Source organism: Mus musculus, chromosome 10 (assembly GCF_000001635.26).
Source record: "Mus musculus strain C57BL/6J chromosome 10, GRCm38.p6 C57BL/6J".
Lineage (NCBI taxonomy): Eukaryota > Metazoa > Chordata > Mammalia > Rodentia > Muridae > Mus > Mus musculus.
In genome coordinates this window covers 80,289,754-80,401,257 of record NC_000076.6, presented here as the reverse complement: position 1 = coordinate 80,401,257, position 111,504 = coordinate 80,289,754, and the positions used below count along the sequence as shown (strand labels likewise).

Genomic DNA, 111,504 nt, shown 5'->3' with positions numbered 1-111,504 from the left:
CCCAGCTACATAGCAAGGTTCAGGACATCCTGGGCCACTTAAAACCCCTTATTGGTTTAAGAATAAAAAAGATGGAAGGAGAAAGACAGTTGAGTAACCAGCTTGGCAAACACGCGTGAGAGCCTGAACTTCCTTGCCCGGAGGCTGCATGTCTGAGACCTCCCTTCCTGCCAGCCCAGATAAAGCAGTAAGCTACAAGCTGAGAGACCCAGTCTGGGGAAGTTAGATGGTTCTGGATGGTAAGAGGCACAGATTTTTAAAATTCAAAAATAGAGAATTGAGAACCCCAGTGTCAATTTTCTGCTGCCATTCTCACATGCAAAAATCTGTCAGACACCAAGCCTGGCTTAATCCCAGCACCTGGGAAGCAGGGGGCAGAAGGATCTCGGAGTTCAAGGCCAGGGAAAGCTACAAAGTCAGACTCTGACTCAAAAATACAAAACACTAATCCCAGCCTCCATGTCCCCCTGACCTTCTTCACTGTGATCTGATCTCTCCTCCTGATCTGGGGACCCAAATCCTAGCTCATAAAATACAGTTCCTGAGCTCCAAAAATTGCAGGCAAGACAAAGATCTTTAAATGTGTTGTGATTTCACCTCATGATCCCTTGGCAGCTCTCCTTGTCAGGGAGGGTCCCCTTTCAAAGAGAGGTCTTCCAGGTACTGTATAATGGAAGCCTGGGTGAGAAGGTAGTTGGCCTTCAGGCATGTTCCCTGGGTAAGTCTGGCTGGGCCTGAGTGGCAAAGCAGCCGACAGTACCAAGCAGGAGTAAGTGACCCCCCAGCTCCCTGTCCTCAGGGCTGCGGTAGACAAGGGGCGATAGTGCGAGTGACTCCATTCACTAACTTAGAAACCAGTTTTTGGTTTTGTTCTTCCTTCTGATGCTGGATCTAGTAAACTCCAAGCTGGTCTTGAAGTGCTTGATCCTCCTTCCTCCACTATCCCAGTGCTGAGATGGCAAGCACGTGCCACTATTCCTGGCCTGATTTTAGGGTATTGCTGTGTGGCCCAGGCTGGCCAGGAATGTTCTAAATAGGTTCGTGAGCCATCAAACTCAGGCTGGGGTGCAGCCTAACGGCAGAAAGTCTACCACGTGTAAGGTTCTGCTTTCTATTTTCAGTACTGCTGCAAAGAACAAACTTCTTAAATAGTTCTTGGTGAAGCCGGGAGTGGTGGTGCATTTCTGTCCTCGCAGTAACGCAATAGAGGCTGGGGCTGGAACAGCCGAGAGGCCAGAACGAAACGCAGAGGGAAGCAGGACTGCGTCGAAGGCCCCGAGTTGTACTCGATCTTTTTCACAAAGCCCAGGCGGGTCCCTGACAAACGCACACTGCGCAGGTGCAGCCCAGCGCGACCCCAGGACCAGGACGGCAGCTCGGGCGAAACTGCTCCAGCTTGGTACAGACCAGGTGCAGCACACACTGTGCTTCCGGAGTCTAGAGCGCAAACGCAATGGTTGTCCCACCCCGGCCACGCTGATTGGCTGTCCTTGTCTCAGAGCAGATTTATATGAGAAGTTAAGCACAGAACGAGGTTCTGAGCGCTGATTGGTCTCCATGCCCTGTGGGCGTCTCCCGCAAGGCGGGACGTAGCCAACTGTGCATTTTAAGCCGAGGAGCTGAAGTGATCTGATTGGCTTCACAGCCTTGGGGCGGGTCTTGAAGGCAAGCGAAGGCTGGGTCGGGGCCGCGGCTGCGCAGAGAGTCTGGACGGCAGTCAGACTGGTCCTGCGAGCGCGAAGGGGCGGGGCCGACTCCACGCCTGCGCAGACGAGCCCCACGCGCGGGCGGGTGGGCGGAGCGGCCCCCCTAGCGGGGGCTGTGAAGCGCGGGGAGGGGGCCGAGCGGGTGGCGAAGCCGGCGCGCGCCCGGCTGGGGGCGGAGGGCGGAGGCCCGTGGGACAGAACAGCTGCGGCGAGTGGCGGCGGCGGAGGGAGCCGAATCGGCGACGAGCCCGGGGGTCGCAACTTGCAGAAGCGGCGGCGGCGGCGGCATCGGCCACGGCGGGCGGAAAAGCCGGGGCGCAATGGAGCGGAAGAGGTGGGAGTGCCCGGCGCTCCCGCAGGGCTGGGAAAGGGAAGAAGTGCCCAGGAGGTCGGGGCTGTCGGCCGGCCACAGGGATGTCTTTTACTATAGGTGAATGAGCGCGCCGGCCGCGCAGGGCCCCAACGGGCGCCTCCCAGCGGCCTCTGCGGCGGCCTGGGCGCCCCGACTGCGGGCCGCGGTCTGGGCCGGGCGACGTGCGTCCGAGCGTGCGTCCGAGCGTGCGTCCTACGTGCCAGCTGTGGTCAGTGCGCACGCGCCGGCCATGGCTCGCCTCAGCGCGCATGCGTTGAACCCAGTGCCTTGCCTTTTGCTGATCCGCGCCACCCAGCGCTGCTGTGAGTGCGCGTGCGCCACGCCTGCAGCCAAGGCTTCAGCCTCGTGGCTTTTAGCCCGCCTGTGGCGCGGGCTTTTGTCCTCCAAGGAATCGGGGACCGTGCGCGCCGTGCGAGGGGCGCCCGGGCCTTGGCCAGACGCCGCTGGGAAGCGGGGGTGGGAGGGGGATGGGCTGACCCTTTGACCCTCGCGGGGACTTTATCATGGTTTCGGGAAGCAAGGGAACTGCCCCAGGTGGCCTGATCCCCTCACCTGCATAAATTTGGGTTTGGCTTCTTGTTCAGCAAAATGTCCCCCATTTTTATGGCGTTTCCAAAGCCCTTGCTCTTCTTGAGCGGTGGCCCCAAATGTAACATCACAGTGGCTTCTGACTAATGTGAATGTGGTTTTTGTGTGCAAGACTTTTTTATGAATAAGTCTGCTCTTTAAAAAATATTTTAAATTTTTTATTTATTTAATGCATGAGTGCTCTGCCTGCTTGAAGAGAGAGCATCAGATCACCCAATAGAAGGTTGTGAGCCACCATGTGGTTGCTAGCAATTGAACTCATGACCTCTTAGCCAACTCTCCAGCCTTTTTTTTTTTTTTTTTTTTTTTTTTTTGAGGCAGCGTCTACATAGACCATATTTGCAACCTTTTAATCAGGGCAGTGAAAGCTGTCTATCTGAATAATAGCCAGGCAACCTACACCTGCTGTTCTTCCCCAGTTCTATCCCCAGTGGTGTGAATAGAATCCTGGGCCGCATGCATGCTGCCCTACGGCTGGAGCATCTACCTTTTTAGCCGACTGTAGTTGTCCCTACTCCACTGCACCCGGAATTGGGTGGTGCATTGTGAGTTGAACTGCCTGGCCCTTTGGTCTTAAGGAGTCGTGGGTTTTGGCAGTAAGGTTGGAAGCCAGGGCTAACTTGGGTTCCTTTCAGACTGCAAAGAGGGATGGGGTTGTTGCTTCTAATAGGTCTGCAGTAGGTAGGGTTTTTCCCAGTAGGGCTACATGCAAATGGTGCCCTGTGTGCATGGGACTTCCTCCCCTTCTCCCTTACTTGCAATGGGGCCAACACCTCTGAGAGATGATCCAAAGACACCTTGTCCCCAAGCTGTACCTGTCCCACTTGTCTCATCCCCCACAGCTGCTAGCTCACATCCATGCCCCAGAATAGCCACCAGTGCTTTCCAACGCATTTGTATAGACAGTCTCTTCTTCACGGACTCCTCCCACATACCTTGGAAACACTTAGGGCTGGAGAGTTAGGATGTCAGCCCTGGGTGTACTATGGGCCTATCGCTGGATGAGGGCAGCTCAAACTGTCCCACTCAGCAAGCTGTTGGGCACACTCCATGTGCACACAGACCTACAGAGCCGAGCTCCTTAGGCCCTGCACAGAAGTGCTGTCCCCACCCCAGCAGCCAACAGCCTTGTGACTCGGGTTGGTTTTACCTTTTTATTGGTCTTGCTGTGTAGCCCAGGCTGGCCTGGAACTTGTGGCTCCTCCTTCCTCTGCTTTTGCTGCAAGAGGGGCATATGCCATTGTTCCTGTTTAATAGGGTTTTGTTAGGGTGATCAACCTGCATGCCAGAGTCACTTGTTAGGAGGTGGAGGGGTTTTACCATGTTCTAACTGGTGGAGGCCCTGTCAGATTGGATTTTAGAATATTTATCTTTTAAAAGGAGGCCCAGGGGCTCTGGCTGGGGCTTAGTGAGTAGAACATGTGCCTAGCGCTCAGCCCAGTCCCAGCCACATGAACCAGGTTTCCCTGTGCCTGTCACCAGTGCATTGAGACGGTGGGGACGGGATGACCAGGAATTCAGTCATCCTCAGCTACAGCAACCTGGTTAACAAGAGACGGTTGGGGGAGGGCGGTCCTTTGCCTTCACTGCCCCATGCTCTCCCCACTCCCTGAGCAGCTTCCAGTCCCAGTCAAGTGTCCAGTAGGGGTCCATGCCGAAGCTTGGGACAGCATGTGGGCTGCGGTGCCTCGTCCTAGTGCCCCATCTCAGCTGTTGAGGAGATCAGGGAGCAGCCTTCTGGGCCGCAGACCAGCAACACCCCAAGCCTTGCCCAGCTATTTTTTGTTTGTTTGGTTTGGTTTGGTTTTTTGAGCAGGGTTTCTCTGTGTAGCCCTGGCTATCCTGGAACTCACTCTGTAGACCAGGCTGGCCTCGAACTCAGAAATCGGCCTGCCTCTGCCTCCTGAGTGCTGGGATTAAACAACTGCCCAGCTGGCTAGCTGTTTTCTATGTGGTTCTCACATTAGGGAATCTGAGGCACCTGGGACATGCACTGCCCATGCTTTCTCCCCATCTCTGAGCAGCTGCCAGTCCCAGTCATGGATTCAGGCGGGGTACCATCCCAGAGGTTCCAACTCTAACCACTAATGCCAGAACATTTCACCTCAGCCCCCTCAAATCTACTTCATGTTCTGGGGCATTCCCTATCCATGCAGCCCCACACATACCGTGGCCTTTTACACCCCGCTGAATTTCTCTTGAGTATCTTCAAGGCCTTTGAGTTTTAATATATCAGAGCCTTTTTCTTCCTGGTTGAGTAATACTCCATGACAGGGCAGAACTCCTTACTGGCCATCTGGGACCACACAGGCTGCCCCCCTTTTTGGGTCTGAATGTTCAGCATAGGGTGGTGTGATCCAGTTTTCAGATGGCCTAGAATGTGGCTGGAGCTGCTTGAGGGGTTATCAGACCTATGCAACCTCCCATGCATACACTCCTGAGACTCACCATAGCCTATAAGTAGAACGTGTTTGTACTCACATGCCTTCCCACACTTGGGAGGTTATGGTAACATTGACTATGACAAGTTGAAGACTGGCCTGAAGTACATGAACCACGGTCTCACTCAGTTGATAAGTGCTGTCAGGCAGCTGTGAAGCTTTGAGTCCTACCTCTAGTAACACTTGGTGGTGGCCATGCAGGAGCTTGAAGGAAGATGGGCAATTCTTGGCTAGTGAGTTTTGAGACCAGTCTGGGATAACATGAGATGTATCCTCCAAACTAAATAGATGCAGCCCTATAGCCCAATAGATAAGTGATCCCTGGAAAGCAAGAACTGGTTTCTAGCCTAGGTACCCGAGAGGTACAGGCCCCCATACCTCATAGGGCCTCCTTAGGCTTCCCAGATGAACTGTAGCCACCTAGCTCAAGGCTTGACTGCTAGGGCTGCTCTTCCCACGTGCCTTCCTAATGACCTGGTGAAAACAGGCATGGAGAACAGTGGTGGTGGGTAGGAGATGGGTCCTGCTCGGGCTGACCAGCCTCCCGTCCGCAGCCCCAGCGGGAAGAAGTTCCGCAGCAAGCCACAACTGGCACGTTACCTGGGCGGATCCATGGACCTCAGCACCTTCGACTTCCGCACCGGAAAGATGTTGATGAACAAGATGAATAAGAGTCGCCAGCGTGTGCGCTATGATTCTTCCAACCAGGTCAAGGTGAGGGTGATGACGTCAGGGTAGGGGTGGGCCCTCTGGGTTAGCGTCTATCGCCATCGAGTCAGTACCTCTGCTGGCGGAAGCATGGCGCGCATTTGGTTTGGTGGGTGGGAGATCTCCGTGCCTGATCGCCCACCCGCCACCATTCAGGCTCTGGCTAAGCACCTCCCTGGCCCCTCCAACCCTCCATGGACCCCGGTCGGAGCGGCCCGCTGCAGAGTCTTCTCCCCCCAGGGCAAGCCTGACCTGAACACCGCGCTGCCTGTACGGCAGACTGCATCCATCTTCAAGCAACCGGTGACCAAGATCACCAACCACCCCAGCAACAAGGTCAAGAGCGACCCGCAGAAGGCAGTGGACCAGCCGAGGCAGGTGAGCCCCCGGGCAGTTTCCAGGTGTCAAAGAGGCCTCATCTTCATACTAAATCTCGCGCTTTAAGGGTGGAAGAAACCATTGCCTTGCACAACATAGGCCAGTGTTGCCCCGGTGCTACATCCCTACAAAGATTAAAATATGTATCTTTTCTTGTGAAGAATTTACTCTTAGAAAATAGAGGGCCCTGCACTTACCTCTGAGGAAGGAGAGTCATGAATTGCAGATTTTAACCTTGGTTTTTTTTTGTTTTGTTTTTTAAATCAACAAAGCACTGCTTCTTCTGTGTTTTTCTGACCTATTTGTAAACATCCTCTGGACCCTGGGGGCTGTTGCTAGGTGGGAGGGGTCACAGGGCAGGGCCCCAACACCTTCGCTTCCTGTAACCTTGCACTTCTGCGCTACAGCTTTTCTGGGAGAAGAAGCTAAGTGGATTGAGTGCCTTTGACATTGCAGAAGAACTGGTCAGGACCATGGACTTGCCCAAGGGCCTGCAGGGTGAGCAGGGGTGCGTGGCGGCTGCCTCTGGATTTAGTAAAGTGGGTGGATGCCCTGACTGGGGCCTCTCTTTTTTAAAAAGTGTGCTTATGTGTGTGTGTGTGTGCGTGCGCGCATATGTGTGCTTGTGTGTGTGCTCAAATCACTGCAGTGCACCAGTGTGAGTTTATTTTTACCCTGTGCGTACAGGTGCCAGTGGAGGCCAGGGGTAACAGGTACCCTGCAAGTAGACTTACAGGGAGTTGTGAGCCCTCTGGCCTGGTTCTGGGAAGCACTTCCAGGTCCTGTAGTAGGATGTATGGCACTAGTGACCATTCTCATGCTAGTTGTCTCCACAGTTACAAGCTTGTGCCACCATGCCAGGCATAGGTGGGTCTCTGGATTGGCTCCTTATCTTCTGGCTGACGAAGACTTGCCTGGGATGGGGTCATAACTTCCAGGTAGAGCCCTAGGCCCAAGGGTTCCTCTGACCCTGCCCACTCTCATATTCCACAGGAGTGGGCCCTGGCTGTACAGATGAGACGCTGCTGTCAGCCATTGCGAGTGCTCTACACACCAGCACCCTGCCCATTACAGGCCAGCTCTCTGCAGCCGTGGAGAAGAACCCTGGTGTGTGGCTGAACACTGCACAGCCACTGTGCAAAGCCTTCATGGTGACAGATGACGACATCAGGTAACTGGCAGCTCTGCCCCCACCCCAATATCTCCACAGTTAGCACAAGAATGTAGGGCATGCCAGCAACTACCCGGCCCCTCAGGAGTGGTCTGTGAGTGAAGGCAATTTAGATGCCCGACAGGCACGCTTAGAAATGCTGGGTTGGGGAAATAGCAGTGAGAAAGCATGGCTTCCACAGGCCTGGGGGAGCTGCACACAGAGCAGAAGATGGGTGGGGCCAAACTGAGTGAGTGACAGCCCTCAGGAGTGTGGGGGGGGGGGGATGGTGGACCAGGAAGAAGGCAGCTTAAACTACCTCTGAGCTGCAGTCTGGACCCTCGGGGCTAGCCTGAATTTCCCTTGTCAGACTTGGTGATCAGGCCAGATGGGGACAGGGCAGGACCCAGAATTAGGTTCTAGATGCACAGTCGAGGCTCTCCTTGCTATGTGAGCATGGCCCGTAGCTGGTCTTACTCTGCCTTCCCATAGCTTGCATGTAAAAAAGTCAGAATGTAAGGAGACCATGGTCACCCAAGGTGACAGAGAAGCTGTGTGGAGTTTCTGAAAGGGGCTGTGGTGATGCGCTTGTGGACTGGTCCCTGTGTGCCCTGTCAGAGTGTGTTCTCCTAGGAAGCAGGAGGAGCTGGTACAGCAGGTACGGAAGCGCCTGGAGGAGGCACTGATGGCCGACATGCTAGCTCATGTGGAGGAGCTTGCCCGAGACGGGGAGGCACCACTGGACAAGGCCTGTGCAGAGGAGGAAGAGGAGGAGGAAGAGGAGGAGGAAGAGCCGGAGCCAGAGCGAGTGTAGCACAGGTGCTGCAGGCCAGGGTGGGATGTCAGCCCATCCCCTAGCCGGGCTGCTAACAGCTTCCCTTCCTGCCTATTGCAGGTGCCCTGCCCAAGTCTGGGCTGCAGACTGCCTTCAGCCTTGCCTGGACCAGGTAGGGGCCAGACCTGTAGGAGGCAGCCGTCCACCTCCTTTCCAAAGCCTCCTGCTTCCAGGTCTCAGTGCAGGGAGCCCCTGTGGACCTTGAACTCACTTGTCCCTGCGCTGCCTGGCAGGAAGCCCCACACTGAAAGCAGATGAGCAGTGACCCAACTGAGAGGCCACCTGGACACAGTCACCTCCCTGCCTCCTTATCATAGGACAAGGCCTTGCTTGGCACCGAGGAGCTGGGAGCCGTGTTGGGTGCTGGAGGAAGTTTCTGGAAACACACCTGGCTATGCCCACCTTATGTCCCTAAGGCTATTACAGGCCAGGGTCTGGACTGCTCCGGCCCACAGGGCTGCCCAGCCTCCCCACACTGAGGGTCAGCAGCCCACCAGGAAGTCACTTTCCTTCAATAAACTGATGGTAGGAACTTGTGAACTCTGACTTGTCACTGTGTGCCACACCTCTGAGGGTGTCTGCTGCCCGGGCCCATGGAAACCTGCTTTGGGCCTTAGTGTCCCTGTGTGGCAGGGACACAGGCTCCAACTTTGAGAGAGCAGTTGGCAGCCTCTCTGTGCTTGGTGCCTAGATCTTGGACACCTGAACTGTGCCCCTGCAGTCGGAGCCTCCAAGAAACTGACGGGTGAGCTGGGGTGTGTAGCCCAGTGAGCGAGTCAGTCTGTGGATACACCCCAGTGACTGAGCTCGGCCACCCTAAATCAGATCAGGGTCTTGTTCCCCAGCCTAGACAGCACTCAGGGCTGGAGTGGTGCCTTTTGTCCTCATCCCAAAAGGACCACCCAGCTACCCTGTCACATGGACTTATATGGGGCAGCCTCCTGCAGTGAAGGTTCTGGGTTCTCATTAGAGGCCAACCATTGTAACCTGAGCCACCCACTCCAGAGGACCCAGAGTTTGTACATTTCTCTAACATAGGTAGGGACTGAGAGCCCTAGCATCTGTGGGCTGGAAGATAAAAGTTGTCATACAGGAGGCTCCTTCTGTTATAGGCCACCAACCTGTGACAGGCACACAGGTCTAAGATGCGACCACCATAGAAGGAGCCCCCATCCCTGTTCTCTGTCCCTGTTCCACTGAGGGTGGCCTTCAGATAGGGCCTTCCACAAGCCCTATCCAACGTAAGCAGCCCATGGTCAGGCTCTTAGGTCAGGGGGCCCCTGCAATGGGTACTGGGCAGGCTGGGAGTCCCCAGGTTCCACGAGGGCAGTGATGGCTCCCTGCTGCTGGGCCTCATACTCTAATCTGCAACATGCCAATTGAGGACACCTGAGTCTGATGACAATGTAGGGCAAGGCCACCTAGCTTTCCCTGGTGACAGTGATGTTCCTCTGCACCTCCAACCCTTTCATCTTTTTAAAATCTCCTGTCACATGTGTCATCCAGGTCACCCAGCAACCCCACAGCCCGCCTGCTGTCCTGCAGCCACCACAAACTTGCTCAGCCCAATACCCCACCCCCGGGGCCATGTTTCTGTCCAGCCAGTGTGACAAAGGATGGTGGCACCAGAGGTAAAGCTTACCTGCATGGGGTCATCCATTTGCCAGAATGTTGCTAGGCCATGAGTAGGAAAACAAGGTTGTAATGTACCAAAGCCAAGCCAGTATGCCACAGACAAGCTCACAGTGGGACTCTGTAACAGTAAACTCCAGACCTGGAGAAAGCAGGAAACAACCATGAGGACAGGCATCAGGAGGATAGGGCCTCCTTTGGGATGATGGGAAATTCTGGAACTATATGGAGGAGGCTCATGATTTTAGCGCTGGGGATGGAACCCAGACCACTGTGCTGCCCACCAAGACTCGACCCTGGACATGGACTCCAACATGGATTCACTTCCAAATGAATCAAAGGGCTGCACATTTAGCTTTATTGTCATTAAGGGAAGCTTGTACCAAGGCTCAGCAAAGTGACCCAGGCTACCTTCCCTTCCATAAAGGGGCTGCAAACTGCCTCCTCATCTCTCTGTAGCTGTTCACATCTTTAATTCCACAGCGTTGGAGTAAAGGTCTGAGGGCAGGGTCCAGGGCGTCAGGTGCCGCTGGCAGGCTTGGAAGCAAGTGCCTGTCCGTGCTTTCAGGAACTTGAGGTGTGCACCCTGTGTGAGCAGCACATACAAAAGCCGCAAGGGCTCAGAACCCTAGGACTGGGGTTACAGACAGTTGTGAGCCACCATGTGGGTGTTGGGAAGTGAACCCGAGTCTTTGGGAGAGCGGCCAGAACTGTAAGCATTGAATCACGTCTTCCTCGTATTTATTTCTTAGTTTGTTTAGAGATTAGGATGAACATAGGCTCGGCTGCACTCCACTGCTGAGACTCACCACAGCCCTCCAAGTGTTGAGTTTATCTTAGGTTACTTTGCTTTATTGGTTTATGTTGTTCATGGTGTCTGTGTGTGTTCATGCATGCCTGTCGTAGTCCACCACAGCTGATGTCACCCCTCAGGTCCCTTCCAGCAGGTCACTGGCAGGGTCAGGGCCTACCATATCAGGATTTTACATGCCTACGTCTTGGGGATGTGACTCAGGCCCATCACAGTGGCAGGGCAAGTACTTCACCCAGTGTTGGTTCCTGGGGTCAGTTCCACACCCGAAAGGCTCCTCCAGGGAAATGCCCCAGCAGCCTCACCTGAAACCCTCCCTGCACTGTCTCTAGAACTGGGCTCTCTGCATGCTGGGTAAGAGAAATGCCCTTATGCTGTTGATGTTTATAGATAAGATCTTTCTCTCTAGACCAGGCTAGCCTCAAACTCAAGGAGACCCACCTGCCTCTGCCTCCTGTGTGCTGGGATTGAAGGCGTGAGACACCATACTCAGTTTACCCCTTGGTCAGAGGCAAGTGGATCTCTTGAGTTCGAACAGCCTGGTCTACAGAGTGAGTTCCAGGACAGCCAGGGCTACACACAGGGAAAAAAAAATGTGTACACCTGAGTTTCTGTCTGTGCACCACATGCATACAGGAGCCCTAAAGGTCCAAAGAGGGCAGTGGGTCTCCTGGGAATGGACTTACAAGCAGTCGTAAGCTGTCATGTCGGTGTTGGGAACTGAACCCAGGTCCCTACAAAAGCAGTGAGTTCTCTCTCTGCCCCCACAGACTTAGTTTGAGACAGAGTCTCTTGCTGAACCTGGAACTCAGGAATTAGGCTAGGACCACTGACCTCGATGCACAGGGTCTCCTGTCTTCACCTCCCAGGTGTTGGGATCGCAAACACTCGGCTATAATTTAAATTTGGAGCCTCACCATTTTGAGGCTGTCTCTTTCCGAATCTTGGAAGGCTACTTGAGGTGCCTCTGGTGCTCAGCTTCACACCCCCTCCTCTCTCCCCTCCCTCCTGGTCCACAGCTTCACATCTGAGTGTCTCTGCCCTCCATCTCTGCTCACAGCCAGTAGTTCAAACTCTGGCTGGGTGGGCAGAAGTGACCCGCTTGACTGCGTGCAGCCCAGGTTAGCCTCTGGCTTTGAATACCTGCCAAGGCTGCTGAAGTTTCTGCCAAGTCAAGGACAAGGACTGTAGCTGGGGCCCAGGGAATGGCTAGACATAGATGTTAGGAAGAGGAGTCAGTACTTCCTTTTTTTTTTTTTTCCTTTTCTCCCCGCCCTCCTGAAGCAAGGTTTCTCTTCATAGTCTTGTCTGTACTGGAATTCCCTGTGTAGACAAGGCTAGCCCCAAACTCACAGAGAAACTGCCTGTCTGCCTCCCAAGTCCTGTGCCACTAGCATCCAGCTTTGATTTAACAATAATCTAAGTATAATAATAATAGTAATTATTATTAAACTGGCTCTTAATTCACAGCCCTGGCTGACCTGGAACTTCCTGAGTAAACTAGGATGGCTTGGGACTTAGAGGTGTGAGCCATGGTACCCTACTGGCTCTTGACCTTTTATTAGGGTCAAGGTGGCTTCTGGGCAGAAGAACTAACACACTGGGGGTGTGAGGACACTCTGTGTTCCAACCTGCACTTGTGTTCATGATGGTTGTAAAAGTGACAGGAAGGCATGGATTGGGGGAGGGGCACTGTTGTGGCTAAGAACGCTGCAGAATGGAGCGGCCTCTGCCCCAGACCCTGGGACACAACTGACCTGAGGTTGCAGTCAGCTGTAGGCAAGGACCCAGACAAGGTCCATCCTGTTCCCTGTTCATGAGAAATCTCAACAGGAACTCTGAGGTATATGCAACAGCTGGGGACAGTATGGCCCTGGAGGTAGGCAGAGCCTGTGGAAGAGGCTGCCTTCCTCAGAGCCCAGCATCTCCAGTGAGGGTCGTCTCAAATGATTATGGGCAGTGTCTGCTGGGAAGCGATTCACCCCACAAGTTCTAAGTGCTTATGTCTAAGTTTGGGTGTACACAACCCCCTCCACCCCCAAGGATGAGCTGTTGGGAAAGGCTTGACTTGGGGAAAGGGACCTCTGGCTGCCCAGACACCATGCCAGGAAGGACGTGACTCGGGGAATGGGTCCCCAAGTCATTAAATGTGCTTGGGATAGAGGCGCCGTCGTCAGGAGGAGGACAGAACCAGCTGGAAGAACACAGCACAGGAGCTGGCGCCACCCTGTTACTCAGAGTGGGTTCCATGACTGAGGGTGAGGTGGGGGACCAGAGTCAGTGTGGTACCCTAAACTAGAGAGTCCCCAGGTGCACATAGGTAGAAATCCCCGGCTTCTGGAGGGCAAGGACAGCCTGGGGCAAGCCAGGTACTAGAGAATATTGCCTTTACGATGTAGTCACAGTGTAGGGGCTGATGTGAAAGAAAACACCGTGTGGCTGCGAGGTGATCCCTGCCAGAGGGTCCCCAAGGTCTCCAGGCACACGGGGAGGATTTCCCTGCTCTCGAAGAGCGAGGACTGACTAGAGAAGAAAGACACAGGAGGGGGACTCCACACTTTTGAGCACAGAGATGATTTTGTGGGATCGGGGAAGGGGAAACACAGTGTGGCCGCCAAGTGATCCCTGATAGAGGTCCCGAAGGTCCCCTGGCGGGCACTGGGAGGAGGCCGGGGAAGCCAGGGGTGATGGCGAGGGCTCCTGGAGCACACGACCCTCCCCATATCCCCGGGACGCACCAAGGTGGCTCAGAACTGCGGGCTCCGCCGACCCACCTGTGGCGCCTCCCGCACGTGCGGGCGGGCCAGGGGGAGGGGGAGAGGGAGGAGGAAGGGGAGGGTCCGCACCCTGGGCGGGGGCGGGGCAAACACGTGACTGCCGGCCCGGCCCGCGCGTGCGCAGCGGCGTTGCCCATTGTTGGCCGCGGTGACGTCGCGGGGCGGGGCCGGGGCGGGGCGGCGGGAGGGCGGAGGGAGGGAGGGCACGAGCGTCCCGTGCCACCGCCGCCGCCGCCGCCGCCGCCGCCGCCGCCTCGGCCGCCCAGGAGCCGCCGCCAGCCCTGCCACAGCGCCACCGCCCCGCAGCCCCGCGTCCCCGCAGCATCCCCGCGCCGCCGTCCCCGCCCCGCCGCTGGATGCCGGCGGCCGGCGGCCGAGCTCGCAGACGCGGAGGGCGGCGCGGGCGGCGGCGGCGGCGCGGGCCCGAGCGCTAAAGCCATGCCGGGCTCCACCGGGCAGCCCGACGCGGGCGGCGCGGGAACCGGGACCACCGCCGGCGACCCCGGGCATCCGCACCCTGCACTCGCGGGAGCCGAGGATGCCGCGCCCCGGCCGCCACCCGAGCCCGACGACGCGGCCGCTGCGCTGCGCCTGGCGCTGGACCAGCTGTCCGCGCTCGGGCTGGGGGGCGCGCGCCCCGGAGATGAAGGGATGGCGACACGCAGCGCGGACGGGGCGACAGAATGCGGAGAGGATGAGCCCGCGCCCCCCGACGAGCTCGAGGTGGCCGTGGCGCCCCCGGTGACTGGTGCGCCCTCGATGGGCGTGGGACCCTCGATGGCCCTGGCACCCTCGGTGACTTGTGCACCCTCGATGGCCCTGGCACCCTCGGTGACCAGTGCACCCTCGATGGCCCTGGCACCCTCGGTGACTTGTGCACCCTGCATGGCTGTGGCACCCTCGGTGACGGTGGCACCCTCAATGGCACTGACACCCTCGGTGACCCTGGCACCCACGATGGCCGTGGCTTCTTCGGTGGCCCCCGGCGGGCTGCCTCTTTTGGACCCCGACGTGAGCCCCCGGCCATCACCCCCAGACGTGTTCGCCAGCTTCGCGCCACACCCGGCTGCCCTGGGTCCCTCGACGCTGCTGGCTGAGCAGTTGAACGTGATCGGGAGTCGCAAGAAAAGCGTGAACATGACCGAGTGTGTGCCGGTGCCCAGCTCGGAGCATGTCGCGGAGATCGTGGGTCGTCAGGGTGAGTGGCTGCCGTCGAGGAGTGCAGGGGCGCGCTTATTCTCCTGGATAAATATTGAGGGGGGCACGTATGTATTGGTGGGAGGAAGGGACAAGCTGTGGCCCGTTCTAGCCCAGGGTGAATGTGACCAGGAGACCCCAGGGACACGCCCCGTGTGGAATCTAGGCCTCGGTGGATTTCTTGGCGCCTTTGTTCAAAGCTGCCGGCTGCTGCAGAAGTTGGGCACTGCCCAAGCTGTGGCCACAACCGCGGCCTTTGTCTGGGTTCCTAGGGACAACCACAGTCCATGTGCCATAGCTGGGGGACACCTTAGGACATAGGCCCCTTAGAAGCAGCTAGGGCTGCCCCCCACCCACCCACAGATAGGCATGGGGCGGGGCCAGCTTAGACTTGCTAGCCCAGGGAGGGTGCCCGGAGGGCAGGATTGAAGTATAGTAGTTTAGATAGAAGGTGCCTCTCTTAGCTCTCTAGCTTGGAGGTCCGGACTAGGTGCTGTCCTCTGAGAAAATGACTATAGCCCCCAGCGAACCCTGAGCTTGAGAATCTGGCATTTATAGGAGGGTCTCCTGGCTGTAGAAGCTCTCCATGGGGTTCACCCCGCCCATCTTGACAGGCTGACCCCCAGCGGTCCCAGGGTATAGGGATCTAATCTACCCAGACATGGGGGTCCCTGCGGCAGCACTGTGGAGCTGGGGAGTGTCTCTGTTGGCCGCCCCATTGTTCTCTTTGTTCGAAAGCCAGGCTGAGATTCGCACAGTGACATCAGGCCAGCCGTTGCTCATTGGCCCTTGAGCTGCTGGGGCGGGCAGGACTGTGGTGGGCAGTGCCCGGCCCTTCACACACCCACAAGCCTGGATAGTGATGACCCCCAACTTTCCCCTTCCCTCCTCACCACAGCAGCCCACTCCTCATATCCCAGCTAAGATCGGGGATCAGCCTAAGAACTTTAGGGTGGGGCTCAGGCATCCCTGGACCCTCAGGAATGGAGGAGGATGTGAGTGGTTTGAATTGCAAAGGTGACTGCCATCCTCCAACAAGCAAAGGCCACCCGTGGCCACTTCCCGAGTTCCAGGAGTATCCCCTGCTCTTCTGTCATTTATCCGTTCCATGCCTACCGAGAATGGGCGGTGCTGGGCCTAGGGGCCCTCGAGGGTGGGGACAGTCATCTGTGAGCCAGCTGTCCCTTTGTGTAGGCTCAATGCCACCTTGGGCTGGCTTCCCGCCCAATGCCATCCCCTGTAACTGTACTGGGACCAGTTTTCCAGACCTGTTCAGAGTCTGTGTGGCCAAATGAAGAAGTCAAGGATTATCATCTTTTGTCTCAAAGTCACCTGCTGCCTGCTGCCTCTTTCTGGAGGCGGAGCCCACCACAGTTCCATGTAAATGTATAGCTTAGCACTCTTTGGAGAATCAAGTCCAGGGGCGTCGGGCTCAGTCCCAGTCTGCTGTGTTACTGAGATGTGGGGTGCCATTGGTGGCCAACAGCAAGCTTGGCCTTGAGTCCCCCACTGTGCTGGGGTGACCCCTGGACACTGAGCAGATGTTCATAAGCCCTGGATTGGTGTGGTCCGCAAGTCTCAGCTCAGTAAATGGACTCAGAGCCACATGGAGGGCACCCTGGATATAGGGACAGGGCGTCAGCCTCAGGGCCCTTGCCTCTGACATCTGTGGTTCCAGCTTATCCCACCCAAGCGCATCTAGCCTAGTTGGCCATTTGTTGCCGTGATAAAACAGCAAAAGCAGCTCGGGAGGATGAGGTTTATTTTAATCTCCCAGCTACAGCCGTTGACTGAGGCTGCGCTGATGCAGAGGCTGTTGGGGGTGCTACCTACTGCTCCTCATGGTCTCTTCCACCTGCCTGCTTTCTTTGAGAACCCAGGGCCACCTTGCCCAGGGATGGCACCACCCACCAATCATGAATCACTAAAATGCCCCATAGTCATGCCCACAGGCCAGCCTAATGGACACAGATGGGAGTCCCTCTTCCCCAGTGTACCTAGGTTTGTGTCGAGTTGACACACCTCTGTCAGGTCCTTTGACCTCTTCCCTTGACTGTGTGTGCCTGGGTTCGTTCCCCCATTTTTTCCAGGGTGTTTCCCTGAGCTCATGGTTACCCATCAAAAGCCAGGTCACGTCCATGGACACATGGACCCTACCTGGCTTCCATACCTGACCTGAGCCGCAGGGAGCCAAGGCCTGCCTATCCCCTGGTACCATCCTGTTGTGTGAGCCTCAGTCTTCTTCAGATGTACAATAGACTGGAGGGTATTTTGAGCCATGCCACTGCCCTTCACTGGGGGGACCACACCTCCAGCACCTTACTGGAGGATTCTAGGCAGGAGCTCCACCCCCGAGCCACACCCCCAGGCCAGCTCTGTTGTTTGTAGCCCAGGCTGACCTCCATCTTAGGATGGTTCTGTCTTAACCTCCTGAGTGCAGAGATAGCCATGTTTGCCACATGCCCTGCCTGCTCCTTGTGTCCTCTTGGTCCTTAGGGCCCTAGCCACCAACACTACCATCAGGGGCTAAGGCTAGGTCACAGCTAGGGAGAGGCCGCCTGCTGGACTGGGAGGGGTCCTTGACCTCATTCACTGCCCCCTCCCTCCCCTCCCTCCCCCTCCCCCCCCCTTCCCAGCTAAATCCTAGGTCCCTATGTGAAACATTCGTAGACCAGGCCTCTGTCATTTAGGACCTTCCCACACCCACACACCCCCTCCTGAGCCGCATCTGCAGTGGGGCACACACTGCCTTAGGTACTGGGCTCCACCACCACACCCAATCCCTTCCTGGCTTCCAGTGGATAGGAGTAGAGGTCTGGGCAACCAGATCATGGGCAAGCCTGGTACACTTTGGGGTGTTAGTGCAGACACTTTGGATACCCTCTTGTTGTTGGGGTCCCCTGGAAGAAGGCATGTAGCCAAGCAGAGGAAGTAATCCCTCAAACACTGGTCCAGGAGACCAGAAAGTCTGGGCACGCTTGGAGTGGCCAGAGAGGTGTGACTTTCCCTAGGGGGCACTGCTGAGCCCCTGCTCTGGTCATCACGGAGTACACTCTCCAGGGTCTACTCCATTAAACCTGCTGATCCAGCAGCTTTTCTGGTGCTGTGGGCCACCTCCCCGCCACCAGGGGAGGCCCTCCCTCAGGGACACTCCTGGGACCCCGTGGGATCAAAGACTTCAGAGCCTCACTGTGACTTTCCAGGTGCCCCAGAGTTATGGTCTAGGAGTTCCCATCAAACGGAGACTGCAGCCTAGTAGCCTGAGAGGATTCCTTTGGTAAAAAATAAAAACAAAAAGCCTGTCATGGCAGGTGTTGCCACCCTCTGGGCCTCAGGCCTCCACTTCACACACTGCCCTAAGAGGGTCTAGAACCAGGGGCAGTCTCATGTAGCTCAGGCTGGCCTTGATCAAACTTGCTGTAGCTGAGCCGGACCTTAAATTTCTATCCTCTGGCCTCCATGTGGCCAGTGCTGGAGATGAGAGAGTAGCTGAGCTGCCTAGCTGGCCTTGACTTTATGGTAATCTTCCTGCGTCACCCTCCCAAGTTCTGGAACAGCAGAAGTGTGCTTAACTACCATTAAGGGCCAGTAAACCCCTGTGGACAGTGGCAGACGGCTGGCATACCTGGATTGTTTTGAGTCCTGTTTATTACATTTCAGCTACGATTGGGGAATGACTGTCAGCTGATGCTGGGGGGTGTGGCCAGGTTCCCTTCATTGAAAAGTTTAACTTATTCATTCATGGGGGGGGGGGGTAGGGGGAGTGCAGATTCAGTGGGAGCTGGGTCCTTCCTTGCACTACACTGGTCCTGGTGACTCAGAGTTCAGTCATCAGGCTGGGCAACAAGTCCCTTTAACCGGTGAACTACCTTGCCCTCCCTGCCCGGGTGCTTGCTCTTCTGGCCAGGTCTTTGCATCAAGAGATGGAAATGAGGCCCAGCGAGTTAGTTCACTCAGGGAGTTGGTGGACTGTCTAGGCATAGACCATGAGATATGGGTATCAAGTTTGGGTGTCATGTGTCTCCCTCCCATCTTCCTAGGGTGCAAGATCAAGGCCCTGCGTGCCAAGACCAATACCTACATCAAGACCCCAGTGCGCGGTGAGGAGCCGGTCTTCATCGTGACTGGGCGCAAGGAGGATGTGGAGATGGCCAAGCGGGAGATCCTGTCGGCTGCTGAGCACTTCTCTCTAATCCGAGCCACACGTAGCAAGGCGGGCGGGCTGTCGGGGGCCACTCCAGGTCCCCCTAACCTGCCAGGCCAGACCACCATCCAGGTGCGCGTGCCCTACCGAGTGGTGGGGCTGGTGGTGGGGCCTAAGGGCGCCACCATCAAACGGATCCAGCAAAGGACGCACACGTACATCGTGACTCCCGGGCGCGACAAGGAACCAGTGTTCGCTGTGACTGGGATGCCCGAGAACGTTGACCGTGCACGGGAAGAGATTGAGGCTCACATCACGCTGCGCACAGGGGCCTTCACTGACTCGGGTCCCGACAGTGACTTCCATGCCAATGGTACCGACGTGTGTCTAGACCTGTTAGGAGCTGCAGCCAGCCTCTGGGCCAAGGCCCCCCACCCAGGACGGAGGCCCCCCGCGGCCACCGGCGGCCTTCGAGGGGATAACGCCCTGGGGGCAGCCAGCACCCCTGAGCCCTTCTATGTGGGCAGCCGTGGAGGGCCGCCACTGCCGGACCCAAGTCCCAGCAGCCCCTATGGGGGCTCAGGCAATGGGGGCTTCACATTTGGTGGGGACGGTCCCAGTGCCCCAACGGGGACAGCCACCCCAGAGGACTGTGACTTTGGTTTTGACTTCCTGGCGCTAGACCTGACCGTGCCTGCCACGGCTACCATTTGGGCGCCCTTCGAGAGAGCCGCGCCCCTGCCAGCCTTCAGCGGCTGCCCCGCAGTTAATGGGGCACCCGCGCAACCCAACACAGGCACACGGCGCAGTAGCGGCGGCGGGGCCGCCACCACGCCGCGCCACTCACCCACGCTGCCGGAGCCGGGAGGACTGAGCCTGGAGCTGCCGCTGGCGCGTCGAAGCGTCCCAGATCCAGTGGGTGCTGTGCCTTGGCGACCCCCGCAGAGCGCGCTGCCGCCTTTCTCTGGCAGTACCACCTTCTCCACAACCCCCTCTCTGCCCAGTACAACCCTGGCGTCCTCCACCCTAGACACTGTCCCCTCGGAAGGCAACCACAAGCCATCTACCACAGCAGCGAACTCCTCTGCGTCTACCGCAGCCCCTGGCCCACCCTCGGCAGCCTTGGCTCGAGAGTGTGTGGTGTGTTCTGAAGGTGAGGCCATGGCTGCGTTGGTCCCCTGTGGCCACAACCTCTTCTGCATGGATTGTGCTGTCCGCATCTGCGGGAAGAGTGAACCAGAATGTCCCGCCTGCCGCACGCCAGCCACCCAAGCCATTCATATCTTTTCCTAGTGTACCCCTACTTGATGGGGTGGCCCTGGCTTCCCCAAGCAGGAGGGCCTCAGGCCTTGGGGTGGGAGAGGAGGGACCGGGCAGGACTTGGGGGGAAAGGTGGGGAAGTGGGGAGGTTGAGGGGCCCACGCGTGTCGCAAACAGCTTTAACTCCTGCAGCAGGCGTCGAGGCCATCAGCTTGCGGCCCAGCAGCAGCGCCTCCGTTCTTGACAAGTGACAGTATTGAGTGAGCCGGTGACAATAAACCGGAAAATTCTCTGTTTGCACTTTTTATTAAGACGCCCCTCCCCGTTTCCGGGGTGATCTTAAAACAAAAAATAACACGATATTTACAACTCTCACTGGATTTAACAGTGTGGATTCTTGTAGAAACTTCAAAAGGCAGGTGGCTTCCCCCCACCCCCAACACACACTCCCTTTTTTGGGGGCAAACATATACCATTTTGTACATCAGCCACGGGGTGGACAAGAGGAGGGTAATGGGAGGGTATCCAAGGGGGGTCCCATCGACAGATTTATAACTTGTTTTATTGTGGTTGTTTTGTTTTGTTTTTAAATTAAGACTCAGTGTTGCGGTTCTTTTTTGTTGTTTTTTAAAAAGGTTTTTAAAGTTTTTTTTATTGTTATTTTTACTTCATACTTCCTGTGTATATGTAGGGAATTTATATTAGATATATGTACTTTACGGAATAAATTTTAAGAACTAAAATATATTTTATTTTAAATAAAGCAACGGACCTTTAATCTTTGACAGCTAAATCACTGATTATATATTTGCTGAACTGATTTAAGGGTTTAAAAACATTGTATCCAGAGTTTTATTTTTGGACTTGAAAGCCTTCTTAATAAAGTTGTTTTCCTATATGTAAGCGCTGGCGTTCGCGTGGTGTGGGAGGAGGGAGCGAGACCCTGAGGATAACGGTCCATTTCATATAAGAGCTGTGACCCATGGAAAGGCAAACAGGTCCTGAGGGATATATACCCCATGCATATTTGGGGGACCCACCATCCACTCCGGCAGCCTGCACATAATGTGTGAGCCCCTCTCACGCTAGGAACAGACCTCAGCCACCAAGGCAGCCCAGCTGAGATGCCAAAACACTGATTGTGGAGGTGATGGTTGCTGGGCAATGGACACCCCTAGTTACGAGATTCTAGTAGCATTTGTGACCTGACCTGTGGGATGAGTGTCATGCTGTCCTGACAACAGGTGAGGGCCAGGGAGGGGCTGTGGCGAAAAGTCGGGGTGGGGGCCAACACGATTCACTTCTGCTTACCCTAGATACAGAGCCTACTGCAGGACAAAGACGATGCTACCAAAGTCCCACTTGGTGGACAGACGGGTTTTATTGGGGTTACAGGAACAAAAATGAGCCAAAGACAGCTGCACCACCAAGGCCCACTCAGCTTGTGTGACAGCTCCCAAATCTGGGAACCTGAAGCACACCAACCTTCGCCTGGTCCGGTCACACATGCCACTCCCCTTGGTGGTTTTCAGCTCCCCGACCTAGGGGGAAGCTCTGCTTAGTCTGCTTCGGCCTTTCCGGACACAGGACCCTAGAGGGTCAGAAACTTCTGCCTCCTCCTCGGCCATGGTTCAACTCCTAAGGAGGAACACGCGGCAGGTTACAGAGCCCATAGGAAAGCCAGGCATGAAAGGTGACAGGCTATCAGATACATGGCGCTCAGCCAGAGAAGGAAGAGGCAGGACATCACACGTCGTCGTATGCCCCGTCTATAGGAGAGGGGTCACTCCTAAGACCTACATCCTACGCTGGGACCTGAGGGGCTGGGCTGTTTGAGGTTATGTTCACCGCCACACACAGAAAATCCCAAGAACCTCTCTTGGGACCTTACTGTCATGGGGGGGGGGGGCAGTCTTTCTAGGAGCAACGAAGGTCCTGGAGGGTGAGAGGTGTGGAAGCCCACGCATGCCTTTAGTCCCAGCACTCCCGAGCCAGAGGCAAGAGGATCTCTTGAGTTTGAGGCCAGCCTGATCTATAGAGTGATTCCCAGGATAGCCAGAGCTACACAGAGAAATCTCGTCTTGAAAACCAAAAAATAAAAGGGGGTCAGGGTGGAGGTCACCCTGGCTTAGGGCACCAGGTCCCGTGTGTGTGTGACAGGTGGTCTGAGGGAAGAGACCCTTGAGGCCACTCACCTGGATCTCAGCACTTGGTAGACTGAGGCTGGAGGATGGTCAGCTCAGGGCCAGCCTGGACTACATGAAAACCTGTCTTAAGGAAAGAAACGAAGGAAGCAGGGAGGCTTGGGTGGGCTGTGGCTGGGTAGAGTGCTTACCCAGCATGCATGGGACCCTGGGTTTCAGAGCCAGCACTGTATAAGTCAGGCGAGCTGATGCAGGCCTTTTTATTCCTGCATGCAGGACGCTGAGGCAGGAGGATTAGGAGTAGACAGTGAAGCAGTCAGATAGACACAGGGTGAGCCTGAAGTGACAGGGACGCACCCCAAGGACACTCAGCCTTCAGCCTTCAAGATAACGGAATCAGCCCGTCGTGCCCTGATGTTTCAATGGCTCCACTGAGACTCTTTGTCCCCGCAGCCCTGACCAAAGAAACTAAAATTTGGAAGGCACAACAGCGAGTGGTCAGCAGCAGAGGGTGGCTGTGGCCGCAGGGCAACGGCTGGATAAGATAAACTGTACAGCTGACAGCACCTGCAAGCTGCCACAGTTTGGAAAGGAAGAGAGTGACCCGCAGGGGGTCGAGGACAGGCAGAGCAAATTGGCTGGTGGAGGGAGCCTTCAAAAGGAGGTGGGACCTGGGGACCTGAGTTCCAAATGGTGTGTGGCTGCAGGCATATGTGGGAGCGGCTGGTGCCACAGCAGTCGCAGGGAGCTCAGAGGTCAATCTGCAGGCCCTGGCTCTGCCCATCCACCCTGTGTCTGGGCAGCAAACTAGGTCCTCAGGTTTGGAGGCAAACACATTTCCCTGCTGAGACAGCTCACCAGCACTTTAGTCTGTTATATTTCTTTACTTGCCTTTTAAAAACATCATCTGGAAACCGGGCGTGGTGGCGCACGCCTATAATCCCAGCACTCAGGAGGCAGAGGCAAGCAGATATCTGAGTTCAAGGCCAGCCTGGTCTGCAAAGTGAGTTCCAGGACAGCCAGGGCTATACAGAGAAACCCTGTCTCGAAAAACCCAAAACCAAAAAACAAACAAACAAACAAACAAACAAAAAAACCCAACAACAAAAAACCCCATCATCTGATTTAATATCTATGGCATTTTGCCTGCATCTCTCTGTGCATGTACGTGCAGTACCGGCAGCAGCCAGAAGGGGGCGTCGGTCCCCTGGAGCTGGAGTCACAGAAGGTTGTGAACCCCCATGTGGGAGCTGGGAACCGAATGGATCCTCTGCGGGAGCAGCTGGGTGCTGTAGCCGCTTGCCCATCCCTCCCGTTCTCCCTGAGGTGTCCCCAGACCCTGAGCCCTGGGACCACAGGCCGACACTTCTCCTCCACTTCTGGTTAACATCCAGGTGTTGACATAGGCGAATCAGGGCAACACAAGGACAAACTGATAAAAACACTGGGATCCCAGAGCACAACACACACACACACACACACACACACACACACACACACACACACACACACACACACACACGAAAAACGTAGCATCGGCCCTCCCCTTCTCACCATCTTTCTGGTGCTCAGGAATGTCCTGGCAGATGCTCTCAGGAGCGTCAACGCTGAGAAACAGACAAAAGTCAGGTCTCAGGTCCTCATCAGTCGCCTCCAGAGTCTCTGTTCACTCCCTATCGGTGATAGGGAGTGAACAAAAGCATGGTTGCAGTGGTAGATTTGACATCCATCACTGCTGAGCACGGAGCTGGGGAAATTGTGAACCTCCCAGGCAGGTTGAACAAGTGTGGAGCAGTCAGCCCTAGATTTGCTGTGCAGCTCAAAGACCTTGAGACAGGGCAGAAGACCCCAGTGTGGATTCACTGTGCTGACACCCTCAGCTGGCATTATGGACCGTGAAGAAGCAAGACAGAAAGGAACACACGGGAGGGAATCCTGGGATTCTTCTAGAGATCTAAAACATAAATAAAAAGCCTCTGAGGAGGCTGGAGAGATGGCTCAGTGGTTAAGAACACTGACTGCTCTTCCAGAGGTCCTGAGTTCAATTCCCAGCAACCACATGGTGGCTCACAACCATCTGTAATGGGATCTGATGCCCTCTTCTGGTGGGTCTGAAGACAGCAACAGTGGTGGCACACGCCTTTAGTCCCCTGCTAACTATAATCATTTCACGATAAATGACACAGGCAGAGATCAAGCGTTGGATTCTATAAATATTTCTACTAGGGCCTGGAAGATGGCTCAGCAGGTGCAGGAGCTTGCTGCCAAGCCCAGCAACGTGAGTTCAATCCTCAGGACCCACATGGTGATAGGAGATAGTGGCTCCAACTTGTTCTCTGATGCCGGGCAGTGGTGGCGCACACCTTTAATCCCAGCACTTGGGAGGCAGAGGCAGGCAGATTTCTGAGTTCGAGGCCAGCCTGGTCTACAGAGTGAGTTCCAGGACAGCCAGGGCTGCACAGAGAAACCCTGTCTTGAAAAACCAAACCAAACCAAACCAAACCAAACAAAACTTGTTCTCTGACCTCCCCATGATCATACACACAACAAATATGGATTTACGTTTTAAATTTTATTTGCTTAAGAATTCTATGCTAAAAAGTTCACTCACCTCAAGGCCAGCCTGGTCTACAGATCTAGTTCCAGAACAGCCAGATTATACAGAGACCCTGGATCAAAAAAAAAAAAAGGCGCCCTGGACCTATCTTCTGTCGCCCCCGTGTGGCCAAAGCGGCACATAACACCTTGTTCACAAGCACAGCTTGCACTTCCAAAACTCGCCACGCTGGGCCCTGTTTCACCAAGCAGCCCACAGTGAGCTGAGCCTCTGCCTGCTACAGGGCCCTCTCTGATGTGTCCCAGGCCTTGTCTCTTTCCCCAGACTCTGACAGTAGTAACTGGAAAGTGGTTTTTTGTGGGTTTTTTCTTTTTCTTTTTCTTTTTTTTTTTTTTTTTTTTTTTTTGGTTTTTCAAGACAGGGTTTCTCTGTGTAGTCCCGGCTGTCCTGGAACTCACTCTGTAGACAAGGCTGGCCTCGAACTCAGAAATCCACCTGCCTCTGCCTCCGCTGGGGTTAAAGGCATGTGCCACCACGTCTGGCTGTTTTGTTTTTGTTATTTTTTTAAATTAACAGATAAATTTATTCTTCACTTATTTACTACACCTGACTGCAACTTCCCTTCCTCCTAGCCCCTACAACCTCCGCTCCTCCCAGGCGCTCCAGATCCACAGTTGCTCCACTTCCCTTCAGAAAAGAGCAAGCCTCCGAGGGATATCAACCAAACACCACATAGCAGGTTACAAGATGGGCACAAACATCTCATATCAAGAATAGGCGAGGTGACCCATTACAAGGAAAAGCTTCCCATGAGCAGTGACAACCCCACTCCCGCATCACCACACATTTGCAGAGGACCAAGTGCTGACCCATGCAGGCTTAGAGCTTCAGTGTCTGTAAGCCGCCCTGAGCACTGATTGACAGATCCTGCGGGACTTGGTTTATTATTATTATTATTATTATTTCAGTTAATTATTTTTTCTTCAGATGGCATCTCATTATGTAGCCCTGGCTGTCCGGGAATTCTCAATGTAGACTAGACTGGCTAGTCACAGACATCCCCCTGCCCCTGCCTCCAGAGTGCTGGGAATAAAAATGTCTACCACTAAGTCTCATTTCATAGTTTTCAGTAGAAACGCCTGTGGCTTTGTGTGCAGAACTCCTGGTTGGGAGTGCCATAGCTTCATGATGATCCACCGCTGCCACCCTAGCACTCGGGAAGCCGAGGCAGGGGGATTTCTGAGAATTCAGGATAGAGAAAAACTTGGTCTCAAAAAGCAAACAAAGAAAACTGATTCATCACAATGGCTCAGGGGCACCCGAGTTAGGTTCCCAGAACCCACGTGATGGGAGAGAACTGGGTCCTGCTCCCTACCCTCTGACCGACATGCATGTTAGCCCACATCAATGACAATGCTCACCAACAGGGCCAGGGCAGCAACTGCAGAGCTTACCCAGCACAAAACCATGAGTTCCATTCCCAGAACCTCCGAAGCCCTGTGTGGTGGCACACGCTTGTGATCCCTGCACTGGAGAGATGGAAGTCAGAGGGTTGGAGGTTCAAGGTCATCTACTACTTAGAGGTATCAGTGACTTCACTGTACAGAGGGGGAAACTGTGGCTTCTAATTCACCCTCTCTCCCCCTCAACCGCCAGACATTTGTAAAACTGCCATTAAAAAAAAAATCTTTAATCCCAGCACTTGGGAGGCAGAGGCAGGTGGATCTCTGAGTTTGAGGACAACCTGGTCTACAAAGTGAGTTCCAGGACAGCCAGGGCTACACAGAGAAACCCTGTCTCAAAAAAAAAAAAATCTCAGAGCTGCAGAGATGGCTCAGTGGTTAAGAGCACCCACTGGTCTTCCAGAGGTCCTGAGTTCAGTTCCCAGCAACCAAATGGTGACTCACAACCATCTGTAATGAGATCTGATTCCCTCTTCTGGTGTGTCTGAAGAAAGCTACAGTGTATTTATATACATAAAATAAACAAAATTTTTAAAAAAAGAAGAAGGCCGGCCTGGTCTATAGAGTGAGTTCCAGGACAGCTAGGGCCACACAGAGAAACCCTGTCTCAAAAAATCAAAAAAAAAGAAAAAAAAAAAAGAAAAAAAATCTCCCCTCATGCCACAAAGTCACCTTTAATCCCAGCAGTTGGGAGGCAGAGGCAGGCAAATTTCTGAGTTTTTACATGCCTGAGTGCTTTTCAGTATGTGTATGATCTGTGTGATACACTTCCTACAGAAGCCAGAAGATGGCGACAGAGCCCCTGGAACCAGAGTGACCGCCAGTTGGGAGCTACCCTAGTCCGCTACCTAGTCCGTGCAGGTTGTGGGGGTGGCTTAGCAGGGCGCTTCTTCACCCTCTGCGCCTTTGCTTTTCTTTCTTTCCTTCTTTCTTTCCTTCTTTCTTTCTTTCTTTCTTTCTTTCTTTCTTTCTTTCTTTCTTTCTTTCTTTCTTTCTTTCTTTCTTCTTTTTCAATGCAGAGTTTTGTCCTCCTGAGCTAGGGGACACTATTGCAGGTTGTTGTCTTCGATATCCTGGGCCCTACAGAGTGCTAAGCGCTGACCCTGGCCTCTACTCACTCCATGTGGGAACCCCCTGAGTCCTGACAGCCCAAATGTCCCCAAAGTGTTCTTGGAAGGGCAGAACCACCCAGCTGGATCCCTGGACTTACAGAAGATTTTTGTCACTTCCTTTTCTTTCCTTCCTCCCTCCCTCTTTCCTTCCTTCCTTTTTTTTTTTTTTGTTTTTTCTTTCCTTTTTTTTCTTTTTCGAGACAGGGTTTCTCTGTGTAGCCCTGGCTGTCCTGGAACTCACTCTGTAGACCAGGCTGGCCTCGAACTCAGAGATCCACCTGCCTCTGCCTCCCAAGTGCTGGAATTAAAGGCATGCACCACCATGCCCGGTTCCTGTTTGTTTTTGAAACAGGGTTTCTGTGTAGCCCTGGCTGTCCTGGAACTTTGTTGCCTCTGCCTTCTGGGATTAAAGGCATGCGCCAGCACTGTCTAGGTCCTGGTTTTAAAGATTTGTATGAGTGTTTTCCTGTATGCTCTGGGCCATGATGTCCAGAAGGGGGTGGTGAATCCCTTGGAGTCACAGATGGTTGTGAGCCTCCACGTGCTAGGAACTGAACCTGGGTCTTCTAGAAAGGATGGCATGCTCTTTTAAAAAGACATTTCTTTCTTGTTTGTTTGTTTATTTGTTTTGTTTCAAGACAGGGTTTCTCTGTGTAGCCCAGGCTGTCCTGGAACTCACTCTGTAGACCAGGCTGGCCTCAAACTCAGAAATCCTCCTGCCTCTGCCTCCCAAGTGCTGGGGTTAAAGGCATGTGCCACCACTGCCTGGCAAGATATTTATTTCTTTTATATGAATACACTGTCGGTCTGTGTCTTCGGACACACCAGAACAGGGCATCAGATTCCAATGTGAGCCACCATGTGGTTGCTGGGAATTGAACTCAGGAACTCTAGGAAGAGCAGTCAGTGCTCTTAACCGCTGAGCCATCTGGAAGCTGTGCTCTTCATGTTTCCCCAGTGATCACAAGACTGCCTGGAGGTTTCTCCATCTGCGAGGCCTGAAGAGGAGCCAGGAGAGGAGATCAGGCACTACCCACCACTCTGCACATCCCTGCCTGTGTCGGGGCCTCTCCCTGAATCTACAGCTGGGCTGGAGGCAGCAAATCCCAGAGCTCCCTGTCTCCTCCCCACACTGGGATGGAGATCCAGGCTGGTTATGTGGGTGTTGGAGATGCAAAGGCATCTATCTCCTCATCCTAGTCCCGGAAGTGCTCTCTCCGTTAGCCGCCTCCACAGCTCCAGTCTTTGCTTTCACAGAACAGGAGCTAGGTTCTCTGCCCTTCACCCAGGTGCCCAGGCTCACTCACCCAGCTTGTCTCAGCCCCTCTGGTGGCAACAACTCACTGCAGGCATACCCTCTCTTAGCTCTTTGTCAGGACCCACAAGGAGGAATAAATTGGTCTCTGTGCAAAGGAGGCGTCTTGTGAAGCCCAAACTGGCCTTGAACTTGCAGCCTAGCCCAGGATGAGCTTGGGTCCACTTCCCGAGTGTCAGGGTGACAGGTCTGTGTCATTTCTCCAGGCCAGGGATGAACCTGAGACCTCAGCTACAGCCTCACTTCCGTTTTCCTTTTTAATGTCTGAGACAGGGTTTTGCTCTGTAGTTCAAGCCTGGAGCATGTGATCCTCCTGCCTCAGCTGCGGGAGTGAGCATTGGGAGGTGTGTACTGCCACACTTTTGGCTTGGTTTTCTTGACTCGCTGAAGCGGGGTCTCGATGTATAGACCTGCTTGGCCTGAGTCCTCGGCTGATCTTGAACTTGTGGCAATTATTGTGCATCCAGCTTGCAGGCACGTGCGACCAGGCCTGGGTCACGGATGTTTATTGCTTGGTTGGAACAGCTAAACAACACCAGGTCAAACCAGTTTGAGTCAAAATGTCCCTTACTTCCCCTGTGTTTCTCCACATCCCCGCCAGGTTCCCCACTGCTAAATAGAAATTTCAGTTCTGGTCTATTCCAAGAAATCCAAGATACAGTTATGTCCCACTGAGACTTCCTGTGATGCAAAGTCAAAAGACAGACTCGACAGACTCAACTCAGAAATCAGCTACAGAAGGACGCGGCTCAGCAGTCTGCCCTCCTCTGATGCCACAAAAGCACAGCAGAAGCCCCACCCTGGCCCCTCACTGGGGGATTCTAGACTGGGGGTGGAGGGGGAGTTCCATCCATGACCACGCCCCAGCCCCCTCATTGGAGGATTCTAGGTGGGGCTCCACCCCTTCCCCTAAGTTCCTTTTGCTTTGTGAGAGGGTGTCTCTGTGATCCCCGCCAGTCTCCTGTCTCAGTTTTTCTAGTAGCAGGATGACTGGGCCTTCACTCCTGTTTTCTCCATAGTTTACGTGATAAGAAATCCCAGGGTTCCGAGATTTCACACGTGACTGTCACTCACGGTTGCTATGGCACTGTTGCTATGGCATCTGTCCACCTGGAACCGCAGAGGCTGACCATACCTTTCTTGCTCCTGATTGGAGGTGTGACTCTGTTACATGTTTGAAACCACCAATGAGGTGTTCCGGGGTCACCTGTCGCTAACAGACTAGAAAAAGGGAGAACTGAGTTTTACACACACACACACACACACACACACACACACACACACACAGAGTTCTTGTTCCTAGTATGAAATACACTGAGGATTTTCCTCACACACAAAAATATTACCAGTGTTAGACAAGATTTAGTGAGGGGTTTTGGCCTTTTCCTTTTCTTTTGTGACAATGTCTTGCTGTGTAGCCCTGGCCGTCCTAGAACTTGCTATGTAGATCTGGAGACCAGGCTGGCCTTGAACCCACAGATATCCTCCTGCCTATGCCTCCCAAGTGCTGGGATTAAAGAGCTGCACCACGTCCTTCCTGCCTCATTCTTTCATTTGATTCTTTATTATTTATTTATTATTACTATATGCATATGGTGTGTGTGTGTGTGTGTGTGTGTGTCTGTGTACATCATGTGAACCTTGTTTCTCTCTACTGTGTGGGTCTCCAATCAAACTGAGGTTCTCAGACTTCCCTCACCCACTGAGCCATCTTGTCAGACCAGGATTTATTTTATTTTATTGTTTTGTTTTGTTTGTGTTCCTGAGAGATAGTCTCATGTAGCCCAGGCTAGCTTGGAACTCAGTATGCAGTTGAGGGTGGACCTTGAACCTCTGATCCTTCCCCCTCCACCACCCCAATGCTGGGATGACAGGCAAGTGTCACCACCCCTGGGTCAAATATTTTGTTTCTTGAGGCTAACCTCTCCGAAGAAAATTCCAGAAAATTTCAGTGGGCAGGCGAATGGGCAAACTTCCATTTGTTGAAGTTCTTCTGCTTTGAAATAAATCGTCCTGGAAGGTTAGGAATTAATGTATTCTGTAGTTAGTTTATTTTTAATAAACCACCCATTGTGGGCTCGGGGCGTGGGAGATTCTCACAGATCGCTCCCGCTCAGACGCCCACGGGTGATGGAAATAAACATGGTAGGTAGGTCATTTAGCAAGCCACAGTCACTCGGGTAGGCTCCCGCGCTCTGTCCTGTTCTTACCCCAGAGACAAGCATTCTGGGTAGACACAGTAGTCATGAAGTCACCCTTAAGCTTGTTGACCTAAAGCCACAAAATCACATGTGACTGCATACACCACTCATTCCAGAGACTGAGGCAGGAGCATTGCCCTGACTTTAAAGTCATACTGTGCTACCACTGAGACCTCTTCTTAAAAAGGAATAGAGGGCTGCAGTGATGGGGGATGGGGCACGTCCCTCTGGTCCTGGGAACCTTGGTGCAGTGTCAACCCCAGGGTAGCGAATGCCCTCTTCTGGCCTCTTCAGGCACTGCATGCCTAGGGCAGACGCTATCACACGTACATAAATAAGAAATAGATTCTTAGCCGGGCGTGGTGGCGCACGCCTTTAATCCCAGCACTCGGGAGGCAGAGGCAGGTGGATTTCTGAGTTTGAGGCCAGCTTGGTCTACAGAGTGAGTTATAGGACAGCCCAAAAAAGAAAGAAAGGTGTTTTAATTGGGAGTTGGAAGCGAATGCCGGTGCCAGTTCACGACCGTCCACATCAGCTCTTACAGTGGGTGAGGTCATGTGACCCAGGCCTGGCCAGTGAGCTCCAAACCCAGGACTTGGTCGGGGAATGGAGAAGGGGTAGAAGCCAATCTTCTTTCTGTGCTCACTTGGCCATGTGAACATCAGCATATCCTAGGCCCCCTCCCCCTCCATCCCTTCCTCTCCCTCTCCCTCCTCTCTTCTGATCTTGGACTCCCAACCATCCTACCTGCGCCTCCAGGCCCCTGATATGGTCTATGTTCTGCTGTGAAAAAGCTCAGAGCCTCCTTGGGGTTAAAAGAGTGATCTGGGGGTTGGGGATTTAGCTCAGTGGTAGAGAGCGCTTGCCTAGCAAACGCAGGGCCTTGGGTTCGGTCCTCAGCTCTGGAAAAAAAAAAAAAAAAGAGTGATCTGATCTGCACTTTTCCCTTTAAACTTTTCTTCTTCTTCTTCTTCTTCTTCTTCTTCTTCTTCTTCTTCTTCTTCTTCTTCTTCTTCTTCTTCTTCTTCTTCTTCTTCTTCTTCTTCTTCTTCTTCTTCTTCTTCCAGACAGGGTGTCACTATGAAGCCCTGGCTGGCCTGGAACTCCTTATGTAAACCAGGCTGGCCTCAAACCCAGAAATCCTCCTGCCTCTGCCTCTTGAGTGCTGGGATTAAAGGTGTGTGCCTTCACCATCCGGCTCTCTCCCTATTCTTTTTAAAGATGTGTTCATCCTTATTTTATGGGCAGAAATGTACCATCTGGGGCTGGTGAGATGGCTCAGTGAGTAAGAGCACCCGACTGCTCTTCCAAAGGTCTGGAGTTCAAATCCCAGCAACCACATGGTGGCTCAAAACCATCCGTAACGAGATCTGACTCCCTCTTCTGGAATGTCTGAAGGCAGCTACAGTGTACTTACATATAATAAATAAATAAATATTAAAAAAAAAAAAGAAATGTACCATCTGCACGTGTACCTGCACACCATGAGTGCTGGTACACTCGAAGGCCAGAAGACAAAATTGGATCCCCTAGAACTGGAGTTACAGACGGTTGTAAGCTGCCATGTGGTGCTGGGAACTAAACCAGGGTCCTCTGCAGGAACACCCAGTGCTGTAACCACTGAGCTGTCCCTCCAGCCCTGGGTCATGTTTTGCATGCAGATGTAAGTGCTTGCTTGGAAGAAGATGGGAGAGAGAACAAGACACACACACACAGACACACAGACACACACACACGGACACGGACACACACACACACACACACACACACGAACACGGACACAGACACAGAATCATTTATCTTCATTTAAGCCCAGATCCAGCTGTGCCTGCAGTCATCACATTCCAATGTCACACACCTGACCTAGTCATTTCCAACAATGAACAAGCATGAGTGGACGAGCTCACCAGTGCACACCCACATGCTGGAGCACAAAAGCAGGATCATGGGCAGAAGAAGGAGGAGGAGCAGGAGCACGGGCAGGAGCAGGAGGAGGAGCAGGAGCAGGAGGAGGGGCAGGAGCAGGAGCAGGAGCAGGAGCAGGAGCAGGAGCAGGAGCAGGAGGAGCAGGAGCAGGAGGAGGAGGAGGAGCAGGAGCAGGAGGAGGAGCAGGAGCAGGAGAAGAAGCAGGAGGAGGAGCAGGGGCAGGAGCAGGGGCAGGAGGAGGAGCACGAGCAGGAGGAGGAGCAGGGGCAGGAGGAGGAACAGGAGCACAAGCAGGAGGAGGAGCAGGAGGAGGAGCAGGAGCACAGGCAGGAGGAGCAGGGGCAGGAGGAGGAGGAGAAGGAGGAGGAACAGGAGCACAGGCAGGAGCAGGGGCAGGAGGAGGAACAGGAACACAGGCAGGAGGAGGAGCAGGAGCACAGAATGGACCTTGAACACGAAAAAGACTTTGAGGCCCATGCGGCACCAACGGACCTGGAAGTCACTGTGCTCTGTGTGTGGAGATTTGAAAGGCCACTCATGGGACTCCATGACAGGACACGAGGACAATAGGTGACTCAGAATTGGCAAGGAGGAGGGGGTTGTGGGTGCTGGTGCCGGGGAGGAGGCGGGTGGATGTAGCTGAGGAGGACGCTGTGTGTGAAGGGATGTCGAGTAAAGGGCAAATTAAACTTAAATTTACAACACTCCTTGGGCTGGGCATGTGTCCCCTGCACTCCTCCACACACTTCCTGTCTCCTGAGTTACAGGGTCTCTTAAAATTCACCCAGGCCTCACAAATGCAGGCCTTCCTGTCCAGTATATACACAGAAACACGTGTGGTCACGATTGACCTTAAGGCCTGGAGCGCCTTCCACCTTCACTTGAAGTGGCCACGACTGCGACTGTGGGTGCAGTTTTCTTTCTCCTCCCCCAACATCTGCAAACAGTTGATCTCCCACTAAAGCCAAAAGATGGATCTAGATAGGCAAGGCTCTGAGGAGCAAGCCCAACCCACCCTCGGCCTCTCTAGCCTCAGCCTCTCCACCCTCAGCCTCTCCAGCCTCAGCCTCTCCAGCCTCAGCCTCAGCTTTTTCAGCCTCAGCCTCAGCCTCAGCATCTCTAGCCTCAGCCTCAGCTTCTTCAGCCTCAGCCTCAGCATCTCCATCCTCAGCCTCTCCACCCTCAGCCCCTCCACCCTCAGCCTCAGCCCTTTTGTGATTCTAACACACCCTCAGCCCCAGTTCCCACTCTGGCTAGTGCCTCCTTTCCTGTGACCTCACCATGGGACTCCATGATAGGACATGAGGATAACAGGTACCTCGCCAGTAGTGGCAGCTCCTGGAAATGGCCTTAGCTCCCGTGTGCCCGGGTGACAGGCATGCATTGTGTGGATAGCAATGTGGACTCAGGTCCCTGAGCTTGTGTGCCCACTGAATCTCTCACCGGGGTCTCCCCAGCTCATGTTGTATCACAGGGGTTACAGACCTCAGGCACTGTATCTGTCCTTGTGGTGGTGTGAATGAAAATGGCCTCCTAGGGAGTGGCAGTACTAGGTGTGGCCTTGTTGGAGAAGTGTGTCACATAAGCCAGACCCAGTGTGTCTCTCTTCCTGCTGCCTGAAGATCCAGCTCCTCCTCTCAGCTCCAGGTCTGCCTAGATGCTGCCATGCTTCTCACCATGACAATAATGGACTGAACCTCTGAAACTGTAAGCCAGCCCCAGTTAAATATCTTCCTTTATAAAAAGTTGTCGTGGCCATGGTGTCTGTTCACAGCCGTAGAAATCAGAGCTATGACAGTCCTTGATAGGTTCTTGGTTTTTGTTTTTGCCAACTTGACACAAGCCAGAATCAAGGACTCTCAATTGAGAAAATATCCCATCAGATTGCTCTGTGGGCAAGTCTACAGGGCATTTTCTTGACTAATGATTGATGGGGAGGGGGGTCCTGTCCACAACGAGCAGTGCCACCTGTGGGCAGGTGCTCCAGAGTGCATAAGAAAACCTGCTGGGCTTGGTGGCACACACCTTTAATCCCAGCACTCATGAGGCAGAGGCAGGAGGATCTCTGAGTTTGAGGCCAGCATGGTCTACAAAGTGAGTTCCAGGACAGCCAGGGCTACACAGAGAAACCCTATCTCGGAAATAAAATAAAATAAAGATTAAGTCTAAGTTGCAGTTCCCCAAGGAGTTGGGGACTCTGTGACAGGTTGTTCTCAGTGAAGTGTCCTGGGCCCTGAACAGTGTCCTCATCTCACCCACTCCGTGACAGAAGCACATCCCTTGGTGACAGCCATTATGTCCCTAGACCCAGCCCAGGTCTCACCTTGCCAAGGTCTACAGTCCTTCCCTAATGACCTTCATTCAAGTAAACCTCTGTTATTGTTAATTTCACTCACATGGTCCCACTCCTGGCCTCTGTTCTAGCTAGCCTGGTCTACGAGGATACCCTGCCTCCTAACAAACAAGAAAGGTCTGGATAGACAGCTCCGCAGTGGAGAGCACCAACTGCTTTTGCAGAGGAGGCAGATTCGATTCTCAGCACCCTCGTGGTGACTCACAACTGCCTGTAATTCCAGCTCTTGGAAGGCTGACCTCCTCTTTTGATCGCCACAGACGCTAGGCACACATGTGCTGCCCAGATGCAAGAATTTAGTCATGTTGAAATTGGGGCTGGTTCTTCCTCCCAGCCCCAGGCTCCCAGAAATAAGACTCAGACTCAAAATATATTTACAAATACCTTAGCCACATAGCTAGACTCTTCTCTGAGTAGATCATGACTTGGATAACCCAATTATTTTAGCCACATGGCTGGTCACCTGTGCTCAGGTGGCATGCATCTGTCTCCTCACATCTTCCCAGGGCAAATCTTCCATCTCTCTCTATCCCAAAATTCCCCCCCCCCCCGCTGCCCGATGCTCCACCTTTTATTTCCTGCCTAAGGTATTGGCTATACATCTTGACAGTTGCTACATCCATACAGACATAAGATATTCTCTCCACATACACGTGTAAAATAAGGAAAGCTAAAGCAAACAAAAAGGAAGCAGACACCAGTTTAAAGGATTCTGTTTTATTTAGTGAAAATCCAACAAAATTCTAGCTTGAATAGTCATACTATAAATAATCAAAGACCCCTACCCATCAGTGGCCCCGTTGTGTCAACCCTCCATGAACACTGGCTGCAGCGCATTAACACAGACAGAAACAGATCCCAGGTTCCCAGGTCTCCACGCCAGCACGAAGAGGTCTGCTCAGACTTCAGACACTCTGTAGCAGATGCAGGCCATGGCGCAGGTGATGGTGGACTGCAAGGGTGAAGCCATGGCTCCGCAGGACATCGAGTGTGTAGGAGACGCCCACAGCGGGTCCCCCTGGCTCCTGGAGGGTGAGCAGGAGGTCCTCGTCCTCCCCACTTAGCACCAGCTGGGTTTGGGAGGTTTTGAGGCTGACCTAGGAGAGAGAGAGAGACACTAAGGTCAAGATGAGCAGTCAGCGCCAGTGCTGATCCTCAAGATAGGCACCGGTAAGAGTCCAGACTCAGGGTCAAGGGCAAAGAAAGAGATTCAACTGGGACCCTCGCCCGGCCCACACTAACGGGGTCTCATCCACACCCCTTTGTCTATTCTCTCTCTCTCCTTCTCCCCTTTTGCATTTTAATAATTTTTGTACACTCATACACGGTTTTGTCATGGTGCACACAGAGAGGTCAGTGTACAACATTCAGGAGTCTGCTCTCTCCTACCATGTGGGTCCTGGGGATTGAACTCGGGGTGTCAGGCATGGAGGCAAGTGCCTTTACCACTGAGCCATGATAGCAACCCATTCTTTATTCTCTTTTGTTCTTTGTGTTTGTTTTCCATGGACTCCGTCTCATGTGACTCAGGATGGTTCTGAGCTCCTGAGCCTTCTCATCAGAAGGATTTCCTGTCTTCATTATTATTTATGTTTGCATAAGCTCAGCACAGCCTCAATGTCAACCAAGGCCTCTGCCAGGAGTTCATGTACCTTAGGTCCCACCCAGGACAGTCCTCCTCTGGGTCTCAGCCCTTCCCACTTCCCACTCTACCCAGAAACACAGGATTCCTCAGAGCAGTGAGATCTGCTGTCTGGCTCCCAGACCAGGCATCAGTAGTTTGCCTGAGGACACAGGATACAACCCCTGGGTATTACACTTCTCGGAGTTGAGTGCTGGCTCTGGTCACTTACCTGCACTGTCCCATTGCTAAACAGCATGACCATAGCCTGGGAGTCAGCAATGAAGCTCAGCAGAGAGATGTCAGGAGAGGCAGGTGTGGCAGGCATGGGCACAGTCCCCTCCTGCGGGGACATGCTGGATAAGGGTCTCTCAGGTCCCCACCTCCCTCTCCTGGCCCTCCCCCACCCCAGGCCCTCACCTCCCGCAGACGCCGCTGCATATAGCAGGCAAAGAGCCGCAGGACAGCCAGCTTGGCACGAAGTGGGCTGGGGACGTCCCTCAGGGTGAAGGTCCAGAGAGTCCCTTGGTCAGGTTGGTAGGAGACATGGCTGGTGATCAAGGACTTGAATGAGTCTCTGTCCTGGGCACCCTGAGTACCACTGTGCCTGCATATAGCCCTGGCCAGTCAGGATCCTGGCCACCCCAGATCCTGGCTCCTCTCCTGTCTCCATGGAAACGGCCACTGCTCTCCTGGACAGCCCAGCCTCCTCCGTGCCCACCCACCAAAACCACTATGGTAAAAATATCAGAGCCTGGGAGGTGGGCTCAGTGGTGGAGGATTTACTAAGCCCTGGGTTCCCTCCCCAACAACAACAACAACAATAACAACAACAACAACAACAACAAAAGAATAGGAGCTTGAGAGGTGGCTCAGTGATTAAGAGCACTGACTGCTCTTCCAGAGGTCTTGAGTTCCATTCCCAGCAACCGTATGGTGGCTCACAACCATCTGTAATGGGATCTAATGCTCTCTTCTGGAGTGCCTGAAGAGAGATGGTATACACTCGAAAAAAAGAAAGGAAGGAAGGAAGGAAGAAAGAAAGAAAGGAGGAAGGAAGGAAGGAAGGAAGGAAGGAAGGAAGGAAGGAAGGGAAGAAAGAAAGAAAGAGAGAGAGAGAGGGGGAGAGAGAGAGAGAGAGAGAGAGAGAGAGAGAGAGAGAGAGAGAGAAAGGAGCCTAGTCTGTTGGTGGTGGCCAAGCCTTTAATCTCAGCACTCTGGAGGTAGGACGATCCCTGTGAGTTTGGGGCTAGCCAGGGCTACATGAAAAAACTATCTTGAAAAACAAAACATTTGCTTCCCTGTGCCCTCTGCCTGGCAGACTCCTGTATGTAGCTGAGGAATTAATCAAGAGACGGGGTAAAGCATGGGTCCCTGGGGAGGGGAGCCCCACTAATTACCCGCCTTGGGGGCGCAGGGCCATGTGGGAGCCATCCCGAAACAGCACCCCACTGCCCCCATCCGACAGCTGGTAGCCGAAGCCATACTTGAGGGAGTAATCCACCCACTTAGGAGCCCAGAGAACAGGCCGCTGCTCCCCTGGGGGGTCCTGTCCAGCTGTGCATAAGGAGAAAGAGAAAAGATGAGCCAGGGTGTAGAGCTGTGTCTGTGCTGTGTCTGTGTCTGTATCTGTGTCTGTATCTGTGCTGTGCTGTGTCTGTGCTGTGTCTGTGCCTGTGTCTGTGTCTGTGTCTGTCTGTGTCTGTGTCTGTGCTGTGTGTCTGTGTCTGTGCTGTGTCTGTGTCTGTGTCTGTGTGTCTGTGTCTGTGTGTCTGTGTCTGTGCTGTGCTGTGTCTGTGCTGTGTCTGTGCTGTGTCTGTGCTGTGCTGTGGCTGTGTCTGTGCCTGTGCTGTGTCTGTGTCTGTGCTGTGTCTGTGCTGTCTGTGCTGTCTGTGCTGTGTCTGTGTCTGTGTCTGTGCTGTGTCTTTGTCTGTGCTGTATCTGTGTGTCTGTCTGTGTCTGTGTCTGTGCTGTGTCTGTGTCTGTGCTGTGTCTGTGTGTCTATGTCTGTGTCTGTGCTGTGTCTGTGTCTGTGCTGTGTCTGTGTCTGTGCTGTGTCTGTGTCTGTGCTGTGTCTGTGCTGTGCTGTGTCTGTGTCTGTGCTGTGCTGTGTCTGTGTCTGTGTCTGTATCTGTGCTGTCTGTGTCTGTGTCTGTGTCTGTGTCTGTGCTGTGTCTGTGTCTGTGTGTCTGTGTCTGTGTCTGTGTGTCTGTGCTGTGCTGTGTCTGTGCTGTGTCTGTGCTGTGTCTGTGTCTGTGTCTGTGCTGTGTCTGTGTCTGTGTCTGTGCTGTGTCTGTGTCTGTGTCTGTGTCTGTGTCTGTATCTGTGCTGTCTGTGTCTGTGTCTGTGTCTGTGTCTGTCTGTGTCTGTGTCTGTGCTGTATCTGTGCTGTCTGTGTCTGTGTCTGTGTCTGTGTCTGTCTGTGTCTGTGTCTGTGTCTGTGTCTGTGTCTGTGCTGTGTCTGTGTCTGTGCTGTATCTGTGCTGTCTGTGTCTGTGTCTGTGTCTGTGTCTGTGCTGTGTCTGTGTCTGTGCTGTGTCTGTGTGTCTGTGTCTGTGTCTGTGTCTGTGCTGTATCTGTGCTGTCTGTGTCTGTGTCTGTGTCTGTGTCTGTGCTGTCTGTGTCTGTGTCTGTCTGTGTCTGTGTCTGTGTCTGTGCTGTGTCTGTGTCTGTGTCTGTGTCTGTGTCTGTTTCTGTGTCTGTATCTGTGCTGTGCTGTGTCTGTATCTGTGCTGTGCTGTGTCTGTATCTGTGCTGTGTCTGTGTCTGTGCTGTGTCTGTGTCTGTGTCTGTGTCTGTGCTGTGTCTGTGTCTGTGCTGTGTCTGTGACTGTGTCTGTGTCTGTGTCTGTGTCTGTGTCTGTGTCTGTGTCTGTGCTGTGTCTGTGTGTCTGTGTCTGTGTCTGTGTCTGTGTCTGTGCTGTGTCTGTGTCTGTGTCTGTGCTGTGTCTGTGTCTGTGTGTCTGTGTCTGTGGGCTGTGTCTGGGCTAGGTGGGGCTGGGTTGGGCTGGGCTGGGTCTGGAGTAAGCCTGGTTTAGGGCCCCTCCTGGCTGCCTCAGTCTTGCACTTTGGGGTGGCTTCCTACCCATAGGTCCTGCGTCCAAGCAGAGGAACAGTTTTCTGGTTGCCACTTCCAGCTGCAGAGCCAAGCTCCCTTTTGGGCCTGTTGAGACAGAGTCACGCAGGTGCCCAGACAGCCCTGGCAAGGGGTGCCCTCCCGTTAGCCTGGTTCCCCGCACTTGCATCCACGAATCATATCAAACCCTGATTTCACAGGCACCACATTCTACAGGTGGAGAAACTGAGGCCACAGACAGGACACAGGCAAGGCCCAGTCACAGGCATCTGACACTGGCCAAGGATGCTGCTCACCCGCCAGGCCAGTCCGCGGGGTCCCAAGGGTGAGGAGGTGGATTCGGCCCTCGGTGCAGAGAGGATCCCTTTCCTTATGGGGAGGGGTTTAGAGAGCAGAGGTGAGGCCCAGCTTCCACCCCAGGGATCCCCCAGGACCCACCCCTCTTTACACTAAGAACAGGTTTTCTCTTTGGACAAAACCTGCCAGCTACAGAAAGACACACAGCAGGGACCCCAAAAATGCAGGGCTGGGAATAGGAGGGACAGAAGCTGGAACAGGCCTGTCTAGAATCCACAGTGAGGGGCTGAGTCTGTGACTCGAGGGACAGCAGGGTCTATGGTCTGGGGTCCCTTAAATGGGATGGATGAACGCTTCAGTCCGAGTCTGCAGGGAAGCCTACGCCGCAGAGGCCTTTCAGAGTTCTCCAGACTGTTCACTGAATTACTCGCCTCGTTGCCGGCTTCCATGTGGTCTGGTTCTGTGCCCTCTTCTCCAGGGCCTGAGGCCTCTTTTGAGGTAAAGGGACCTGAGGGAGGCACAGGTCTGGGGGACACCAATGCCAACATCTCCTGCCCACCCCCTCCCCCATCCTCTTGTCATGGCCATGGAGAAGCGACCACAGACAAGCCAGGGACAGCTACTCACAAGGTGGCCGGCACTGGGTCAGCAGGAGCTGGCCCACCTTCCGGAACAACCTGCCCAGAGGTGGGGGAAAGGCAAACACAGGTGGGCTGTGGCAGGAATGTGGAGGCAGCCGCTCCGGGGTGAAGCCCTGTGGAGTTGGTGGGCTCAGGGTCAGCCTTGGATCTGGGTGAACCCTAGGTCCTCGGGGGCCCACCCTGGGGAACCTATCCTTACCTGACTGAAGAAGTCATCTTGCAGTAAGTGGTCCAGGCTGGGCCGCTCGGCGGGGTCCGGTGCCAGGAGCCGTGCAATGAGGCTGCGGGCGCTGGGCGACAGGTGAGTAGGCTCGAGGTAGTGGCCGTCACGGATGTTTTGGTACATCTCTGACAAGGGTGCCGCGGCAAAGGGTGGCGTGCCTGTCAGCACCGTGTACCTGGGGCCAGGTTGGCCAAGGTAAGAATGAGGCAGGAACTCCTGGGAGTTCAGGGAACGTGCACAGTTTTCTTGATACACATGGCGAAACGCAGCCCACCCTGCACCCCAGTTCCCCATCTCAGACGCACCCCACCCACCTGCACCCTACTTTCCCCTGCACACACCTCTTTAAAATGTTTTTGAGGCTTGAATGCCTAATCCTTCTGCCCTCACTGTCCAGCGCTGGGACGATGATGGGCACTGGCCCACCCCACCCATTGGTTCTGCGGATGGCATCCAGGGCTCTCATGCATGCCAGCCCAGTGCCTGACCAACCAAGCCCCTGCCCCACTTTAACTCACTTGGCACCAAGGTAGGAGCCCAGACCAAGACCTGGACCCATAGCTGGATGCAGTGGTGGCATCTTTAATCTCAGCCCAGGGGAGGCAGAAGCAGGCAGATCTCTGTGAATTCAAGGCTAGCCTGGTCTACATAGCAAGTTCCAGCTCTAGTTAATATGCACCTGATCTCCGTGTGTGCACATCTGTCCATGTTTGTTCTTCCTGCCCGTATCTAGTTTCACTTGGACAGCCTGTCCTGCCACCCGTCCATGCCCACCCCACACCTGCCACCTTCCCCAAGTCTGGGTCCCCCAGACTGTCACTTACATGATGCATCCCAGAGCCCAGATGTCAGATTTGCACGAGTGTCCATTTCGGGACACCACTTCAGGTGCCTGGAAGTTTGGAGTCCCGCAGAGCACCCTTGGGAGGGAATCATGGGAGAATCAGGAAGGCCCGGGCTGCCTGGACCCACTCAGGACCACCTAGAGCCTCTCAATCACCTGTGGCAGCGACCAGCAGGCCCCACACGGGCAGCCAGCCCCAGGTCACCTATCTTAACCTCCATGTTCTTGTTAAGGAAGAAATTACCTGCAGATGAAGAGGAGCACAGCATGAGCCCCGCACCATCCTCCCAGCCCCTCACCACCCTCCCATCCCCCTCACCATCCTCCCATCCCCCTCACCATCCTCCCATTCCCCTCACCACCCTCCCATCCCCCTCACCATCCTCCCATTCACCTCGCCATCCTCCCTCCCATTCATCTCACCATCCTCCCAGCCCCTCACCATCCTCCCATCCCCCTCACCATCCTCCCAGCACCTCACCATCCTCCCATCCTCCCAGCTTCTCACCATCCTCCCATCCCCCTCACCATCCTCCCAGTCCCTCTGAAAGTCCTTTCCTTATGCTTACTGGGTTTCAGGTCCCTGTGCACGATGCGTTGTTGGTGCAAGTAGCGCAGGCCGCTGACCAGGCCCCGAAGGTAATAGCGCACTTCAGGCTCTGTCAGAGTCCGCCGCACTTTCAGCACATGAGCCAAGGACTGTAGAGGGACCTGGTACTTGTTAGATGGGTTGTGGATCTGGGTGGGAGAGCAGGGCTGAGGGTGTGTAGACCCAGGTGGGTACACAGGGTCATATGTGGGAACAGGGGACACTATTGGCTGGACAGAGGGATCCAAGTGAACATGGCACGGGCACAAGCAGACACATAGTCACAGGGAGGCAAAGGCACAGGTGGGACAGGGAAGAGACCTCCTGCCTGGCTCTCAGTGACCTGACCCCTGCCCTACCCAGACACCCCCTCAAGCAACAGGGAGTGCTGGACACTGCTCCACACTGCCTGGCTTAGCAGACCCAGTGCCAACATATCAAGCCCCGCCCATCCAACTAAGCCCCGCCCAGTCCTCAAGCCCCGCCCCGTTGCCCCAAGCCCCACCCCGCTGACCAGGCCCCTTCCCAATCCGGCCACCTGGCGGCTACAATACTCCAGCACCATGTACACGTGATCGCGGTCAGCAAAGTGTGCGTGGAAGGCCACGATGTTGCGGTGGCGCAGGCGGCTGTGCAGGGCGATCTCACGCTCCACCTGTGTCCCCATGAAGGATCCTCAGCTGCAGAGCAGGAGACAGGCCCTAGGCCTGGCTCGCTCGCAGGGAGGGAAGCAGGGCAACTGTCTGCTGGGGGTAACGGGGTGTGTGTGTGTGTGTGTGTGTGTGTGTGTGTGTGTGTGTCTCACCTTCCCGCGCAGGCGCAGCCGCCCCGCTCCGCCCCTTGGCACCACCTTAAGAGCGAACACAGCGCTGGTGGACATGTCCGTGAGCTTGTAGCAGCGGCTGAAGGCTCCCTGCGGAGGACAATAAGCAAGGTGTAGACAGCGAAGCGCACCTGGAGACACTGGCTTTCAACACACTCAGCCAAGAAGAGACACTGCAGCGATCACACCCCAACACCCCACACCCTAGCTGCACACCAAAGAGAAGAGACCCACGGACTTTGCCAGAGCAGGACTTTGTACTCTCCTATACAGGACAGTGAGGGACTCACGACACCCAGAAACACAAACCCCACACACATAACATCCACCCAACACCCCACAGAGCATCCACACAGAACCCAGATATACAGCGCCCATATAAACCACTTACATACACCTACAAACACAGCACCCCACACTGTATCCACATACAGTATCCAGGCACAGAACCACACACACAACACCCAGACACACCCCCAAGCACACCCCTCGCGGCACTTCCACACGCCTACAAACACTCCCGACTTGGCATCCACACACAGCTCTCATATACAGAAGGCTCCCACACAACCCAGCCAGACACCTGCCCACAGCGCTTACACACACAACTACACACACACAACACATAGACCGACAACATTTAGACACCCAACACACACACACACACACACACCATACATCCATACAAAACACATCTGGACACACAGCATACAGCCTCTAAATACCCAGACACACAAAACCCAGAAACAAACTCATGACAACACCGATCCAGCACAGACACACAAAACAATACCCAGATGCACAGCTTCACCCAGACACTCAGCAGCCAGACAGTATGTAATGTTTAACAGGGGAATGCCTTCAAACAACACCCAGACACACAGCACAGCAACCAGGTGCACCGGATACACAACACCCAGACACACATCACTCAGACACCTGAACACAACGCAAAACAGCCCCTGAGCCCAAGCCGCGCACTCTTCCACTAAGGGAGCAATCCCCATCCACAGCCAGGCAGGGGAGCCTGGTGCAGAGCGCGGATCCCACGCATAGCTCAGCACCCACAGCCCCGCGGGCCCACCGTGGAGATGACAGCCCGCCACTGCGTGCGGAGCGCCAGCTGTGCACCCAGAGGATGCTCAGCGCCCGCGCTAACGCGGGAAACGCACACACCCTGCACACGCTCCGCACAGCCCTCAGACAGAGCACCAAGTGCGGTTCTCGCCTCGCCATCGCAGCCCGGACCCCAAACTCCGGGGACCCAAGGCTCCAGCTATGGCGCGCGGGGTCCCGTCCTACCCGAGACCCCCGCCCCCTCAACTCTCTCCGTTCCCGCGCTTTGAACTCGCGCGCGCGTGTGTTTGTGTACGTGTGTGTGTGTGTACGGACGCGGGAACTCCCACCTTGCCGATCAGCTTCCCGCGCCGGTACACGCGCCCCGAGCCTGGGTCGCGCAGGAAGGTGGCCACAAGCTGGCGGCTCCGCCGCCGCCGGGACCGGGGCTCCATCTGCGCAGGTTGGGCCTGAGTGCGCAGCGCGCGCGGGGACTGCGCAAGCCAGTGCTGCCTGCAGCGCTGCCGATCTGAGCCGGGGAGCAGCGGGAGCGGGTCTTATTGGAGAGTGGGGGCGGGGCGGGGCGGGGCCCGGACGCCGGTGGGGTCCCGCCTGCACCCGAAGCCGAGTGGCAGGTGCTCTGGAGCCAACCGGGAGCCAGATACCTGGCTTAGTTCAGCCGCGCTCCCAGACCTGCACCTCTTGGGACTTGTTAACAGCGCTTGGTTCACCCATCCGGGAAACTGAGGTCCAGAGAACTCTCTGCTGGTTTCTTTGCAGAGGTGCCCGCCCCAGGATTCTCTCGGGGGTACAGGGGAGGCCGGTGACCAGAGGACCAAACGCATCTGGCTGGGTGCTCCCTACGGGAGCGACCTGTGGGGCTTCATCAACTTGGGCACTGGGAAGGCTCAGCGGGATTCAGAGAAGGCCGCCTGGGGACGTCTGAGGACATGTAGACCAAAGAATCAGGGCTGGGAGGCTATGGACACAAAAGAGTCACCGTGGCATGGGATGCCACAGAAGACATTGCAACCAGGATGAGGGGCAGATGTGGGCATGTGTGCGACGCTAGCTCTGATGGCCTACAGGGCACTGACCCTTAAAGCGGAGATGGACGTTTGGGTGTGGCTGATAGAAGAGAGCAAGGAGCCAGGGACTTCAGAACCTCAGGCTACCTCTTCGCCGGAGCCCACCCCTCCCCTCCCCCGCCCCCACCCCGTGCTGAATGCAGCATTTCTGCACCTCAAGAATCTGGGGCCCCGCCTGCATGTGCCAGGTGGGAGTCCCCTCACTCCCAAAGCCAGGCAGGCACAGGGCAGGGTGTGAGCCCTACCATCTGCCTCTGGTATTAATCCGGAACGTTACATAACACAGTAAATGCGGAGGGATTAGCCTCACTCCGTGTGGCTGGATTCAGGCTATGGAATTTTCCAGAGCCAGAATTTGGAATCTGGCCTGGCCCGTGCCACCAAGGGGGACAAGAAGCACCCCTTGAGTGCTCCCAAGTCTTAGTAGTCCCCAGGAAGCCCTGAGGGTGAGCTGAGTGTACCATGGGGAACGAGGCTGGTTCAATTTACTGGTGTCTCCTTTGGAGCTGGGGTGACAGTCCCCAGTTGTTCAGAGGCCAGGCTGCAGCCAGTAAGCCCAGGACCCCTGCTAAAGGGAAGCCGGTCAGGGTGGGGATGGGGAGGGGGTGACAGGAAGTGGAACAGAGCCATTCCCATGGCTGGCACTAAACTCCTCCATAGCAGATCTGTCTGGCAGAACACTTACTATGTTTGCTAAATAACATTGGGATGGTCAAGTGCCTACTTCGTGCTAATCTCTGAAGGGTTCTTTGTGCCCCCAAGATAGCCCCAGCCCAGCCTCTATAAAAGGATGCATTTGAGAAGTTTAAATAGCCCATGTCTTTAATCCCAGCACTGGGGAGGCAGAGGCAGGCGAATTTCTGAGTTCAAGGCCAGCCTGGTTTACAGTGTCAGTTCCAGGACAGCCAGGGCTACACAGAGAAACCCTGTCTCAAAAACCCAAAAATAAATAAATAAATAAATAAATAAATAAATAAATAAATAAATAAATAAAATGAATTGGTTCCAGGTTCAAGCACACTGAGAAAGAAGAAGACTTAGGGGTCCTGAGACACCTGAAGGGTAAAGCTCCTGCCTCTGACCTCGACGACCTAAGCTCAATTCCTGGGACCCACCCTGAAAGAAGAGAACCAACTCCCACCCAAAGGTGTCCTATCCTCTGCTGCCCACAGGAGCATTGGTGTGTATGTGCCGGCAGTGACACACAGCAATGAGAAGGACAACTTTTCAAAGCCTGAGACTCTTTCAAGGCCTTTTCTGGGACCTGGTCTCTAGGTTAGGTACCATTCATGCCCCAAGTGGCAGACCAAGTACCTGGGGTTCTTGCAAGCTCAGGGTCTCCCAGCATGGCTCTAAGATGGGGTGGACCATGAATATCTGGCAGCTGCATTGTGGTCCCCTGGCTTCCTGCCCCAGTGAAGAGCAGAGACAGGCACTTGGGTGGGTGGCTGAGTCCACAGAATAACAGCAACTTCCTGGGACAGAAGAGACATAGTGTCTGGCCTGGAGCCCTGCAGTGTGCACATCAGCTGATGGCTCTCTCTCTCTCTCTCTCTCTCTCTCTCTCTCTCTCTCTCTCTCTCTCTCGCCTGGCTGATCCTGGGGCTTCTGGCTGAGACTGCACTGAGGAGCAAAATAAATGGCCTTCTGTCAGCCTGTGCCCTGCTGAGGAGGGACATTCCACTCCCCAGCCTTGGGTACACAGCGGGTTCACTCTGTGCTAACTGAGACCCTTGTCTCAAAAACTCAAAGGAGAAAAGGAAGGAAGAGGGGGGAGATGGACATGGACACAGAGATGTCCACAGCAGCCAGCAGGTAGAGATATCTGTGCCTATAAACTGATGATGGACACACGGTGAGGCCTACCCACATACTGGAATATCATGCAACCATGAACAGGAACGAGATTTTTTGTTTGTTTGTTTGATTGTTTTTTCGAGACAGGGTTTCTCTGTATAGCCCTGGCTGTCCTGGAACTCACTCTGTAGACCAGGCTGGCCTTGAACTCAGAAATCCGCCTGCCTCTGCCTCCCAAGTGCTGGGATTAAAGGCGTGCGCCACCACGCCCGGCTCAGGAACGAGATTTTTGACACCCACATCATTGAAGGCCCTTAAGGCTCAGTGAGAGACCTAGATGCAAAAGGCCACACAGTTTGGAACTCCATGAGAGACCAATAGAGACAGGAAGTGGGTCTGTGGGTGCTGGAAGTTGGGAGTTGGTGAGAGTTCATATCGAATGGCAGTGGAGCTTCAGGATGGAGATAAATGGTAGAGACAACTGCGCAAGTGTGTGGGCGAGGTTCAAGTTGCTGAGCCACGCACCAAAAAGTAAGAAATGCTCACATACCACAGGATGGCCTCGAACTCCTAAACCTCCTGTCTCCGCCCTGGATAGCAGGCATGTGCTGTCACACCTGGCAAACACTGGCCGGCTTTATGTTAGTCACAGTCACTGAGGTCCCATGGCCCATGGTCTTAGGCATGACCTTCAGCCTGACTGTTCACCCCTCACACCCCAAGCTGCTGCGTCCCCATGCTCAGCCCTTCCATCTTCCGTCTCTGCTCTCCCGCTGACCTGAGATAACTCTTAAGACTCAGCAGATTTCTCTGGAGAAGACTTGGGAAGCATTGCTCAAAATACCTGCCGCAGGTGGAGGGGTGACTGCCTGGCTGCTGAGACTCTCCAGAGGCCCCGAGACTCTCGGGCTTGTGTATGGATCTTTACGAGGCGGCCAAGGCCTCCCAGACACATGATTCCTATCTGGGCTCCACATGGCTGCACCCGTGAGCTCTCAGCCACTCACAAAATGTCCCCAGAGACTTGGAATCAGACACGAGGAGGTAAGAGGGAAGTGACCGCCTGAACACTTCAGACACCCCAGGATCTGGGCGATGTGACCCAGCACGAGTGTGTGGGGGAAGGACCCCCCCAGTGTGCTGACTGCCCAGGAAGGTAGGTGACTTTCGCAGCAGCAGTGGGGGTGGGTGACAGGAACCACTCACATCCTCCCTTATCTCTGCTCTGAGCCTCTCAGATGCAGAGCCAAAAGGAAGGGCTCTGGGCGGAGACCCACTGAATCAAGCCCTCAGTGGGTCTGGCCACTGACACCCAAACCCAAATGGGGGCCCTGAGAACTGGGCAGGATTCACAGCCAGAAAGGAGCCAGGGAACGTGTCACCCTGAGCCCGGACTCACTGGCCAGGGCCTCTGCCCAGGACGTAAGCTGAGTCCATCTCAGAATAGCCAGGAAGCTCGAAGTTTTCCACGCTGTGGCACCCTCCAGGCTCGGGTGAAGTGAGGCTCCTGTGTCCCTCACACACCCGTCTTTCCCCTTCCCTCTCTCTTCCTGCAACTTCCCATGCCCACAGCAAGCCTATCCCACCCCAGGACCTCAGTTCACAGAGTTTCATCTCCAGAGCACTCTTTCTAGGACAGCCAGTATCCACTGGATGGATGGATGATGGACACACAGTGTGACCCACCCACACGCTAGAATATCATGCAGCCACAAACAAGGGTGAGGCTCTGGAACATATGTTACAGCTGGAGGATCAAGGACATAATTCCTAGCCAGGTGGTGGTGACACTGAGGAGGTGGAGGCAGAAGTCACCCTTATATTATGATCTTATTGAGTCCTTGTTTGCCCCCAGAGTGGGTTCTCCCTGCTGGGTCAGGTTTGCTTGGTCCTTGTGCTATTCCCTGAGTCGCCCAAGTTACTGCTGATAGAGCTGATGTCCTCAGGGGAACTATGTCCTAAGTGCCACTGCCCAGAAGGTGGGACTCTTGCAGCAAGGCCCCTCCCCTGCAGCCCAAGCTCCTCCCCTTATCTTCTTCCGGAGGAATCTGGCATCGACCTTTGATCGGGGACATTGTTCAGGGACATTGTTCGACCGCTGAGCAGGGTGTTGTGTGGCCATTGGAACTGGCCAGGTTTCTGCAGGAGCGATCCGTTTTTTGTCTGCGTGGGTCTTTTTGCTAATGGCAGTGTCAGCAGACGTGGGGGTGGGGAGAGTGGAGAGTGATCCAGGCACGGTGACACATACCTGTCATCTCAAAACTCAGTAGGTAGAATCAGGACGATTCAGGGTTTAGGGTGAGGGTCTCAAATCCAGCCTGGGCTACTTGAGACTTTGCCTCAAAAAAAAAAAAGGCATGGGAACTGGGTGGGCAGTGGTGGTGCAGGCCTTTAATCCCAGCACTCCAGAGGCAGAGGCAGGAGGACCTCTGTGAGTTCGAGGCCAGTCTGGTCTACAGAGCTAGATTCAGGACAGCCAGAGCTATACAGAGAAACCCTGTCTTAAATAAAATTAAAGTGGGATGGGATACATAGCTGTAACTCCAGCACTGGGTAGGGAGCTAGGAGAGAATCCCAGGCTCTGGCCTCCACACACATGTGCACACAACAGGGACACACACACACACACACATACACACACACACACAAGCAACCCAAACCCAATGTTGCCAAAGTAAAGAGCATTGGAGCAATCTCGCTCGGTGTGAGAACTCCAGCCTCAGACCCGCCCTTCTTTCTCCTCGATCTTCTGCAGTTTTGGGATTGACAATGCAGCAGGTCCCAGGAGCGCAGGGTCAGCTACCAGGAATATACAAACCGAACTAAAACCTTTTCTCTATTCGTGCGCTCCCAAGAGGAAAGACAGGAGCCCAGAGCCTCCCAATACCTATGCATAGGATGACCACGACAGTGTGGGTTCGATTCTGCCCCAACCCCTGTGCCATGGGGCAGATGGGAGCCCCAGAGAGGTTAGAGTCTGGATAGCAGTTACCGGACCCCAGTGTCCTTGGGAGGCAGAAGGGAACATGTTGGGGATCAGGTGGCCTCAGGGATTTCAGGAGAGTTCCAAGGGCTGCACGGGGCACCACGAGGTTCTCCTGTGAACAGGCCTGACAGCCTCCGGTCCCCACTTTGGCGACCCTCACTCTGGAGTTCAGGCTGGCCTGGAACTCAGCCTGTAGCTAGTGATGACTTTGAACTTCTGATCCTCCTGACTCTACCCTCCCCCATTCTGGGGTGTCAGGTGTGTATAACCTCTGTGCTGGGAACGACACCCAGGCTCTGTCCGTGCTCGGTGATGCTTGTGCCAAACTCAAACATCCTATGCAGCTGGGGATAACCTCCAACTCCGATCCTCCTACCTCCGCTTATCCAGTGCTAGGATGACAAGTGTGTATGGCTACACCCACTTGTTAAATGTTTAAGTACCTGAGTCAAGCTGTTGGCCATTTGGTTTGCAAGCTCTGGTCTTACAGATAGCTGAGAGTCCCACTAAGCCCTGTCCCCTGCCCCAATCCCATCCTGGCAGAGGTGAATGGGTCCTAGAAGGCGCTCCGAGGGTGGTAACCCGGCTGGAAGTGGGTGTGGATCAGAGCTGTCCCCAGCAGGCTGCACTGTCCTGAGCAAACTTAGGGGAGCTCTGGAGCCCTGGTGCACCCTCTGCTGGACTGAGTCAGAACTGCAGGGAAGTGCCCCACAGTGCCTGCTGTGTGCACACCCTGCAGAGCATACCACCTTCTGTATATGCTCCTGTATGACACAGTGCCCGCTCTATGGCCTCCTTGTAGGCCTCAGCTTTTGACGGGTGCCGGCTTCACTGCGATAGTCTGCTTTAGGAAAACTGGGGAAAGAGCCATGTTCACTGGACACACTCTCTTCAGAGCGTAGTGTCTACTGTAGGCAGTGGCTGCACAGCAAAGTGCCTACTGTATGCTATCCCTGCAAGGGAGAGGGCCTATTGTACATATGCACCTATTGTATATACTGTGAGCTATATGCTCGCTCTGCCAGACACAGTGTTTCCTGCACACTTGTATCATGAAGGACGGGGCACCTAATGTATACTCCCCTTCAGTGCCTACTATGTGCACTACCTGGATAGTATATCTGTTGCATATTTTCTCCTGTAAATCTATGTCTGCTGTATATCCTCCATGCAGAGTGCATGCCTACTGTATACCAGGACAGAGTGCATGCCTACTGTATACCAGAACAGAACTCCTACTGCACGGGCCCCTCTCTCTCCCTAACACGGTCCTCATCTTTGCTTTGCTGAGGTCCCTTCCTTTCACAGCAGGACGTCAGGATTGTCTCTCATTCTCCTGCTGACCCTGGCTAGGCCACCCTTGCCTCTAGCCCCTTTAGTGGTTATATGTTCTGTAGGGGTTCTCCTCACAGCCCATGCCTGGCCTTAGCATCTTTTCTTCAACAGGATGATGGGTGTCAGAAATCGGAGTCATGGCCATGCATGGCCACCTCCCCACACTGGGCTTGGCTGCTGGGCCATAGCTGTGTGCACACAGTGACTTGCATAATAATGTCACGGAGTGGTCACACTCAGAGATGTTTCCAGCGGCTGTCCTGTGCTGAGCCCTGTCCAGAGGACCTCCCTGAGGCAGGTGTATACAGCAGACACTGTCCTCTATGTGTAGTAAATACTGCAGGCAGTCTGCTTTTCAGGGAGTGCATACAGCAGGCACCGTGCCCTGTGAGGAAAGCGGGCCAGAGGTCAGCCAGGTGGGCTTCCTAGAGGAGGCGAGTTCAGCGCCCAGGAATAGCATGGTCCACACAGCACTGATCATCGCAGTGCGGCGTCCTTCTGCCCGGCTGCCGGGAGGCTACACGAAGGCGATGGGGTCAGGGGGTCCACAAGAGGCTGGCAGAGTGCCGGGAATGGGAAACTGAGGCGGAGGGCTTGAGGCCAAAACCAGTGGAGAGAAGCAGCACTGGCGTCCAGGCCTAGAGGGCGGGACCGGGTGGAGCATTGGTGACGGCAGCGCCTGGGAATGTGGGGCAGGGAGGGTCCCTCCGCCCCCAGCGGGCGCGCGGGGCCTCGTGAGGGGATGCTTGGGACTCGAGTGAGGAGTCGGGGGGCGGGGGGGGTGGAGATGCGAACCAAGGCAGGAAGGTCTAACTGGGGAATGATGTGGACCAGCGTGGAGAGGTCTAATTGGGGGTAACAGGGACGGGGTGGGAAGTCCCAGTTGCAGGGATGATGGAGACCTGGGTTGGGGTCCCAGGGATTGTTGGGACAGAGCTAGGAGCCTGGCCTGAGTGGGTGATGGGGATGAGGAGAGGAAATCTGGCGTATCTGGCTGCGGGGTGCTACGGAGCAGGACGGGGTACTGAGAGTGAGAGGGCGCCCTGGCATGGACTATCCCACCCCAAGCCCCAGCGCTAGGCACATTCCCTGGCCCTGAGCGCGGCGCCCGGAATAGCAGTCCAGTCACCCCCGCGCACCGCCCCGCAGCTGCACTTCCCAAGGTCACTGGCACCCAGGATATCAGGACCAACGCTGGGCCGCTGAGCTGCGCTGTCAGACACAGTAGGTCAGCCCCCTGCCGCAGGTCCGGGCCCAACGCGTGCGCCCTCTCCTGCCGCACGAGGGCGCCCTTGGCCTGCGCCCTCGGTGACCCCAGCCTGGGCGCGCCTAGGAGGCCCGGGTGGGAGGGATCGACCGAGTTCGCAGTCCCGCACTTTGGGGCCCCGCCGCTTCCGCCAGTCCCCGGGGCGTCCCGGGGAAACTTGGACGTATTGCCTTGGGCTCTCAGCAGATGGTAAGTCCCTCTTCCCATCCTGCCACTATTCCACCCGGTGTGGCGGCGGGGATGAGATTGGTTTCTTTCCCTGCTCGGAGCGAAAGCAGCAATCCCTAGGATGGTGGGTGAGTTTGGGGGTCGCACTTCCTACGGGATGGGACTGAAACTCAGGAGACCGACACCCCAGTGACTGGTGCACCAATGCGGGAGAGGGATGCAGTGCTAGATGCGGTGCTCGGGAGAGGGCATTGACAGACATGGGTAGGAGCCCCCCTCACGAAGGGGGTTATGAGATGGCCTTCCCCAGCCTCCTTCTTCCTTCCTTCCCGGGACAGCCCAGTTTCTGGGCCCGCAGAAGGAAGGGTCCGGCGAGTGTCTTGAAGCAGTTCCCGTGAGTTTCCAATTTACAGCCATCTCGGTCCCAAGGTGTCCTAAAGGACATCAGATTGGCTGACAACCGGAGAGACCCTGGTTCCAGCCGGGCCGGGGTACTTTTGTCCTCCTTACCCCTTTTTCAGGTACCTGGACCCTGTGGGCTGCAGATCTTTGAGAGCCCGTGTGCCCTTCAGAGAGCCTGGCCCGGGCCCAGAAGGGACTCACTTCATCTTGGTTCCCTTCCCTCCTGGCTGGTCTTGCCAGGCTGGGATCACGAGGAGGAGGGCGTCGGCTGAGAATGACTTCATCCGGTCTCTACAGTTGGGGAAACTGAGACCTCCACTCAGCCCCACCCTGCTCTTCTTGTCCGCAGATCCTCTAGGCACCGCAGCCCGCAGCTCTGGCAGATGAGACCATGACCCACGTGTTGGCAGGAGGCCAGGTCAGCCGCCCAGCGCCTGCCACGGGGTGGGGTTGGGGGTGGGGAGGAGGTCCCTTAGGCTATGGGGTACCTGGGAGCACAGCGGTCCCCAGAGGCTGGGGGGCAGCTGGGAGGGGGACATCCATTCCACCCTGAGTTTCTGGATGAGCCTCCATTAATTATCCCTCTACAGGCTCTCAGAGACTCAGGGATGGGGTTCCGCGGGTTTTCACTGCACAGATGGGGAAACCGAGGCCTGGAGAAATGGAATGGTTGGTTCCTGGCCACCCAGGAAGGTAGATGAAAGGGGTGACTAAACTTGCAGCCACCTAAAAACTGTCCTTAAAGGATTCCTTGTGCATTATAAAAGAACACACTGGGGCTGGTGAGATGGCTCAGTGGGTAAGAGCACCCGACTGCTCTTCCAAAGGTCCTGAGTTCAAATCCCAGCAACCACATGGTGGCTCACAACCATCCGTAATGGGATCTGACTCCCTCTTCTGGAGTGTCTGAAGACAGCTACAGTGTACTTACATATAATAAATAAATAAAAATCTTTAAAAAAAAACAAAAACAAAATAAAAGAACACATTGTCTATAGGAAGAACTGATTAAGGTGGGTGTGTGGCAGTCCAGGACTAGCAACTTTGTCCCAGGAGGCTAAGGGAGGAGGATTTTTCAGAGTTTGAGCCTAGCCTGAGCTACAGATCAAGACTCCCATCTCAAAAGGAAAGCAGAAGCCTGTCCTAGAGCAAAAGCCCAGTGCCCACTGTCCAGGAGCTAGTAGGGGAGGCAGGAAGGTCACGAGTTCAAGGTTATCCTTAGCTACTCAGGAAGTTTAAGACCAACCTGGGCTACAAGACCCTATCTAAAAAAAAAATAAAAAAGAAAAAAAGAAAGCTGGGCGTGGTGATGCACGCCTTTAATCCCAGCACTCGAGAGGAAGAGGCAGGCGGATTTCTGAGTTCGAGGCCAGCCTGGTCTACAAAGTGAGTGCCAGGATAGCCAGGGCTACACAGAGAAACCCTGTCTTGAAAAACCAAAAAAAGAAAAAAAGAAAAGCACGTGTGCAAATCTTTAGTCCCAGCACCTGGGAGGCAGAGGCAGGCGGGCCTCTGTGAGTTGACAGACCAGCCTGGGCCACATAGAGAGTTTTGGGACAGCCTGGATTACATAGCGAGAGTGTCTCAAATAAACACAGGAGGAGGTGGAGAGATGCTCAGTGTTCAAGATCTTTTTTTTTTTTAAGATTTATTTATTTATTATATGTAAGTACACTGTAGCTGTCTTCAGACACTCCAGAAGAGGGAGTCAGATCTCCTTACGGATGGTTGTGAGCCACCATGTGGTTGCTGGGATTTGAACTCCTGACCTTCAGAAGAGCAGTCGGGTGCTCTTACCCACTGAGCCATCTCACCAGCCCAGTGTTCAAGATCTTACCTTGCTCCTTAAGAGAACCCACAATTGGTTCCAAGCACCCATGCCAAGTTGGGAGCAACTGTAGCTCAGCTCAGCGAAGGGAGTCAATGCTGCTGGCATCTTCCAGCGCTGCACTGTGTGCATGTGTGTGCACGCGTGTGTGTGTGCATGCATGCATGTACACATGTATGTATATGTATGCTGTTTTCAAGACACAGTGGTCCTGGCTGTCCTGAAATTCACTCTGTAAACCAGGCTGGCCTCGAACTCAGATCTGCCTGTCTCCCAAGTGCTGGATTAAAGGAGCGTGCCCTTCTACAAATAACATTAATTTTAAAACCAAATAACAACACATACAGTTCCTAGTTCCCCACCCTGTGTCTGACCTGAGCCTATAACGCCCTCAAGGCTTTCCAGAGATGGGGCAAGGCTGCTGTTACCTCAATTGTTTTTAGAGACAAGAGGACCCAGAGAGGTTTGGCTACCATCGAACACACAGCCAGCCAGGGCTGAGATGGCAATTCACCCTGACCCTGCTCTTCACTGCCTCTTGGTAACCCTGTGCTCCCTCAAACCCCGCCTCTTCCCGCTTCTTCCGTTCTTGCTGTGGACTCTCCTGAGCTGTGATTTGAGGGGTGCTGCCCAGGTAAGGGGGTGAAGGATCCCAGAAAGCTCACAGGGATGTGGGTGAGATAGGGGACTCCAACTCTCCTCCTGGTTGACCCTACTCTCTGCCATCAAGTAGGGTCCGGGAGAGTGGACGCCCTGGGGGTCTTGGAGCAGGTGTTCCAGCTCTTGTGGTCGGGGCGTCTCAGTGCGCAGACGCCAATGTGTCCGGTAACCCGGGAATCCCTCCCCTCCCCTCCCCTCCGCCGCAAGCCGGGCCGCGCCCTCTGCCTGCCTACACATGCTCTGTGCCCTTTAATCTTAAGAAGCCAGCTGGAATGCGGGTGGGGCTGGTGGGGGCGGAGGGTGGCTTGGCGGGTGATGGAAAGGGGTCCCTGAGAGGCTGTGTGGGGGTTCCTGCTACACTCAGACCACCCTGGTTTTTGCAGACTTCCCGGAGAGGAACTTTGTTGGGGCGACAGCCATGAATACCGGGTGTGCCAGCTGCCGGTAGGCCCTCGCATCTGCCCTGTATCCCTCTTACTTGGTTCTGCCCACCTCAAATACCCCTTGTTGGTTTGCCCGGTTTATCCACCTATATCTTCGCCCAGGACTGCCCTCCAGGGACCACACCATTCCGAGACCTGCAGTGTTCTCTCTACAATGGCCACCCTGTCCTGGACACCCAGAAAACCTACCAGTGGGTGCCCTTCCACGGGGGTGAGTAGCCTGATCTACTAGGGTTAAAAGGAAAAAGAGAATCTTGCGAGGAGTTAAGAAATACTCTGAGTGGTGGGCATTGGAATGGGGTTTTAAAGCATATGTAGGAGTTGGTGAAGGAAGGACACAGTCCCTTTTACACAGGGTCAAACTCCAGCCTGAGGATTGACATAGAGTCTTATCCAGAGGCCAACAGTTTTCAAACTGATCCCACTAACAGGAAATGTTGTTGCACGGAGCTGAAAATAGCAGCTTATATAACTGGGTGCCCGGGGCAGCACGCCTCCAGATTGAAGGGAGACAGGCAGCTTCAGCCGCCAGCGTGGTGAAGACAGATAAGACCAGTCTAGAACACAGAACATTCCATCAGCCCTGGGCTTCCTTTTTGCCCCATCCCACCTGCACAGAGTTCCACTAGGTTGGCCTTGTCCCCAGCAGGGTCTGCCAGCCAGCCTGCTGCTAAGTGGCTCAGATAACAGCTGTGCACCTGCGGGTTTCATCTGACAGGCAGGGGAAACTGAGGTACACAGCAGGCTAGCGGTACAGTCAGGCTCTGGGTCTAGTTAATTTGGGCCTGAACGGGAGGGCGGAGTCTGGAGGGAGAAGGGTGGGGCCAGGGAGGGGAGGGGCCTGGATGGAGGAGAATGGGGTTGTGGCCTGAGAGGGGAAGGCCTAGAGAGAAGATGATATAGAGGTATGACTTGGAAGAGATAGAGAGTGGAGAAATGGAGCGAGGAGGAAAGGAGAAGGAAGACTCAGGGTGTAGGAAAATGTATGGGCTGGTGTTGTGGCTTACGCCTTTATTACCAGTACCGGAGAGGCAAGAGGCATGTGGCCAGCCCAGTCTACATGGTTCTCGGACAGTCTATCCGTTCTCGGACTCTATCTCAAAAAAAGAAAGAAAGCAAACAAGCACACTGCCTAGAGAAAGAAGGGTGGAAGTGGGCCATGAAGAGGGCAGAGCCCAGAGGAAAAAAAGCGAGAAGTGGGGCCTGGGAAGTGTTGGCGCCTGTAGGGGTTTAGGCTAAGCCTGAGCTGCAATGAGCTGGGTGTAGAGACTGGCGATGGGCTGGAAGCCCCAGACTCACCACCCCTCCCGCCCTCAGCGCCCAATGTGTGTGACCTCAACTGCCTAGCTGAAGGCCACGCCTTCTACCACAGCTTTGGCCGCGTGCTGGATGGCACCCCCTGCACCCCGGGTACCCAGGGTCTCTGCGTGGCAGGCCGCTGTCTGGTGAGGACCCATTGACCCTGCCCTATCACACCCATCTCCCTGCAGACTCTACCTTAACGTATGGCCCTACTCCAAACTGTCTCAGGGCAACTACATCGGTTTTCCCACACACACCCCTAAAACCTACACTCCACCCACCCACTGTTCAGGTTCAGACCCCAAACCTCACTGGGGCTTCTCTCTGGCTTCTCCTTCAGGGCCCCGCCCATATAGCTCCAGGCTCCACCCACCCTTCCAGTCACAAGCTATTCGTGGCTTCTCTCACAGTCTTTTCGCCAGGCACAGCACACCAATTTTTCCAGTCTTTGCACACCCTATAGACCCTTCCTCCTTTCAAATCCCGCCTTAATATTCAGGCTCTGCCTACCACCAGGCCACGCCCACCAAAAAGCTTTGTCTCTAGAGTCTGCTCCAGTGCCTTGTTCTCACTAGGTCCCGCCCACGTAATTCCTTCAGTCTCGCCCACCTATCAAACCTTGTTCCTTAGTCCCGCCCCTCCCACAGCCCCGCCCTCTCATGCCCCGCTGATTCTGACCCAGTGTCCCGTCCCCCCCCCCGTCCCCCCCCCTCCCCCGCAGAGCGCAGGCTGTGACGGGATACTGGGCTCCGGCACCCTCGAGGACCGCTGCGGCCTCTGTGGTGGCGCTAACGACTCTTGCCTGTTCGTGCAGCGCGTGTTCCGCGACGCCGGTGACTGTCCCATTCTGACTCACCACCAGCGCTTGAGAAACACAGTGGAGAGGGGTGTCCCTTTAACAAGTTTGGCTCCTGGGAGCCAAGGCTCTTGTTGATTGGGCTTCCCCTGATTGGCCTCTGACAGAGCGTCCCACCCTCCCTCGAATAGATGCGCTTTTAACCCCTTTCCTGCCTCCCCTCAGTATCATCTCATTTATCCGCAGCTATCGGTCCCTGAGCACAGTATCGCACCCAAAGTGTACCTTGCCGCTGCGAGCCCCAGAGCATCCCTCCCCTGCGCACCCCAGAGCGTCCCTCGCCTGTGTACCCCAGAGCATCCCTCCCCTGCGCAACCCAGAGCGTCCCTCGCCTGTGTACCCCAGAGTATCCCTGCTCTGCGTACTCCAGAGCATACTTCCCCTGTGTACCCCAGTGCGTCCCAGTTCATCCCACCACAACGCACCCCTGCACACACCAGCGCATCCCAGAAAATCCTGCCGCGCTACACCGCAACCCTCCGCCTGCCTCAGGTGCCTTCGCCGGCTTCTGGAATGTGACTTTGATCCCCGAGGGCGCCAGGCACATCCGCGTAGCACAGCGCAGCCACAACCACCTGGGTACCTCGGGGCCCCTGGGGAAACTGAGGCTTGGGCTTGGGGACAGGCGGTTTTCGCGAGCACAGGCTGACTGATTCTTTGCAGCGCTGGTTACCCGCGGCGGGCACTACGTGCTCAACGGTGATGGGGTGCTCAGCCCGCCTGGCACCTACGAGGCTGCGGGCACCCGAGTGGTTTACACCCGGAGTGCGGGCCCAGAGGAGACTCTGCAGGCGACCGGCCCCACCTCCCAGGAGCTGCTGTTACAGGTGGGCCGGTGTGGACAGTTCGGGGCGGGGCACAGGCACACTGAGGTCGGTTAGCTGGGGAAGCACGGTGCTGAGGGGAAGTTGGGCCACCAGCTCTCCTGTGCCCTCCCGCTCCAGGTGCTGCTGCGGGAGCCCAACCCAGGCGTACACTTCGAGTTCTGGCTGCCCCGGGAGCGCTATGGCCCCTTTCAGGCTCAGGTGCAGGCCCTGGGCTGGCCCTTGCGACAGCCTCAGCCTCGGGAGGTGGAGCCACAGCCTGCAGAGACTCCTGTAGTCCCCGAGGCCATCCCTGCCCGTGTTGCATCCCTGCCACCAGGTGAAGCAGGGACAACGGTGCGGGCGGTGGGGGTACCAGGCAGGGAGCAAGGCCCGTCTCACACACGCCCCCCTCCCCGTAGACCCCTGCGGGCCATGCCCCGACAGCCGTGGTCGCGCACACCGGCTTCTTCACTACTGTGGCAGCGACTTTGGTGAGACTCTTGACCTTTGACCCCTTCCACTGACCCAAGTGACCCTGGATAGTTGCTTGATCCTCACCCTTGATCTCAGCTGACGCAAAGGCACTGAGGGCCCATATGACCCTCTGTGTCCCTGTCGTACAGTGTTCCAGGCCCGTGTGCTGGGCCGCCACCGCCAGGCCCAGGAGACCCGCTACGAAGTGCGGGTCTTGCTCATCTACAAAAGCCGCACGCCTCTGCGTACTCGAGAATATGTATGGGCACCAGGCCACTGTCCGTGCCCACCACTGGCCCCACACCGAGAATACCTGTTGGCTGCCAGGCGACTCGTAAGCCCTGATGGCACGCAGGATCGGCTACTGCTGCCTCACGCTGGCTATGCTCGACTCTGGAGTCCCGCGGAGGACAGCAGAGTTCGGCTGGCTGCCCGGCGCTGTCCAGTCTAAACCCCTGGAGGTTGGATCCTCAGCAGGGCTCCTGTTCTGGCGTCCCATGACTCAGGAAAACCTCCCACCTGGAAGCTCATATATTTTAACCAGGGTCTCCCTGACTGGCCTGGAACTCTGTGTAGACCAGGCTAACCTTGAAGTTATGGTAATCCACCTGCCTCTGTCTCTGCAGTGAGTGCTGGGATTAAAGGTGCACTCCATATCTGAGAACTTTAAGGAGCTTCAAGATCCTGGGCTACTTTTCCGCGAAACAACTTTCTGTTCATCTCTTTTCAAGTTACTATTTAATTTTTACAAGAACGTGGAAAAAGAACAAATCCCTCGCCCCTCACTTCCTGAGCTATAGGGACTCCAGGACACCCTAGAAGAGTGGCAGGCATTGTGCACAGACACACCCCCATTCCCATCTTTTCCTAATCTGCCCGGACACCCAGTACAGACTAGCACAGGAAGTACGAGAGGTTTGGGCACACACAGGAACCGATGTGCCTCCTCCTCAGTCCTCTAGGCTATGGGTTCATTTCCGCTGTATATCATGGGTGTCTGTCCTACAGTCGCTCAGCAAATCATCCCCAGTGGGGTGTTCCTTAAGGCTATCCCTTCTGAGTCCTGAATCTGTCACGTGGTCTAACCAGTTGCCCCACCCTTCTGCCTCACATCTGCTTCTGCTTCACACCCTTCTCACATCTGCTAGCTCTGTCTGTGAACCACTTAGCTCTCCAATGACTATTTACTGAATACCGACTGTATGTGAAAGACCCAGCGAGTCCTGGGGAGATGCCGTGCTGTGCCGGGATAAGCAGGGGTCACTCTGTCTAACGGGCTTTCGAAGGTAGTCCCCCCAAACTCCACACAATGTAGGTCCGTTCTACAGGGATTTGTGGATTCCTTGCGCCCCCTGGTGGCTGGACATGGATTCCCAGTTTGGGAGATGGCCTACAAGTTGGCCTGCGGCAGCAAGCAGGCTTCAGGAACCTCACACAACTACAATGGCTGGCCAATGTGACACAAGAGACCAGGACAGAGTCATCCCTGACAGGGTCCCTGTGCTGAGCCTGATGCACCCGGCAGGAAGAGTAGCAGAAACATGGCAGAAAGGCACACGATGCTGGTCGCACTATGGTGAGGCTGTTGGGCTCCCCTAAGCCTGGAGCTGTCCCATGAGGCCCGGACATGTTAAGATTCAATCTGAAGGGGAAATAAAAAACCACGAGAAGACAGCTGCTGCCCCAGGCCTGTGATCCCAGCACTTGGGAGCAGAAGCAGGAGGACCATCACAAGTTCAGGGAAATTTAAGGCTGCCCGTTTCAAAATAAAAGGAAGGCCTGAGGCTCTGGCTGCACTGCAGAGTGTTATGTTAACTCGAAGGCCTGATGTCAGATTCCCAGAACCCCGCGTAAAAGGCCGCATGAAAGATCTCTGGGGCTCATGGCCAGCGTAGTCAAATCCATGATTTCCTAGTTCAGCAAGAGAGCCTGTCTCAAAAACCAAGATGGAAGCCAGGTGGTGGGTGGCACAGAACTTTAATCCCAGCATGAGGGAGGCAGAGGCAGGCAGATCTCTGTGTGTTCGAAGCCAGCCTGGTCTACAGAGTGAGTTATAGGACAGCCAGGGCCATAAAGAGAAACCTTGTCTTAAAACAAACAGGGCTGGCAAGATGGCTCAGCGGGTAAGAGCACTGACTGCTTTTCCAAAGATCCTGAGTTCAAATCCCAGCAACCACATGGTGGCTCACAACCACTGGTAATGAGATATAATGCTCTCTTCTGGTGTGTCTGAAGGCAGCTACAGTGTGCTTATGTATAATAATAAATCTTTTTTTGTTTTGTTTTGTTTTGAGACAGGGTTTCTCTGTATAGCCCTGGCTGTCCTGGAACTCACTCTGTAGACCAAGCTGGCCTCGAACTCAGAAATCCTCCTGCCTCTGCCTCCCAAGTGCTGGGATCAAAGTCGTGCGCCACCACTGCCCGGCAATAAATCTTTAAGAAGAAGCAAACAAGCCGGGCAGTGGTGGCACAGAGGCAGGAGGATTTCTGAGTTTGAGGCCAGCCTGGTCTACAGAGTGAGTTCCAGGACAGCCAGGGCTACACAGAGAAACCCTGTCTTGAGGAGAAAAAGAAAGAAAGAAAGAAAGAAAGAAAGAAAGAAAGAAAGAAAGAAAGAAAGAAAGAAAGAAAGAAAGAAAGAAAGACAGAGAGAAAGAAAGAAAGGAAGAAAGAAAGAAAGACAAAGCAAACAACAAGAAAATTAAGATGGAAAGCCATTAAGGCCTCTTGTAGCCCAGGCTGTCCCCTAACTCATTATGTAGCTGAGGATGACCTTGGAGACCAGATCCTATCCTAGCGAACAGCAGGCTTATCTGTGACGTAAGAGCTAGACCAGTGTGAGGAGCTGAGCATTTGGTTTAGGCCTTGACAGGGGTCTTCCAGGAATTCACAGACTCCCCACCAGATGACCTGAAGGGAGGAGCTATTGTCAGTTTCCTTTGGAGCCCCTCCCACCCAGGACTTCCCTCCACCCGGACTCAGAGCAAGCCCATCCACCCCATGGCCCTGGTCACACTTGTCAGACCACATTTTCAAAGCAGCTGTTACAAACACTGTCTCTAGTGCCCAAGGGGACCATCACCTGGGCCTGGGTGGGAGTCATACACAGTCCTCCAAAAGCCCAGGCCAAAGCCCCACGGACCCTGTGCCCTCAGGCTTCCCTCCTCTCATGTCCCCAACACTCCTGCTTCAGGTGCAACAGGGAGGACAGTGCCCCTCCAACTTGCCAGGCCCCACCCTGCCCCAGAGCTTAGCACAGGCTGTGCCCTCTCCCAGAACCTTTGAACAGCAGCTTCTGTTGCCCCTGGAATATACATCTTGACAACCTCACTTCTATTTATTACTTTGTGAGACAAAGTCTTACTACATAGACCAGATGATCTGGATCTTACCATGTAGCCATTGCTGGCCTGCAATTTACTATGTAAATCAGGCTGGCCTTGGACTCCCAGAGATTCTCTGGTCTGTGCTGTGATTAAAGACTTGTTATACCATACCCAGCCCAAATGCTACTGAAAGTCTCCTGTAGCCTAGGCTAGCCTCAAACTCCCTATGTAGCAGAGGATAGCCTTGAATTTGTGAATGCTTTGAGCCCAATACCCCAAGGTCCAACTTAGTTCCCCCTTCAGGGTAAGGGTATGATTGGTCTGTTGGCCTCTAAGCTACTTTGTTTTCTGGAAATTGTGTTGGATGCATAGAACATCATTACATCCCTGTGAGCAAATATCCTGGGGTTTAGGACTGACCTCACTGCTGTAATTCTACCGGACATTCTAATTGAAGAGCCTGGGGTTGGGGATTTAGCTCAGTGGTAGAGCGCTCACCCAGCAAGCAAAAGGCCCTGGGTTCAGTCCTCAGCTCTGAAATAAGAAAAAAAAAAAAAAAAAAAAAGATTGCCATGAGTTTCAGGCTAACCTGGACTACAAAGTAAGACCTTGTATCAAAAAATACAAAAACAAACAAATCTAATTGAAGACCCAGGGGTGGAAAGTTGATGGAAAGTAAGAGGCTGGGGGTGTGGCCAGGGGTGGAGCCCTAGTCCAGTATTCAGGAATTGCAGGATTCCATTGCAGATCTACTAAAAATAAAATCTAAACACCAAGGTGGTCTGTGTCTGCAGGGCACTCACCCGGACTCTGGCTCTGTCCCACACTGATCCCATGTGCACAGCACAGCACTCCAGCTGCCCAGGCAGAGGTGTCAGGTGGGTGTCAAGAGCTGCTTGACTTGGGGGCTAAGAGCACCGAGTGCTCTTCCAGAGGTCCTAAGTTCAATTCCCAACAATCACATGCTGGCTCACAACCATCTGTAATGGGATCCGATGCCTTCTGGTGTGCAGCAACAGTGTACTCACATACATAAAATATAAATAATCATTTTTACAAAAGTGCTGCCTGACGCTCCTGGCTCCCTCACTCCACAAGCTAACCATAGTGTTTTGCCTTTGCTTCTGGGAGAGACATGAGAGAATGAACCTGGCCACAAGTCTACCACAGGGGTGATAGATGTGCGGGTGGCTGTGTTCTCCTGACAGACATTTCTCCCTGAGGCAAGATGGAATAGAGAGATCTGACAGAGGCCGAGAGATGTTCCCAGCATGCATGCTGCTGGCACACACCTGCAACTCCACGTGCAGAGATCTGCCCCATCTGCCCTCTCCGGGCGCCTCCTGCACAGGCCAGCACATAGACACAAAACAATGAAAAATCTTAGAAAATCCCAATAACGGGGAAGAGGACTGGCTGCCTGTGCTGGGGTGCCTGAGTCACTCCCGCTGCTGTGGGAACCCCAATAAGCTCTGCCTCCCAGGCTGACCTGTCTCACTGCTTGTATTTGGCCCGTGGCTGCCCTCTCTATCTGGAGTAAACACTAATACTATCTTTTTATCCCAAGCAGAGGGACACCTTGCATGGTGGCTCATAGCTGTGATGTCAGAACTTGGGGAGCTGAGACGGGAGAGCATATGTCTGGGCCAGCCTGGGCTAAATATGAAATTTCTGTCTCAGGGAGGACGTAGGTTTCCTGCCTGGGCATGCTGTGTCTGGGCCCCTTTGGCAGGGCCCGGGGTAGGTGACTTTGCCTTCCTCTGCCGCAGTTTCCTTGAGGTCTGACCACATGGTTGCTGTTTCAGTACCCTCTCCCTGCAGCTTAGCGGACACACTCGTGAGCCTGAGCGGGTGGTTTTATTGCACACCTTGGAGGAGAGATGTTACACGGGGGACCACGGGATGGTGTTTCACGTGCACCTTCATGGGTGTTTTGTGCTGCTGTGAGGGTGTTTCATGTGGGGCTGTGTAAAAGGTGTCTCACTTGGGAGTCCACGGGCAGGTCTGACGTGTGGAGGCCTGCCTGGTGGGTGTTTCATGTGGCACTGCGGCAGATGTTTGACTTGTTTTGATGACGGGCAGTTATTCGGTGAGGCTCTTGTACGGTGCTCAGGTGGTCTAGTGTTTCATGTGGCTCCTTGGGCAGGGGTCTCTCGGTCTTGTGGCCCACATGTGTGCAAGGGTGGTGCTAGTATGCCAGATGTGGCAAAAGCCAGCAGTGTCTGGGGCAACGCAGCTGGTGACTATACTGTGGCCATTTACAGGTGATCTCCGTGGTAGACTCGGACAAATAATCCAGAGAGGAATCAGAGTGACAGGGGACCAGTGCCTCGGAGGGTGCTGAGGTGCCGGCCACCTGTGTCTTCTGGCCCTGCTTGTTCTTGGAACCTGCGTCCCCTGGCTCCACAGGAGCCTTGCTGCCAGCCTGGTTGGGGTCAGGGGATGTGCTGGGAGACTGGGCCCTAGGTGAGTCCTGGGCGGAGACACTGACACGCTGTGTGGAAGTGGGTGCAGTTGTGGCTGCTGGCGCTGCTGCTGCTGGGGCTGCTGGGGCTGCTGGGGCTGCTGCGGAGGCTGTTGCTGCGGCTGCCGATCGGCCTGTGGCGGAGACCTGAGGGGTCTGGTGGTTTGTTCCCGTGTGGCGGCCTGTTGTGCGATTGTGTCCCAAGGTCCGGCCTGCTGGCTGGGAGGCACCTCCCGAGCGCATGGGCAGCTGAGCGGAGCCCAGAGTCCCACTGGGCAGTCGGGCACGCTGTGCAGCCCTGGGAGTCAAACTGCCCCGGCTGCGATGGGGCCGGGACTTGCTGGGAATCTGGGAGCCGCTGGCAGAAACAGTGGCCAGCTGACCCCGGGATACAGATGCAGGGCCTGGGCTGACTGGGGACGGGGACTGCCCATTCGTGGCCCGTGAGGGGCTTCCTACTGTCTTACTTGGGCTTGAGGTTCGGCGTTGTGGTTGTGGTTGTGGTTGTGGTTGTGGTTGTGGTTGCGGTTGCGGTTGTGGCTGAGGCTGTGGTTGCAGTGGTGTCTTTGTCTGGGAGTCTGAAGAACTGTCAGAGGCCTGGACATTATCAGCTGTGCGTTCCTTGTCATTGGCTGGGGAATCCGCACACAGACTGCCAGCAGACCTCCTCACTTGTGGTTCAGGAGTGGGGTCTGACTTTACTTGGCTGTGGAGAGAGAGAAAAGATGGTATGTGAGGGTGGCTGAGGTTGGCTGGGGACCCTCCCGGCGGAGCAGCTCTGACGGAGAGCTGGTAAGAATGTGGTGTCAGCCCTGCTCCGCAGGCAAGCCTGCCGCCCTCTGCAGACATCTCAACATAGCACCTGCACATTTTGCTCCTCGTGGGATATACTTGTCCATGGGCACCTGCACATATGCATTAGCCAGAGCAGTATGCACCATACACATGCACACACATGCAGACACACCGTACCCACACTGAATGCACATGCCCTATACAATCCCTCCCAGAGAATTACATACGGTCCAGTTCCAGAGCGGCTGGGGGTTCCGATGTTGATGCTGGGGTGACGAGAGCCCGGCCCCGAGCCAAGGCCTGAAGTACTGGTTCCCGACAGCCAAGGAGAGAGAGGCGGACAGTAAGAGAATAGTGGAGCCATGCAGGGGATGGTCGAGACACAAGACAAGGAGTGCAGCCAGAGTCAGGAGGCTCGAGACAGGCGAACCGACAGACAGGCAAATCCAGTCACGGGGACAGACAAAGAAAGAGGGTCAATCGAGACCCAGAAGCAAGATAGGGCGGGGTGATACCTGTCATTCCAACACCCAGGAGGTAAGGGCACGAAGATCAGGAACAAAAGATCAGCCTCAGCTATACAGTGAGTGGGAGGGTAGCCTGGGCTACATGAAATCCTTTCTCTCTCAAAATAACCTAGTTAGCCACGTGTAGTGGCATGAACCTTTAATCCTAGCTCTCGGGAGAGAGGCTTAGCTAGGTGGGTCTTTATGAGTTTAAGGCCAGCCTGGTCTACAAAATGAGTTCCTAGCCAGACAGGATTACATAGTGAGACCCTGTCTCAAAATAAATAAATAAATAAAATAAATAGGAAAACCCAAAGAGAAGGGAAAAATAAATCCAGCATCCAAATCAAGTCTCTTGGGCATCTGCCCCAAGTACACACCGTCCCGGGTTATCCCAGCTGCTAGGTCCAATGCTCTTCCGCTTAGCTGGCTCGCGGCGCTGTCTAGAGCCATGTGGTGCTTTAGAAAGAGTGGTCTTATGACGCGATGGTATAGTAGTAATGCCCCGTTCCAGGGTCCGGGCGTCATGCAAAATAACAGGAAGGCGCACTGTGTAGGGAAATTGAGCTGTGACTCACAGGGCCCGCGTCACCCGCCTCCCCCGCCACAGGGACACACCACACTGTCAAACAGGGCAGCCACTCCTATGCCTCCCGACCTGCTCCCAGGGCTAGCAAGCCTGCCTACCTTGCCCGCGTAGTAGAAAGGGAACCAGAACAGGAGTAGATCGCTGAAGAATTCGACCAGACCGAACAGGGCGTACACCACCCAGTAGGTTAGCCACACAGTGTCGTCTTCCTTGCTTGGGCTCTCGATAGCTTTGACTCTGTCCAGAGGAGAATGCACATGTCTGCCCTCCAAGTGCCATCTTTGAGTACCCGAAGCCTCCCACCCCTGTGGACTGCCTGCTGCACTCACGAAGCATATGCGGGGTATACAAATCCGATGACATTGCACAGTAGAGAGGCCCCGTAACCGAACAGAAGATACAGGCCTAGAAGGGCGAGGGCTCCTGCAAAGACAAGAGCGAGCATTGGGCAATGCCTGCGACGCAGGGCCCGCCTGACACTCCCTGTGCCTCCTTCCTGGGCAGTGAATCTCCGCTGCAGCCTTGAACCCTGGCTTGATGGCCAAGAATTCAGCCTTTTTTTCTCCTCTTCCTCCTCTTTGAGACAGAGTTTCACAAGGCAGTCCTGCTTGTCTTCAAACTCAGGCAGATCTGCCTGCTTCTGCCTCCTGAGTGCTGGGATTAGAGATGTGCTCTGCCACATTGACAATCTTGGGGGTATTGTTTTGTTTTGGGTTTTTTTTGTTTTTTTTTTTTTTTTTGAGATTGGGTCTTTCTGTGTAGCCCAAGTTGGCCTTGGATTCTGGCCCCTCCGATGTCAGCCACTGGAGTACTGGATGACAGAGTACACAGACCACATAGTGAGTTCAATGGCAGCCTGGGCTCCAGAGTCCAGGTTTCAAACCCCACCACCCAAAAAGGGTAGGGGAGAGAGACGACTCAGTGGCCAAACGCTTTCTATGAAGGCCCGAGGACGTGAGTTTGGAACCCAGCACATACCAACAAAACAGAACTAACAAGAACAGGCTTGCTACAGTGTGTCTGAAACCCAGCACTTGGGAGAGGGTGGCAAAGACAAACAGCTCCCTGGACCTCACTGAACAGTCAGTCAACCTGAAGCAATGAGCTACAGATTCACAGAGCAAGTGGAGAGAAGCCAGCCAGATGGCTCAGCACTTGCCAAACACAAGGGCCATGTAACCTGATTGCTTCCATGTGGTGGAAGATCTCTCTTTCCATCTCTGTGTCTCTCTCTCCAGCGTACCTCCCAAGCAAACAAGGTGAGCTATTCCTTGCTCTTCAGTTTCACTGCTGCCCATGTACAGGCGGCTGGGGTTGACTTCTGCTCCCTGGGGCACTTGTGGTGGGTTGTGGCTTTACTTAGTGCCTTCATTACCGCACTCCACAGAGCAGCCTTCTGGCCACTAAGACACTTGGCAATGAAAAGCTGGGAGCCACCATTGTGAATCTGTCACTAGACGGTGCCAAGGAAGAGCACAGGGCTTGTGGGATCTGGGGCCTTATTGTGCTCCAATGAAGGTCAGAGGCTAGGCAAAGAGGGGAGGTGGGAAGGCTTATCCACTTGAGGGGACCTTTGCCCTTGGGGCAGCTGGGACTAGGATGGCTCCTCCTTCCTCCCCCACAGACTGTTATCTGCAGGGACACAGGCGTCGGAGCCTAAGGTCAGAGTCCCGGCCCCTCCTTCCATCTGCTCTGGGTCTTATCCTCTTCGACCTAAGGATGAAGAAGGAGGGGGCAGCAGCTGGCCCCAGTGACCTTTGTACCACTGCCCCCAATAAAGTTGCCAGCCTCATTTAGTGTCTGAGGGCATAGCGTGGCCATTTGGGGCAGTTGAGATAAGGGTCCTGAAGCAGGTGGGAGATGTCACCCTGTCTCTGGCACTCATGGGGTGGAGAGGGCTCTTCCAGTGTACTGGTCCCCTCAATCTCTTTAACTACAACCTCAGCAGGAAGAGGATAACCTTGGACAAAGGCCTTAGGGCAGGGAGGGAGCAAAGGCACAGAGACAAATGGACAGGACAGGTGACAGGTTTCACAACACAGCCCCTGCCACCTAGGCCTTAGTTCCCCTCCTGGCTGCCCCCCCCCCCAAGGTACTATGATGCAATTTGCCTAGTGATGTGGAAAGACAGGACAGAGGCTGTGGCCTATACCTGGGCCACACAGCGGGAAAATGGGCTGTCTTACGGTGCTGAGTCACAGGTGCAGTCTGGACAGATATCAGAACCCCCACACAAACACGGGGGGTCGGGTGGAGCCCACCTGCCCTCCAGCTGGTGAGGAAGTGACAGTACGTGGAACTTTGGGGATCTGTGGCAAAGGGCTTTATGTCCTTCACTCAGAGTTGCCGTGGTCTTGTGATTCAGGAAGGGAGGGGGACTTCAGAACACCACTGCAAGTTTCTGAAGACCCCAAAAGAAGGTCCCTAAAATCATTTCAGAAAGATGATGCACCAAGGCCCTTTCCACACTGCAGAAGGGGTCTAGAACAAGAATGGACCTAAAAACAGCTGAGGTGCTTGGATGGATAGTCCCTTCCTGCAAGTCCCTCCCCAAATCCCAGCCACTACCTTAGATCAACAAATATTGACTCAAAGCTATTGTGCTGAAGCACGGAGGAAGAGAGAGAGCCTAGTGTCCGGGTGCTGGGTCAGTCTCCTCCCAGCCTGGGCCTCAGAGGGCTCAGAGATCCACGGGGACTTTCTCCATGAGAATATTCGAGAAGGAGTACACACAATGGGCTGATAGGGCTGGGGTTGTTGTCCCTTGTTTTTCCATCCACTTAGGGGCCAGCTGGGCCACTGGAAAAACCAGACTTGCAGAGAAACCAGACTTGGGGCCTGGCATGCAGCCAGGGCCCCAAGAGGAGGCAGGTCACATGGAGAGTTGCAGTAGGACCCTAGGGTGCCCTTTTCCAAAGACCTTGGAAGAGAAGCAGGCAAATGAAAATCCCCCTTCTTGGGATTCCAGGATGAGACCCTACAGGTAGGTCAGAATGCCCAAATAATAACAGGGTCCCTGGGGGAACCAGAATGTATTTCCCTTCCATAGATAGGCACCTAGGACATTTTGGTTGCCTGTTGGGGACCCAGCTGTGCATTTCTTCCCAGTCTGGTCTGGGTGCCTAGTACCTCATGAGGTCTTTTCCCAGGCCCATCAGGGACCCAAGATATGCACTCCTTCTAGGTCTGAGTCCTTATGGCCTTGTAGAGGCCCTCAGGAACCTAGGATGTGCACACCTTCCAGGTCAGAGTTCCCAGAACCTCACGATGCCTGGTATAAGGGTCCATCTTAGAGATGGGATGCTGCAGCTAGGAATGAACTCTCAGGACCTCCCAAACCCCGTAGAAAACCTAAGATGTAAACTCCTTCCAGGGTGAGGGCACCCAAACTTCAAGATGCCCAGTCAGAACTTGGGTCCTGCAACTTATACAGGGATAGGACCCGGGAGCCAAGCCTGCATTCCCAGGGCCTCCTGGAGCTCGTCTAGAACCCATGACATGAGTCCTTTCCAGTGATGGGACCCAGGACCTCATGGTGCCCGTTGGGAACCAAGTGACATGCACCCCTCTCCAGGCTCACCCGCGGCGAGATACCGCTTCTCTACACCGGTCCTTGCTTCGAGCGCCCCGAGCGCTTCGGTGGCCACGTTCTTCTGTTCCAGAAAACGTTCGAAGCGCTGGCGCAGACCGTCCATGGCAGCGGCGGGCGCGGGGCAGGCCACTGAAGCACGCCCGCAACCTCGCGCACCGGCGCCGCCGAGAGCGCACTTTCACCACCCGCCCACCGCCCGGCCCCGCCCCCGGCCCAGTGCTTTCGGCCCCGGACCCTGGCTCCGCCCCCGCCCCCCGGCTCTGGCCAATGGGAGGGCAGGGCGGACAAAGGAGGTGGGGCCTGCCCCGTCTCCCCGGCCGCATGGCCCTCTGGCCAGGGTGAGGGCCGGGGCGGCAGCGAGGAGTCCCGAGGGGGCGGGGCCCCAGGGTGATGGCGTGTTGATTGGTCAAGAGGGTGTGGCACGATAGTGATTGGACAAGCGGTAGATTATTGACGGAGAGCGATTGACGTGGGTGGAGCTAGTTGAGGAACAGATGGGCGGAGCCTGGTAAAGATCAGCGCTGATTGGACAGACCAGAAAGGAGGCGGGACTACACTGGAAAAACGAAGCTGATCACGAAGGAGGGGGCGTGGAGAAAAGTGGGCGGGGCCAAATAAAGGTTGAAGGCACCTGTTACCTTGAACCTGCTCCTAAGGGCAGATGGAGGGGTTGTCCTTGTATAGGTGGAGAAAGTGAGGTTCCCGAAGGCTTAGGTCCCTATGAATGTGTCACTCCTAGTGGAATATTCCCACCCCTCCCAGGTGGGGAGGGGGTGGGGGAGGAAGGAAGCGCAAGGCCCCTTGGGAGTTGACAGCTTCGCGTTGCTATGGTGTCCAGGCTGGGAGTGCTTCCTGAAGCCCCGCCCCCGCCCCGCCCCCCGCTATGCGGCCCTCCCAGACAGAGCTGTGGCTGGGTCTGACTTTGACTTTGGCCCTCCTGGCTGTGAGGTGGGCCTCAGCCCAGGCCCCCATCTATGTCAGCAGCTGGGCAGTGCGGGTGACCAAAGGTTACCAGGAAGCTGAGCGCCTGGCCCGTAAATTTGGCTTCGTCAACCTGGGACAGGTGGGTGGGACGTGGGGTGTGGGTCTGGACAACCTCAGATCTGGACAAATGGGAGGGTGTCCCCAAGACCTCCCCAAATATGTATCTGTGTGCCCCTCCATGTTCAATTTGGGATTCTGTGGCTGTCATATGGACCCCTGGCTGAGGTGTATAAAGTCGTGGAGATCCTATCAAAGGAGCAGGGTCCCAGCTATGCCCCTGTTGTCCGTCGCATTCCCAGATCTTCCCTGACGACCAGTATTTCCATCTGCGGCACCGGGGTGTGGCCCAGCAGTCCCTGACTCCACACTGGGGCCATCGTCTACGACTGAAGAAAGATCCCAAGGTGAGAGTGCTCGTGGATGCTGTGTCCCAACCAGTAGCCTTCTGTCACCGTTCCTGCTATGAGTGGCCTGTGTGAAGTGGGGCCTAGTTGGGGAAGCCATGTGTGAGCTAGGCGCATATGTAACACAACTTAATATCCAGGGGGACTCAGATAAACCCTTGCCCTGTTGTCCTGAATGGAAGGTCTCATGCACTGGTCCTTTCCCCCCCTGCAAGCCACAGGATGTAGGGAAGGGAACCGGTCCATTTCAGCACACAGGGGAGCTGGAGTCGGTGAGTGTGCAGAACCAGGGGCAGAGCCCAAGTTTTTGGTGCTTCTGTAGGTGTCCTGTCCACATTAGGCCAGTCTGCCACTGGGAACAACTCTTAGATGGCAGTCAAAAAACAGGCATGGAGGTGTGGTATGAGCCATAGAGGGTTACAGGATACGTTAGAGAGGGGATCACCTGCACTGGGACCTATCTTAGCTATTGCTATGACAAATACCATGACCAAAGCAACTTCCAGAAGGAAGACTTTATTGGAGCTTATTGGACTCAGAGGGTGAGGCCATGGCCAGTATGTCAGGGAGCATAGCAGGAGGGGTCAAGGTGGTGCTGATAGTTCACAAGGGGAAGGGAGAGCTAGCTGGAAAGGACATGGGCTTCTGAAACCTCCAAGCCCACCACCCACCTCCCAGTGATAGCGATAGACCTTCTTAAACAGGTTCACCTACTGGGAACCCAGCCAAGTATAAAAGGTAGGGGCCATTCTCATTCAAACCACCACAGGGACTCAGTGTCTTTAGAAGCCAAGCCTCTGAAGGAAGAGAATGAAGATAAATAGAAGTGGATAGATGGACAGAGATGGTCACCCAGAAGAACATGGCTCCTGAGAGAGACTAAGATGGGGTGTAAGGAGAAGGGCACAGGAGATGCTTTGGGCTGATAAACAGCACATGGAAAGGCCCTGGGGTAGAAGACAAGACTTTTTCCTGCCTTCCTAGTTGTAGCTTTGAGAGGAGCAGGCTGACTGCTGTAGGCCAGCTGGGCAGTAGGTGTGGTGATGTTGGACGAAAACGGAGGGGATAGGAGCTAAAAGGTTCAGTGGGTAGAGTGGATGGTGGGACGGAAGTTCTGTGTTCCATCCCAGCACCACCCAGGCATGGTAGCACACTCCAGTCATGCACATGGAGAAGTGGAGGCAGGAGGATCAGGAATTCAAAGTTATCCTCAGTTACATAGAGTTTGAGGCTAGCCTGGACTACATGAGACCTCATCTCTGAAAACAGAGAAATAGACAATGAGATGGCTCAGAGGGCAAAGGTGCTAGCTGCCCAACCTAGCTGAGCTCAATCCCCAGATCCAAGTAGAAGGAGAACACTGACTCCCACAGTTACTTTGTTGTTGTTTAATTTTCGAGCTAAGGTTTTGCTGTGTAGCCCTGGCTGTCCTGGGAACTCAGAGCAGCCTGCCTCTGCCTCCTGAGTGCTGGGATTAAAGAAGTCACTGCCACCTCCTTTGAAACAGGGTTTCTCTGTATAGCCCTGGCTGTCCTGGAACTCACTCTGTAGACCAGTCTGGCCTCGAACTCAGAAATCTGCCTGCCTCTGCCTCCCGAGTGCTGGGATTAAAGGCGTGCGCCACCATGCCGGGTTCCACTGTTACTTTTTAAAAGATTTAGAATTTTCTTCCTTATATTTGTTTTTACTAATGTGGATCAGCGCTCTGCCTGCTTGTCTGTACCACATATATGCAGGTGCCCAGGGAGCCCAGAAGTGGGCATGGGATCTAGTTGGAACTTGTTCCAGGTGCCTGCAGCAAGCCACCATGTGGATACAGGGAACTGAACCTGGGTCCGCTGTGAGAGCAGTCAGTGCTCTTAAGCCCTGAAGCATCTCTGTAGGCCCATGAGTTGACCTCCACATATATGCCATGGTGCATGTATTAAGGACACAGGAGGGGGACAGACAGAGAGACAGAGTAGCTACAGGAGGTCGTGGAAGTAGTGTGACATGAGCCAGGGGTGTCCTGACCTAGAGTTTCAGAAGCGGTGGCTTTTTTGAAGTGCTGTACCACTTTGGACCCCAGCACTCCAGGGGAAGAGGCAGGTGAATCTCTGAGTTCAAGGCCAGCTTCATCTCCATAGTGAGCCCCAGGCCAGCAAGAACTACACAGTGAGACCTTGTCTCAAAAGAAAAGAAAAAAAATAATAATAATCACACTGCAGGAGGGAGCCAGCAGGACTTGGTGCCAGCAGGACTTGGTGAGAAGGACCTAGGAACCGGGAGGAGAAATGCGTGGGGCAGGAGAGCTGCATTCGCTCCCAGCAGCTCCAATCATGAATCATCAGGCTGTGTCTGAAAACACAGCTTTAAGCCGTGGTGGCACACGCCTTTAATCCCAGCACTTGGGAGGTAGAGGCAGGCAGATTTCTGAGTTCGAGGCCAGCCTGGTCTACAAAGTGAGTTCCAGGACAGCCAGGGCTATACAGAGAAGCCTTGTCTCGAAAAAACAAAACAAAACAAAACAAAACAAAACAAAAAGCAAACAAACAAACAAAAACCCCACAGCTTTGAGGATCATGGGGGACCCAAAGAGCAGCTCCCACCGACATGCCTGTTAGTTTAGCAGTGTGTCCAAGCAGGTCTTCAGCCCTCCTGGCTGCGGGGCCACACCCCTGCGGTAGCTGGTTCAGCCCCTGTGCACCCTGCAGGTGCGCTGGTTTGAGCAGCAGACTTTGAGGCGCCGGGTGAAACGCTCCCTGGTGGTGCCCACAGACCCCTGGTTTTCCAAGCAGTGGTACATGGTGAGCACTTGGGCTGGGTGGAGTGGACAAGGGGACCATCCTGAGCCCCTCTGACCCCAGGTCCCTCCCTGCCTCTCCTAGAACAAGGAGATACAACAAGATCTCAACATCCTAAAGGCTTGGAACCAGGGACTGACCGGCCGGGGAGTGGTGATTTCCATCTTGGACGATGGCATTGAGAAAGACCACCCGGACCTCTGGGCTAATTATGTGAGTTGTCTAGGGATCAGAGCAGCAGGGCAGGTCCCCCGATGGACAGATGGCCTCACCTCACCTCACTATCATCTTTCTTCCCCTACCTGCCCTGCAGGACCCTCTGGCCAGCTATGACTTCAACGACTATGACCCAGACCCCCAGCCTCGCTACACACCCAACGATGAGAACCGGTGAGCTAGATGCTGTGTTCCGGGTGTTCCTGGGGCCTGCAAAAATGAATGCCAAGGTGGGATGGGACAAATGTCTGTTCTCCTCCTTGCTCTGGAATCAGACATGGAACGCGCTGTGCTGGGGAGGTGTCTGCCACAGCTAACAACGGTTTCTGTGGTGCCGGTGTGGCCTTCAATGCTAGAATTGGAGGTACCAGGGGTGAAGGCTGGGGGTGGGGTGTCAGGTTAAGCTTGGCTAGTGCAGGGACCTCCGTTCCCATCCCTGATGGCTGAGCAGTGCCAGGCCCTAGACTGAGGGTGGCAAGGAGGTGATCTGGTAGGGCAACCAGAGTTGGTGCTGGCGCAAGGCCCACGCCCACCCGCGCAGGCGTGCGCATGTTGGATGGAGCCATCACTGACATCGTGGAGGCTCAGTCCCTCAGCCTGCAGCCGCAACACATACACATCTATAGCGCCAGCTGGGGCCCGGAGGATGATGGTCGCACGGTGGACGGACCTGGCCTCCTCACACAGGAGGCCTTCAGGCGTGGTGTAACCAAGGTGACCAGGAACCACACCCTGGGCGGAGGGGGAGGGTCCCCTGGGGTTGGAGGACTGACTCTGTTCTCTCGGGTCACACTCCACCCAGGGCCGCCAAGGGCTGGGTACACTGTTCATCTGGGCCTCGGGAAACGGTGGCCTCCATTACGACAACTGCAATTGTGACGGCTACACCAACAGCATCCACACACTGTCAGTGGGCAGCACCACGCGGCAGGGTCGAGTGCCCTGGTACAGCGAGGCCTGTGCCTCCACGTTTACCACCACCTTCAGCAGCGGTGTGGTCACCGACCCACAGATCGTGAGCATACAGCCAAGCCCACACCACAGGCCCCGCCTGCAGGGGGTCTTCACCTAGACCCCACCACCCCAGGCTTCACCCCCAGGCAGTGGCCACATCCCTCCAGATCCCAGTCCCCAAGCAAGTCCCACTCCACAAGACCTGGCCACACAGGCCCTGCCCCTTCTGCCCGGCCACCCCCCTCGGGCAAGATCTGTGCCAGTGCCTGGTCTATTTGTGCCCCTGCCACATGGAGGCTCTCTGAAGAACATTCCCTTTGTACGGGCTGACTCTGAGGTTCCCCATCATTGGGCCATTGACTGTGTGGCCTCTGCCCCCCCCACCCCCCCCCCCCGTCCCTACTTCACCAACCTTTGAGGCTTGGCACGTTTTAGATGTAGGGCTATGTAACATTTTGAACTCAGTGCTCAGTGGTTTTGGAGCTTAGTCCTTAGCAGACCCTTAGTAACTGATGAACTTAGTCCTCAGTACTTGCTAAACTTGGTCATTAGTATTCTTTTTTTTTTTTTTTAAAGATTTATTTATTTATTATATGTAAGTACACTGTAGCTGTCTTCAGACATTCCAGAAGAGGGAGTCAGATCTCATTACAGATGGTTGTGAGCCACCATGTGGTTGCTGGGATTTGAACTCTGGACCTTCGGAAGAGCAGTCGGGTGCTCTTACCCACTGAGCCATCTCACCAGCCCCGGTCATTAGTATTCTTTATTTGAGCCAGACACTCACAGTGTAGACCAATCTAGGCTAGAGGTCACAGCTTCTCCAACCTCTGCCCCAGTGAGTCCTGGAATTAAATGCCTGTATCACCAGGCCCTTTCAGTACCTTTTGGACTCAGTCCTCCATGTGTTTCTTCAGCTTTTCTGAATGTTCACTTAGTCTGATGTTCACTCTGAAAACTTAGTCCCTAGTACCTTCTATACAATTTCTCCATCTGGGCTGCGCACTGAGCTCAAGGTCCCTCTGCTGTCTGTCCCAGGTCACCACGGACCTGCACCACCAGTGCACCGACAAGCACACGGGCACCTCGGCATCTGCCCCGCTGGCTGCTGGCATGATCGCCCTGGCCCTGGAGGCCAAGTAGGTGACAGTGGGGCTCCGCCCACCGCCCCGCCCCCAGGGGCGGCTCCCCGCTCACCCGCCCTCGCCCCCCCCAGCCCGCTCCTGACCTGGAGGGACCTACAGCACCTGGTGGTCCGCGCGTCCAGGCCGGCGCAGCTGCAGGCGGAGGACTGGAGGATCAACGGCGTGGGGCGCCAAGGTGCGGTGGGGCCAGGCAGGGGAAGCGGGTGTGGTGCACTCAGGGCCAGTGACCGCTACCCCTCCCGCGCAGTGAGCCACCATTATGGCTATGGGCTGCTGGACGCGGGGTTGCTGGTGGACCTGGCTCGCGTGTGGCTGCCCACTAAGCCTCAGAAGAAATGTGCCATTCGGGTGGTGCACACCCCCACGTGAGAGAGCCCCCGCCCACTGGAGGGAGGCCCCGCCCCTTCCACTGGAGGGAGGCCCCGCGGTCCAGACTCCACGCCTACGCGGGCGATTCTGTCCAGGTCTCCACCTTGCGCTTTGTTGTAGCTCCCCCTTCTCCACTACCTCCCCATCCTAGTCCAAGGTAGGCAGAATGCCCCGAAACCTCAGTTTACCCATCCGAGGAAAGAGTGCCCTCAGGCCCTTAGACACTGCCCGCCCCCCCCCAAACCCGCCTCTGGGCTCTACCTGGCCCGCAGCAGACCCACAGGACCGCCCTCACCCCACCAGCCCCATCCTGCCTCGGATGCTGGTGCCGAAGAACGTGACCGCGTGCTCAGATGGCTCGCGCCGCCGCCTCATCCGCTCGCTCGAGCACGTGCAGGTCCAGCTTTCGCTCTCCTACAGCCGCCGCGGGGACCTGGAGATCTTCCTCACCAGCCCCATGGGCACGCGCTCCACGCTCGTGGCCATCAGGTGTGAGACATCTCAAAGGGTCCTGAGAGCCAGCGGTGCCCTCCCTAGCCTTCCCAGATGGGACCCTATCTGGGTGGGACTCAGAAGACTTGTGTGAGACGCCACGAGCCCTGTCTCTCCTGTGCCACCCACTGGCCACAGACCGTTGGATATCAGCGGCCAAGGCTACAACAACTGGATCTTCATGTCCACTCACTACTGGGATGAGGACCCGCAGGGCCTGTGGACCCTGGGCCTGGAGAATAAGGGCTACTATTTTAACACAGGTGAGAGAATTGGCTGTGGCTGTGGGCTGCGAGCTTTGGAGCTGGGGACCCTGCCTTGGTTGACCCTCAGCCATAGAGGATCCTAGGGGTTTTCTTGGAGAAACCATGCCTTTCTAGTACACAGTAGACGGGCAATAGTAGGTGTACAGCTATGGGGGGAGTGTGAGGGAGTGAGGAGAATCTGACCTGTGGGGAAAGTGAGGGTTTGTAAATTAGGTTTAAGGTAACTTAAAGGAGCGGGGCACTCTGAGCACAGTGGCACACAGTAGGTGCAGTCACCTAAGAGAAGTGGGTCTGGCCACTGGCACACAGTAGATGTGTAGCAACTGTGGGGATGGTCTGACCAGTGCAAACCAGGTGCCACCTACCTGGGAGATGTGAGGTGGTGTGGCCACTAGCACATAGTAGGTACAGTTGCTACGGGGCCCTGCTTGGGAGACAGTGAGGCTGGCTACAGAGCCCGGCAGGCCAATGACAGGTGTCCCCCTTGGTGCCCACTGCGACCCCCGCCCAGGAACTCTGTACTACTACACCCTGCTGCTGTATGGGACGGCCGAGGACATGACAGCACGGCCCCAGGCCCCCCAGGTGACCAGCCGCGCGCGCGCATGTGTGCAGAGGGACACAGAGGGGCTGTGCCAGGGTGAGTGGCCGCAGCGCATGGTCACTTGTTGGGTGAGGAGGCGCAGCGGCCCGGAATGGGCAGGTGGGCACCGGCTGCACCCACCAGCTGCAGCCTCACTCCTTCTGTTTCCATGTTGTCCCTATGCAGAAAGTCACAGTCCCCTCTCCATCCTGGCAGGACTCTGCCTCATCTCCAGCCAGCAGTGGTGGTGGCTCTACAGCCACCCACAGCAGCCAGTGACCGAAGGACAGGCCAGCTGTCACCCTCCTGTTACACCTGCTGCAGCAGCCTGAGCAGCGACTACACTGCCTGTCCCCTGTCCCTTGTGTTGGGAGAGCTCCAGAGCCCCTCCAAGGCTTGCCACCTCTGGTGGCCCCCCAGCTACCAGTCTTGGGCCATGGTGCTGGCTCTGCTGGCCAGGGCCTTTGGGAGGCCCCTCGGCTTGAGGAAGGCCCACCTGCCCCAGGCTAGATACCCCAGTGCCCAAAACCATGCATGCACAGATCCCTGGAGGCTGGAGAGCCAGAGATGCCTGGCTGTCAGGACAGAAGGCCGGTACCCCAAGGTCCTGCTCTCAGGCTGGAAGAGAAGCCTGCCCCAGAAGGCCAGGGCAGAGCAGCTGCATGGGTCAGGTGACAGCCCACCGCTCAGCCTCAGCTGCTCCCAGTGGAAGAGATGTGTCCTTACTCATTTTGGAGCAGGTACAGTGGGCAAGAGGTCAGACCACAGCCACCAATCATCTGCCCCTTCCCTGTCTCCAAGCCATCCATAGCCCCATGTCTAACCTCATAGTTGCCAAATAAAAGTTAAACAGAAGATGTCGAGTTTATGGTGTCCTTGAGGGTAGGGTGGGCCCCTGGAGGAATAAGGACCCACAGAGGAAGACTGCTCTGAGCCCAGATCTGCCAAGTGCTGAATTACCATACAGCCATGAACAGGAAGCTAGCTCGCTCCCCCATCCCCCACTGGTTTTTTTTTTTTTTTTTTTTTTTTTTTGGTTTTTCGAGACAGGATTTCTCTGTTTAGCCCTGGCTGTCCTGGAACTCACTTTGTAGACCAGGCTGGCCTCAAAAATCTACCTGCCTCTGCCTCCCGAGTGCTGGGATTAAAGGCGTGCGCCACCACTGCCCGGCTTTCCCACTGCTCTTTTGAGACAGGGTCTCACTGTGTAGTCCTGGCTGTTCTGGGATTCCCCATATTGACCAAGATGATCTTGAACTCACAGAGGTCTGCCTGCCTCTGCCTCACAGTACTGAGATTAAAGTACTGAGTTAAAGGTCTACCACAAGGAAGCAAAGCCTGTGGCTAGGTTCCATCCAGCATTTATTGAGCGCCCACTGTGTACCTGGCAATGGTTGTACACTGATTACTCTCGAAATCACGTTCACCCCTTTCCTCCCACCACACGCGGTGAAGGAGGGCAGAGTTCCTTCTGATCTTACTGGATAGCAACTAGGAGCATCTAGGCTTAGGGCTCTTTAAGACGGGGGAGGGGTTTCGCGAGGCGTGGCGCTGGAGTGGACCGGAAGTGCCGGAACGTAGTGGCGTTCAAGCAGGAAGCGGAAGCGGTGGCGGCCGCCTAGGTTCTTGGAACGAAGATAGGCAGCGGGGTGTTCCAAGAGCAAACTGGCGCGGAGATCGAGCCAAACTCCGAGGTTCCGGGAGGAGGGAAAGCGAGACGGGGTAGGGACCTCGGCGCAGGTCTGTAAGGGGTGCGTAGGAGTTCGCGAGGTGGGCGGGCCGAGCCGAAAGTGGACCCCCAGTTAGCGCGCGCTCCACCTACAAGATGAACTCCAAGGCGAAGAAACGCGTGGTACTGCCCACTCGCCCCGCGCCTCCCACGGTGGAGCAGATCCTGGAGGACGTGCGAGGGGCACCCGCTCAAGATCCTGTTTTCACTGCCCTGGCCCCGGAAGGTAGGAGAACGTGAGACTCCCGAGTGGGGAGCAAACCGACTGCAGGGACGAATCTTTTTTGTCCCTGCCCTTCTCTTCCCCTGCAAAGAAAGATCATCAGAAATAAAATTGAAAGTGCTCCGAACTCTTGGGAGGCAGAGGCAGGCGGATTTTTGAGTTCGAGGCCAGCCTGGTCTACAGACTGAGTTCCAGGACAGCCAGGGCTACACAGAGAAACCTTGTCTCGAAAAACAAAAACAAAAAAAAGTTGAAAGTGCTGCCAACCCGGGTCTAGGGCAAGAGGATTGCTGTGAGTTCAAGACCTTGTCTCAGAGGGGCGTGGCCAGCTGCTCCTACAAATTAATGGGGGGCCAGAGTACTTGCAGGGGCCATATCTGCGACTCCTGGCCTAGGATCCAGGAATCCAGGCAGTCCTGGGTAGAACGGCAGGCCAGGGTGGCTGGAGGTGTCCTGTCCTCTCCATGACACCAAAACCTGAAACTGAGTCTTGTTTTCTAGTGCCTAATAGGCCTATATAGCCCAGGCTGGCCTCGAACTCACCATGTAGCCAAGGATGACCTTGAACCACTGATCCTCTTGCCTCTGGGTTGGTGGATGTCAGGCCTGGGGATGGTGACACTGTTTCTTCTCTTCAGACCCCCCAGACCCATCCCCAAGGGCTGAGGACTCTGAGATCCAGCAGGAGCAGATCTACCAACAGAGCCGGGCCTACGTGGCTATGAATGAGAGGCTGCGGCAGGCGGGGGAAGCTCTGAGACAGAAGTTCGATGGCCTTCGGCAAGCTGGTCAGCGGCTGGAACAGGATATCAGCCAGGTGACTTCAGCCACCTCCTAGAGCCGAAGTTACACCTGATGTCCTTGGTCCAGGCCTGGGCACCTAGCAACCAGAGGCTCTGGGTCAACATTTGCTGTCCCAACCCTGGCCCGGGGAGACCCAGTGGCCCACCTTGCCAGCTAGCAGCTTTGTTCCCTCTTCCATCCTTAATGGCCTCTAATTCATGATGGGACTTAGGGACATGGCCACCTCCTCATTATGGGGACACTGGCCTAAATTGCATCAAGGACTTGATTGCAGGTCGGGGCTCAAAGCCAGTCTGCCCCATAGTGACCGGTGTGCTCTTCTGTCCCATGTCACCCTGGGCAGTGAAGGTCTTCATCCCCAGCATCCACAGCAGGCCAGCCACTGGCATCTTGGTTGAGAGAATGGGCTAGCTGCACGCTTCATAGAGCCTGGCTCAGGCCCTCTAGGGCTACACTGCCTTCTCAGTTCTCCCTGGGGCCGGGGAGACTCATCAAGGGAGTTTCCATTCTGGGGAGCCCAGGGGTCCAAGAGGAACTCAAAGGCCAGGTCCCTGTGTGTGGTGAATGTTGCCCCTTCTGGATCTGGGGTTTAGTTTGCCTTCTTGCAGAAGACCCACCACTCTTGGGGTGGCTGGACTTTAGTTCTGGAAGATTAAAGATGTTTGATGCCTGAACACAGTTCTCCCTTAAGCCAGGCTAGATCACTGGGTACCCAAGCCCCCTGCCACCCCTTGGCAGCTCAGGCGCTAGCTACCACACCTGCCTCCTTGGGTCCCAAGCTGGCTGGAACTGTTTTGTCAGAAGTGGCCTTAGCTTGTGGCTACATCATTCCTGACACTCCACATTCCTGGCGGTCACGGGGTCCAACTTGCCCTGACCAGTGCAGCTTGGACTCCTGGTCCCCACCTCCACCATGACACCTCCACCACAAATGACCAGTGGCTGATGGCCAGGTACAGCTTGGCTGAACCTCAGTCAACCTCGGCTCCAGCATGTGGGGATGTGACACGCTGTCGAGTCAGTGGGGAGCTCAGAAACACCTTCTGGGGTTGAACAGAGCTGTAGAAGAAGGTCTTGGAACGACCCCCCCCCCCCAGAGCCAGTGATAAAGATGAAGCTACAGATCGATGGAGTGGCTCGCTTTATTAAAGATATGAACAAGAATCAGAAGCCAGGCAGGGTGTCCACTCGGGGGTCTGCGTGGGGGGTCGGGGGTCAGTATGTACAGAAGTGTAACACTGTAGTAGAACAGGGCGGGAGACGGTATGGCAGCAGAGGACACACTGACCAGGTATGAGCAAGGGGTGACATTGGCCAGGGACAGCGACAGACACACACACACACACAGTGAGGTAACTGGTAGGCATGATGCCCTGGTCAAGCACCCAGTGGTTAGTCTCCGGTAGACCACTGGTGTCCAGCTCAGAGCGCTAGCAGCCATCGGCAGCCTGGCGGCTAGCAGACCCCTCCTGCTCTGAATCTAAGGGCTCGTCAGCTCTTGCCTACCCTGGGCTGGATGTCACACTGTGTCCTGTGTCCCCCACTGTCTGGGGTGAAGAAGGCAAATGTGGCTGCTGGGCCCCCAAGGCTGGCAGGATGGGAGGAGGTGGCTGGGAGAAAGATGGCCCTTGCATGCTGGTACCACAGCCCAGACATCTCTGCTGCTCTACTCTGAGTCCTCCCCACGGCCCACATGGGGAAACTGAGGCACAGAGCAGCATGCTGGCTACCTGGGCTCCCACAGTGTGTGGTGCACAGGCTCAGTCTACAACCCCAGTTCAGGGTCATCCTGGGATGCCTCTGAGGTTTGAGAGGGTCTCCTAGAGCCACTTGGCTCTGTTCTGAAAAGGGCCTTCCCTTTCCCCTCCCTACCAGTCACCTGTAGGCCAGCAGCCCTGGCTGGCAGGCAAGGTCCTGGCATTGAGCAGTTGGTGTCTGGAGTTTCTGCTATGACACTGACCCCAACAGTTAGGGCCAGAGCCCCCCAGACAAGGAAACATCAGGCATTGCTTAGACTGTGGGCTTTCAAAGCACTGGACGGGTATCATGATAGGGGTAGCCCACACGTGGTGGCCCCTAGTCATCAGCCTGCCCCTGTGAGGCAGCATGCTTGGCTCTCGGCTTCCCGCCATAAAAGGGACCCATGGGGAAGAGGACAGCAGTGTCATCGTCCCTCCCGAGGCCTCCCGCCCCACCCCATTCTCAAAGCCACTTCCCTCATCTCAGAAGAGGGACTTGAGGCCAGCTCAAGGGACGGTCCCTTCTCTGGGGGCAGCTCATGCAGATGGCCGTGGCTATAGGGCCCCTTACCAGGAGCAGCCTGGCATTCCACAGTAGAGATGTTGTTGGCTCTCTGTGGAAAGACCGAGCTGAGTCCTCACTCTGTCCCGGGTCCCTGTGATTGACACACGCAGACCCACGGCCCAGGTCCTTGAAGGCTTGGCTACCTTAGGTCTGGATCCCACTCTCCACCTGGATCCCTGCCCTGTAGCAGCTCCAGGCGCCCCACACTGTCACCAAGCCTCCATTGTGATTCCAGGCTGTGACTGAGGCACGAGATCTGATCTGGTCCTAACACCTGCATCATAAAACAGGCAGGCCTGGGAAGGACCAGGCTCGCACAGACGGGCCCGCCTCACTTCAGGGATGCTGGCTGACTCCTGGGCCCCCGCAGAGCCTAGCCAGCTTGTCCTTGGAATTAGAGTCCCTCCTGTCAGTAAAGGGACATAGTGTCGGCTGATCCACAGGTTTTATGTCAAGAGGGCTGTTTGCCCTTGGCAATCTCTCAGCGGCCATGACGAATGCTGGGAGCAGCTTATCTACAGTCCCTCGCCAAGCACTCTTCAGCCCGCCTCGGAGAAGGCAAACACCCCTGGCAGAGTCATTATTAACCAATTACCCCAGCGCTAATTACAGGCTTCCACAGTGCAGGGCTGAGGCAGCCCCAGCTGCCAAGCAGAGGCTCACTGCCCTACCCCCCAGCCTGTGCCCACCTCAGGCAGGCAAGCTCAGTCATCTCCCTAGAAGCCAGGTCCACCCACCCTCCCGCTGGGTGCAGCTCAGGGCAGGTCCTGCATGGGCCCACAGCTAGTGGCTCTCAGAGATCGGCTGTCTACCCCTTCCCAGGCCAACTTCAGAAAATGGGGCTGTGTGTGCCCTGCGGCCAGTCTATAGCCGATTCCCTCGAGCCCACGGCATAGAAGCACGGACTGGCCCTAAGGTGCAGAGGTACGAGCTGGACAGCGGCTCTGAGGACATAGATGCGCCTACTCAGAGCATTTAGAGAGCAGGCCCACGCGCAGCCAGCCTGGGCCACAGGGTGAGGAGAGAAAGTTCCAGATTCAGGCCTATACCTACTACTCCAGGAGACTGGCTGGAGAGGAGACCGGGGCTTTCTCCACTGCGGAGTCACTGGCCATTGTGGCCGCTGCCATAGGGCTGGGCACATAGTTGAAGGGGGGAACCCGTGCAGCCCTGCTGGGGGAGCCATGCCTGCTGGTGGGAAAGCCTGCTATGACAGCACTCAGACCCTCATGGGGGAAGGGCGCTGAGGCAGGAGGCTTGGTGAGTACTGGTCCATCCACATCGCTGCCCTGGGGAGCCACAGGGCCGCTGGCAGGGGCCTGTGGCGGATCCCTGCTCTCCAGGCTAGGTGACGTGCTAGAGTTGGTCTTAGAAGTGGCCACGTCCTCTGTTTGCACCACTGCGTCACTGGTCTTGCGCTGTGGAGTTCCAGCGGGGCTGTCTTCGGGTGACGAGACCCTGAGAGGCAGGGCAGTGGCAGGCAGTGTGCTGCGCAGGATGTGGGGGACATCTTCATCTTTGATTCGACGCCAGGTCGTACCCGGAGGAGCTACCCTGGGCAGCGGCCTGGCCTCGCCATCACTTCCCCGGCGAGTGGCATTGGCCTGGGTGGTGGGCACAGAGACAGCGCTATCGGACCTGCGGGACACACTAATATGTGGCAGGGATGCGTACCGCTTGACTGTCTCAGGCCGTCCAGGGCTCGCCCGCACAGGCAGGCGTGAGGGGCTCTCAGAGCTGGTGCGTCTGGGCGCACGTGGGGCGAGACCTGGCTTGGCCTGTGGGGACCTCTGTGCTGCCAGGGGCTGCCGTGGGGATACCCGCAGCTCATCGCAACGAGAGGAGCAGAGAAAGACAGCAGGGAGTGCAGGCCGTCCACGGCGGGGCGAAGCAGCCTGGGAGGTGGAGGCCGTGGAGTCCGCAGAGGACAGCTCTGATCTGCGACGCCGAAGGAGACCTGGGGATTCCTTGATGAAAGTCAGCTGTCTTCGGAAGCCTGAGCGATCCGAGGACTCGCTGCCACTGGAGCGAGCTGAAGCCATACGCACCAGGCCCAGGCGGCTGCCACGTGCCCCAGGAGTACCCTCAGCCCCAGCTCGGCCCCTAGAGCCAGGTTCTGGGGATGGCCTGGCCAGTGGAGGTGGCACTCGCCTGGCTGGCCTTTGCATGAATGGGATCCGCACAGGTGACTTCTGGGTCTTGTGTTGCTTAGCCAGAAGGGCCCGTGCTGGTGACTTGGGCACCAGGGACCCCCCAGGGCCAGGCAGAGGTCCTCCTGTGGGAGTGGCCAGAGGGGACCGCCTAGGCAGGGGCTGGGATGCTGGAGAGGTCTGTGAAGAGCTTGAGGACGGGGTCTTGGCGAGGCGGGCTGGAGGAGTGGCACTCCTGGGCGGGTGGCGCAAAGCTGCCAGCTCAGAGATCTTGCCCGGTCGGTGGAGGCTCCGTGAACGTTGTTGCTCAGGGCTGGGGGCTTTGGTGACAGTTTCTGGCTGAGTGGTACCAGATGTCCCTGTCTTCTTAGGTGTGGTACAAGGTCCAGAAATACCTTTGGACTGAGTGCGGGAGGCTGGGCCGGCTGAGTAGATCACTGTCCGTCCCCGGAGCATGGTTGACTCCCCTGCCATCATTTTCTGGGTACCCTTTGCCTTCTCAGGACCGTTAGGTAGCCGGGGACTCCCATTGATCTTAGTGGAAGTTGTGCCCCGTTTCTCAGGACGCCAGGCACCTCCAGCCTCTGCTGCAGGCTTTCGCCCTTTCCTGAGCTTGGAGGGCTGGAGGGTGGAGCCTGCTGACACCCCGGACACCAAAGACAAGAGGGAGTCAGACTCAGAAGATGCTTCCAGGCTGGCTTTGGCCGCTGCCTGATGCAGCCATGTGACAATGGAGTTTGCGCCCTCTTGGATAGCCTGCCACTCCACACTGTCTAGGTCAGAGGCTGGATCGGAGCCAGCCACCTCCTCCTGGCATTTCTGGGTTATCTCAGTGGGCCTTATGTCTGACCTCAAGGCTCTGGGCTTGCGACGCCGTGAGCCAGGCACCTGGGTCCGGCGCCTGGGCATGGCCAAGCTGATACATCTCTGCAGAAGTTCCTCTTCTGCCCTTGGGCTAGGAGAGCTGTCCTGTTTACTACCCTGCTCCGGGCCTCGAGCATGGTTGGCCGGCTGTTCAGGGGCCTCAGGCTCACTGAGGGAACTAGCTGAGGAAGTCAGGGAATAGCAGGGCGGGGTCTCATCCACGATCAGTCTGGGTTGGGCTCTCACAGGGAGTGTGGCAGGCTGGGCTGCCCTGGATGGAGTCTCCTTTCTGCCTGCCGGTTTCTCGCGCTTTAGAGCCCGTGGGATGGCGGATGCCCGCCGAGGTGGTGGTGCAGTGGCTGGTGGTTCCTCATCAGAGTCATAGAAGCAGTACACAGCTTCCTCTGTGGGTGTTGTGAGGCATAGCGACTGCAGGGCACCATCTCCGCGGGTCCGGGTCTGGCATGAGCTATCCCTGTTGGACCGAGCACTCTGGGGCCTGCTGAGTGGTAGCTCCAATCCTGCCCGGTTCCTACAGGGCCCCCGGGTGTGTTCTGTGCTCTTACCAGCGCCTGCTGCTTTGGGCCGGTGAGATCGGGTCTGCCTGGCAGGGGCAGCTCGGCCTGTAGGTTTCTGCCTGTCCCCAGGCCCGGCTGGCTTGTCCCTGGAGGGTCCCTGTAAGGTCTCGTCACTGAGCGAGGCTGCACTGGAAAAGTTAACGGGTGTGCCCTCTGCGGAGTCCGTGCCCGAGTCATCACCCCGAGCCGGGGCGGGCACTAACATGTACACAGGGACTGGCAATGAGCGGCGGCCAGGCACCAAGGCCGAGGCCACCTTGCGGAGCCGGGCGGGCATGGCTGCCCCCAGGCATTCACGCAAAGCCTCCAGTTCTTTATCAGTTGCTGACCGAGCCCTAGAACCAGCTGGTGCTGGACCATCCAGGCGGCTGGCAGCCTCGTCCCTCCGACGGTGGCCCCCACCACCCACCGCACGCTCTGGGCAGGCAGGTGGCCTCAGACGCAGCTCCACATCCTGCTGGACATACAGCTCATGAAGGGCCAGTGCACTGAGGCTGGAGGCGCAGGAGAAATTCTCATCTGGCTTCTCCACTGTGAAGCGAACGCTGCCCGCGTCCAGCTCCGAGGGCGGCTGGCATCTTTCTCGACAGTCTGCGATGTCTAGGAAGCGCTTCACATAGCTTTCCCACTGCAGGCTGAACTGGCTGGTCTCAGGCTGCCCAGGAGGTGCCGGTGGCGTCTTGCTGCGGCTCGGTGGCATCGTCTGCCCGGGGCTGTCTGGCAGCTCGCTGGGACTCACTGTGCCACTGCCCAGCCCGCTGCACGGGTCACTGGGGATGGAGCTGGCAATGGAGCGGCTCTCGAAGCTGCCCAGGGAGCTCACGGAACTACAACGGCTCAGGACCAAAGGCGTCTCCTGGACGCAGTTCTCAGATGAGCTGGATGGTGTTGCATCCTCCACCCCAAGACCTCTACTGCGCCCCCGCTGCGGGGCTGGGATGGACACCGGAAGAGAGGTGGACCCGGATGCTCGCCACGCCCTGCCCAGCTCGGCCTCACCAGGACCAGCCTCCTCAAGCCCCTCCAGGGATGAATCGCTGTCAAGGTTCTCTGCCTGGCTGGGGACAGCATGGCCCGTGGAAGATAGAGAGGACAGAGAGCTGCACCTGGAGAGGGACATCGGCCCATCCTGTGCGACCAGCTTCTGCAGCACCTTGCTAGCTATGGGCAGTGGAGAGGCCACCAGTTTCTCAGGGACTTTGCTCAGGCTGTCTGCAGGTATCCATGCCTGTTTCCGAGCCCCCGGGGAGGTTCCCGGCCCAACCAGGGGTCGAACACCTGCCCCAGCGGCCCCATCCAGCAGTGGAACATGCTGATAGGTTGGGGATAACTTGATTGTGCGCACTCGGGCATCGGTGGCTGCTGTGTCCCGGGCAGGAAGCTCAGCCCGGCTGGGAAGGTCCAGGTCCAGTCGGCTGGGCCGAGTCTGTCCGCGCACAGGGTCATCACGGTGCTCGGCCAGTGCAGCCAGCGGGCAAGGCGTCATGTGTTCCCGGGTACAGTAGCCATCGCTGGTGCTACCGCTGTTCAAGCTATCATTAGAGAGGCTAGTGTGGGCTGCCTTGAGCCTCAAAAGAGGGTGCGCCCGGCTGCCAGCCTCACGCCTCCCACCCTCAGTGCCCCGGCATGGAGAGCAGGACTGAGCACGGCCCTCCCTTGGCGCCTCCTGCCCAGGGTCCCCCGAGCTGAGACTGAAGCTGTCGTCTGATGAGGTGTGCAGGGCAGAGATGTCCTCCACCAATCTGTCGATCCGAGCCACAGCCAACGCCAGCTTGGCCTTGGCCTTGGCAGCCACAGCTGCCTCCCCACCAGCCTCCTTCTCGGCTTCTAGGCCACCCTGGCGGGCAGGTGGGGTGCGGGCCAGTGCCTGGCCCTGAAGGAAGGGACCGCCAAGGAACATAGACATCACTGCTGGGCTGGCGGGCTCAGCTGTGGTGGCAGCAGCAGCCAGGGATGGTGCATCATCATCGTCAAAGCAGCCAGAATCAGAGGCATAGTCCTGCACCAGCCCGTCCAGGTGGCGGAGGGGTGGCAGGGGCTTCTTTGAAGTGGTCTCTGCCTCAGGCAGACTCTGCTTCTCTAAGTGACCGAGTGCATGCACCAGGTGCCGAGTGTCCAACTCAGCTTCCAGAGCCCTCTGCTTGCGGACGTAAAGACTGGGCACGCAGGTGCCTGGGGAGACAGCCATGGCTGCGGCCTGATACTTGGCGGGTCGGTGGGCTAGCAGGTTCCGCAGAGCAGCAGCACTACCCATGGCGATCATCTTGTGTTTGGAGTGGACGAGGTTGCGTAGCATGCCCACGGCCCCCAGGTCCCACAACAGTTCCTGATCGCGGGGGCTGCGGGCAGACAGGTTCCAGAGGGTGCCACAGGCATTGCTCACGATGGTCAAACTGTGTGATGTGAGGTGCTGCAGCAGTGTCTGCAGGCAGTTGTGGTCACGGAGCACCTGCCTGGGGAAACCCAGAGGAAAAAAAGGTGGGCTTTACTCCAGTCCTGCAGTGCTCACCATCCACATCACACTGCCATTCCTGCCACACCCTACATGAGAGCTCCTCTCCCAAGGTCCCCAGCCCAGCAGCCCCAGCCCAGCCATGCTTGCCTGACTCAGCCACTCCTCTAGCCTAGCTATGCCCTTTGTTCAGTCATGCCCACCCATATCCCCATCTCCGCTATACTCACCTCTACCTTGCTGAACTCTTAGCCAACCAAGTAAATCAGGTTCACCCCTGCCTGTGATGACCCCGCTCAGCCAATCACAACACTGCCTCGCTATGCCCCTTGGCTTGCCCCGCCCCGCCCCGCCCCGCCCGGTCCATACCGACCTGTCAAGCCTGTGCTCAACCATGCCCACCTCCACTTTACCCCCACTAGCTGAACGACCCCAGCTTGCTAGCAAGGCTTAGCCATGCCCCTACACGCCCCGCCCACCACACAAGACTAGAACCTCTATAGCAGATTAAAATGTCCATCCTTTAGGTGTGAATTTGAGAAAAAAATAAAATAGCTATACCGTAAGCTTTCCCAGCCGCGCTGCGTGATTCCCCGCAGCTGTTTGGGTTTGTTTTGTTTTGAGGAAGGGTCTGAGCAAGCCGAGGCTAACTTTAAACTCCATAGCTAGCTGAAGGTGGCTTTCCTGTGCCAGGTTTATAGGTGTGTGTCCTGTACCTCCATATCTGGGTTATATATTTGGTTTGTTTTTAAGACTTTTTTGTTTTTCGAGACAAGGTTTCTCTGTGTAGCCCTCGCTGTCCTGAAACTCACTCTATAGACCAGGATGGCCTCGGACTCCAAAATCCGCCTGTCTCTGCCTCCCAAGTGCTGGGATTAAAGGTGTGTGCCACCACGCCCGGCTCATTTGTTTTTAAGACTTAATTTTAAAAGTATTTTTTTAAAAAGATTTATTTTCTGGGCAGTGGTGTCGCACACCTTTAATCCCAGCACTTGGGAGGCAGAGACAGGCAGATTTCTGAGTTTGAGGCAAGCCTGGTCTACAGAATGAGTTCCAAGACAGCTAGGGGTCTCAAAAAACCAAAAAAAAAATTATTTATTTATTTTATGATTTTATGTATAAGATGCACCAGAAGAGGACATCAGATCCCATTACAGATGGTTGTGAGACACCATGTGGTTGCTGGGAACTGAACTCAGGACCTTTGGAAGAGCAGTCAGTGCTCTTAACCACTGAGCCATCTCTTCAGCCCAACTTTAAAATTCCTGTCATTTTATTTCATGTGTACGGGTGTGTGTCTGTCTGTGCACCATGTGTGAAGTGCCCACCAGCAGCAGAAGGGAGTGGCAGGGCCCTGGAACTGAAGTCACATGTGGTGAGCCGCCCACCCCCGAGTGCTGGGAACAAAGTGGCACATATGGACAGTTACTGAGACACACACCATACCTGGCCTTGAGGAAAGATCTCATTTGACAGTCCTGACTGGCCTAGAACTTGCTAGAAACCAGGCTGGCCTTAGACTTGTAGGGCATCCTCTCTCTGCTTCCCGGGTGCTGGGATGGGGATCACGCCCTGCCACGTCTGCCTTATTATGAACATTATCTAGTAATGTGGTTTATGTTATACTCTGTGTATGGTTGTTATGCCTGGATGTTTGTCTGTGTGCCACATGTGTGCCTGGTGCCCACGGATGTAAGAAGAGGGCACAGGATCCCGTGGAACTGGAGTTAAGGGTGTTTGTGTGTCACCATGCAGTGCTGACAACCAAACCCAGGTTCTCTGCAAGAGCAGCCACTGCTCCCCCACCATCTCCCATTCCCGGCCTCTGTGATTTGGGTGGATCGTGATGGGAGCTGACCTGTAGTCCTCCCGTGTGGCAATGAGGCTTGACACGTTGCGCAGGATCCCACCGCCACTCTCGATGACTGCCAGGGAGTTCCCTTGGCAACGGTATGTGAGGGTGCTCACCAGGAAACCCAGTGCACCATCTACCTGGCAGATGGCTGCCTTGTTCTCTGTGCTGTGTGCTGACAGGTTCCACAGAGCACTGAGCACACTCTTTAGGGTCGACTCCTGGGGTGGGAGGGAAGAGTGGTCAGCATGAGGGGTGTAGCCACTCGTGGACCCGCCACTCCGGCCAAAAGATTTTCCACAGAATCAACAGCCCAGCCTGGTAGTGAAGAATTGTGCACTCAGGAGCCTGAGGCAGGAGGATTACAAACTCCAGGCCAGCCTGGAATGTCTGCAATATGAATAATAATCAAAAAATGCTGCTAAACCAGGCGTGATGGCGCACGTCTTTAATCCCAGCACACCAGGAGGCAGAGGCAGGAGGATTTCTGAGTTCGGGGCCAGCCTGGTCTACAAAGTAAGTTCCAGGACAGCCAAAGCTATACAGAGAAACCCTGTCTCGAAAAAACAAAACAAAACAAAACAAAAAAAATGCTGCTAAAGTAGCTCTTAATTGGAGCCCCTGACTAGAATTGCCCAGTGAGGGGGCTGGGGGCATGGTCAGGGTGGAGCCTAGAATCGCCCAGTGAGGGGCTGGAGCGTGGCTCAGCAGTGAGGATTCTATGAATGTCTGTACTTCCATCCTCAGTGCGGGTGTGTAGGGTTGGAGGTTTCAGAGCTGTAGGCTGGGAGCCCTAGGCTCATTCATCCAGTTTACCTTGGTTTCCCCAGTTCCAGGCTGCCCATGCTCACCTTGGAGGCCCGCAGCACACATTCCATCAAGGCGGTCATGCTGCCAACCTCCCTCAGCACCTTCTTGCTGTTGATGTCTGCCCTCCATGACAGATTACGCAGAATACTGGAAACAACCTGACCAGGGTGGGAGGGGCAGCTTCAGTGGACCCAGAGCCCAGGTTCCAAAGGTGTCATTTCCTCCCACCCACTGTGACCCTGAAAGATGGCCAATAACAAAACTTGGGGTATTCTTCTTAGAAGTGATCAGATGGAGACCTCTGGTAGTCGTCCCAACCCAAGAGAAGCAGGCCAAGCCTGCCTCTCCCCTGCCCTGTGTACCTGATGCAGCTCCTCGCTCTCAGAGCCAAGCTGGGCCACAATGGCTTCCATGCAGCCTCGGCGGGCACACAGTGTGGCCTGTTGGGATTGACATTTAACAGCTGAGGTCACAGCAGTAAGAACAGGGGACTCCCCAGCTCTTCCTCTCCCTTCTCCCGACTGGCCAGCTAAGGAAAGTGAGCCTCGGGCTCTGCCAGCCCAGAAGTCACAATTCTCCAGACCTTGAGGGTCAGGGAGCCAGCATGGATGTGATCCCAGCAGAAACCCTTCCCAGCTCCTGCCCACTCTGGACCACATCATCTGCTTGCTCTACCCATCCGTATACTGGGAATAGCTGCCCCCACTTCTCAGGACCATATTCAGTCTGAGGTTAGGTGGGGCACACCTCAAGATGGTACCTGACCCTTGCCCATCCTCTTCCCACCCTAGGAACCTTGTTGGCAACGTCTCCAAAGGTGAGGTTGGTGAGGGTCATGCCAGCGTAGCGGCGCAGGGCAAGGTTGAGTGGGTCCCGGGTCATCTTGTGCATTTCATAGTCCACCTGCAGTAGTTCTGCCACAGCCTGCAGCCCCCCTGTAGGTGTGGGAAGGGAAGGTAGGTGTCATGGAAGGACTGAGACCGGCCAGAGGGGCCAGTCTCCCCATCCCATACACACCTACCTTCCCAGTTCTTTATAGCGGCCCCCAGGGTCCCGCCCATCCTCTGTAATGACCTCATGGCATTAAGATAGGTCAGCCAACAGCTGTGGCTAAGGCTCAGGAGAGGACCCTAGATGGGACACCCACCTAGCTCATTCATAGCCCGACGGTATTCTTCGTCAAATGACAGCTTCATCACTGCACAGGTAGCCTGGCAGATCTGCGGCTCGATTGGGACAGGAGCTGTGGGCAGGCGTGAGGTTAGAGTCTCCCTCCTGGAGTGATACCCATGTTCTCCCTTGCCTCTCCTCATGCTGTACCTACTGCTTCAAAATCTGTGGCACGTCAGACACTGACTAAAGGCCTCCTATACAAACGTCTCACAGCAACGGAGCTGCGGCTACTTACATACCTCCATAGCAAGTACAGGTCAAAGAAACTTGCTGTAGTGCTGGTGGCACAAGCCTTGTGACCTTATAGGGCCTACGCTATAGGGCAGGTTCAAGGCCAGCCTGGATAAATTAGTGAGACCAAAAGAAAGAGGACTGGTGGCCTGGATCAAAAATACAGCCCCTGCCTAGAATCCCTCAGTGAGGAGCTAGAGGCCTGGTTTTGGTGGAGCCCTGCCTAGAATCCCCAGTGAGGGAGCTGGGGACGTGGTCAGGGGGATTCCACATAGAATCTCTCAGTGAAGTTTTGAGGGCATGGTCAGGGGTAGAGATTCTTGTTCATCCCTTTGCCACACTGTCTTAAGGTCCCTTGGGTTCCGCTAGAAACAGTAAGAAGGTGCGAGGCTTTGTTGGTCCCCTGTCCCAAGCCTATCCAGGTCCTGTGGTTGAGGCATACTCACTGTCTCCTGTACCACTTTCTGTCCCGCTGTCCCGCGCCTGAAGCCAGTCCCAGCAGGTCTCGCAGTAGGCTCGGATCTGCTCCAGCACATGCAGCACACGCATCTCCTTGCGTGCCAGGCCCTGATCCGGCTGGGAGAAAACGATGTTGTGCAGGGCCGCATTGGCGCGCATGCGTGCATCTTTGGCACCAGGCGCTCCGGGGATCCCTGCGCGCCCCACAGACCCAGCCTCAGTGCCATGAAGGATCTGGAGCAGCAGTGGCAGACAGCCCGAGCGGCGCATGGCTACACAGCTCTCTGGAGAGCTGGACATGGCCAGCAGTGTGCGCGCAGTATCTTCCTGGTCGCGCGTTGCCAACATAGATAGAAGCCAGAACACCACCTCCACCTGCAGGGGAACACGGGATGACGGCAGGCTCACAACTGGAATTGTGTACCACCACTTGTAATTGACAACTCCTTCAGTAGGTGGCTTTGTGGACCAGTAAGATGGCTCAGTAGATAAAAGCACTTGCTACAGAATCTGACGACCCAAATTATATTCCCAGGGCCCACATAATGGGAGGAGAGAAAGGACTTGCAAGTTGCCCTCTGACCTCCACACCCACACCAAAGCATGACCTGCCCTCTCAGGGCACCCACACTAAGTAGGACTCCTTAGTCCCAGCACTCAGGAGGCAGAGGCAGGTGGATCTCTTGAGTCTGAAACCAGCCTGGCATACAGGGCAAGTTCCAGGTCAGCCAGGGCTACACAGTGGAACTTTGTATCAGAGAAACAAAGACCTCTCACCTCACAGGGAGCCTCAGTCCAGAGAGTCTTTCTAGCAATGGGGGTTGCTTGAGGACCCCCAGCCCACGACACAGGCAGTCCATCTTCAGATTTTCCCTTCTTACCTTGCTGTTGCCAGGCTGAGGGGTGCCATCCTCAGGATGTGTGGGGACTTCTGCCTCCTGCTCCTCCTCTACTGCCACAGGCTTCACCGCCAGCAGAGCCTGCAGGAAGAACATCAGCCTGGTGGTTCAGGCTGCACCACGCACAGGCTGCGGACCCCTTCCTGGGCCCAGAATAGGGGAATACCATTGTATAGCCCTGGCTGTCCTGGAACTCACTCTGTAGACCAGGCTGGCCTCGAACTCAGAAATCTGCCTGCCTCTGCCTCCCGAGTGCTGGGATTAAAGGCGTGTGCCACCACGCCCGGCTCCAATTGAGTTGACAGGCATCTGTCATCACCCCCTTTGGCCCCTGCTTGTCTTGGTACCTGAGGCTCTGTCTGCTGCACCCGGTCCTGGGCTTCCAACAGCTCCTTGTCAATCTGCTCCAAGCGCGAAGCCCGGATCTAGAGAACAGAGAACACAAAGTCAGCCCCTGACTGACCCCGCCTCCTCCCAGCCTTGGCTCCTCCCATTTCTGACTCCACCTCCTAATTCTCCGCCCAGCCGCGGACTCCTCCCATTCAGCACTGCCCTCCATTCCCCGAAACCCGGTGTGCACTGCCCGCACCTGCGCCCGCTGCACCATCTCGTCGGAGGTACCGAAGCGCTCCTCCATCAGCGAGCGGATGTGCTGGGCCTCGAACTCCAGCTGCTGCCGAATCAGATCCATCTGCATCGAAAACTGCTGGGAGGGGGCACGGGCTGTGATGAGGTGCGTTCTGACCCGGCCTCCTTACCACCGCCACATCCCTGAACCTTCCTTAGGTGCGCCCCGGGAGCTCACCGTGTCCACGTGCGGCAGCTCATCCAAGCGCTTGGACAGGCCCTGGAGCTGAGAGTAATACCATAGCTTCTCCTTCTCCTCTTTCTCTATCTCGCTCAGCAGGAAGCATCTGGTGGAGGGGATGCACCGGACCTCCTCATAGGTGGCATTCTCAGGGACGACCGCCCCCCTCCCCGCCCCTGCTCCCAGCTCTGAGATGGGCATTGAAAGGAACTGAGTGGGTGAAGAAAAGCTGATCAGAAAGAGAAAACAAGGGCTGGAGAGATGGCTCAGTGGTTAAGAGTACTGACTGTTCTCCCTAAGGTCCTGAGTTCAAATCCCAGCAACCACATGGTGGCTTATAACCATCCATAATGAGATCTGATGTCCTTTTCTGGTGTGTCTGAAGACAGCTACAGTATCTTACATATAACAATAAATAGATCTTTAAAAAAAAAAGAAAGAAAGAGAAAACAAAACAAAACAAAACAAAAAACAACCCCTTGGGAGCTGAAGCCAGAGTTTGAGGCCAGCCCTGACCACAAAGTGTAACCCCGTCCCAAACAAGGGTTTAGAGAAATGGCTTATCAGGTAAAGAAACTTGTGGCCAAGCCTGATGACCCAAGCTCCATCTTCAGAACCCACATGATGGAAAGAGAGAAAGTGACTTGTGCGGGTCGCCCTGGACCACATACAAATAAATATAATTGTTAATAAATGTAATTGGAGCCGGGTGTGGTGGCCCACGCCTTTAATCCCAGCACTCGGGAGGCAGAGGCAGGCAGATTTCTGAGTTCGAGGCCAGCCTGGTCTACAGAGTGAGTTCCAGGACAGCCAGGGCTATACAAAGGAACCCTGTCTCGAAAACAAACAAATAAACAAACAAATGTAATCGGAAAAAGCTAGAAGCGGCAATCTAGGGGATGTGTGCCTGCCATCTTAGCACTGTGGGAGAACTTGACCAGCCTTGGCTACTTGGCAAATTTGAGGGCTACTTGAAAGCCTTGACTGAAAAAAAAAAAAAAAAAAGATAAAATAGCCTGGCCTGGCGGTGGTGGCACCTGTAATCTCAGCACTCGGGAGCCTGAGGCCGACGACAGATCTCTGAGTTTGAGGCCATCTTGGTCTACAGGACAGCCAGAGCTACGCAGAGAAACCCTATCTTGAAAAATAAACAAATAACCAGCTAAAAAGGAAAGAACAGGAGATCCTAGGAAGACCCGAGAAGTGCTCCAGCACCTGTCATGTCCAGTGTACACACCAGGGGTCAGGCTCAAGAGTCCCTCTTCATTTACCCTGTCACCCCGGCAGGCACTGAGGAGGCTGAGGCAGAAGACTGACCAGCCTGGACTGCTGGACTGTACGCTGAGACCTCTTTCTTTCTTTCTTTCTTTCTTTCTTTCTTTCTTTCTTTCTTTCTTTCTTTCTCTCTTTCTCTCTTTCTCTCTCCTCTCTCTCTCTTTCCTTATTCCTTTCTTTTTAAAGATTTATTTATTTATTATATATAAGTATACTGTAGTTGTCTTGATACACACCAGAAGAGGGCATTAGATCTTATGTGGTTTCTGGGATTTGGACTCAGGACCTCTGAAAAAGCAGTCAGTGCTCTTAACCGCTGAGCCATCTCCCCAGTACAAGACCCCTTTCTTTAAATTTTTTGTTTAAATAGGCTAAGTTATCGGAGTGGGCAAAGGTATTTGTCGGCAACCTAAGAACCCTGAGTTTGACTCCCGGGATTTCCTGGTGTTCTCTGACTTCCACACATGTGCTATGGTGTCCCCAAAGAAATAAATGTGGTCAGGGATCCAGAAAGGAAAAACAATACCAATTAACAAAGTTCTATTTCCATTTTACAGAGCATTCATCTGAGAAGTTGCGCCGCAGAGCGGACTTAAACTGTTTGTCAAGTGACCTCGTGCAACCCAGAGGGGCCGAGCTGGGTTGCCCCCTTTGGTGCTGCCCCCTCCACTGGCCCTGGGCCCAGAATTTTTGGGCTTCTGTCCTTCTATCAACAAAGGCCTCCTTGAGGATCTCTGGCGTCAGGCCTGTTTCTGAGCCCTGACTTTGGATACGGCTCTGTCCCTAGGGACGCCTGTATGTCTCGGCCCCGGAGATGGGGGTGGAGGCTCTTCTCTCCCAGGAGCCTTTCCCCTTGCCAGGAATGTCCTCATATCCTCTGTCCACCAGTTGGGGTCAGCCAGACAGGGATAGAGTGGAGATGAGTGAAAGAGCCTGGAGGTGGGTGTGGCTGGTTGGGGGCGGGGTCATTGCCAGCGACCCAATCCGAGGGCAGAGGTCCCTGGGGGCAGGTCCTTTCCCACGCCCTCTCACCTCTCCTGGTCCAGTTCTTCCAGCAGGCGGATGGTGGCCCGGCTCAGCTCTCCAAAGCTGTCCTTGGATGGTCCAGAGCCGTGCACTGGGCTTCCCTCTGGAGTCCGGGCGGCAGGCTCCGGGCCCAGGGCTGGAGCATGAAACTTGAGGTTGTACAGGCTACTGATGTCAGTCTGAAGAGCTGGAGGGAGGGAGGCACTGGTGAAGGTCAGTGACCTGCTCTTGCTATATCCCTGCTGGCCATGGGCCGTTCTGGAAGTCACTCACCTTTCAGTTGCTCTAACACTTCTGTCTGCCCGGAAGACACGAGCACTCTCGCCTCCTGCTCCAGCTTGCCCTGGAGGTGTTTCAGGACCTCCTGCGGGCATGGTAGGGAATAGGTCTGTGAGCATCAGGGCTGCCTGGACACACAGACATCTGTCACCCTGGCAGTCCACATGCCTTGAGGACCCCTCCCAAGACATCGGTGCTTTCGTGTCTGTCTTTCTGACCCATGCCCTCCATGCAGGCTCTCACCTTCATTCCAGAAGTCTCTGTCTCAAGCTTGGAGAGATGGCTAGAGTTATCCCTCAGCTCCTGCCTTAAGTGAGTGTTCTCGGCCTTCAGGGCCTCCACCTGGCGCACCAGCTGCTCATATGAGGCCATGGAGCTGGTCATTTTCAACTCCTGCAGTGCCTGGGGGTAAGGGGTCACAACAGTGGGTGCTGGTCATCGGCTCCCTCTCAGAAAGTCCTGGAGCAGAGCCCAGCCCTCCCACCCATCCTGGGTGTGCCCTCGAGGCAGGAATAGTGTCAACCAGTCACCTGGGAACCAGCATTTGAGAGAGACATAGAAACAGGAGGAATTGAACCTGGGAGGCTATTTGATGTGTATAAGGCTAACTGATGGGTGGACAGACAGAAAGACTCTATGATACCTGTACTGACAGCCAGAGAGACACACAGACATCTGTCACCCTGGCAGTCTAAGTCAGCAGGGCCACCTGGAGGCCACCAGGCTCACAGACTGACACAGGAGAAGCTGACTGCAGACAGACAGACAGACAGACAGACAGGAGGGCAGACACACTGGGAAGGAGGGGTCACTAGATAGCCCAGAACACCCTGAAGGCCGAGCAGCCTTGGCTAAGAGAGTGATGGGCAAGAGGAAGGGAGGGCGATGCAGAAGACCCCGACTCACCACAATCCTCCCAGGTGTTTGTGTCCTGGGCCGGGACCCCCTGTGGCCCCACATCCCTCCACTCACGCAAGGGTCCCCAGTGGCTCTGTTCATGGCTCAGCAACCTCCAGCCTGGATACCATGCCTCCCTCAGCTCCGTCACAGCCCCATTCTTTGTGCTTCTGTCTGTCTTTTCTTTCTCTCTCTGTCCGGCCTCCTCCCTCTGTCCAGTTGGCCAGCACCTTCTCCCCCAGCTTGGCTCTCCCTCCAAGGCTATCCTGAGACCTCCACGACTGATCCTCCTTCCGTCTTTGTTCCCTTCCGTCTATGGAAGCCCCCTCCCTCCGCCTTTGTCTGAGGTCCACCAATAGCATCCTCTCGTCCTGAGGCACGGTGGAGTGCGTAACACCATCTCATCCTCTCGGCTGCTCCCTCCTCAGGAGCTTCCTCTCCTTGCCAGCCTTGAGGCTTCATCCCAAACCAACCACACCCCCTCCCCTGCTTAGGTGACACCTGCTCCCCCCACCCCCAACACACATAACCTAATGCTCTTTTTTTCCCTTCTTCTCTGGAAAGCCCCGCCTACCCTGATGTCACCCAGGACATGGGTAGAGGGAAGCAGTGAGTGTCTAGGGTCTCAGCCCCTCATCATTCCATCCCCTCAGAGGACCTGCTGTGGACCTAGCCATGCCTTCTGCTCTCTTCCTAAAACAGCTGTTCCCCCAAAAGGGAAACTGAGGTCCAGGGCTGAGGGGTGGGAAAGAAGAGGGGGAGGAGGAAAGACAGACATAATCAAAATCCAGACCCTGGGATGCTCAGAAGTCCAGGCAGTTAGGCAGGCATGGTGGCGCTCACCCATTGTTTCAGCACTCAGAAGGTGGTGGTAGGAAGATCAAGAATTCAAGCCTAGCTTAGGCTACATATTGGGTTCATGACTAGCCTGGGCTACATATGGCTCTGTCTCAAAAGACCAAAAATTAATACAAACAAAGCAGTCCCCTCTCCACGCCTTCTGCATCCACCTGAAGGGTGAGGAAAATCCTGGCCGGTCCAAGGGCTGACAGAAGGTCCCAAGGGAGACCTACTCATGCTTGTCTTTGGGTAGGATGTTAATCCTACCCAAACCAAATTCGGGGTATCCCAGCTAGGAACAAGGCTCATATCTAATCTAAGCCCTGGTTGGAGCTGAAGTCACCCATGCCCTGCCCAGCCAAAAGAAACAGATGAGGCTCGGCAGGTACGGACATCCATCCCCACATGCCAACCTGTGCCGACGTTCTCAGTCCACATTTGATGCCCTTCTTTAATGTACCCTGTTGTTCGGAATCCACAGGGCTACCAGCCCTCTAGGCTGGGTGCATTCGCATTCGATTCTGCACCCCTCTCACCAGGCCACTCCTCCATCCTCTCCTTGCCTGCTATATACTGAAGTCACACTCCCCTCCAAAAGACGCCATCCTTGCACTATGGCTCCTGATGCCCTCGGGATAAGCCTTGACCCCCACAGGCACACTGGAATTCGCTGGGGACAGAGATGCACTCACTTGTCCTTAGGTTTGCACACGAGGCCACCTTTGACTCCGGTAGCCCCACAACCTACATCGTCCTACAGAAAGAGCCGCCTCCATCCCCAGCCCCAAGCTTCCATCAAGAAGCCACCTCGGCAGATGACAGGAAAACAGCAATAAAGGAATGTGGGTTTACGGAGCGATTCAGAGGAGGGAGGCACAACACCCAGAGGTGTGCATCTCTGACTTCCTGTCATCCCGTTCCCTCTACAGAGTAGAGAGGAAAAGACTCAGACCAGAGCACACAGCAATTCCCCTGGGGCGCACAGCATCCTTCTCTCTTCCATTCCTTATGCACCATCTCCCAAGAATCCGGTGTGGGAACCGTGAATGTGTGTGTGTGTGTGTGTGTGTGTGTGTGTAGGACCAGCCGCAGCGCCTCATCCGGACTCAGTTTCCCCTCAGCTCCTATTCTGCCTTGGAGTCCGTACTGACAGGGCGCGGCAGGTCGCGCCCCTGCCCTCCACCCAAGGGAAGACGCACGGCTTACTTGCGTCTGGGGTAGCTGTAAAGCCCAGGGCCTTCTCCCTCCTCTTGGCTAGGCCTACAAGCCAGACCTGGGGTGTCTAGGTCTCCGGGGGTCTCGGCAGCACAGGCAGAGGGGGTTGTTCCAGAGGGACAAAGCCGCATCCCGGCCTAGCCAGGCGGCGCTGCCGCTCCGGCGCTGGGCGAGACCACTGCAAGCGAGCAGGGGAGGATGCGGGATGCAGGGGCCTGGGCCAATGGCGGCGCGGGAAGACGAGCTGGTGCTATGGCGACAGCCAATAGCAACCCGGGGCAGGGACCCGTGCTGACCGTGGAGCATCGGGCCTCTGCTGGAGCTTAGGGGCCGATGGGGGTGAGGGTGGGGGACAGTGGGATTGGCAAACTCCTTACCAAGGGGGAAAGGAGGTGCCCCGAGGACTAAGACTCCAAGCAAAACATCAAACTGATAAATATTACACCAAAGTCTTGGGGAAGGGGACCACTCAATCCACCTGCCAGGCGTGGAAGTGTCAAGACAGGAAGGGCTGGGAGCAAGCAAAGCCAAGAATGCCCTGAGGTCCCAAGTAATCTGGGACTTGGAAGGTTGGGAGATGGGCAGGCACTCGGGGAGAGATTGGCAACCTCTTCCCATCTTTCTCCAAGTACCAGGGTCTGCCATTTCCTGTGACAGTTCCTCTCTGTCTCTGTCCCTGTTTCTATGTCCCCTTCAGTCTCTCTCCAGCTTCAGCTCCATGATAGGCAGAAGGTTCTTGAAGGTGCTTAACCTTCAGAGCCTGGAGCTGGAGAGATGGCTCAGTGGTTAACAGTGCACATTCCTCTCCATTGGACACAAGTTCGGATACCAACAGCCAGGTCTAGTGGCTCACAGCCGCCTGGAACTCCGGTTCCAGGGGATCCCACACTTCTAGTGAGTGCCTGCATGCGCATGCATGTGCGCACACACACACACACACACACACACACACACACACACACACACAGAGAGAGAGAGAGAGAGAGAGAGAGAGAGAGAGAGAGAGAGAGTCCCCTGGCTGCCAGCCCCACTCACAGGACACAAAGGTTGTTGGTGCGGGAGAGGCAGCTATGTGGCCTAATGTGGTATTTTCCTATCCGGGGGACCCAGAAAAGTCATAGAGTTCCTGCTCCTCTGTGGACGTGAAGGTGTTACAGGCTGGCCAAGGGACCTCCTTATCCCACAGTGTCTCTAGGCAGTAAATGCCTAGAGCAGCAGGGACTGAAAGACTTCCGGCCAAGGCGCAGCATAGACCTGCAGCTGCAGTAACAGCAGCATCCAGCTGACTGAACGGCAACATCCAGAGTTGGACAGGGCTGTCCCTGCTGACCCAGGAAGGAGGTGGCAGAGGGGCTCTTGCTGGAGCTGGGGAAGGCTGTTCTCCATGTCTGTCATCCCAGCACTGAGGCAGGAGGATTGCATGGAGTTTAGGCTCAGCCTGTGCTAGGGTCAGACCCTGTGTCGAACAAAAGGGGAAAGCAAGAGTTGGCACGGCCCACTAGTAGTCAGCTCGGGTGCTGGGAGGGCAAGGTGCCTGGCAGGCATGGAGAAATAAGCTAGGGTGTGATCCAGGCATAGGAAGCATCCACACAGCCCTGGAGGGGGCGTGTAATGAGATAAGCCAGGGCAAGCCATCAAGCCTGGGAAAGCAAGGAAGGTACTCATAGCAACACAGAGTTGAGCAGGCCTGGAGCTGGGGTGCAGGTGGGGCACAGAGCCTTTTGGCTTCAGCTCTGCCTCTACCTCCCTTGGGCATACCTGTCTCTGGCCTCAGTGTCCAGCTTGGGTGGGAATCCTTAGCCTACTCTGTTCCCTCCCGGAAACCACAGCTCACGGGGGCCTCTCAGGCAAGGGCTGGTGGAAGGAAGGGAAGACTGGCCACTCCCATACAGACAAACTGAGACTTGGGCTAGGAAGTACTCAGCTCCAATTCACACCGCAGCTCCATTCAGGCCTCTGGGTAGGAGAGCTCTTCTCCTGCCTTCTCTCCTTGGAAGGCTATGGGGACCCATGGGCAAGATGCCCTCAGCCCCAAACCTTTAGAACATTCCTCACTCCTGTCCCCCTCCTTGCTGAAGAGGCACAGACACCCCAGTCACCAAGTACCTGAGGTTTGACCTTCAAGTGACACAGGAGACACTGTACCTGCTGATCAGAGCCCAGTGCCTCCCAACTCTAGAGCACTTCAGGCTTCCCAAGGGGCCACGCACCCTGGGACCTCTATCCATGACACTGCAGAGGTCACTGGGCCTCTCTGATGACTGCAGGTGTCCTCTTGGTGTCCCGCCAGCCACCCTCCCCTAAGTGGGCTCCAGTGGGTGTGGAGTGAGCACAGAGGCGGGCTGCATGACCACATCATTTGGGCATGGCTGTGAGCGGGGTGACAGGGCACAGTCCTAATGGGGAGGAGTTAGCTGCCGCTGGACCAGAGTAATGGCCCTCAGTTTCCCCAGAAGGAAGCAGGCTGATGGCGCAGCCAGGACCTCCGGAAAAACCCTAGCACACAAGCTTTTCTTTGGCTCAGTCATGTGACCTTGACTGCTCAGCTGTGCCCCAGCCTCAGTTTCCCCTTACATATCGGAACTGCAATACCGCAAGTCTCAGAACAGAACCTTTGAAATGTCATAGTCAATGGATGCTGAGCGGGGAGGCTCTAGCTCAGTAATGTCCGCAGGGAAACTGAGGCTTAGCGAGTGTGTAGGGCGTGGTCGAGGCCTGCATCCTGCCCTGGCTGGAGCCTGAGCTTGGTGTGCACCAGCTGCAGCCCTCTGTTCTTCAGAGACCTGAGGGTCTCCGCAGAAGAAAGGAAAGAGAGGAAAGGAAAGGAAAGGAAAGGAAAGGAAAGGAAAGGAAAGGAAAGGAAAGGAAAGGAAAGGAAAGGAAAGGAAAGGAAAGGAAAGGAAAGGAAAGGAAAGGAAAGGAAAAGAAATGAGGTTTCCTGCTGAAGGAGTCTCCCTCAAGGTAAACCTGCGCCTGCGCGGGACGGGGGAGGGGTCGCTGCAGTACAGGGAGGGGAACTCAGCCCCATGCACATGCTCAGGAGGTTTCCTTGGCAACTGTCTCCAGAGCAACTACGGAAGGCCCCCCGACCCATCAAGTTGGCTAGCTTGACAGTTGAGTGTCCTCTACTGTCCTCGGGGCCGCCATTCCCACAGTCAGGACCTCACCTGACTCTCCCCACACCCTCATCTCCGACCAGGACTCCCTGCATCCTACCTGGTTCCCAAAGAAGGCTGAGTGCAGCAGGCTCAGGAGTCCCAAGAGCCCCATGAAGCTGCAGCCGCCCGGACAGCACGCGCCCCGCCCTCCACAGCAGGGATGGAAGGGGCGGGAGTATTGCGCCTGCGCAAAACAAGGGGCGGGAGGGGGTGTCACTACACTGATGAGGGGTGACCCAAGACTCTGGAGATGAAAATATAAGTAAGACAGGATCTCTTTGGGTAGAGCGACAAAGCATATATCTAACAGGCCTGGAGCACCCTAAGTGTTGGAACCGGTCCGTTGAAGAGGAGGAGACCCATGCAGAGTCCGTGTTTGTGGGAGCTAGAAGCGCCACCCTGTGGCTATGACACCATGCATCTGCCTGTGGATAGTCAGTCACCTGCGTGCCCAGATACCCGCTAAGATTCACAAGTCATTCAAGAAAAATGTTCTGGGTGCCAGCCTTAGAGCCGGGCACAGGGCATGGAGGGGATCCGCTGGATGTGGACGCTGTCATGTGAACATTACTGGAATTCTGTATGCTCAACCCTGTACAGTGGGTAAACAGGTCTACAAGCCTGGTCTTTGGGTACTCAGCAATAAGCAAAAAGTTAAAAATTGGCCATGTGGAGTGACAGATATCTTTAATCCCCTCACTTGGAAGGTAGAGGCAAGTGGATCTGAGACCATCCTGGTCTAGTCTCAAAAAACAAAAAAACAGATTAAAAACTGGGTGTGGTCCACTTGATACTGAGGTGGGACTATCTGTTCCAGGTGCCAGGGATGCAATCAATGCTGACCGGTTAACTCTGAGCTACCTACCACAGGAGGAAGTGTGTAGTAGGCGACCCCAGTGACTGCAGAGGAACAGACCTGCCTGGCAGAGGGGTTGGTGCACATCTAGCCCCCGTTTCTGTCAGGAGCTGAACCGAGAAGGGTGCTGGTGTCTCATGAAGTGCAAAGTAGGTGGGGCAGCCTGCCAGGTAAACTCCCACTAGATGATGAGCAGGAACAGGGAGCCTGATGGAGAAGCCTAGGAGCCCTTGAACTATTTATTGCCCTAATTTGATCTTTCCCTATCAGTGTCACCTGCCTGGTGCTGTGGATGGGACTGATGCTCCGTGGTTAACGTGTACTATACCAGGACCCTGCACCCACCCACATGGTGACCAGGTAATCCCATACCCACTTCTGGCCCTCGTGGGCAAAGTCACTAACTTGCATATGTGCACACCCAAGCCTATGCTAGGCTGGAGACATGTTTCCCTGGCAGGAAGGACTGGAAGCTTCCAGAAAACCCTGCCTCACATTCCCAGAGGGAAAATGTTTACTAACAAGGCTGCAAGCCTTTAGTCTCAGCATGCCAGATGCAGGTGGACGCAAGTTCCAGGCCGACAGACTAAGGAAAACAAGCCACTGAACATGGTGCCTGTAATTGGTCCCAGCACCAGGGCCTGAAGCCAGCCTGGTGAACTCAAAGAAAGCCTGCCTTAGAAACAGGCCAGGGGTTCTCTCCACTGCAGATGTCAATTGTGTCAGCATTCCACAAGTAGGAGGCTAAGCCTGTCACACTGCCAGCATAGGCTTTGGTGACATGCTTGAGGTCTTCCAGAACACGTGCTATCCCAGGTCACAGAATGAAGCTCCAGGTAAAAGAAGCACCCTTACGCAGGCTGCAGCAGGTCCCCTTGTGTGTCCACTGTCACTGCAGTTCCCCCCCCCAAGACCCAAACCCAGGGAGCAGCCCCTTGCCCTTCCTGATGCTCAGCTCTGCCGTGCATGCTGGGCAGCTTGAAAGCGGAGACTGCAGCAGAGATGACGTGGACATGGACGTGAGCCCCTTACATGTAACTGTTCACCTTCATTCTGGTGGACTGTGACAGCCACCCAAAAGGCTCCAGGTTCCACACACAGGGACCAACCCAATCCCCAGAAAAAAAACAAAAACCCAGAATCCAGGGACCAAAACCAGTCTTTATTGGCCTCGGCTACTTGAGGGGGATGAATCGGGAGGAGTGGGTGGCACCGATCCCGGGCCGGCCGTGCTTCACGGGTTTGTAGGTGATGGAGAACTCGCCCAGGTAGTGGCCGATCATCTCTGGCTGCAGGTTGAGAGGAGGAAGCAGAGTGGTGTGAGCAGCTTTGGCACAGAGAAAAGCCACCCACCCAGCCACTCCCGGACCACAACTCACTTTGATCTCCACCTGGTTGAAGGTCTTGCCGTTGTACACGCCCACCATGCTACCCACCATCTCCGGCAGGATGATCATGTCCCTCAGGTGCGTCTTCACCACCTCAGGCTTCTCCATGGGTGGTGCCTCCTTTTTGGCCTTTCTCAAGCGCTTGAGCAGTGAGTGTTGCTTCCGCCGAAGACCACGGTTCAGGCGCCTCCTCTGGCGGGCGCTGTACAGCTGCATCAGTTGCTCACTGTGGGAGAAGGGGGTGGTTTGGAGACCCGGGGACAGCATGCTGCGCCAGCACTGCTCCATTTCTTTCACACCCAGAAAGGAACATGCCGGGAGCTCACTAAAGACAAGTCCTCCATAGCACTGCCGTCAACCTTCAGGGCACAACCCTCTAAAATGAATCCACCAGCTTCCACAGGCAGTGACGTAAGCCGAGATCAAACCTTTTCCTTTGACAGCCCACCCAGACAAATTACCTATCCGTGGTTGATTTTCCCCAAGGTCACAGGGAGGCCTGTGAGCCCAGTCAGCGGGAGACTGAGGCAAGGTAGTTCTGTCTACATAAGACTGTCGAACACTGCACAACTGTAGCAGGGGCCGAGTTGAGGTCACAATCTAGAGCGCTTGCCTAGGAGGCTAGGACGCCCCGAGTTTGATGCTCTGCACCGTGATGGTGACCCAAACATTAGGGAGGTTGAGAGGATCAGGAGTTCGAGGAGAGCCTGGGCTACACGGGTCCCTTTTTTTTTTTCCGACTCAAGAGTTTCTCTGTGTAGCCCTGGCTGTCCTGGAACTCGCTCTGCAGACCAGGCTGGCCTCGAACTCAGAATTCCCCTGCCTCTGCCTCCCAAGTGCTGGGATTAAGTCGTGCGCCACCATTGCCCGGCACTCGAGACCCTTCCTTGCCTCTCCCATGTGACATGTGCAAAGGTTCTGGCTCTATTTCCAGCACCACCCACAGAAAAGGAAAATGTACAAACGGGCCAGCGACCCGGCGGGACTAAGGTGACGGGGCCTCTTACTAGGACATGTCGAGCAGTTGGTCGAGGTCTACGCCACGGTAGGTGAACTTGCGGAAGGTGCGCTTCTTCTTCTGCTCCACTTCGGCCTGCGTGAGCGCGAGTCGGGGTTAGCAGGGGCTCGGCAACCTTACCCGGGAGCCCAGGGACCTGAGCTGCGCGAGCCGCGCTCCTCTAAGCTACGGCGGACGGGCGAGGGGACACACAGCCCCGCGGCCGCCCGCAGCCATCCGGGCCCTTCCGCACCCGCCATCCGCAGTCTCCGGGCACCCGAGCACATCGCTACATCCCCAGGCAGCGAGTCCAGAGTCTTGCGAAAGGGCCCCGGGAGGATGGCGACGGATACCCGGGAGCACAGACCGCCGTGCACGAATACTCACCATCTTGGCGGTTACTCGGAAAAGGAAGTACGGGCTGCGCTTGCGCAGTTATCGCGAGCTCTGCCGGGAGGGCCCGCCTCCACCGCTCAACAGCTTCCGCTCTGCGGATACTCGCCATTGCCCCCCGCTGTCCGGAGGCCAGAGCAAAAGCGCCGCTACCCTCCGGAGGGGCGTGGCTCCCTTTGGGGTTTTTGTTAGTGTGTCTGTCTCTCTGTCCCTGGTTTTCTTTGTCTTCTCTGTCTCTGTGTTTCTGCCTCTCTCATGTACAAGGTCTCAAGCAGTGATTCTCAACCCGTGGGTCACAGCCTCTTTGGAGGTGGCATATCAGATATCCTGCATATCAGATATTTACAATTATGATTCCTAATAGCAAAATATATACATACATTTTTGGGGGAGACGGAGGTTCAAGACAGGGACTCTGTGTAGGCCTGGCTGTCCTGAAACTCGCTCTGTAGAACAGGCTGGCCAGAGGCTAATCCCAAGTGCTGGGATTAAAGGCGTGAGCTACCACCTCCAGGCTGTCTGCTTTTCTTGTGGGATGTGTGAGCCTACCACCTCAAAAGTGAGTGGTTAATTAGAAGACAACTTGGAGAGATCAGTGCTCTCTTTCCACCATCCTGGGACTTGGCTTTAGACTCCCTGACCCAGTGAGTGTTTCGTTTTATAATAAAATAGAAGCCAGGTGTGATGGCACAAGTCTTTGTCTTTTTTTTGTTTTGTTTTTTCGAGACAGGGTTTCTCTGTATAGCCCTGGCTGTCCTGGAACTCACTTTGTAGACCAGGCTGGCCTCTAACTCAGAAATCCACCTGCCTCTGCCTCCCAAGTGCTGGGATTAAAGGCGTGTGCCACCACGCCCGGCAAGTCTTTGTCTTTAATCCCAGCTCTTGGGCTACACAGAGAAACCCTATCTCAAAAAACGAAAAACCAGAGAGAGAGAGAGAGAGAGAGAGAGAGAGAGAGAATATGAATGAATGTTGGAAAGGAAGCCGCATTTTCTATTTTTGTTTTGTTTTGTTTTGTTTTTCAAGACAGGGTTTCTCTGTGTAGCCCTGGCTGTCCTGGAACTCAATCTGTAGACCAGGCTGGCCTTGAACTCAGAAATCCGCCTGCCTCTGCCTCCCAAATGCTGGGATTAAAGGTGTGCACCACCACGCCCAGCTCCAACATTTTCTCTCTTATCTAGTGTTGGGGGTTGGAAGGCTAGGAGGAAAAAGGTGGAGAAGGATGGAAGAAAAAGAAGCCCACGAAGTAGCAAAGTCCAGCAGAGGCACGTGTAGCACACAGAAGGCAGAGCGGTCTGTGAATTCCAGGCCAGCCAGGGATGCATAGAAAGACCATCCCTGTCTTTAAAGAGAGAGGAGAGGTAGGACAGTAGTGGCCAGGACAGCCAGGGCTGCATAGAGAAACATCATGTGAAAAAACCAAGCCGGGCATGGTGGCGCACGCCTTTAATTCCAGTACTCTGGAGGCAGAGGCAGGTGGATTTCTGAGTTTGAGGCCAGCCTGGTCTACAAAGTGAGTTCCAGGACAGCCAGGGCTATACAGAGAAACCCTGTCTCGAAAAACCAAAAAAAAAAAAAAAGAGAATACTCCCTTGGGCCGGGCGGTGGTGGCACACACCTTTAATCCCAGCTCTTGGGAGGCAGAGGCAGGCAGATTTCTGAGTTCAAGGCCAGCCTGGTCTACAGAGTGAGTTCCAGGACAGCCAGGGCTACACAGGGAAGCCCTGTCTGGATAAAAACAAAACAAAACAAGAAAGGTCTGATTATAGTTGAGTGCACATGGATGCTGGCACTGGGGCTAGGTACACTAGATCCCTTGGAGCTGGAGTTAAGACAGTTGTTTCTCCATCTACCTTCCCCACATAAGGTTTTTGTTTTTGTTTTTTGATTTTTTTTGGTGGTGGTGGGGGTTAAGGGGTTTATAGAGATCATGCTGGCCTCAAATTCATAGCTCCAATTGTCTTTGTCTCCTTAGGGCCCTCCTGAGGCTTTGCATAATTTGGGGGCAATCCCATTTAGTCACAAATACTTGAAAGCAGTCTACACAGGTCCCATCTCCCTTTGCATGGCTGAGGTGTCTCACTTGATTCCCCAGGATAGCTGGTACTCACATAGTTTTGGGGAGATGACGAGTGGGGTCTCATGTATCCCAGGGAAGTTTCAAACTCATGTAGCTAAGGATGACCCTGAACTGCTAAAACCGAGTCACAGATTTTATCTTCTTTGCACCTGTGTGTGGTACTCACACAGGAACCAAGGCCAGACCCCCTGGGCCTGGAGTTGTACACTATCCATGTACAACTGAACAACTGAATACATGAGAGCTGGGAACAGAACTGGGTCGGCTGTGAGAGGAGCGTGCTCTTTTTATTTATTTTTATTATTATTATTTTTTTATTTTTTGAGACAGTCTCACAGTATAGACCAGGCTGGTTGTGAACTCAAAAGTCCACCTGCCTCTGCCTTCCAAGTGCTGGAATTAAAGGTGCGAGCATTCATGCCTGGTCATTCTTTTTGTTTCGAGACAGGGTTTCTCTGTGCAGCCCTAAACAGCCTCCTGGGACTCACTCTGTAGACCAGGCTGGCCTTAAACTCAGAAATCCACCTGCCATTGCCTGGCCATACTTTTTGATTTATTTATGTGAGTATACTGTTGCTGCCTTCAGACATACCAGAAGAGGGCATCAGATCCCATTACAGATGGTTGTGAGCCACCATGTTGTT

At 55.3% G+C, this 111,504-nt stretch overlaps 9 protein-coding genes and 3 long non-coding RNA genes across 71 annotated transcripts; 7 read left to right on the top strand and 5 right to left on the bottom strand.

Moving 5' to 3' along the window:
• Positions 1-1,726: 1,726 nt before the first annotated feature.
• Positions 1,727-8,719, top strand: Mbd3 (methyl-CpG binding domain protein 3). 2 transcript variants are annotated; one of them, NM_001306143.1, is made up of 7 exons: positions 1,727-2,040; positions 5,663-5,822; positions 6,057-6,194; positions 6,602-6,692; positions 7,188-7,365; positions 7,978-8,163; positions 8,240-8,719. In NM_001306143.1, the coding sequence occupies exons 1-6, from the start codon at positions 2,027-2,029 to the stop codon at positions 8,156-8,158; spliced, it is 762 nt and encodes a 253-aa protein (NP_001293072.1). In that variant the 5' UTR covers positions 1,727-2,026; the 3' UTR covers positions 8,159-8,163; positions 8,240-8,719. The 2 variants fall into 2 exon arrangements, with proteins under 2 accessions (NP_001293072.1, NP_038623.1); NM_013595.3 differs by having other exon boundaries at positions 1,727-2,136.
• On the bottom strand, positions 6,190-13,498 carry Gm30823. Of its 2 annotated transcripts, none has more exons than XR_003949019.1 (3): positions 12,380-13,498; positions 9,822-9,953; positions 6,190-6,254 (listed from the first exon to the last, which is right to left on the bottom strand). It is a non-coding gene; the product is annotated as a predicted gene, 30823 (long non-coding RNA). The 2 variants fall into 2 exon arrangements; XR_380610.3 differs by having other exon boundaries at positions 13,361-13,498.
• Positions 13,499-13,606: 108 nt separating this feature from the next.
• Positions 13,607-20,903, top strand: Mex3d (mex3 RNA binding family member D). 2 transcript variants are annotated; one of them, XM_006513619.3, is made up of 3 exons: positions 13,763-14,597; positions 18,637-20,019; positions 20,196-20,903. In XM_006513619.3, exons 1-3 carry the CDS (start codon positions 13,838-13,840, stop codon positions 20,249-20,251), a joined length of 2,199 nt encoding a protein of 732 aa, XP_006513682.1. In that variant the 5' UTR covers positions 13,763-13,837; the 3' UTR covers positions 20,252-20,903. The 2 variants fall into 2 exon arrangements, with proteins under 2 accessions (NP_941017.2, XP_006513682.1); NM_198615.2 differs by having other exon boundaries at positions 13,607-14,597; positions 18,637-20,903.
• A 14,865-nt stretch (positions 20,904-35,768) lies between these two features.
• Positions 35,769-44,799, bottom strand: Plk5 (polo like kinase 5). Of its 8 annotated transcripts, none has more exons than XR_380383.1 (15): positions 44,591-44,790; positions 43,167-43,274; positions 42,900-43,016; positions 42,342-42,510; positions 41,929-42,016; positions 41,753-41,848; positions 40,905-41,103; positions 40,692-40,818; positions 40,496-40,589; positions 40,064-40,136; positions 39,777-39,854; positions 38,093-38,249; positions 37,113-37,242; positions 36,925-37,035; positions 35,769-36,168 (listed from the first exon to the last, which is right to left on the bottom strand). XR_380383.1 is itself a non-coding variant. In NM_183152.4 (15 exons), the coding sequence occupies exons 1-15, from the start codon at positions 44,693-44,695 to the stop codon at positions 35,977-35,979; spliced, it is 1,800 nt and encodes a 599-aa protein (NP_898975.2). In that variant the 5' UTR covers positions 44,696-44,799; the 3' UTR covers positions 35,769-35,976. The 8 variants fall into 8 exon arrangements, 7 of the variants coding, with proteins under 7 accessions (NP_898975.2, NP_001334053.1, XP_006513561.1 ...); NM_183152.4 differs by having other exon boundaries at positions 40,496-40,572; positions 42,342-42,483; positions 44,591-44,799; NM_001347124.1 differs by having other exon boundaries at positions 40,496-40,572; positions 42,342-42,471; positions 44,591-44,799.
• Positions 44,800-52,227: 7,428 nt separating this feature from the next.
• Positions 52,228-61,465, top strand: Adamtsl5 (ADAMTS-like 5). 8 transcript variants are annotated; one of them, XM_011243526.3, is made up of 14 exons: positions 52,228-52,670; positions 53,633-53,701; positions 53,874-53,976; positions 55,555-55,745; positions 55,845-55,936; positions 56,155-56,215; positions 56,317-56,425; positions 57,532-57,659; positions 58,238-58,349; positions 58,865-58,951; positions 59,036-59,199; positions 59,317-59,515; positions 59,598-59,669; positions 59,802-61,448. In XM_011243526.3, exons 2-14 carry the CDS (start codon positions 53,675-53,677, stop codon positions 60,101-60,103), a joined length of 1,647 nt encoding a protein of 548 aa, XP_011241828.1. In that variant the 5' UTR covers positions 52,228-52,670; positions 53,633-53,674; the 3' UTR covers positions 60,104-61,448. The 8 variants fall into 8 exon arrangements, 5 of the variants coding, with proteins under 5 accessions (XP_011241828.1, XP_011241827.1, NP_001272364.1 ...); XM_011243525.3 differs by lacking the exon at positions 52,228-52,670 and adding an exon at positions 52,696-52,902; NM_001285435.1 differs by lacking the exons at positions 52,228-52,670; positions 53,874-53,976 and adding an exon at positions 52,810-52,902 and having other exon boundaries at positions 59,802-61,465.
• Positions 61,466-64,816: 3,351 nt separating this feature from the next.
• Reep6 (receptor accessory protein 6) lies at positions 64,817-71,261 on the bottom strand. 4 transcript variants are annotated; one of them, XM_006514077.2, is made up of 6 exons: positions 70,913-71,261; positions 67,662-67,755; positions 67,431-67,569; positions 67,124-67,292; positions 66,461-66,545; positions 64,817-66,148 (listed from the first exon to the last, which is right to left on the bottom strand). In XM_006514077.2, the coding sequence occupies exons 1-6, from the start codon at positions 71,025-71,027 to the stop codon at positions 65,167-65,169; spliced, it is 1,584 nt and encodes a 527-aa protein (XP_006514140.1). In that variant the 5' UTR covers positions 71,028-71,261; the 3' UTR covers positions 64,817-65,166. The 4 variants fall into 4 exon arrangements, with proteins under 4 accessions (XP_006514140.1, NP_647453.1, NP_001191860.1 ...); NM_139292.2 differs by having other exon boundaries at positions 66,465-66,545; positions 70,913-71,113; NM_001204931.1 differs by lacking the exon at positions 66,461-66,545 and having other exon boundaries at positions 70,913-71,113.
• Positions 68,073-70,799, top strand: Gm51809. 2 transcript variants are annotated; one of them, XR_003949017.1, is made up of 3 exons: positions 68,073-68,591; positions 70,117-70,315; positions 70,766-70,799. It is a non-coding gene; the product is annotated as a predicted gene, 51809 (long non-coding RNA). The 2 variants fall into 2 exon arrangements; XR_003949018.1 differs by lacking the exon at positions 68,073-68,591 and adding an exon at positions 69,464-69,533.
• A 248-nt stretch (positions 71,262-71,509) lies between the features above and the next one.
• Positions 71,510-79,975, top strand: Pcsk4 (proprotein convertase subtilisin/kexin type 4). 31 transcript variants are annotated; one of them, XM_030244951.1, is made up of 15 exons: positions 71,533-71,987; positions 72,208-72,312; positions 75,006-75,098; positions 75,180-75,308; positions 75,409-75,485; positions 75,587-75,675; positions 75,853-76,025; positions 76,114-76,326; positions 77,304-77,404; positions 77,482-77,585; positions 77,658-77,775; positions 78,083-78,268; positions 78,410-78,534; positions 79,049-79,122; positions 79,307-79,971. In XM_030244951.1, the coding sequence occupies exons 1-15, from the start codon at positions 71,808-71,810 to the stop codon at positions 79,397-79,399; spliced, it is 1,860 nt and encodes a 619-aa protein (XP_030100811.1). In that variant the 5' UTR covers positions 71,533-71,807; the 3' UTR covers positions 79,400-79,971. The 31 variants fall into 31 exon arrangements, 12 of the variants coding, with proteins under 12 accessions (XP_006513431.1, XP_006513427.1, XP_006513425.1 ...); NM_008793.2 differs by having other exon boundaries at positions 71,785-71,987; positions 79,049-79,177; positions 79,307-79,975; XM_006513362.4 differs by having other exon boundaries at positions 71,527-71,987; positions 77,482-77,775; positions 79,337-79,846.
• Positions 79,976-80,709: 734 nt separating this feature from the next.
• 2310011J03Rik (RIKEN cDNA 2310011J03 gene) lies at positions 80,710-83,003 on the top strand. The gene is made up of 2 exons (NM_025521.3): positions 80,710-81,075; positions 81,711-83,003. The coding sequence occupies exons 1-2, from the start codon at positions 80,946-80,948 to the stop codon at positions 81,908-81,910; spliced, it is 330 nt and encodes a 109-aa protein (NP_079797.1). The 5' UTR covers positions 80,710-80,945; the 3' UTR covers positions 81,911-83,003.
• On the bottom strand, positions 83,001-105,302 carry Apc2 (APC regulator of WNT signaling pathway 2). 7 transcript variants are annotated; one of them, NM_001372238.1, is made up of 15 exons: positions 105,205-105,302; positions 99,280-99,438; positions 99,031-99,121; positions 98,764-98,944; positions 96,454-96,562; positions 96,238-96,354; positions 95,996-96,073; positions 95,631-95,729; positions 94,737-95,124; positions 94,034-94,129; positions 93,682-93,821; positions 93,249-93,326; positions 92,928-93,044; positions 92,083-92,297; positions 83,001-90,225 (listed from the first exon to the last, which is right to left on the bottom strand). In NM_001372238.1, the coding sequence occupies exons 1-15, from the start codon at positions 105,256-105,258 to the stop codon at positions 85,233-85,235; spliced, it is 6,915 nt and encodes a 2,304-aa protein (NP_001359167.1). In that variant the 5' UTR covers positions 105,259-105,302; the 3' UTR covers positions 83,001-85,232. The 7 variants fall into 7 exon arrangements, with proteins under 7 accessions (NP_001359167.1, NP_001359166.1, XP_006513709.1 ...); NM_001372237.1 differs by having other exon boundaries at positions 96,238-96,351; XM_006513646.4 differs by lacking the exon at positions 105,205-105,302 and adding an exon at positions 101,980-102,331.
• Positions 102,931-107,123, top strand: Gm30682. Of its 2 annotated transcripts, none has more exons than XR_380606.4 (3): positions 102,931-104,949; positions 105,457-105,853; positions 105,964-107,123. It is a non-coding gene; the product is annotated as a predicted gene, 30682 (long non-coding RNA). The 2 variants fall into 2 exon arrangements; XR_871874.3 differs by having other exon boundaries at positions 105,457-106,151; positions 106,273-107,123.
• A 20-nt stretch (positions 107,124-107,143) lies between these two features.
• Positions 107,144-108,827, bottom strand: Rps15 (ribosomal protein S15). Of its 2 annotated transcripts, none has more exons than NM_009091.2 (4): positions 108,775-108,827; positions 108,398-108,483; positions 107,382-107,616; positions 107,144-107,291 (listed from the first exon to the last, which is right to left on the bottom strand). In NM_009091.2, the coding sequence occupies exons 1-4, from the start codon at positions 108,775-108,777 to the stop codon at positions 107,178-107,180; spliced, it is 438 nt and encodes a 145-aa protein (NP_033117.1). In that variant the 5' UTR covers positions 108,778-108,827; the 3' UTR covers positions 107,144-107,177. The 2 variants fall into 2 exon arrangements, with proteins under 2 accessions (NP_033117.1, NP_001297655.1); NM_001310726.1 differs by lacking the exon at positions 108,775-108,827 and adding an exon at positions 108,641-108,749.
• Between the last annotated feature and the right edge of the window lie 2,677 nt (positions 108,828-111,504).

Excerpts from the sequence above, each read along its gene's own strand:
- Mbd3 (NM_013595.3), top strand. The coding sequence starts at position 2,027 with ATGGAGCGGAAGAGGTGGGAGTGCCCGGCGCTCCCGCAGGGCTGGGAA. Across the intron at positions 2,137-5,662 it reads AGGGATGTCTTTTACTATAG|CCCCAGCGGGAAGAAGTTCC; the intron begins GTGAATGAGCGC and ends TCCCGTCCGCAG. Across the intron at positions 5,823-6,056 it reads ATTCTTCCAACCAGGTCAAG|GGCAAGCCTGACCTGAACAC; the intron begins GTGAGGGTGATG and ends TTCTCCCCCCAG.
- Mex3d (XM_006513619.3), top strand. The coding sequence starts at position 13,838 with ATGCCGGGCTCCACCGGGCAGCCCGACGCGGGCGGCGCGGGAACCGGG. Across the intron at positions 14,598-18,636 it reads GGAGATCGTGGGTCGTCAGG|GGTGCAAGATCAAGGCCCTG; the intron begins GTGAGTGGCTGC and ends CCATCTTCCTAG. Across the intron at positions 20,020-20,195 it reads GCCAGCCACCCAAGCCATTC|GCGTCGAGGCCATCAGCTTG; the intron begins ATATCTTTTCCT and ends CTCCTGCAGCAG.
- Plk5 (XM_006513498.1), bottom strand. The coding sequence starts at position 44,695 with ATGGAGCCCCGGTCCCGGCGGCGGCGGAGCCGCCAGCTTGTGGCCACC. Across the intron at positions 42,017-42,341 it reads GCACAGGGACCTGAAACCCA|GTAATTTCTTCCTTAACAAG; the intron begins GTAAGCATAAGG and ends CTTCATCTGCAG. Across the intron at positions 41,104-41,752 it reads TGGGCTCTGGGATGCATCAT|GTACACGGTGCTGACAGGCA; the intron begins GTAAGTGACAGT and ends ACCTGGCCCCAG.
- Adamtsl5 (XM_011243526.3), top strand. The coding sequence starts at position 53,675 with ATGACCCACGTGTTGGCAGGAGGCCAG. Across the intron at positions 55,937-56,154 it reads CGCAGACGCCAATGTGTCCG|ACTTCCCGGAGAGGAACTTT; the intron begins GTAACCCGGGAA and ends TGGTTTTTGCAG. Across the intron at positions 59,670-59,801 it reads CTACTGTGGCAGCGACTTTG|TGTTCCAGGCCCGTGTGCTG; the intron begins GTGAGACTCTTG and ends CCTGTCGTACAG.
- Reep6 (XM_006514077.2), bottom strand. The coding sequence starts at position 71,027 with ATGGACGGTCTGCGCCAGCGCTTCGAACGTTTTCTGGAACAGAAGAAC. Across the intron at positions 67,570-67,661 it reads GTATACCCCGCATATGCTTC|AGTCAAAGCTATCGAGAGCC; the intron begins GTGAGTGCAGCA and ends TCCTCTGGACAG. Across the intron at positions 66,149-66,460 it reads GCTCTGGAACTGGACCGTAT|CCAAGTAAAGTCAGACCCCA; the intron begins GTAATTCTCTGG and ends CTCTCTCCACAG.
- Pcsk4 (XM_006513358.4), top strand. The coding sequence starts at position 71,808 with ATGCGGCCCTCCCAGACAGAGCTGTGGCTGGGTCTGACTTTGACTTTG. Across the intron at positions 75,099-75,179 it reads TTTCCAAGCAGTGGTACATG|AACAAGGAGATACAACAAGA; the intron begins GTGAGCACTTGG and ends TGCCTCTCCTAG. Across the intron at positions 76,026-76,113 it reads TCAGGCGTGGTGTAACCAAG|GGCCGCCAAGGGCTGGGTAC; the intron begins GTGACCAGGAAC and ends CACTCCACCCAG.
- 2310011J03Rik (NM_025521.3), top strand. The coding sequence starts at position 80,946 with ATGAACTCCAAGGCGAAGAAACGCGTGGTACTGCCCACTCGCCCCGCG. Across the intron at positions 81,076-81,710 it reads CACTGCCCTGGCCCCGGAAG|ACCCCCCAGACCCATCCCCA; the intron begins GTAGGAGAACGT and ends TCTTCTCTTCAG.
- Apc2 (NM_001372240.1), bottom strand. The coding sequence starts at position 100,035 with ATGAACAGAGCCACTGGGGACCCTTGCGTGAGTGGAGGGATGTGGGGC. Across the intron at positions 93,045-93,248 it reads AGAGCGAGGAGCTGCATCAG|GTTGTTTCCAGTATTCTGCG; the intron begins GTACACAGGGCA and ends CACCCTGGTCAG. Across the intron at positions 92,298-92,927 it reads GTGTGCTGCGGGCCTCCAAG|GAGTCGACCCTAAAGAGTGT; the intron begins GTGAGCATGGGC and ends CTCCCACCCCAG.
- Rps15 (NM_009091.2), bottom strand. Across the intron at positions 107,617-108,397 it reads CAACTGCTCGACATGTCCTA|TGAGCAACTGATGCAGCTGT; the intron begins GTAAGAGGCCCC and ends CTTCTCCCACAG. Across the intron at positions 107,292-107,381 it reads TCAACCAGGTGGAGATCAAA|CCAGAGATGATCGGCCACTA; the intron begins GTGAGTTGTGGT and ends CTCAACCTGCAG.